Source organism: Bufo bufo, chromosome 3 (assembly GCF_905171765.1).
Source record: "Bufo bufo chromosome 3, aBufBuf1.1, whole genome shotgun sequence".
Classification (NCBI taxonomy): Eukaryota; Metazoa; Chordata; class Amphibia; order Anura; family Bufonidae; genus Bufo; species Bufo bufo.
In genome coordinates this window covers 181,542,252-181,686,430 of record NC_053391.1, presented here as the reverse complement: position 1 = coordinate 181,686,430, position 144,179 = coordinate 181,542,252, and the positions used below count along the sequence as shown (strand labels likewise).

General features: G+C 44.4%; 1 protein-coding gene across 2 annotated transcripts; it reads right to left on the bottom strand.

Annotated features, from left to right (window-relative positions):
- Positions 1-51,301: 51,301 nt before the first annotated feature.
- DDX3X (DEAD-box helicase 3 X-linked) lies at positions 51,302-91,523 on the bottom strand. Of its 2 annotated transcripts, XM_040423801.1 has the most exons (19): positions 91,228-91,523; positions 88,070-88,121; positions 87,925-87,975; positions 86,819-86,890; positions 85,361-85,474; positions 78,009-78,138; positions 76,868-77,020; positions 76,688-76,787; positions 62,982-63,117; positions 59,040-59,125; positions 58,839-58,937; positions 58,590-58,750; positions 57,006-57,150; positions 56,778-56,922; positions 56,506-56,687; positions 56,306-56,423; positions 54,473-54,629; positions 54,247-54,374; positions 51,302-53,787 (listed from the first exon to the last, which is right to left on the bottom strand). In XM_040423801.1, exons 1-19 carry the CDS (start codon positions 91,270-91,272, stop codon positions 53,705-53,707), a joined length of 2,157 nt encoding a protein of 718 aa, XP_040279735.1. In that variant the 5' UTR covers positions 91,273-91,523; the 3' UTR covers positions 51,302-53,704. The 2 variants fall into 2 exon arrangements, with proteins under 2 accessions (XP_040279735.1, XP_040279736.1); XM_040423802.1 differs by lacking the exon at positions 86,819-86,890 and having other exon boundaries at positions 53,699-53,787.
- Between the last annotated feature and the right edge of the window lie 52,656 nt (positions 91,524-144,179).

The following is a 144,179-nucleotide window of genomic DNA, read 5'->3' as shown; positions in this document are numbered from 1 at the left end:
CAAAATGCGGAAATTCACATTTTTGTACCATAGTTTGTAAACGCTATAACTTTTGGGTAAACCAATAAATATACACTTATTGCATTTTTTTTTATCAAAGACATGTAGAACAATAAATTTAGAGAAAAATGTATATAGAAATGTAGTTTTGTTTGAAAAATTTTACAACAGAAAGTGAAAAATGTCTTTTTTTTTGCAAACATTTCGGTCAATTTCGATTAATAACAAAAAAAGTAAAAATGTCAGCACCAATGAAATACCACCAAATGAAAGCTCTATTAGTGAGAAGAAAAGGAGGTAAAATTCATTTGGGTGGTAAGTTGCATGACCGAGCAATAAACCGTGAAAGTAGTGTAGTGCAGAATTGTAAAAAGTGGTCTGGTCATTAAGGGGGTTTAAGCTAGCGGAGCTGAGGTGGTTAAATAATAATGGCTTAGACATGCTGGGAGTTATAGTCCTCTCCTGTTATACCTCCTGCGGTAATGTGCTCTGAATTAGGGCTGGGACAGTTGATAGGCGAGGGTAGTCATCCGCCTAGGGCACCGCTTCGCTACTCATAAAGGGAGGCGCAGATAGCACTGTGGTCTGCATCGCAGACAGCGGTGGGGAAAACGGGAGTGAGGTGAGTTTTTTATTTTTTACTAAGGTCCCTTTCACACGGGCGAGTTTTCCACGCAGATGCAATGCGTGATGAGAACGCATTGCACCCGCACTGAATCCGGACCCATTTATTTCAATGGGGCTGTGTACATGAGCATGGTGAGCGCGCTGACGTCAGCGCAGGTCGTGAGAGAGCAGATATGTGCCTGTACAGAGGTCACTGTGCTGGCCACGCCCCCTGCACTGCTGGCTGCTGCTTATTGCTCTCTCCCTGGATTCTTGAGGAAAAATATGAACCCCTTCAGCTGCACAGACTCAGGGCTGAAGGCTTTACTGAGTAGCTGCAGGCAGTGAGGAGACAAATGCTGGACACAGGAGCTAAAAGAGGAGTTCTGCAGAAGAACAGGTAGGGGGAAGATCCTGTGTGTATCAGCAGTGTCATTGTACAGCTGGGACTTGTAGTCCTACACATATAACATGCTGCTCAGTATCCCAGCAGGCAGACATGTCACTCAGGGCAGCACTTGTATTCACTCCCTTTGCAGAAGAACCTTCTATTTTCATTAAGCAGGACCTGCGCTGACGTCACCGTGCTCACCACGTGGTGAGCGCAATGACGTCAGCGCAGGTCCTTTTGCTGGTCCTGCAAGAAGAAGAAAGAAGACGATAACAGCTGCGCGATCAAGTGGATGAGGTGAGTATTTTTGTTATTATTTTTTAACCCTCAATGGACATTTTACTTAGCATTATGTATTTAAGAATGCTATTATTTTCCATTATAACCATGTTATAATGGAAAATAATAAAGTAAAACTTTAATGGGGTCCCGGGGCTCATCCCTATTTATTCACATCATCTCCTTAGCAACCATCCGTGAAAATCGCATTGCATCCGCACTTGCTTGCGGATGCAATGCGATTTTCACACAGCCCCATTCACTTCTATGGGGCCTGCGTTGCGTGAAAAACAGAATATAGAACATTCTTCGATTTTCACGCAACGCAAAACTGATGCGTAAAAAACATTGCTCATGTACACAGCCCCATTGAAATTAATGGGTCAGGATTCAGTGCGGGTGCAATGCGTTCTCATCACGCATTGCACCTGCGCGGAAAACTCGCCCGTGTGAAAGGGACCTTAGTAAAAAATAAAAAACTCACCGCACTCCCGTTTTCCCCGCTGCTGTCTGCGATGCAGACCACAGTGCTATCTGTGCCTCCCCTTATGAGAAGCGAAGCGGTGCCCTAGGGGAATGACTACCCTCGCCTATCAATTGTCCGGGCCCTAATTCAGAGCACATTACCGCAGGAGGTATAACAGGAGAGGACTATAACTCCCAGCATGTCTAAGCCCTTATTATTTAATATCAGAGCACATTACAGGGGGACGTATAAGAGGATGGGACTACAACTCCCAGCATTTCCAAGCCGTTACTACACTGCTCAAAAAAATAAAGGGAACACAAAAATAACACATCCTAGATCTGAGTTAATTAAATATTCTTCTGAAATACTTTGTTCTTTACATAGTTGAATGTGCTGACAACAAAATCACACAAAAATAAAAAAATGGAAATCAAATTTTTCAACCCATGGAGGTCTGGATTTGGAGTCACACTCAAAATTAAAGTGGAAAAACACACTACAGGCTGATCCAACTTTGATGTAATGTCCTTAAAACCAGTCAAAATGAGGCTCAGTAGTGTGTGTGGCCTCCACGTGCCTGTATGACCTCCCTACAACGCCTGTGCATGCTCCTGATGAGGTGGCGGACGGTCTCCTGAGGGATCTCCTCCCAGACTTGGACTAAAGCATCTGCCAACTCCTGGACAGTCTGTGGTGCAACGTGACGTTGGTGGATAGAGCGAGACATGATGTCCCAGATGTGCTCAATTGGATTCAGGTCTGGGGAACGGGCGGGCCAGTCCATAGCATCAATGCCTTCGTCTTGCAGGAACTGCTGACACACTCCAGCCACATGAGGTCTAGCATTGTCTTGCATTAGGAGGAACCCAGGGCCAACCGCACCAGCATATGGTCTCACAAGGGGTCTGAGGATCTCATCTCGGTACCTAATGGCAGTCAGGCTACCTCTGGCGAGCACATGGAGGGCTGTGCGGCCCTCCAAAGAAATGCCACCCCACACCATTACTGACCCAATGCCAAACCGGTCATGCTGGAGGATGTTGCAGGCAGCAGAACGTTCTCCACGGCGTCTCCAGACTCTGTCACGTCTGTCACATGTGCTCAGTGTGAACCTGCTTTCATCTGTGAAGAGCACAGGGCGCCAGTGGCAAATTTGCCAATCTTGGTGTTCTCTGGCACCTGTGGACGTCGGGCGCTCATATCACTCTCATGGAGTCTGTTTCTGACCGTTTGAGCAGACACATGCACATTTGTGGCTTGCTGGAGGTCATTTTGGAGGGCTCTGGCAGTGCTCCTCCTGTTTCTCCTTGCACAAAGGCAGAGGTAGCGGTCCTGCTGCTGGGTTGTTGCCCTCCTACAGCCTCCTCCACGTCTCCTGGTAGCGCCTCCATGCTCTGGACACTACGCTGACAGACACAGCAAACCTTCTTGCCACAGCTCGCATTGATGTGCCATCCTGGATAAGCTGCACTACCTGAGCCACTTGTGTGGGTTGTAGACTCCGTCTCATGCTACCACTAGAGTGAAAGCACCGCCAGAATTCAAAAGTGACCAAAACATCAGCCAGGAAGCATAGGAACTGAGAAGAGTTCTGTGGTCACCACCTGCAGAACCACTCCGTTATTGGGGGTGTCTTGCTAATTGCCTATAATTTCCACCTGTTGTCTATCCCATTTGCACACCAGCATGTGAAATTGATTGTCACTCAGTGTTGCTTCCTAAGTGGACAGTTTGATTTCACAGAAGTGTGATTGACTTGGAGTTACATTGTGTTGTTTAAGTGTTCCCTTTATTTTTTTGAGCAGTGTATGTAATATCAGAGTACATTATAAGAGGAGGTATAAGAGGAGAGGACTACAACCCCCAGCATATCCAGGGTGTTGTAATGTACCCTGATATTACATAATAATGGCCTGGACATGCTCAGAGTTTTAGTCCTCTCCTCATAGCTCATCTTGTAATGTACTCTGATATTATATAACAGGAGGTATAAGAGGAGAGGACTACAACTCCCAGCACTTCCCTGGCACTTACATTGAATCCTTCACTTCTTCCCATGCATCACTGGTCTTAGTCTTTATTACTGCTCTGCTTCGCTCCTCCTCCTGTTCTGGTCACATGATAGTGAGGTCATCGCAGGTCCTTCACCCCCCTCTTCTCTGCTGAGCTCCGCCTCCTGCACGTGACATCATCGCAGGTCCTACAGCTCCAGTAGAAGAGTGTTGCTGGTGTCCAGAGCTGTCAGTTTGCAGAGCAGCACTGTAGTAATGATTTGTGTGATGAGTACAGGAAGGCGGCTTTTCATTGCATTGTAAATTGCAGCTTTTCAGCTGTCCGTCCGTTTGCTTCCACGTGTTCAGCTGAACAGCAGCACTGAAGAAGGGGGCCCCTTAGATGATGGGGGCCCGGGGAAATTGCCCAGTTTGCCCCATCCCCCTAACTCCGGCCCTGCACACACGCTAAGAGGGTGTAATAAGGTGTTAGGCGAGGCAGCTTTCCTTTTGAACAACAGGGTTATTCAAGAGCACACCTCATACCAGAGGCTCACAGGTTTGCACACAGACACGAGGGGGAAAGCTTTACCTGCACAAGTACTCATCAGGACAAAAAAGGATCTTCCGCAAGTGTCTGACAAAATTCAAGTGTGCAGCCCCGAGAATAAAGAGTGGGGGGGGGGGAGAGCTTGGGTGTAGGAACCCCCAAAAATCTGGGGGGGACAGCATTTTTGCTCGCCGGGTATATTCTTATTCAGTAAACTGCGAGTTGTTTATACCGTTACATTTTAAGTGTGTGTGTGTGTGAAACCCCCCCCCCCCCTTACAGTTCTGAAGACTCAGGGGTGCTGACAGGCTTGGCCGGGCAGAAGGAGTGTGGGAGACTGTGAGGCCTTTTTCTCCAAGCTGCTCCGGATTAGTGCTCTGGGCAGCTGGGCTCCGGGCTAGAAGTGGTCACAATAAGAAAAATATATTTTTCATTACACCTCAGGTCAGACCACCAATCAGACCCCCAATGTTAATCAGACCACAGCTAACAGCCCCAATAAGATCCCCAATGTTAATAAGACCTCAGATCACACCTCAGCTCAGACCCCAATATGAATGACCCCCAATCAGACCTCAGATAAGAGCCCCAGTGCCTCTCATCAGCCCCCCAGTGCCTCTCATCAGCCAGTAATAACAGCCCCCCCAATCATGTGCCAGTAATAACAGCCCCCCAATCATGTGCCAGTAATAACAGCCCCCCCCCAATCATGTGCCAGTAATAACAGCCCCCCCAATCATGTGCCAGTAATAACAGCCCCCCCAATCATGTGCCAGTAATAACAGCCCCCCCAATCATGTGCCAGTAATAACAGCCCCCCCAATCATGTGCCAGTAATAACAGCCCCCAAATCATGTGCCAGTAATAACAGCCCCCCAATCATGTGCCAGTAATAACAGCTCCCCCAATAATGTGCTAGTAATAACAGCCCCCCCAATCATGTGCTAGTAATAACAGCCCCCCCAATCATGTGCCAGTAATAACAGCCCCCCAATCATGTGCCAGTAATAACAGCCCCCCCAATCAAGTGCCAGTAATAGCCCCCCCAATCAAGTGCCAGTAATAGCCCCCCCAAACAAGTGCCAGTAATAGCCCCCCCAATCAAGTGCCAGTAATAGCCCCCCCAATCAAGTGCCAGTAATAGCCCCCCCAATCAAGTGCCAGTAATAGCCCCCCCAATCAAGTGCCAGTAATAGCCCCCCCAATCAAGTGCCAGTAATAGCCCCCCCAATCAAGTGCGAGTAATAGCCCCCCCAATCAAGTGCGAGTAATAGCCCCCCCAATCAAGTGCGAGTTATAGCCCCCCAATCATCTGCCAGTAATAGCCCCCCCAATCAAGTGCCAGTAATAGCCCCCCCAATCAAGTGCCAGTAATAGCCCCCCCAATCTTGTGCCAGTAATAGCCCCCCCAATCAAGTGCCAGTAATACCCCCCCAATCAAGTGCCAGTAATAGCCCCCCCAATCAAGTGGCAGTAATTTCCCCCCAATCAAGTGCCAGTAATAGCCCCCCAATCAAGTGCCAGTAATAGCCCCCCCAATCAAGTGCCAGTAATAGCCCCCCCAATCAAGTGCCAGTAATAGCCCCCCCAATCAAGTGCCAGTAATAGCCCCCCAATCAAGTGCCAGTAATAGCTCCCCCAATCAAGTGCCAGTAATAGCCCCCCCAATCAAGTGCCAGTAATAGCCCCCCCAATCTTGTGCCAGTAATAGCCCCCCCAATCAAGTGCCAGTAATACCCCCCCAATCAAGTGCCAGTAATAGCCCCCCCAATCTTGTGCCAGTAATAGCCCCCCCAATCAAGTGCCAGTAATACCCCCCCAATCAAGTGCCAGTAATAGCCCCCCCAATCAAGTGGCAGTAATTTCCCCCCCAATCAAGTGCCAGTAATAGCCCCCCAATCAAGTGCCAGTAATAGCCCCCCCAATCAAGTGCCAGTAATAGCCCCCCCAATCAAGTGCCAGTAATAGCCCCCCCAATCAAGTGCCAGTAATAGCCCCCCCAATCAAGTGCCAGTAATAGCCCCCCAATCAAGTGCCAGTAATAGCTCCCCCAATCAAGTGCCAGTAATAGCCCCCCCAATCAAGTGCCAGTAATAGCCCCCCCAATCTTGTGCCAGTAATAGCCCCCCCAATCTTGTGCCAGTAATACCCCCCAATCAAGTGCCAGTAATAGCCCCCCCAATCAAGTGCCAGTAATTTCCCCCCCAATCAAGTGCCAGTAATAGCCCCCCAATCAAGTGCCAGTAATAGCCCCCCCAATCAAGTGCCAGTAATAGCCCCCCCAATCAAGTGCCAGTAATAGCCCCCCCAATCAAGTGCCAGTAATAGCCCCCCAATCAAGTGCCAGTAATAGCTCCCCCAATCAAGTGCCAGTAATAGCCCCCCCAATCAAGTGCCAGTAATAGCCCCCCCAATCATGTGCCAGTAAAACAAAGTATTGTATATATATAAAAAAAAAAATTAACACTTATACTTACCTCTTTGGAGCGATGCGATGCAGGCCTCTTCCGGCCTGTGTCCCGACTCCAGCGCTGTACGGCTCAAGCAGAGCGATGACGTCATCGCGCCGCCTACGCCGGCCTCTGATAGGCTGCCGGCCTAGTAGTGCCGGCAGCCTATCAGAGGAACAGGAAAGGGACACACCTCCCTACCCTGCTCCTCCGCAGCCTTCTGTTTGTATCGCTGTCCTGAGGACGGCGATACAAACAGATCACTATGGAGATGAGCGCTTCGCTTCCACAATGGAAGCGCTCATCTCAGTGCCTGCCCCGCCGCCGCCGCACACATTGCCCCGCTGCCGCAGGGGGGGATTTGACCATACCTGTCCCCCCCGCATTATTTCCTGGGGGGGATCCGTCCCCCCTGTCCCCCCTGTCCCCCCCGCTTCCTACGCCCATGGGGGAGAGTGTTTGGGGGTGGAGTCAGATACCCCAGAGGCAGAGCAAACTTAGAAAAAACATTGGAGACTTTACACAGGTATCATTGACATTCCCAAACAGTACCAATTGCTAGATTTGCCTAACACCCAGCTAGTGTCTTGGTGCCAGTTTGAGACTACCAGAAAAGATGAGTTGGGGGAACATTACATCCAGATGGAAACCCTTCGCAATGAGATCATAGTCAAGGGGCAAGAAGTTTGCCAGGTGCTGTTGGCATACTGCCCAAAGGTAGAGGGAAATTTGGTCCTTCTGGAAAAGGTAAGTAAAGTCAGGATCAAACCCAGTTGATTCTAAGAATCAGCTTAGACATGGGGAAATTATAGCAGCAGGATCAGGATCTACTTTTCTAGTGTTGGAGGAAGAAGAAACTTACCCTGTTTATTTTCCTTCCCACAGGTTGATTCCTATTTTGTAAGATAGCTTGGTATGAATATGGATAATCTTATTGAGGAGCATGGCTCTTCTAGTGGGACTAATTTGGCTAATTTTTTGTTGGTCCATTGACATCTGTTGCCAATGTCACCCGGTACAAGTGAGACTGTTGGACTTGTACCCATGCTCTCGTCTCAGCACAAGCCATAAAACTGATGCCAGTGCCTGCCACCTTACATGACATTGAAACTGCTTTAAATTATCCTTATACCAATGTTACTGAGAGGACCAACAAGCCAGGTGTTTCTCACTGATACAAAACTTTGTAGAAGTTATAGGCTTATAGTTGCCAATTTAAATTTTACTGTGATTAGATTAGTCATCCATCAGCAAGTAGGATGACCCTTATAATACAGGTACTTTCACAACACTTATTCTGTATAAAGGTGTAAATATACCCAAAGTGTTCCTGGGAAACAGCGCTGCGTGCCAAAGCATTGGTACCATTATAGCCACTGAAAAGATACAGTATACATACAAACCTCTTTGGTCAGACAGGCTATCAATAAACCAGTTTTTATAAATTTTACACTAGTTCCAGATGTCAGGTATGTGTAGTGTTGAAGATGTCAGGCATGTATGAGTTAACCCTTAACCTCTTAAGGACACATGACGTACCGGTACGTCATGATGTCCTGGTACTTAAGGACACATGACGTACCGGTACGTCATGTGTTGTTCCGATCACTGCCGCCCGGCTGGCAGTGATCGGAACCCGGTGCCTGCTCAAATCATTGAGCAGGCACCTAGGCTAAATGCGCGGGGGGGTCCCGTGACCCCCCCATGTCGGCGATCGCGGCAAACCGCAGGTCAATTCAGACCTGCGGTTTGCTGCGATTTCTGCAGTTTCTGGTCCCCGCGGTCCCTGACCGCGGGGATCAGAAACTTTATATGCCTAAAAAAAGTTTTATTCACCCCCCCCTGCACCCCCGAATGATTTTTATGGTGGCGGGAGGTGCAGGGGGAGGGTTGCGGGCGGTGTGGGCGGTGCGGGAGGCGGGCGGTGCGGCAGGCGGGATCGCGATCCCCCGCCCGCCTCCCCTTGAAAATTCATTGGTGTTCAGTGGGTATACCAGGGTGCCAGCACATTGCTGGCACCCTGGTATAAACGGCTGACATCTGCGATGCGATGTCAGCCGTTTAACCCTTTCCATACAGCGGTCCGTACGGACCGCTGTATGGAAAAGGTTAACAGCGCAGGGAGCTCCCTCCCTCTCCCATCGGGGGGCTGCTGTGCCTTTGCAGCCCCCCGATGGAGAGGGAGAGAGCCCCCAGACAGCCCCCCGAGAGATCCCCTTCTTACCCTTCCCCGTCTGCGAAGTTCTGAGCAGACGGGGAAGGTTCCCATGGCAACAGGACGCCTCTCAGGCGTCCTGCTGTCCATGGTGCTGAACAGATCTGTGCTGAAAGGCATAGATCTGTTCAGTGTAAGTAAAATACAGTGCAGTACAATATATATTGTTCTGTACTGTATTATACAGACATCAGACCCACTGGATCTTCAAGAACCAAGTGGGTCTGGGTCAAAAAAAAAGTGAATAAAAGTGAAAAAAAAAGTAAAAATCAAAAAACACATTTATCACTGATAAAAAATGAAAAAAATAAAATTCCCTACACATGTTTGGTATCGCCGCGTCCGTAACGACCTGATCTATAAAACGGTCATGTTACTTTACCCGAACGGTGAACACCATAAAAATAAAAAATAAAAAACTATGATGAAATTAAAATTTTGCCCACCTTACTTCCCAAAAAAGGTAATAAAAGTGATCAAAAAAGTCGCATGTACGCCAAAATTGTAACAATCAAACCGTCATCTCATCCCGCAAAAATCATACCCTACCCAAGATAATCGCCCAAAAACTGAAAAAACTATGGCTCTTAGACTATGGAGACACTAAAACATCATTTTTTTTGTTTCAAAAATGAAATCATTGTGTAAAACTTACATAAAAAAAAAAAAAAGTATACATATTAGGTATCGCCGCGTCCGTATCGCCCGGCTCTATAAAAATATCACATGATCTAACCCCTCAGATGACCACCGTAAAAAAATAAAAATAAAAACGGTGTAAAAAAAGCCATTTTTTGTCATCTTACGTCACAAAAAGTGTAATAGCAAGCAATCAAAAACTCATATGCACCCCAAAATAGATGCCAATCAAACCGTCATCTCATCCCGCAAAAAATGAGACCCTACTTAAGATAATCGCCCAAAAACTGAAAAAACTATGGCTCTTAGACTATGGAGACACTAAAACATTTTTTTGGTTTTAAAAATAAAATCATTGTGTAAAACTTACATAAATAAAAAAAATTGTATACATATTAGGTATCGCCGCGTCCGTGACAACCTGCTCTATAAAATTACCACATGATCTAACCTGTCAGATGAATGTTGTAAAATAACAAAAAAAAAAACGGTGCCAAAAAAGCTATTTCTTGTTACCTTGCCGCACAAAAAGTGTAATATAGAGCAACCAAAAATCATATGTACCCTAAACTAGTACCAACAAAACTGCCACCCTATCCCGTAGTTTCTAAAATGGGGTCACTTTTTTGGAGTTTCTACTCTAGGGGTGCATCAGGGGGGCTTCAAATGGGACATGGTGTAAAAAAAAACAGTCCAGCAAAACCTGCCTTCCAAAAACCATATGGCATTCCTTTCCTTCTGCGCCCTGCCGTGTGCCCGTACAGCGGTTTACGACCACATATGGGGTGTTTCTGTAAACTACAGAATTAGGGCCATAAATAATGAGTTTTGTTTGGCTGTTAACCCTTGCTTTGTAACTGGAAAAAAAATATTAAAATGGAAAATCTGCCAAAAAAGTGAAATTTTGAAATTGTATCTCTATTTTCCATTAAATCTTGTGCAACACCTAAAGGGTTAACAAAGTTTGTAAAATCCATTTTGAATACCTTGAGGGGTGTAGTTTCTTAGATGGGGTCACTTTTATGGAGTTTATAATCTAGGGGTGCATCAGGGGGGCTTCAAATGGGACATGGTGCCAAAAAAACAGTCCAGCAAAATCAGCCCTCCAAAAACCAAACGGCGCACCTTTCACTCTACGCCCCGCTGTGTGCCCGTACAGTAGTTTACGGCCACATATTGGGTGTTTCTGTAAACAGCAGAGTCAGGGCAATAAAGATACAGTCTTGTTTGGCTGTTAACCCTTGCTTTGTTAGTGGAAAAAATGGGTTAAAATGGAAAATTAGGCAAAAAAATTAAATTCTCAAATTTCATCGCCATTTGCCAATAACTCTTGTGCAACACCTAAAGGGTTAACGACGTATGTAAAATCAGTTTTGAATACCTTGAGGGGTGTAGTTTCTTAGATGGGGTCACTTTTAGGGAGTTTCTCCTCTAGGGGTGCATCAGGGGGCTTCAAATGGGACATGGTGTAAATAAACCGGTCCATAAAAATCAGCCTTCCAAAAACCATACGGCGCACCTTTCCCTCTACGCCCTGCTGTGTGGCCGTACAGTAGTTTACGGCCACATATTGGGTGTTTCTGTAAACGGCAGAGTCAGGGCAATAAAGATACAGTCTTGTTTGGCTGTTAACCCTTGGTTTGTTAGTGGAGAAAATGGGTTAAAATGAAAAATTAGACAAAAAAATGAAATTCTCAAATTTCCTCCCCATTTGCCAATAACTCTTGTGCAACACCTAAAGGGTTAACAACGTATGCAAAATCAGTTTTGAATACCTTGAGGGGTGTAGTTTCTTAGATGGGGTCATTTTTGGGTGGTTTCTATAATGTAAGCCTCGCAAAGTGACTTGAGACCTGAACTGGTCCCTAAAAATTGAGTTTTTGTAAATTTCTGAAAAATTTCAAGATTTGCTTCTAAACTTCTAAGCCTTATAACATCCCCAAAAAATAAAATATCATTCCCAAAACAATTCAAACATGAAGTAGACATATGGGGAATGTAAAGTCATCACAATTTTTGGGGGTATTACTATGTATTACAGAAGTAGAGAAACTGAAACTTTGAAATTTGCAAATTTTTCCAAATTTTTGTTAAATTAGGTATTTTTTGGTGCAAAAAAAATTATTTTTTTGACTCCATTTTACCAGTGTCATGAAGTACAATATGTGACGAAAAAACAATCTCAGAACGGCCTGGATAAGTCAAAGCGTTTTAAAGTTATCAGCACTTAAAGGGACTCTGGACAGATTTTCAAAAAATGGCCTGGTCCTAAGGTGTAAAAAGGCTGTGTCCTTAAGGGGTTAATGGTAGGATGCCTATAGCTTATACAACAGTGCCACCTAGGTATGAGTAGGTAATACTACACCAGTAGCAGGAGTGCAGGAGTGCATTCTGGGTAGTATTATGACATTCTGGGTAGTATTATGACGGCACATTTCTTATCAATGTATACGCCTATCCGACAATGATTGGAGAGTTCCAAACTAGGAAGGTGTGTTCATCTGATAAGTTTTTAGTTAAGAAACCACATACCAGAAAGGAAAAAAAAGGAGAGGAAAAAAAAGAAAGAAGAAGAGGAACAAAGAAAGAGAGCCTGGAGAAGCATCTTGTTTATCAGAGAAACTTTTGAGATCTGACTTCCCCTAGACTCTGCCTATCACCTACATTCACAGGTAATGTATGATTTTTATGCTTGTGTAGTATTGATAAATTGATTTGCTTTATATCTAGCCAAAAATCCACATTTTGTGTGGATATAGTGTTAAGGTGCTACATCAATATTGGCGCTGTTTAGTTACGATGCATATAACTGAATATAGGATCTAATATTGAATTCGGAGAAAATTTCTCTGTTGGGAATCTTTATATTCCCTAATTTGATATCAAGCCGATAAATGTATAAGCTTTATTGCAATACTCTTAATACAATCCGAGATTGATCATAGTTCGCAGAGCAAGGACTCGTATCTCTAATTTTCTTGATTGAATTTTTGTGCATAATCAATTGATTAATATATCTCTCATAATTTTAATAAGTAGGTTCTCGATCAAACTATTTTTTGAGATGTCTATATGTCCACCTCGCGGATCAATATCATTTGACTAAATTTAGTTTTGATCCATTATTTGATTTTTATATATAAAGCATTTGCTTTATATCCCCAACAACACACGTTAATGTCATAAGAAACAGTTTCTTGTTCTGCCAAGTGTCCAAAAAATTACAAATTAACAGGGGCAGAATGACTGCCCATATTTGCAAACACGCAACTGTTAATTGCCAGAACTAACAGTGGCTTGTTCTGAAGTTGAACAAGCCAGCAAAAATTCTCCCTTTTATTTTAGAGTAGCGACAGTACAGTGTAGATATAAAAAGGGTAAGTTGTGTAGGGGTAATAGCGGCAGAATAGTAACGCCAGCAATAGTCAACATGGAACAGACATGGCGTTAAAGAGATTGTGCAAGAATGGAGGGGAGGGAGGGTTGGCAACTTTCCCTCATTTGGCTGGACCTGTAAAGAGAAAATTTCTCACCTGCTTCCCGGCGCTGGCTTCGCATTTCTTCTACTCAAGGTCTGCAAAGCTCAATTTACATCGAGGGAGCCCAGTGGAGCATTGCAGGCCTGGAGGAGAAGGATCAGGAAGCGAGCACTGGAAAGCAGGTAACATAGTAACATAGTTTATAAGGCTGAAAAAAGATATCTGTCCATCCAGTTCAGTCTGTCATCCTGCAAGTTGATCCAGAGGAAGGCAAAAAAACTCTGTGAGGTAGAAGCCAATTTCCCCCCCTTAAGGGGAAAAGAAATTCCTTCCCGACTCCAATCCGACAATCAGAATAACTACCTGGATCAACGACCCATCTCTAGTAGCTATAGCCTGTAATATTATTACACTCCATAAATACATCCAGGCCCCTCTTGAGCTCTTTTAGTGAACTCACCTTTACCACCTCCTCAGGCAGAAAGTTCCATAGTCTCACTGCTCTTACCGTAAAGAATACTCTTCTATGTTTGTGTACAAACCTTCTTTCCTCCAGACGCAGAGGATATCCCCTCGTCACAGTTCTGGGGATAAATAGATGATGGAAGAGATCTCTGTACTGACCCCTGATATATTTATACATAGTTATTAGATCTCCCCTCAGTTGTCTTTTTCTAAAGTGAATAACTCTAATTTTGGTAATCTTTCAGTGTACTATAGTCCATTCATTCCAGTTATTACTTTAGTTGCCCTCCTCTGAACCCTCTCCAGCTCTGCTATATCTGCCTTGTTCACAGGAGCACAGAACTGTACGCAGTACTCTATGTGTGATCTGACTAGTGATTTGTAAAGTGGTAGGACTATTTTCTCATCAAGGGCATCTATGCCCCTTTTGATACAACCCATTATCTTATTGGCCTTGGCAGCAGCTGCCTGACACTGGTTTCTACAGCTTAGTTTGCTGTTCACTAAAATTCCTAGGTCCTTTTCCATGTCAGTGTTACCCAGTGTTTTACCATTTAGTATGTACGGGTGACTTGCATTATTCCTTCCCATGTGCATAACCTTACATTTGTCAGTGTTAAACCTAATCTGCCACTTCTCTGCTCAAGCCTCCAATCTATCCAGATCCATCTGTAGCAGCATACTGTCCTCTTATGTGTCAATTACTTTACACAATTTAGTGTCATCTGCAAAAATTTATATTTTACTGTGCAAGCCTTCTACAAGATCATTCATACATATATTGAAGAGAATAGGGCCCATTACTGACCCGTGAGGTACTCCACTAGTGACAGTGACCTAATCTGAGTGTGTACCATTAATAACCACCCTGTTTTCTATCACTGAGCCAGTTACTTACCCACATACAGACATTTTCTCCCAGTCCAAGCATTCTCATTTTATATACTAACCTTTTACAGTGTAAAATGCTTTGGAGAAGTCCAGATATATGACATCCATTGATTCGCCGCTGTCAAGTCTAGAACTTACCTCCTCACAGAAACTGATTAAATTAGTTTGATATGACGATCCCTCATAAAGCCATGCTGATATGGCGTTATTTGCTTATTTTCATTGAGGTACTCCAAGATAACATCTCTAAGAAAACCTTTAAACAGTTTACCCACGACAGATGTTAAACTTATCAGCCTATACAGGGAGTGCAGAATTATTAGGCAAGTTGTATTTTTGAGGATTAATTTTATTATTGAACAAGAACCATGCTCTAAATGAACCCAAAAAACTCATTAATATCAAAGCTGAATATTTTTGGAAGTAGTTTTTAGTTTGTTTTTAGTTTTAGCTATTTTAGGGGGATATCTGTGTGTGCAGGTGACTATTACTGTGCATAATTATTACGCAACTTAACAAAAAACAAATATATACCCATTTCAATTATTTATTTTTACCAGTGAAACCAATATAACATCTCAACATTCACAAATATACATTTCTGACATTCAAAAACAAAACAAAAACAAATCAGTGACCAATATAGCCACCTTTCTTTGCAAGGACACTCAAAAGCCTGCCATCCATGGATTCTGTCAGTGTTTTGCCAGCCACGCTGTGGAGTACTTGGAGGCGTGTGATGGAGCATTGTCCTGCATGAAAATCATGTTTTTCTTGAAGGATGCAGACTTCTTCCTGTACCACTGCTTGAAGAAGGTGTCTTCCAGAAACTGGCAGTAGGACTGGGAGTTGAGCTTGACTCCATCCTCAACCCGAAAAGGCCCCACAAGCTCATCTTTGATGATACCAGCCCAAACCAGTACTCCACCTCCACCTTGCTGGCGTCTGAGTCGGACTGGAGCTCTCTGCCCTTTACCAATCCAGCCATGGGCCCATCAAGACTCACTCTCATTTCATCAGTCCATAAAACCTTAGAAAAATCAGTCTTGAGATATTTCTTGGCCCAGTCTTGACGTTTCAGCTTGTGTGTCTTGTTCAGTGGTGGTCATCTTTCAGCCTTTCTTACCTTGGCCATGTCTCTGAGTATTGCACACCTTGTGCTTTTGGGCACTCCAGTGATGTTGCAGCTCTGAAATATGGCCAAACTGGTGGCAAGTGGCATCTTGGCAGCTGCACGCTTGACTTTTCTCAGTTCATGGGCAGTTATTTTGCGCCTTGGTTTTTCCACACGCTTCTTGCGACCCTGTTGACTATTTTGAATGAAACGCTTGATTGTTCGATGATCACGCTTCAGAAGCTTTGCAATTTTAAGAGTGTTGCATCCCTCTGCAAGATATCTCACTATTTTTGACTTTTCTGAGCCTGTCAAGTCCTTCTTTTGACCCATTTTGCCAAAGGAAAGGAAGTTGCCTAATAATTATGTACACCTGATATAGGGTGTTGATGTCATTAGACCACACCCCTTCTCATTACAGAGATGCACATCACCTAATATGCTTAATTGGTAGTAAGCTTTCGAGCCTATACAGCTTGGAGTAAGACAACATGCATAAAGAGGATGATGTGGTCAAAATACTCATTTGCCCAATAATTCTGTACAGGGTGTAGTTTCCGGGCTCTGTTTTTGGACCCTTTTTAAATATTGGCACGACATTTGCTATGCGCCAATCCTGTGGAACACTCGCTGTCAGTATAGAGTCCTTAAATATCAGAAATAAGGGTCTGGCTATGACATTACTTAATTCTCTTAGGATACAGGGGTGTATGCCATCTGGTCCTGGCGATTTGTCTATTTTAATCTTTTTAAGACGCCACTATACTTCTTCCTGGGTCAGACAGGGTACTTTTAATGGGGAATTTACTTTTACATTCTGCATTTCAGAATTGACAGTTTATTTGTTAGTGAATACAGTGGAGAAAAAAAATATTTAATAGCTTTGCTTTTTCCTCATTGCTCTCTGCAACTCCCCCCTCATTACTCTGTAAAGGGTCGACATCTTCAGATTTATACTGTTTACCATTTATATAATTGAAGAACATTTTAGGGTTAGTTTTGCTCTCTTTGGCAATTAATCTCTTGGTTGAAGCTGTGTAGCGGTAATGGTAGTGGCAGTAGGGATATTATCAGCAGGGAGTAGCAGCTGCAATGGTGGCAGGGGAGGGGGGGTCAGTTGGGAGGGGCTATGAGGATTATATATTCTTATACTTTTAAATTGACATGGCAACTGAACATGATGATTGTAGTGTGTTAGAATATGCTACAATGATTATATCTCTTGTTAATAAAACAGAACTGATTTTTTTTTTTAAACTCTCTCTGAGATGACATTGGAGGCTGGAAAAGTGAGTACAGAGAGAGCATACTGGGCCTGTTCCGGCTGCTGTTCCAATATGGCTGCTCAGAAGTCAATTTTCCAAGTAAGACTGAACCCAGGTGTTCAAGCGGTACATCTCCATTTGGTGATTTTTATCAGCCTGGCGTGGCACATGAAAAATTACTCCATCATGTTGATAATACTGAACTGGCTGCTGCGGCTTCTATTGCTTGTAGTAGCAGAGACTTACCATTGTCTCCAGTGTGCGAGAGTTGGAACTTCACGGGTCAAGTGGTGCATAGGCAGACACTTCCAATGTTGCATAAGGGTGTTCCTTGTCTCATAAGAATGGCTAAAATGCAAAGACAGTCTCCTGGACATGGCCTGCACCATCTGCAAGCCACTGGAATTTTTCAAAAAGCGTTGCATGACTAAATTTATCATGTGCGTCATACAGGGAGCATGTGTTATTTCTCACAAATGCAGTTCTGCCACTATATTCCTGCCCAGTTGTAGTTGGCAGGTAAATGGCCAGCGGGATTTTGGCTGCTTGATGCACTTTAGTAACTGATCGGCTGTGTGGCTACTCTTGCTACTCAGGCCCATCAGCTCTAACGTGGCATGGCAACATTTCACTTTACACATATGATAGGAGGGAAGAGGAGTGGGAGTCATGGTCCATTCGGCTTCTGTTGGAGACAGGAGGATACCCATGGAGGAGGACTTAAAGGAGGCGGATAAGCGCCTGGTGTGGGAATCAGACCAACACAAACATGGAAGTGTCAAGTACTTGGCCTTGTTTCTTTGGTGCTGCCTCACCACTGCTATGAAAGACATTGACCCAATGGGCCATAAAATACATGTACTGTCCCTGCCCCTAACAGCTGCTCCAGGTGTCCACCATGGAATGCACCCTGCCGCACAGCACGAAATTCAAGGAGAGTACAAGGCAGGGATGGCTTTATTTGGAGAAATAATGGAGGCTTGGCATCTTCCAGCAAAGCTGGAAAAACACCATCAGTTCCCTAAAGGCAGAAGAATCCACTAAGTGGTACAGCAGTGACTGCATCGCCAGGTTGGCCAGGCGGAGTTAAGCTTGTGCACTGGCAGATTGCTTCGCAGATTAGTTGTTTCTTCATTACAAATTTCATTATCAATGGCTGTTGATGGAGCAAAGTAATATTCATCTGAGCAGGAGAAGCAATACTGATGACTATGACAAGGACACTGTACTGCACATGAATGCGGCCTCGCTGCCACAAATGGGACCGGAAAAAGGAAGACACTCTTGCTGTGCTAGCTGGCCACCATTTCTATTTTCCCGTAGGAACTGGTAATGTCACATCATGTGCGAGTTGTGGTGCCTATGTTTGTGTTTAAATGCCGATGGCTTATTTTAGTCCTGCAGATTTTGCTGGCCATAATAGAAACAAATCTGGCCCAGTTTTTGGGAGGTTCTGGCCATTCGTTGCCTATGCTCTTTATTGCTGCTGCTGCCGTGGCCACACCCTCGTCCACTGATGTTACTTCCTCCTCAGCACCTCTATCCAACTCCCAGATCCTGTCCAACAAACTATCATTGTCATGCTCACCCTTCACCCGAGTTTATCAGGCTGTGATATGTCAACGTGGGCCTGTTGGCCCTCCTCCCAGTCCCCTGCTTTGTATCTGCCTCTTGTATATATCTCCCTTGACTATTATAGCTGCCCATTACAATTAATTTCTATTTCACTCTCACTAATACAGCTATTTGTACGTGTACCCACTATATAATAAAGCTTGGAGTGCTCTCAGGACTCTCACGCATGCGCAACCAGCGAGATCTGACATGAGCGCAGTCACCAATATGAAAAAGAGACTTGGAGCGCTCCCCTCTCTATCACACATGCGTCTGTCACGGTGGGGAGTGGGGGAAACCCCCCACTGTACAATGTAAAAGGGATAGGGGTAGCAGCTAGATCAGGCTACCAAGAAAAGGGAGCTGGTCACCTCCTATAGCATCCCTAAATCTGACCCTGTTCTCCTAATTGTATGAGCCGACCCTTAAGGTAGGAGGGCCCAACACTGGAAACCTCAGAACCCTGAATATCCCTGAGGTTAGGAGACAGGGACAAGAGACAACCAGGTTCATCCAAGACACGGATGAACCAGAGTCTCCACTGGCCTAGCTGCAGGGAAAAGTGGACGACTGAATACAGCAACAGAGTCGGCAGGTAAGAACACCAGAAACACACTTACCTGCCGCAGCCCCTCCGTCTCGTCTTTCTTCCAAGCTATACATGTTAAGGTCCTTTAATCTTTCCTGGTAAGTTTTATCCTGCAATCCATGTACAAGTTTAGTAGCTCTTCTCTGAACTCTCTCCAAAGTATCAATATCCTTCTGGAGATATGGTCTCCAGTACTGCGTACAATACTCCAAATGAGGTCTCACTAGTGCTCTGTAGAGCGGCATGAGCACCTCCCTCTTTCTACTGGTAATGCCTCTCCCTATACACCCAAGCATTCTGCTAGCATTTCCTGCTGCTCTATGACATTGTCTGCCTACCTTTAAGTCTTCTGAAATAATGACCCCTAAATCCTTTTCCTCAGATACTGAGATTAGGACTGTATCACTGATTTTATATTCTGTTCTTGGGTTTTTACACCACAGGTGCATTATCTTGCACTTATCAACATTAAATTTTAGTTGCCAGATTTTTGACCATTCCTCTACTTTTCCAAAATTCTTTTCCATTTGGTGTATCCCTCCAGTAACATCAACCGTTACAAATCTTTGTGTCATCAGCAAAAAGACACACCTTACCATCGAGGACTTCTGCAATTTCGCTGATAAAGATATTAAACAATATGGATCCCAGAACAGATCCCTGAGGTACCCCACTGGTAACAAGACCATGGTCTGAATATACTCCATTGACTACAACCCTCTCTTGTCTGTCCCTCAGCCACTGCCTAATCCATTCAACAATATGGGAGTCCAAGCCCAAAGACTGCAATTTATTGATAAGCCTTCTATGTGGGACAGTATCAAAAGCCTTACTAAAGTCTAGATAAGCGATGTCTACTGCACCTCCGCCATCTATTATTTTAGTCACCCAATCAAAAAAATCAATAAGATTAGTTTGACATGATCTCCCTGAAGTAAACCCATGCTGTTTTTCATCTTTCAATCCAAGGAATTTTAGATGTTCCACAATCCTCTCCTTGAGTATGGTTTCCATTAATTTCCCCACTATTTATGTCAGGCTAACTGGCCTATAGTTGCTCGATTCCTCCCTACTACCTTTCTTGTGAATGGGCACAACATTTGCTAATTTCCAATCTTCTGGGACGACTCCTGTTACCAGTGATTGGTTAAATAAATCTGTTAATGGTTTTGCTAGTTCACCGCTGAGCTCTTTTAATAGCTTTGGGTGTATCCCATCAGGCCCCTGTGACTTATTTGCATTAATTTTAGACAGCTGACTTAGAACGTCTTCCTCTGTAAAGACACATGCATCAAAAGATTCATTAGTCTTCCGTCCTAACTGAGGTCCTTTTCCTTCATAAAAACTGAACAGAAGTATTCATTGAGGCAGTCAGCTAGTTCTTTATCTTCTTCCATATACCTTCCTTCTTTTGTTTTTAATTTGGTAATTCCTTGTTTTAGTTTCCTTTTTTCATTTATGTATCTGAAGAATGTCTTATCTCCTTTTTTCACTGACTGAGCTAATTTCTCTTCTGCCTGCGCTGTAGAAGTTCTTATAACTTGTTTGGCCTCTCTCTCCCTAATCTTATAAAGTCATCCTCATTTTTTTTTTTTTAGAATTACTAAATGCTATCTTTTTGTTTTTAATTATTTTGGCCACTTTTGCTGAGTACCACAGTGGTCTCTTCTTTTTTTTGCTTTTACTGACAAGCCTAATGCAATTTTCTGTTGCCTTCAATAGTGCCACTTTTAAGTAGTCTTATTTCTCCTGGACTCCATTGAAACTGTTCCAATCTGATAGGGATTCGTATACCACTAATCTAATTTTAGAAAAGTCAGTTTTTCTAAAATCTAAAACTTTTGTTTTTGTGTGGTGTGAATCAGTCACTGTACTTATAGTAAACGACACTGACTGGTGATCACTAGATCCCAAGCTTTCCCCTACAGTAATATCAGATACCAAATTCCCATTTGTGAATACTAAATCTAAAATGGCCTCCTTCCGGGTTGGCTCCTCAACTACTTGCTGTAGAGATAATCCCAGTAGGGAATTTAGAATATCTATACTCCTGGCAGAACTAGCTATTTTGGTTTTCCAGTTTACATCAGGAAGATTAAAGTCTCCCATAATGATAACTTCCCCCTTCAATGTCATTTTAGCTATTTCCTCAACTAGTAGATCATCTAATTCTTTGACTTGTCTAGGTGGTCTATATATCACACCTACACGAGTTACCTTATGATTATCAAGCTGCAAGGTAAGCCAAACAGACTCTAAATTGGTCTCGCTAACTTGTATTAAATTAGATTTTATGCTATCTTTCACATACAGAGCCACCACTCCCCTTCTTGCCTTCTCTGTCTTTACTATATAGAGAGAACACCGGTATTGTTATTTCCCAGTCATTACTCCCATTGAACCACGTCTCAGTAACACCAACTAAATCTATATTCTCAGATGCCATTATAGCCTCAAGTTCATTGATCTTATTCCCTAAACTGCGAGCATTTGTAGACAAGACTCTGAGTCATTTCTTAACCTATGTGCTACTAACATCTTCTGGCATTGTTCCGGGGGGCAGTCGGACTGCTGGATTATCACCCTTTCCTAGTTTAAATGCTCCTTAGCAAATACTTTGAACTGTTCACTGAGGACATTCGTTCCCTTGAGAGAAAGATGCAAACCATCTTTCTTGTACAGTTCTTTTCCATTCCAACGAGAGCTAACATGAGACACAAAGCCAAACCCTTGGTTCAGACACTATTCACCAAGCCATACATTGAATTCCTTAATGCGCATCTTCCTGTCATGCTAAAGGTTATGCACAGGCAAAACTGCAGAGAATGAAACAGTTGATACAACCTCTCGTATATCATTTCCAAGTGTGTGAAAAGCTTCCTTCACCTTTGAAACCTCATTGCAAGCCAGATCATTTGTCCCAAGATGGACAATAACATACACCTCCCTTTCCTGCTTTGCTTGCCTAACAATATTAAGGATACGTCATCTATCCCTGCTAGCGGTAGCACCAGAGAGACATCTCACAACACCATTTTCCTCAAACTTCACACCTCTTATGATGGAATTGCCCACCAACAGCTGCTTACTAACAGCACCTTCTACTTTTTGTCTTTGGCTGCAGTCTTGCATACTTTAGGCATGGGAGATGATTGTTTCTCACCCACTGTGCTTGAGCCATCCTCCATGTTGCTCTTGCACTCTGAAAGTGCTGCAAATGAATTATGGAGATTCACAGACTGTGGGACATGTCTTCTATCAACAACTCTCAGTCTACCAGAACCTGCAGTAACCCATCTTCCATTTCTAGGGGGCCTCTGTGGCAGTGGCATTGCAACGTTCTCAGCCTGAGTTTGTTTAACGGTTAATTTACAAATCTCAGATTTCAAAAATGCAATTTACTGCTGCATTATGGAGAGCTGTCTACAGATCAGACAGCATCCAAACCTCTGAAGAGTGGAACCTGAAATAAAAGCACAACAATTCCTGCACAGAACCAGGTCTGCCATTTTAAAGAGGGGAAAGATTTTAAACAAACAAATCTTACTTTTTTAGATTGTATCCACCTCCAGATTACCTCCTGAGTATCTCCAATGCACTTATAAAAAGCAGCACTTGAAAATGCAGCAAGTTATAATTAGGCAAGCTAATACTATGTGGCTATATATACACACACACTCCCACAAAAGCTCCTCCCCCAACAAAAAATTTAACACCTTAATCACCTATGCTCATTTGCAGTCAGACAATAGTGATAACCTGTCTAACAAATTCCTTGTATCCATCAGAAATACAGTGGAAGTTCTGCCGATTTGAAACACAGTGTCTGAGTATCCACCAGAAATACAGCTGAAGTTCTGCTACAGTGGAAAATCTCTAAGTTAGTCTAAGTTAGTCTCCTGAATATCTCCAATAGGCACCTTTTCTTTCTGCACGTGGCACATTCACCGACCCGTGCAACTGCACGCTACCCCTGTCTATTGAGCGCAGCTATCTTCTATATTTTCTCATCCTCCCAAAGCGGCAGCAGGTAATTACTACAAATAGCTTCATCTATGTGGATTGGCTGGCATTCTCTTATTATCGTCCTGTTCTGTATTTGCATGTAGAATTATGAGTCTCCCTTTTCAGATATGGCTACTTCCCCTTATTCAGATATGGCTACTTTAATTTATTTTCTTATATATAGTACCTTATTCCAATGATAGCACAATACATTTGAGCATATGTACCGGACTGTATATATTGTATATATCTGACATGTATAGAATCTTTATGATTATTGATTTTGGACTACAATATCTTCCTGATATGACCATACTAGATACCCCGTATGGATCTTGTTGTCCCTTAATGGATCCTACAATCTGGACGGGACCTGTGTGTACTGTATTTTCTTGTATTCCTGATAAACTGGTTTAATCATGAGTTGCTTGTATATTGACACACGGTTTCTTACTACTTTTTATCACAGTTTGATAAAGGCCATATACCGCCGAAACGTCACTGTATATTAAGGCCGCACTTCAATAAAAGACTCACCTTTTTGCATCATAACCACTGAAGTTCTTTTCATTATTAACATAGTAGCATAGTTTGCAAGGCTGAAAAAAAAGACATCTGCCCATCCAGTTCAGCCAGTTATCTTGCAAGGTGATCCATAGGGAAGGCAAAAAAACACAAAACCCTATGAGGTAGAAACCAATTTTCCTCAATTTAGGGGAAGAAAATTCCTTCCCGACTCCAATCAGGCAATCAGAATAACTCCCTGGATCAACTATCTCTCCAGAGTTCTATGAGCAGCAGGGCAAGCTTTGGATCACGGACAGATTTTGCAGGAACAGTTTTTGGCTGCCATGTCATATTTGATGAGACTTTAACGTACTCTTACAGTAGAAACCCTCAAAAAGTTACCCCATTTTGGAAACTACACCGCATAGGCCCTCATAGGTGTCAGTACATGGCATGTCTGGAGGCCTTTGTAAGGCCTCAGACTGCTTTACAGTGATCAGCACACTACCTACACTTGCATTGCCGGGTGCCAATGGGTTGAGAGAAAGGGCACCCTCCCACTGTAAATCCACCAGCATGGGAGTTTTTAGTCTCTGTGCCACCCGATCTGCTTGCCATACTATTACAACGAGCGTCAGGAACTTACTTCTAAATGCACTGTACATTTACAGTGTTTGTCAGCAAGGGTTTAATACACTGCCCATTCAGGGCGGTAGCTAGAAAAGGCTAAGCCCCATAGTAAACTTCTGAATGACCCTCCAGCTACCATGGCAACCCATCCTGTTGCAGAGTGCCAGTAAAGTGGCAAAGGGAGGCATGGTGGATATAAATATTCCAGCAATTCAACATGATTCATATATCCAATGGTTACATATATCTTAAAACTAAATGCAAAATGCTGCCATATCTTTTATAGGTGACCAACAATGTAGCAAGGGTATTTTGCTGTGTAATATAATAGTAAACTGGATTTCATAGCGTTTACTGTGTACAGTGTAGTATATTAAAGTGTGTTTGTAATATGTACAGTGTAGTGTAAGGCTATGATCACAAGTTTGGGCTGTACATTTAGCGTGTATGCTGGGAAAACTCCTGACACACATGTTAAATATGCCCACTGGCTTAGGCAGACAGACATCTACACTATCTTCCCTTCCTATCATGTAATAGTTTTCCCCGGTCCCTAGTTTAAACATGCTTCCAACCTTCTAGCCATCTTTTTTCCCAAAACAGCTGCCCCTTCCCCACTGACATGCAGCCCATCCCTATGATGCAGTCTGTAGCCAACAGAGAAATTGGCCCAGTTCTCCAGTAACCCAAACCCCTCCTTCCTACACCAGTTCTTGAGCCACTTGATTACCTCCTTAATCTTAGGGGGAGATGCAGAGTTTGTATAGGTTGACTAAGGGGGAGATTTATCAAACTGGTGTAAAGTAGAACTGGCTTAGTTGCCCATAGCAATCAATTAGTAGAGATGGCCTTGCGGTTCGCCCGGCGGTCGTTTCGTGGCGACCTTTGCGTGTTCGTGATTCGACCAAACATGCGAACATATGGAGATATTCGCGCCCGCCATATTCTTTTACATTGTGAAGAACTTTGACTCATGACACATTCATTAGGTGGTACAGGACAGCCAATTGAGACGTTTCAGCACATGGACATACCCCCTGCCTTATAAATAAACCTGATCTGGCCGCCATTTTACATTCAGTGTTTTGCCAGTGTAGGGAGAGCTTGCTGTGTGGAGCAGGGACAGGCTGTTAGGGACACCAAATGCTAGCTAATAGGGCCACAAAAGTCCTTTTAAGGACTGGTATAGGTGTGCTATTGATAGGTGTGATACACAGAGGGGTGCGATATACTTATAATATACTTTTATAATGAGTCAAAAACACATAGATCTATACAGTGATCACCTGGAAGTCAGGGGCCTAGGGGCTTACTAGGGCCATTTTTATATGTCAGAGCGCCCCTGCATCATTAATAATTCCCCATCTCCTCTCCTTTTACAGTTCTTCAGGCACAAAATTGAAAAAAACATTTACTTACATTAGGCCTCATGCACACGACCGTATGTTTTTTGCGGTCCGCAAAAAACGGATTCGCTAAAAATACGGATGATGTCCCCTAATAGAACAGTCCTATACTTGTCCGTAATGCGGACAATAATAGGACATGTTCTATTCCTTGCGGAATGGAAATACGGAAATGGAATGCACACGGATTAACTTCCGTTTTTTTGGCAGACCCATTGAAATGAACAGTTCTGTATACTGTCCGCAAAAAAATTTGGATTTTTGTACTTACCGTTAAAATTTATTTCTCGTTCAATTTATTGGGGGACACAGCACCATGGGTATACGCCCAGCTACCACTAGGAGGCGACACTAATTATTCAAAAGGTTGGCTCCGCCCAGGTGGGCTATACCCTCTCCACAGACACTAGGATAATCAGTTTGTACCAATAGCAGTGGGAGAGAGAAACAAAAGCAAAGAACCAACATTTCTTGGACCGGGGAAGGAAGAAAGAAGAGCAGCAGCCCGACGACAGAAAGAGAAATGAAAACAAAGGGTGGGGATCTCTGTCCCCCAATGAATTGAACGAGAAACGGATTTTCTGGTAAGTACAAAAATCCAATTTTCTTGTTAATGTCAATGGGGGACGCTGTGTCCATCATGGGATGTCCCAAAGCAGTTCCCGAGGGTGGGAAGGAAATCTCATTCAAAAAGTTGGGCGCACAGGTGCAGGAGAACCATGTGACCCAACAGGACCAGGAGAGGCCATAGCATTAAATGGTAGATAGAAAACTAAGGAAGTGAGCCGAGAGGCTCCAGGACCATGAAGAGTCCCAAAAATAACCGCCAGGATCCCAAGGACAAGTGCCTGGGAAAAAAGGCCATATGCAAGAAAGGAACAAGGGGAAACACCGAGCTCCACCCAAGGTAGGAAAAAAGAAGAAGATAGAGAATAGGGAGCAGTGCTAGATGTCCTGCATAAGAACCAAGAGTTGAAAAAGTGCGCACTAAAGAGCCCGAGGAAGGATCTGGAAGAGCCAGGGCTCCCCCAGAAGAAACAGGAGAGCAGCACAACCGGAAGGCGTCTGTTGGTAAGGACCTAGCGCTCTGCATATAGAAGGATGCTCCAGGAGGAGGATCTATAAGAGGACAGACTCAACAAGTAAAATTAGACTATGAGGGAACCAGGCGGGAGAGAAAATTCCTGGGAAAAGGACAGGAGCAGTCCTGAACCAAGAAAAAAACTTCCTGGAGACAAGCTAAAGGAAGACCCTGTGGACCACCCCTCGGCAAAAGGAAGGCGATTCCATGAGGCCTGGAAGCAAGGGAAACCAACCAGTAAAAGGACCCGGCAAGGAAAAAACTCTAAATTGTCTCAGACCAAAAACATGGCCTGTCTGTGGCAGACACCATGTGAAGGCCAGGGTAGAGAGGAAACAAGGAAGCACTGGAGGCTAAACAATGGAGAGAAAGAATAGCAAAGACTAACCATGGGAAGGGAGCAAGCCTCCTTCCACTGCAAGGCAGATGGGAAAAGAGAAACAAGGTAGGAGAAGGTGGAAACCCCATCCTGCCAGAGTGAGAAGCCAACCTCTGGGGGAGAAGGGTTACTCAGTAATGGCCAGGAGAACGTAAAGACATGATTCCCATACAAAGGAGGCTAGAATCGAGCCTCAGAAAAACTGGAACAAAACATCACTGTGAAATGTGAAACCAGAGAATCCCTGGCCACATGAAGTCTCAGGAAAAAAGGAACCAGTCGCAGGCCCTGGTAATACAAGTGGAGACACACTCGTTTGAGAGATATTGGAGTAGAAGAGAGAGGACTCCAAACAGCCTAAGGAGGAACAGTTCTCAAATCAAGGGAAAGCTCCATCCCAGAAGTGGCCAAAACGAATGTAAATTGCAAACCGGAGCAACAACTCCGAGGTACTAGGACCTGAACCTGGGGAGACAGGAAGAGAGGTTAGAATCTCAAGAGGGAAACAAGCCTATGGGGACCCAGGAGGTAAAAGAACCAAACCGGGTCTCAAGAAGCAGCTGTCATACAGAGCATGTGCGGTCAGAGATGCCATAAGTAGCTTCCCCAGAGGGAACCGGCCAGTGAACGCCAGGGTAGCTAAATAGTCTAAGAACCATTGGGGCAGGGACGCCAAGCAGGATTACCCAGTCAGAGGCTCAAGTATTGTCCACAGAACTGCACCACATGAGGACAACCATAGGGAAAAAAACATCAGCCATGGTTAACCAACAATCCCAAGTGTAGTGACTAGCATACTGTATAACACTGCCCCGGAATGGGCAAGTACAGCACCCTGGATTCTGTAAAAGAATCGCCAGACATCCAGATGTCAGAAAAGGATGCAGAATTCGCCAGGGGAAGCCAGGAGAGACTACACTGACATGAAGAAACCAGCTACCAGCAGAGCACAATGAAACCCCCAAGAAAGGGGGGAGAAATTGACAGGTGCAGACAACGGCAAGGCCCTAACGAACGGCACTTCTGTGTTGTAGCACACTAATCAGAGAACATAAGAGAGTACCAAGAACGCCCGGACCATGGAAGAACTACAGGACCAAGTCCAATACCAGAGTGAGCAGCAGAAAATTCCACCCACCAAGTAGGTGTGGCGCTCACTAGTCCTGTCACAGGCAGAACGATGACCCGAAAACTGCAATAGCGCCTGGTGTTCACAATGCTTCGTATCCCTGCAGGATAGAACATCCAGTGGTGATCCAGGTACTCTGCCAGGACTGTGCCATGTAACTCTGTGATAGTACACACAGCAGCAGGGAGCTGACCATGGCAGCCAGGGCTTTAGTAGCATTCTGGCTGCCATGGTAACCGATTGGAGCCCCAGGATTACAATGCTGGGTCTCCGATCAGAAGCTGCCACTGCCACCAATGAGAAGGGGAGGGGACCCTGTGGTCACTGCCACCAATGAGAAAGGGAGGGGATCCCGTGGCCACTGCCACCAATGAGAAGGGGAGGGTATCCTGTGGCCACTGCCATCAATGATTTTAATACTGGGGGGTTGAGGGGGGCAACAATGATAATTAACCTTTAATACAGGAGTCGAGTGCTGGCAGCAGATCAGCGGCAGTTAACCCCTCAGGTGCAGCACCTAAGGAGTTAACTGCCGCTGATCACAGCTCCCTGTCAGAGGCAGGGTGACGGCTATGTGATTCTGCTGCCGGCACCTGCCTCCTGTATTAAAAGTTAAAGGCGACCTTTCATGGGTCCGGACTTTGTTAAGTTAGCAGGCTACATAGAGCGGCACCCAGGGATCTCCCTGCACTTACTATTATTCCTGGGCGCTGCTCCGTTCGTCCACTGTGGCCCAGTTACAGTCTCCTGCTCCGTATGCTAATTACTACTATCGGAGCAATGGGGAGGAGACATTAGCTTCTCTCCTGGGCGTTCCTTCTCCCTGGCTGTGACGTTTTGCGTTGCGATTGGACAGCACTACAGCCAAGGAGAAGGAACGCCCAGGAGAGAAGCTGATGTCTCCTCCCCATTGCTCCGATAGTAGTAATTAGCATACGGAGCAGGAGACGGTAACGGGGGCACAGAGGGCGAACGGAGCGACGCCCAGATATAATAGTAAGTGCAGGGAGATCCCTGGGCACCGCTCTATGTAGCCTGCTACTTAAAGGGGTTGTCTAAGTTATATTTATTGATGACCTATCCTCAGGATAGGTCATCAATATCAGATCGGCTGCGGTCCGAGCCGACACCCGGCACCCCCGCCGATCAGATGTTTGAAGAGAAGGCGCGCGCGGTGCCAGGGCTGCCTCCTCTTCATTGTTTACCTGCTCGTCATTGCATCTGCAGCGGTGACACCCAAGCCGTCTCAATCATTTTAATGGTACGGATCGCTTCTATACACTTGTATACAATGGTATAGTGTCGAACCCCAGCCGATCTGATATTGATGACCTATCCTGATATAACTTGGACAACCCCTTTAACAAAGTCCGGACCCATGAAAGGTCCTCCTATCATTGGTGGTGCAGTGCGCCTGCCACTCCTCCGCCCCTCTCTATTTATTGGCAGCGCGGCACAAGGGGGAGGGAGAGACTGCTTCCTTCTTCCCTGTGCTGCTGAGCGAACATGAACGCGCTGACAGCAGAGTTTTTTTTGCGGACAGGATGCGGACCCATTCATTTCAATGGGTCCTCAAAAAATGCGTACAGCACACCGTGTGCTGTCCGCATCAATATGTCAGTTCCGTAGCTCGCAAAAAAATAGAGCATGTCCTATTCTTGTCCGTTTTAGGCATTGCTACAATGGATCCGCCAAAAAAAAACAGATGGCATACAGATGTCATCCGTTTTTTTTTGCGGAACCGCAATTTGCGGACCGCTAAACACATACGGTCGTGTGTATGTAGCCTTAGAGTGAGCTGTTAAAAAGGCCACACCCCCTCCCACTCCTCAGCCAACAGGGATTGAAAAATTGAAGTTAAAAATCAACTTCTGTCAGCTGCAGGGGTGGGAGGGACTGTGACTTTCTTCCTGCAGCTCACACTCAGACAGCACACTGCTGAGGTCTGAGAGTGAGCTGTTCAAAAGGACATCCTTGTGTCTGTCCAGGCCCTGCGCCAGACGGAGGACAGGGAGTCTGAAAGCCGGACTGTCCGGCTTAAAACTGGACCTCTGGCCACCCTAGGGGAAGGCTGCTGTGGAGGTCACAGTTAAGGGGATGGTCCGCTATGGAGGTCAGTGTTAAGGCCTCTTTCACACAGGCGTCCCGGATTTGCTCCGGATGCGTCGCGTGTGCATTGTGGGAAACCTGCACGAGTGTGCACGCAATTTCAGTCAGTTTTGACTGCGATTGCATTGTTGAGTTTTTATTGCACGCGCGTGCTAAAAAAACTGAATGTGGTATCCAGACCCGAACGTCTTCACTGAAGTTCGGGTTTGGTTAGGTGTTCTGCAGATTTTATTTTTCCTTAAAGGGATTCTGTCACCAGGTTTCACCCCTGTCAGCTAAACATATGCTGATGTTCAGGGCCTCATCAGGATTCCTAAATGTGATCCGTAGCCTTATTTTGCTAAAAAACAGGTTTTACTAACCTGTCATTCAAAGAAATAAGGTGCCCAAGGGGATGTCAAGGGATGCAAGGTGCGTGAAAATTGCAACATGTTCTATATTCTGCGTTTTTCACGGAACGCAGGCCCCATAGAAACGAATCGGGCTGCGTGAAAATCGCAAGCATCTGCAAGCAACTGCAGGGGCGGTGCGATTTTCACGCATGGTAGCTAGGAGATGATAGGGATGAGCAACCCCGGACCCCATTAAAGTAAATTCACTGTATTATTTTCCCTTATAACATGGTTATAAGGGAAAATAATAGCATTCTTAATACAGAATGCTTACTAAAATATCGATTGAGGGGTTAAAAAATTTTTTTTTTTTACTTACCTTATCCACCTGATCGCGCAGCCGGCATCGTCTTCTTTCAGGACCTGCAAAAGGACCTTTGATGACGTAATCCTTCTAGCTTCATTCAGCAGGACCTGCGTGTCACTGCCTGCCCTGTGAGAGATCTGAGATCAGATAGACTTGCAGCACGTGAGTCTATCTGACAGGTCTTTCTGTGTTTCCTTTCTGTTTGTTGTTGTGGGCTGGATCCCACCTCTCCTCAGGTTCTGCTTGTTAGCTGGTTAAGAGGCTCTATTTAAGTCCGCCACTTACTGCTGACTTTACGGTTGATATTTTACTTCTGGAGTTCTATAATGGTTGTTTGTTGATCCTCTACTTCCCGCTCGTCTCAAGCTAAGTCCTCCTGTTTTCTCCTTTGTGCGTGTGTTGCTGCTAGGTCTCAGGGAGACGCTGGTCCCTTCACAGTGTAAGGTACCGGCTGTCTCATCTCCCTTTACCTAAGTTTTTTCTAAGGGTTTGCTACAGTGTCAGCAGGGCTTAGGTTCCAGCGTATGAGTTGGTTCACCATCAGGACTTGCTCATACTGTCAGTTAGGGAGAGGCCCAGGAATTGTTAGGAGGTTACCATTCCCTCCTCCATAGCTTTGGGGCCTAGTCTGTTTACCTGTTGTTGTTTGATTACTTGGTTTTCCTCTTATCCCCACTTGCCGTGACATTATCAACCTCCCCCACCGTCATTATTTTCCTTGCTTTGTGCAGATATGGATACTGTTAAAGCACTGGTGGATCGCATGCAGGGATTATCTTTGGAGGTACCTGACTTCCGTAATTCTGTTGCACAGTTTCAGAATTCTCAGGCGTCTGGTTCTGTCAGTGGGAACCAGGTCAGCCTTGAACCTAAAGTCGCCCTCCCAGATTTCTGGGGGGAGTGATAATTTTGTTCAGTTCAGAGAATCTTGTAAACTGTATTTTAAACTGCGTCCGCTCTCCTCTGGGGACGAAAAAAGTGGGGATTATTATTTCTCTGCTGAAAGGTGATGCTCAGTCCTGGGCCTTTTCTCTACCGATCGGTTCCCAATCCCTCCGATCGGTGGATGAATTTTTCAGAGCCTGGGTCTTATTTATGACTCAGATCGGGTTTCTCTGGCCGAATCTAAGCTGCGAAGTTTGAGTCAGGGAGAACGTTCTGCAGAGTCATATTGTTCTGAATTTAGGAGATGGGCGACTGATTCGGAGTGGAATGACCCAGCACTCTGTAGTCAATTCTGTCAAGGGCTGTCTGAGAGACTAAAAGATGCCATGGCATTCCACGAAAACCCTGATTCTTTGGAGGCGGCTATGTCCCTGGCCGTACAGATTGATAGACGCCTGAGAGAGAGGTGCAAGGTTCCCCTCAATCGGGATGCACTACCATATGGTAAAACTGCCTCTTCTGCCCCGCGGGGTACAGAGACACGAGCTTGTGTCTGGTGATGAGTCTATGCAATTGGGACAGGTCTCTTCATGCCCTGGTAATAGGACCTTCAGGGTTCAGAGAAGACTTTGTTTCTTCTGTGGTAAAGAAGGACATTTTATTCACGTATGTCCTTATATTAAATCTCAAGGGGAAAAATAAATAAAAAGGGGTTGTAACTAATGGGTCTAGTTCTCTTACTCTTTGCAGTGTGGGTGGGGAGTCGGAGAAGGTATTTTTGTCTTTTACCGGTAGTACACAATTTCTCCTGCCTGCCATAGTGGCGCTAGACTCCAAAAATATTGAAGTTGAAGTATTTGTTGACAGTGGGGCAGGGGTTAACCTTGTGGACTATCAGTTCATTCAAAGTCATGGTTTTAAAACAAGCGCATTTAACAAGGAAATATCTGTGTTTGCTATTGATTCCGCCTCTCTCGCAAAAGTGTCTGACTCATATGGTGCATGATATTCATTTGAGGGTGGGTGATTCCCATGTTGAGTCCATTTCTTGTTTTGTACTGAAGGGTTTTGCCTGCTCCTCTAGTGCTAGACATAATCCTACCATAGATTGGCAAGCAAGACAGATCAGTAATTGGAGTGATTTCTGTATAGAGAACTGTCTCGGCGCATAACTTTCTGTGATATCCCCTAAGGTGTTACACCCGTTTCAGATTTTTCGGAAGTATTCTCTGAGGGTGGAGATCAGGAGTTACCCCCTCACGAGGGTATGATTGTCCGGTCAACCTTGTTCCCGGAGCTAAATTGCCAAAGTCTCGGTTGTATAATCTTTCCCAACCCGAAAGAGTAGCTATGCAAGAATATATTACCGACAGTTTGGCAAACGGAAATATTAGACCATCTAAGTCAGCAGTGGCTGCCGGCTTCTTTTTTGTTAAAAAAAAAAGGATGGGACCCTTAGACCGTGTTTAGACTTCCGGGAACTAAATTGTATCACTGTCCGTGATCCTTATCCCCTTCCCTTGATCCCGGATTTATTCGATCAGATTGTCTGAGCCAAGGTATTTTCCAAGTTGGATTTAAGAGGGGCTTATGATCTAATAAGAATCAGGGAAAGGGAAGAATTGAAGACAGCCTTTAATACCCCTGAGGGCCACTTCGAGAACTTGGTCATGCCCTTTGGGTTGACTAATGCCCCGGCGGTCTTTCAGCACTTTATCAATGACATTTTTCATCATTTAGTGGGGAGGTTTGTTGTCATTTACCTAGATGACATACTAATATACTCGCCCGATATGGAAACTCATCAGGATCATTTAAGACAAGTAATACTGATCCTCCGGAAGAATAAGTTATATGCCAAGTTAGAAAAATGTGTGTTTGCTGTTCAGGAGCTGCAGTTCCTGGGTTACCTGCTTACTTCATGTTTTCGTATGGATCGCGAAAAGGTCCGTGCAGTATTGGACTGGGATCGACCTGAGAATCAGAACGCGCTGATGCAGTTTTTGGGGTTTACTAATTACTACAGAAAATTTATCCTGAATTATTCTACTGTTGTCAAGCCTTTGACCGATATGACCAAGAAAGGTGTGGATTTCTAAGTCTGGTCTGAAGAGGCATTACATGCTTTTTCTGCAATAAAATGTTTCGCTTCTGGTCCCATTCTGGTGTGACCTGATGTGTCTCAGCCTTTCATTGTGGAGGTTGAAGCGTCATAAGTGGGAGTCGGAGCAGTTTTGTCGCAGGGTCCTTCTCCTGGCAAATGGTGCTCTTGTGCCTTTTTTTTTTTTTTTTAAAAACTCTCTTCTGCTGAAAGAAATTATGATGTTGGTAATAGAGAGTTGCTGGCCATTAAAGTGGCCTTTGAAGAATGGCGTCATTGGTAAGAAGGAGCGATTCATCCCATTACGGTAATTACTGATCATAAGAATCTGTCTTACCTGCTATCGGCAAAGCATCTGAACCCAAGGCAGGCCAGATAGTCATTGTTTTTTGCCAGATTTAATTTTGTGGTCACTTATCGCCCTGGGGTCAAAAACGTCAAGGCGGATGCTTTGTCGTGTAGCTTTCCTGGGGGTGGGAGGATCCTGTTCCGATTTTGGCTGATAGGGTGGTGGTTTCCGCCCTTTATCCCGAACTTGAGGCGGAGGTGTTGGAAGCTCCAGGTGAGGCACCTGATTTCTGTCCTCCAGGGATGTTGTTTGTTCCTTCTGGGCTTCTGCACAAGGTGTTCAAGGAACATCACGATACTGTCCTTGCAGGACACCCTGGGAGCAGATCCACTGTGGATCTTATTTCCCGGAGATTCTGGTGGCCAGGTTTACGTAAAGGTGTGGAGGGTTATGTGGCAGCCTGTGAGACCTGTGCACGTGCCAAGGAGACAAAAAAAACCAAAAAAAATACAAACTGGATTCCAAAAAAGTTGGGACACTAAACAAATTGTGAATAAAAACTGAATGCAATGATGTGGAGATGGCAAATGTCAATATTTTATTTGTAATAGAACGTAGATGACAGATCAAACATTTAATCCGAGGAAAAGGAGAAATACGTTGATTCCAATTTTCACGGTGTCAACAAATTCCCAAAAAGTTGGGACAAGTAGCAATAAGAGTCTGGAAAAAGTAAATTTGAGCATAACGGAGAGCTGGAAGACCAATTAACACTAATTAGGTCAATTGGCAACATGATTGGGTATAAAAAGAGCTTCTCAGAGTGGCAGTGTCTCTCAGAAGCCAAGATGGGTAGAGGATCACCAATTCCCACAATGTTGCCCAGAAAGATAGTGGAGCAATATCAGAAAGGTGTTACCCAGCGAAAAATTGCAAAGACTTTGCATCTATCATCATCAACTGTGCATAACATCATCCGAAGATTCAGAGAAACTGGAACAATCTCTGTGCGTAAGGGTCAAGGCCGTAAAACCATACTGGATGCCCGTGATCTCCGGGCCCTTAAACGACACTGCACCACAAACAGGAATGCTACTGTAAAGGAAATCACAGAATGGGCTCAGGAATACTTCCAGAAACCATTGTCAGTGAACACAACCCACCGTGCCATCCACCGTTGCCAGCTGAAACTCTACAGTGCAAAGAAGAAGCCATTTCTAAGCAAGATCCACATGCTCATGGGGTTTTCACTGGGTCAGGGATCATTTAAAATGGAGTGTGGCAAAATGGAAGACTGTTCTGTGGTCAGACGAGTCACGATTCAAAGTTCTTTTTGGAAATCTGGGACGCCATGTCATCCGTACCAATGAGGACAAGGACAACCCAAGTTGTTATCAACGCTCAGTTCAGAAGCCTGCATCTCTGATGGTATGGGGTTGCATGAGTGCGTGTGGCATAGGCAGCTTGCATGTCTGGAAAGGCACCATCAATGCAGAAAAATATATTCAGGTTCTAGAACATATGCTCCCATCCAGACGTCATCTCTTTCAGGGAAGACCCTGCATTTTTCAACAAGATAATGCCAGACCACATTCTGCATCAATCACAACATCATGGCTGCGTAGGAGAAGGATCCGGGTACTGAAATGGCCAGTCTGCAGTCCAGATCTTTCACCTATAGAGAACATTTGGCGCATCATAAAGAGGAAGGTGCAACAAAGAAGGCCCAAGACGATTGAACAGTTAGAGGCCTGTATTAGACAAGAATTGGAGAGCATTCCTATTTCTAAACTTGAGAAACTGGTCTCCTCGGTCCCCAGACGTCTGTTGAGTGTTGTAAGAAGGAGAGATGCCACACAGTGGTGAAAATGGCCTTGTCCCAACTTTTTGGGGATTTGTTGACACCATGAAATTCTGATTCAACATATTTTTCCCTTAAAATGGTAAATTTTCTCAGTTTAAAACTTTTGTTCCGTGATTTATGTTCTATTCTGAATAAAATATTAGAAGTTGGCACCTCCACATCATTGCATTCAGTTTTTATTCACGATTTGTATAGTCTCCCAACTTTTTTGGAATCCGGTTTGTACCTCCACTGTTCTACGGGTTGTGTTTATGGCAAAACTGCCCTTCATTCTCTGGGTCAGTACGATTACAATGATACACCATATGTATAGTGTTTTTTTTATGTCTAAATGGTGTAAAAAAAAAAACTTTGAGACTTCACCAACTGTCACAACCAGACAGTTGAGAAGCTCTGACAGGAGCTTTCCAGATCCTCCTCCTTGAGTTTCTTTGTTTTGGTTAAGTTCCTTATCTCGTTAGTCTATCTCAGCTGTCATGCAGTTGGACTGATTGCTTCCCTTTAAGTTCCTCCCCATGATGCATTAGGTTGCGGCTTATACAACTTCCTGGAGTGTGTGTGCTTGCTGTTTCTATTTCCCAGTCCTCTGCAAGATAAGTGCTGTTCCTTTATTTGTGATTTTCTGGTGACCCTGACTCCCTCCGTGTCTAGTGTAGGGAGCCGGTGGTCGTGTCCCCTCACTATTGTAGGGTCTTCAGGTATTAGATAGCCGAGGTACATGGATATGCGCCCATCCACCTTTGGGGTGTTCGCATAGGCTGAGCAATTAGGGAGAGTGGCAGGTCTCATGTAGGGGTCTCCCTTTTGTTCCTTAGTTGTAGATCCAGTGAGTCATTATTGTATTGCATTGTCTTGTTTCCTGTACACCATCCGTGACACCAACCCTCCCCCCCATCACCATATTCTGACCCCCATAACTTTTTATACTTATGTCTACTGAGCTGTTTAGGGGCTCATTTTTTGCAGGACAGTCCATAGTTTTTATTGATACCATTTTGGAGTGTGCGTGACTTTTTGATCACATTTTATTTCATTTTTTGGGGTTATAGAAGCAATGAGAAAATGGCAAGTCAGCCATTTTGACCCTCTTTTCCGTTACGCCATAAACTGTATTGGATTTTTTTTTATTTTAATAGTATGGGTGTTTTCGGTCACGGTGATACCCAGGATGTTTTTATTTTATGTTATTTAGGTATTTTTTTTATTATACAGAAAGGGGGGGCGATTTAAACTTTTATATTTTTTTTTTTACTTTTTCCTTTATCATTTTAAGGCTACTTTCACACTGCCGTTTCTGGGTCCGCCTGCGAGATCCGTTTGAAGGCTCTCACAAGCGGCACCAAACGGATCAGTTTAGCCCCAATGCATTCTGAATGGATAAGGATCCGTTCAGAATGCATCAGCTTGGCTCCATTCCGCTCTGGAGGCAGACACCAAAACGCTGCTTGCAGCGTTTTGGTGTCCGCCTGGCGACGCGGAGCCAAACGGATCCGTCCTGACTTACAATGTAAGTCAATGGGGACGGATCAGTTTACATTGACACAAATCTGGTGCAATTGTAAACGGATCCATCCCCCATTGACTTTCAATGTAAGTCAGGACGGATCCGTTTGACTTACACTTTGACTTTTTTTTGACTGAGTTATGCAGACTGATCCGTACTGAATGGATACCAGCGTTTGCATTATAGGTGCAGATCAGTCTGTGCAGATACGAGACGGATCCGCACCTAAACTGAGGTGTGAAAGTAGCCTAAGGCTCATAAAAGGAAATTTTTTGTGAAACTCACCTGTAAAATCTTTTTCTCGACTTTTCCATTGGGGGACACAGACCATGGGTATAGATTAGAGGTATTAGTAGGAGGGACACTATGCAAACACAAAAGAGCTCCTCCTCAGGCTATACCGCTTGACTCCACCAGGAGAAGCTCAGGCATTGCAAAAGCAGTAGGAGAAGGAGACAAGAAAAAGTAATGGAAGCCATCGGACCAAAGCCTATGAGGTCCAACCACAAACATAAACCGAAACTGCAACAGGCAGAATGGGTGGGAGCTGTGTCCCCCAATGGAAAAGTCGAGAAAAAGATTTTACAGGTGAGTTTCACAAAAAAAAAAAATCTCCTTTTCTCGTACTTTTTTCCATTGGGGGACACAGACCATGGGACGTCCTAAAGCAGTCCATGGGGTGGGAACAATATCAGCACCGCCAGGAGGAACGTCCAACGGATAAACAGGAACCACCGCCTGTAAAACCCTGCGGCCAAAGACAGCAACAGCCGAAGCCAGGGAATTTTGCTGATAAAACTTCGTAAAGGAATGTAAGGACGACCAGGTGGCCGCCTTACACAGCTGAGACGCAGAGGCACAATTGCGCCTTGCCCAGGAAGCCCCCACCGCCCTAGTGGAGTGAGCGGTATCCGAGCCATGGGAACCCTACCACGAGCGCGATTAGCCACGGGAATAGCCGAACAGATCCATCGCGCCTCGGAGGCCGCCAGACCCCTACAAGGTCCCTCGGGAAACACAAAGGAGGGAATCCGAACAGCGGACGGAAGCGGTAGCCGTGAGATACACCTTCAAGGCCCGGACGACATCCAGGGAATGCATAGCGTGTTCCTTGGGGATTGCCGGAGAAGTGTAAAAGGAGGGCAGGACAAGATCCTCGTTAAGGTGGAAAGGAGAGACCACCTAGGGCAAAAAGGAGGAAACCGGACGGAGCACAACCTTATCCTGGTGAAAAAAACAGAAAAGGCTCCTGGCAGGAAAGAGCGGCCAGCTCCGACATCTGTTGATGGAAGATATGGCCACAAGGAAGACCACTTTCCAGATGAGAAAAGTCAGGAGACCTCTCAGAGGTTCGAAGGGGGCTGTCTGCGGAGCGCGCAGGACCAAATTGAGATCCCAAGGAGGCAAAAGGGAAACATACGGAAAAGCCGAATGTACCACCCGCTGAAGAAAAGTCTGCACAGGACCTATAAGAGCAAGGGACCTCTGGAAAAAGACGGCCAGCGCCGAAACCTGACCTTTCAGGGAACTCAGCGACAGTCCCATCTCAAGCCCGGACTGAAGAAACGACAGCACCATCGGGATGGAAAAGCGAAGGGGAGGAACCCTGAGTTCTCACAAAAAAACAGGAAGGCCTTCCAGGTACAATAGCAAATCCAGGAGGAAGCCGGCTTCCTCGCACTGATCATGGTTCTAATAACTGAATCCGAGAACCCCCTCTTCTCCAGCCGTTAAAACAAAGAGACCGTAAATTCAGGTGAAAGAGCGGGCTCTGCGACAGTAGGTCCTTTGTCGGGAAGAGGCCACGGGGCGACCGCCAGCATCCGAGCCACGTTCGAGAACAGTGCGCGGCGAGGCCAATCTGGGACGATGAGAGCGGTCGGAATCCCTTCTGCCGCGACCTTGCGTAGACGGCTTCGGATCTCGTGCGCGAGTCAGGAACACGGGGAGCTTGCTGTTGAGCCTGGACGCCATCCAGTCCGCGTCCGGACGGACCCATCTGTGGCGGACGTCTTAGAAGACAAACAGATGCCGAGAACACTCGCCTGGATCCACCCAGTTGCGGCTTAAATAGTCCACTGTCCAGTTATCTGTCCCTGGAATGAACACTGCCGACAATATCGGAACGTGCGACTCTGCCCACAGCAGAATTCTCGTCACCTCCTGCGGGTCCCGCCTTGAATGTTGATGTAAACCACGGCCGTGGCATCGTCCGACTGAATCCTCACCTGGCGTCCCGCAAAAAGAGGAGTCCATTGGGAGAGGGAGTGGAAAAATCGCCCTCAGCTCCAGAATGTTGATCGGGAGGCGGATTCCGCCGTCGACCAAACCCCCTGACCCGTGCATGCTTGGAGAACGCCGCCCCAACTCAGAAGGCTGGCATCGGTGGAGACGACCGTCCAGGAGAACGGGAGGAAGGACCTTCCCGACCTCAAGTTCAACGGAAACAGCCACCAAGAGAGCTGTCTGAACCCGCTGAGACAGGCGGATGCGATCGTCCAGACCCCGAGAGGTCTTGTCCCAGAGGGAAAGTATCTCCTGTTGCAGCAAACGAGTGTGAAAACTGGGCATATGGAACGGCCTCGAAGGAGGCTACCATAAGACCCAGGACACGCATGTACTCCCGGATGGAGAGACACGGGGAGCGCAGCAGATGTGACACTGCGTTCTGGAACGACTTTGAGACTGGATCAGAATGTCGTCCAGGTAAGGCAGCAAGGAAAGCCCCTGGTATGAAGAAGCGCCATGAGCGACTCTAGGATCTTGTAAAGACCCGAAGGGCGGTTGTTAACACGAAAGGAAGGGCGACGACTGATAGAGTCGACCACCCCCTGCGAAGTGCAGGAATCACTGGTGAGATTCTGCGATCGGGACATGCAGATAGGCGTCCTGTGTTGAACAGTTTTAGATCCAGGATCGGACGCACCGACCCTTTCCTCTTTGGGACCACAAACAGGTTAGACCGGAACCTGTGCCCTGTTCCTCTGGGGAAACTGGGGTAATAACCCCCCGGTCCAGAAGGGAATAAACTGTCATCAAGAAGTCCCCTTCATGCGGAGGACTGCTTAGGAGCAGCAGGGCGGGCTGACTGGGCCCCCTAGCGCCAGGAAGGCTGGTGTTTGAAGGAGGGCCTTTTGCGGGTGTCCTGAAACTCCCAGTGGAGGAAGCAGGCGACGTCCGACCAGACGAAAAGCGACGAAAGGCGACGAAAGGACTAGTACCGGAGCCGGATGACCTGGTCCGAAAAGTGCGCTTGGACCTTGGTTGGGGAAGAGGAGTGCCCTTGCCACCAGTGGCGGCAGAGATGAACTCGCCTAGCTGAGCCCCAGAAAGTCTGGAACCCCCAAAGGGGAGATTAGCGAGGGAACGTTTGGAGGAGGCGTCGGCGTCCCACACTTTTAACCAGACCTCTCTGCGCTGAATGACAGAGATGGCCAACATGCGGGCAAAGAGGGAAGCAATGTCCCTAGAAGCTTCGCAAAGAAACTTAGAAGCCCGAGACAGCTGGAGAACCAAATCCAGTGTGTCAGAAGACGCATCTTGTTCTGCCAGTTCTTGGTGGTGGTGGCGCTGTAACCACACCGAGAGGGCTCTGGACACCCCTGCTGAGTCAAAGGCAGGTCGCAGGGACGCACCTGCCAGTGACAAATGGACTTGGAAAGGGAGTCTATGTGCCTGTCTACCGCGTCCTGCAAAGAGGAGCTGTCCAAGACAGGGAGGGCCGTATAATTGGCTAGTCTGGCCACCGGGGGATCCACCTTAGGGGGAGAAGACACCTCTCCTCGCCGTCAACAGGGAAAGGATAAAGTGTATTCATGCGCTTGGTGGCCGAGAACTTTGTTTGGATGGCCCCAGGCCCTGGATATGTCCGCAGAAAAATTCCTCATGGACCGGAAACGCGGTAGCCTCCGGCGTCCTGGACAGAAAAAGGGGGGGGGGGGAGAACGGGGGACTCCCGACTAGTGGAAGGAGGAGAATCCCCTTGGAGATTAAAAGGTGTCTTGGACAGTCGCCACTAAGTCAGCCACCATGGTGGAGAGCTTAGGCGAGGGGTCCCGCTCCATGACCTGGTCCGAGCCGGACAATTCCCCTTCAGACTTGCGCTCCCTGGGGGGCGACGGAGGCATCCGAGGAGGGATGCTGCCGCTCACGCTACCTCTTAGTAGTCGGGCATCCTCTGTGGAAAACTAATGAGAGCTGGTTGGCGCCACAGGATTTGAAAATGCCCTATATTCCAAAAGGAACATGCCTCGTCCGAGCCGGATAATTCCCCTTCAGACTTGCGCTCCCTAGGGAGGGGGGAGAGTCGTCCAAATGCGCCTTTAGGTGAGGGGGAGGAGACGGAGTCATCTGAGGTGGGATGCTGCCGCTCACGCTGCCTCTTCGCAGTCAGGCGTCCACTGTGGGAACCACTGAGAGGATATGGAGTGGTTTAAGCCACAGATTAAAAGGACATGGCTGCCTTTGCGACTAAGACCAAATCAGCGGCTGCGCTGGATATGGCAGATGCCCAAGCGGGAACCGCAGGCTCTGCGGGGAGGGGGGTGGGCTGGCGAGAGAAGGATGAACCTGTCCACATGGGGCGGGGCAGGCGGCACAAATACCAGAGACAGAAGGCGCAGAAGACACCTCATACAGGACCCCACTGGATCTGAGAAGAGGTCTTGGCCGATTGAGAATAGGACTTGCGGATTTAAGTGGGGGCCCAGGCTTAGGCATGATGGCCACAACAACAATGTCCCTAGAAGCTTCAAGAGCTAACAGGTCCTACCATTCATGCAATAGCAGCGACATCCACCGGAGGAGCAGAGCGCAGCTCAGAAGCTTCTCAAGAAGCAGGAGAAAAAACACCAGAGCGAAGCGCGAGGCTCCGTGTCCCTCCTACTAATACCTCTAAGCTATACCCATGGTCCATGTCCCCCAATGGAAAAAAGTACAAAAAATGACCTGTTTTTAAATTTTTAATTTTGACCTATTAGGGATTTGAAAATTGACAATTTCTTTGCATTTTGCTCATTTCTTATGTTTGCCTGCCATCTGGTGGCTAAAATAAGAATTGCAGATACAGACAGAGCATTCAGCGCATGTACTGAAGTCCCGCACGGGGCTTCAGTACTAAGCGTTTTTTTGCACATTTAGGTGCCGTGATCTCACTTGATCATGGCATCTGAAGCATTTAGTTACCACGATTGGCAGTATTGCCGGTTGCGGTAATTAGCCGCGGGTCTCTGCTGTTTGAAACAGCAAAGAATTGCCAGCCATGACGCCCACTGCACGCGTCATGCTTGTACAGCGCTGGTCACGAAAGTGTTAAAGCCTATTATAGGAGAAGAGATTAAAAAAAAATTCTGAGCTTTGCCAATGGGTAAGACACCGGGGCCAGACTGTCTACAAGCAGGATATTATAAACAAACTACTACCCACACTAGCTCCTCAGATAACTAACTAGTGTCAGGCCTTAGAGGAGAACCCCTTCCAAGACTGGCGCTTGAGGCTACTATCACGATCATCCCTAAAAGGTAAGGATAGTAAGGACTGTAGTAATTACAGACCCATTTCATTACTCAACTTTGATATAAAAATTTGGGCCAAATTATTAGCAAACAGACTTAATACCCGATCCCTAAATTATTCATCAGAAGCAGGCGGGTTTTGTCTTGGGTCTAGAGGGGACATTTCAATCACGTAAACTCCTAAATGCAACCATATGGGCTAAGGATTAGGAAGGGTCAATTGCTTGTGCCAAGGCTGGGTTCAGACCTGAGCACTTTACAGCGCGTTCCTATGCGCTGTAAAACGCTCAACAGGCAAAAACCAATGTTTCCCTATGGGCATGGTTCTCACCTGAGCGTTTTACAGCACGTACGAACGCGCTGTAAAACACCCTACACGTCAAGAAGTACAGGAGCTTCTTTGGGGCGTATTGTCACGCGTTCCCACCCATAGACTTCAGAGGAAACACACCTAAATGGGCGTTTGCTTGTTTCCGCCCATTAAAAACACCCAATAAACGCCCGTAGAATACGCTCAGGTCTGAACCCAGCCTAAGTACTGACGCTGAAAGCCTTTGCTAGTATTGACTGGCTTTATATACAGCATACACTTAAAAGATTTGGAATACCCTTTGTTCAGGCAATTATGTCTATATCAAACACCAACTGCCAGAATAATAGTGAATGGAACCCTATCTGGATCATTTCATATCACTAATGGAACACGCCAAGGGTTCCCCCTATCTCCTTCCCCATTCATATTAGTGATGGAAACTATTGCACGCATTCCTAAAATAACTCCTTCATAAATGGTCTCAAGGTAGGAAAGGTAGAACACAAGAGTGCCGCTTTCGCAGACAATTTCTTACTCGTTACAAACCCTATACAACCCTTTCCGCAGATTCTAAACCTCTAACATATTTGGCTCACTATCAAATTTTAGGATCAATTACTCCAAGTCAGTAGCTATGGGAGTCTCCCTCTCGGCTCGGACAACTCACCTCCTCAAGAAGTCTTGTCCTTTTAGATGGAACCTTAATAAAACTCACTAGGAACCCAGCAAGATTATATAGATCCAACTACATTCCACTTCTGAAGTGTTGTGCTTTTTCATAGGTGTAAACAGTTATATCTACTTATTTTAGTTATAATGGGTATTCATTGCCTTTAAGAGCAATGTTGATTTATATTCACTGTTTTGTATGGATTTTCATGTAGGCCAAAGTCCATGAGAAGATTACTGTGCCGTTCAAAAGCTAGTGTTATTGTAACAATATATTATACATTTAGACGGTTAGAAGATACAACGCACCTGCAGATTCTGAGGCTTCATTGTATTTATCTGAACATGAATTCCAGTGTGAAAATTGTCTAGATGTTCCTCAAAGTATACATTCATGTATCAGTTTGTCCCTCGGCTCTAAGACACAGACTCCAGATGTCAGGTGTGTAGTACTGAAAATATCAGGCATGTATGAGTTAACCCTTAATGGTATGATGCTTAGTGCTTATACAACAGTGCCACCTAGATATGAGCAGTTAATACTACATCAGTAGCAAAAGTGCATTCTGGTTAGTATTATGACATCACGCTCCTTATCAATGCACACACCCATCCAACAATGATTGGAAAGTTCCAAACTAGGAGGGTGAGTTCATCTGATAAGTTTTGGGTTAAGAAACCAGATACCCAAAAAAAAAAAAAAAAGAAGATCTCTGGAAAAACATTTGGATTATCAGGAAAAACTCTTGCTGACTGCCCCAAGACTCTGCACATCACTTGACCCTTGGGTAATGTATATTTTTGTTTTATGTAATATTGATCTAAATTAATTTGCTTGATACTTAACCAGATACCCGCTCATTTGCGGATGTGTAACGTTAGTTGCTACATCAGTATTTCTTGATTTCAGTTAGGATGCATATAACTGAATAAAGGGGATAATATTGGAGAAACTGTTGGGAATCTTTAGATTCCCTAGTTTGATATCAAGCCAATAATTTATAAGTTTTGTTGCAATACTACCATTATCTGAGATTGGTCATTTTGGGGCAGAGCAAGGGGTCATATCTGTCATTTTCTTGATTGTATATCTCACTTTAAAGCTGTATTTCATAATATTCTAGTGTTGGTTGAGTAGTTTTGTTGGCACCATATAGTGGTAAATTCTGGGTACTGCATATCATTGTATATTAAAATTTGTTGATTAAAATACAATCAAAAATTAACAATTAAACTATTGTAAAATAAACCAATTATATTTTTGCATAAACGCTTGTACCCTGTTTTACTGATTGCCCAAAATAATCAGGTTCTTAATTGAACTCTTTGAGATGTCCATGTCCATCTCACAGGTCAATATCGTTTGAACTATTTTTCCTTTTTATAATGATATATAAAGCAAATGCTTTATACCTGACAGAAGCTAAGGATCAAATTACACTCTGCCCTGGGTAGCCTGGAAAAAACTCCTTCAAACGTATATTGTCCCAAAGTTGTTATACTTACTGCAAATGGTTCCCATCCACTTACTGCAGGCTCTCTTTAGGCAGGTTAGATCTACACTTACAACCTTTCTTTGGAGAGGCAAAAAACGAGAATAGCATACGTCAAACTAATAAAGAATCGCTCCCAAGGTGGTTTTGGACTACCCGATTTAGTCTCTAATATAAAGCTATACAATTAAAAAGGTGGCTCCAACTTTGCACCCCTAATTATAGGACGCTAGGATCAGATACCGAATTAGCACTCGTCAAAGGCAATACGCAGGGCTCTGGGGCCTTGCTGACTCCACAACAGTTCCAGAGTGCCTAACTAAAAAGGTATATATTTAAATATTCGCTCTATACATGCTGACACTCCTATTTTCAGATCCTCCACATAACCTACCGGCAGAATTCATTCCATACTTCTTACAACCATCCACAACCTAAGCCCATCAATTTTGGAAATCTCTAAAAGATATCCCAATTTCATCTCTCTTAAGAGACATTAAATCAATAGACAATATACCTTTATTATGCAGTTATTTGAAGATGGTAAAACAGACTAGAACTACAGCGTTCTTGTATCACTTTAGTCACCAAATACACTAGCACCTTAACTCCAACTTGGTTTGAAAAACTTGCTTTAAATGACGAGACAGTATCTCACTTTTATACAAGTCATTGGTGTTTATTCCTGACATGGGAGTGCCAGTATATATTAGAGCATGGGAAAAAGACAAAAATTTCACCCCAAAGGAAATTAACCAAATCCATCATAGGTCTTATAGTTTTTCAAAAAGTATAAAAATACAACACTCCTATAAAACTGACATGTTGGAATAACGATCCCTATAAGTTATTTAGAATGGGATTTTCAGATAGAGACATGCTAGAGATGTAGAGATCAAAGAGGTACCTTAGGTCATTATGTGGGACTGCCCATTGATACGCCCTTACTGGAAACAAATCAAACAAAAGATTAGTGAGATATGTAGGTACACGGTGAAGCTTACCCCCTCAGTCTTATTATGGCTATCCTCAGCAGTGGCAACCTGCTCCTTCAGACCTACCAACCATATTGGTTCAAGCCACTAGATTATTAATTCTGCTACAATGGCTAACTGCTAGTCCCCCCACCTTGGAATAATGGTATGCAAAAGTAGACCAGATTTGGAGGAACTGGTGGGATGGACAACCAGAACACATACTAGATTCATGAAACTGGAAACCATGGAGAACAGTCAGTCACCCTCAGGAAAGAAACCAGACTCACCAACACTGAATCCATAGACCATGAAGTTGGGTCTAGAAACTGAACCCCTACACGACACCCCAGGACATAACATGAGAACTAGTCTGCAGCTATATTATACCAAAAACAGCAAAGATTAAATACCGTAAATATCTCGTGTGGAGTTAGGCTACTTTCACACTTGCATTCAGTGCAGATCTGTCTGGTATCTGCACAGACGGATCCGCACCTATAATGCAAACGATGGAATCCGTTCAGAACGGATCAGTCTGCATTCTCTGTAAAAAAAAAAAAAAAAGGTCTAAGTCTAATTGTTAGTCGACGGATCCATCCTGACTTTACATTGAAAGTCAATGGGGGACGGATCAGTTTGCAATTGCACCATATTGTGTCAACTTCAAACGGATCCGTCCCCATTGACTTGCATTGTAAGTCTGGATGGATCCGTTTGGCTCCGCACAGCCAGGCGGACACCAAAACGCTGTTTTGGTGTCCGCTTACAGAGCGGAATGGAGGCGGAACGGAGCCAAACTGATGCATTCTGAACAGATCCTTATCGATTCAGAATGCATTGGGGATGAAAGGATCCGTTCGGGGCCGCTTGTGAGAGCCCTGAAACAGATCTCACAAGCGGAACCCCAAATGCAAGTGTGAAAGTAGCCTTATTCGTATATCTATAACACTCAAAAAGCTACCACACAAGTAAATGTTATCAATTAGTCCTTTATTAAACATCCATATACAATACATTAATACTTAAATATACAAAAAGCAGCAACCATGGGAAAACAGAAGTGTTTGAGAAAATTAAAAACAGTGAGCTCCAGACCGTAAGGGACTAGTATACCTGCAATTTAGCAGCATCAAACAAGTGAGGCTCAAAGCATAATGCACACACCTGCAATACACCACACAGCACTGGTCCATGCAGGGCGGTGTTGTCCTAGTGCACCCCTAGTGTGAGGCTGCTAGAGGGGAAAAAACAGTCACATATATTACTGACCCAGTCTGGAGCAACCGCCCGACGAGTTTCGCTTCACGCTTCCTCTAGGGAATGCATGAAGCGAAACGATCGTCGGGCGTTGCTCCAGACTGGGTCAGTAATATATGTGACTATGTATTTTTTCCCCTTTAGCAGCCTCACACTGTAGGGGTGCACGAGGACAACACAGCCCTGGATGGACCAGTGCTGTGTGGTGTATTGCAGGTGTGTGCATTATGCTATGAGCCCCACTTGTTTGATGCTGCTAAATTGTGGGTATACTAGTCCCTTACGGTCTGGAGCTCACTGTTTTTAATTTTCTCAAACACTTGTGTTCCCATGGTTGCTGCTGTGTTCCCATGGTTGCTGCTTTTTGAATATTTAAAGGGAACCTGTCACCGGGATTTTTTGTATAGAGCTGAGGACATTGGTTGCTAGATGGCCGCTAGCACATCCACAATACCCAGTCCCCATAGCTCTGTGCTTTTTATGGTGTAAAAAAACAGATTTACATACATATGCAAATTAACCAGAGATGAGTCCTCTATGTGAGGAGTCAGGGACAGGACTCATCTCAGGTTAATTTGCATATGTATCAAAGTTTTTTTTTACACAATAAAAGCACAGAGCTATGGGGACTGGGTATTGTGGATGTGCTAGCGGCCATCTAGCAACCCATGTCCTCAGCTCTATACCCCAAATACTGATGACAGGTTCCCTTTAAGTATTAATGTATTGTATATGGATGTTTAATAAAGGACTAATTGATAACATTTACTTGAGTGGTAGCTTTTTGAGCGTTATAGGTGATAAGCTATATTATACCAGTACTATTCAACTCTAACTAAACAGCTTAAATTTTTTAGACATTTGGAAACCACCCAAGGTTGTACTTATTATACGGTTTATGCTTAAACTATTTCAGTCACCTGACTGGATCAATGTGCAGATATGCATTCAGTTGTAACCATTGTTAAAGATGTTTTTGGATTATTCTGATGTCCCACTCTTCATTCATCCCTACACTACCACACTCCCTCTTTTTTTTTTAATTCCCTACTCCCCCTCCTACTTATTCTTTTCCGTTAAATTCTGAAGATAAAATATGCATTGTCTGACTTAAATGACCATGATCAACGCTGTATGTTTTGTTGAAAATTTTATAAAAGTTGTTAAAAAAAAAGTTTGGTGCTGGGTCCTCACCTGCAGATAAGCTTTTTATCTGAAGGTGGGGATTCTGGTCAACAGACTTCTCCAAATTGCCAGATACCAATCCTGACTATGTTGAAATTCTATACATACCATTTTTTTCATTGTACTAAATTTCATGGCAGCTTTCTTTGAGCTGGAGGCCAGAATTGACAAACTTATTGTAGATGAGATGTTCATTGTCCACATATCAGATTTGCTACAGACATTTCCACAACAGAAATTTGATCCCAGTCTCTACACTGCTGCGTTCAGGACTTATACACACCTAATTCTTGTAACTAAGTGCTCACCTAGCCTTATGGATGGTGCTCCTTGACTGGGCAGCACAGTCACCACCTCCTCCTGCAATTTAAGTGCACAGGAAAGTGCCAGGTCAAAGATTTTTTTACAAATACTCTGCCAGAGTAGTGGTGTCCAGAATGCTGACTGGAGGAATTTAACACTATTACGACTAGGGATAAGCGATTTGACTTCCAATGAAACATCCGAAGTAGATTCGCATAAAAGTTTGTTTGAATACTGTACGGAGCGAGTGCTCTGTAAATTAGAATGTATTGGCTCAGATGAGCCAGTGGTACCCTGGAACCGTACCCAAATTCAGGAAAAAGGTTTAACAGAAATTTTTGAAGTCATTACCCGAAGTCAAGACTTTGCGAAGTAATAATTTTTGCCTCATTGGAGCCAATACATTCTAATACTGTACAGAGAATTCACTCTGTACAGTATTCAAACGAACTATTACGCGAATCGACTTTGGATTTTTCATCCGGAGTTGATTTGCTCATCCCCAATTATGACAGTACATTTTATTTTTGGGTAAAATATTCCTGTTTAACCAGTCTTAAGGCTAAATGGGAGAGGGATGTTGGAGAACTGTCGGAGGAAAAAATGGAGGGATGTTTTGGGGGCAGTACCCACGATATCTATGAGTGTAGCACATAGGCGATCGCAATTATTCCTTATTCATAGGGTATACAAGACGCCACGGCTCTGTTTAAGATGGGTCTACGTGCGAACTCTAACTGTCCTAGGTGTGCTGCCCCAGATGCAGACTTGGCTCATATGTTTTGGTCCTGCACAGAACTGGAGCGTTTCTGGTGTGGAGTGTATAGACAAATAGAAAACAGCTATGGAGTTATTTCACCAAAGACTCCACTGGTGGGGTATCTTGGGTATGTAGAGGACCTAACCACCACCAATGATTATAAATGAGCAATTGCTAAATTATTGTACATTGCACGTAAATCCATAGCAAAACACTGGATACAGCCGATCTCTCCGACTAAGTCAGAGTGGATAAATATGGTCAATCATATGATATCCATGAAGAGTGGCATCTATATTAAAAGAGGCACTGTACAGAAATTTAAGAAGCAATGGCAGGTGTGGCTGGCTGGACCTGGGGGGGGGGGGGGGGGGGGGGGGGGGGAGAGTCTCAGAGATTGATGCATATTTGGAATGGAATGGTCCTAAGGGGATTTGGAAGCTAAGATGTAAGAGAATTGGAGCATTTTTGTCCATGTCGAGGGAGATGACCACACGGAGAGGGGGAGGGAGTTGGGGGGACTGGGAGATTGATTTTTTTTATGCAGTGTTATTGACATGCTGATTTGGATAAAGTATGATTGATTTTACTGTATTGATATCCTATTGTCATAATGTATGGTTTATCTGAACAATTGGCTGTATGTAAAACCTTTAATAAAAATGATCGATTCAAAAATATTCCTGTTCGTGGGGAGACTTCTGTTACCTAACCCAAAGATAAAACATGAAACCTAATATTTTACTGAAATACGTTGATCAGGTAATATTGACCATCTGTAAACCGCTAAACAAAACAGTGCCATGTTGGTGAAATAACCAAGTTACACACAAGATGAAGGCAATGAATTCTAGTTAGAATTCTTTTTTCCCAGGCAGTAAATTAGTTAGAAACACCCAATACCCTATCCTTTGACTGAATTTGCAGGACTAGACACAGCATAGGCTTACATCTAGGTCAGTGTTTTAGACAATATTGATTATACTCAGAATGGGTCATTTATCAAAAACCAGCATATTTAATATCCTGAGGAAATTTCTAACAATTTTAGGTGTGTATAAGAGTTTGCTGTATATTGAGAACAGTTTAAAAACTAAGCCCCAGATTTAAAAGGCATCTGTGCCAAAACTTTGTCTAAAAATGATGCATCTTTAGTTTCTACAGGAATTAGACAGTTATGAAATTTACATGTGAGCCATTGTTTGCATGTAGAAGTGAAAACAAAGACCATTACTGTTTGCCATTCAACTTTTATTTTAATAAAATCAGTAATGCACAGCACATGCAGTGCCAAGCATCTATACTAGTACAATAAGCAAAATCTAAACTAATGCGACTTGAGGGTCAATCTTGACATTTAGCAAGTTTAAATGCATTCTTTGCATATAAATGAGTGAAACCTTATTCTTGTTAAAAAGGTATTGCCAAAGATACTTGCTAATATGTAATCATTGAGGACACAAGTCACAGATTTTTCAGTATGACAAAGATAAACCACATGTTTGAGGATTGCAATGTGCCAGACATTCACTGAAATAAAAATAAAAAATTAACCACACAACTAAACAAAACTCACGCAACAAACATCTGAGAATCTGGACACTTCACATCAGTGTTTTGAAGTGTTGCATTAATATCTTAAGACAAGTGTATCAAAACCTTGGCATGTTTAATTTCAAATTGCCAATCATATTTCAATTACACCAGAACGTTATGGCTGCTCAGCCAATACTGGGTCTGCTTAATTTGACTTAAGAGTTTAATATGACTTAACATTAAAAGCTCACACTACCCCGAAATATATAATTTCACGCATACGTTGACATTCAACATTCAAGTGCCAGTGTTTTTGTACTGTCTTTTGGTCAAGTTTCTTTAAGCTTTCAAAGAATCACTTAGGCTTACAAAAATAAATATTTGTCAAAATGTTCAATAAATATTACACAAAACTAGCAGCAAAAAGTATCTAGAAATCCATTGTGTGCAAAATAGTTGCTTCCCCATCTATCACTCCCATGGTCCCAAATAAATCTCAATCCTGCCCTAGACTCTAAGCAGTGTTTTTGCCATTGCAAAGAGACAAAAATAAGATTTGAGGTTAAGGACACGTACACAAGACATATAAAAATTCTCTGAATGTGCAATAAAAGAAGTTTTGTATAAAGTTATGGGCAAAAATGTACAAGGGCCACCTATATTTTAAATAGCACCATAACAATTACCTCAATACTGTCAAGTGCACCTACAAAAAGACTTAGAGCAAGGCACAAAACACTTGTAAAATCTATTGCACTTAGATTTTTTTTTGCCATTCCTATGCCACCAACGTTGTTTGAATTCAACTACGGAGCTAAATTTCAAGTGGCAGAGGTGTCAAGGTGGGAATTACTCTTTGGCCAGATTTAGCATATACATACTAAATACAATGGAAACCTATGCAACTAAAACTGACTATACTGCACACATTAGCAGATTTTATACCTTGTGCAGTCATGTACATTTGTTCCCCCAAAGATCTTAAGATTTCAATTTACTCTTCTGGAGCCATTTTACAAAGTCTACTGTAAGCCAAGTATGTTTATAACCTCTCAACGCAGCTTGAACAGAGTAATGTGGATCTGCATTAAAATAAAGCCTGCTGCATAATTCTTCCTGTTCATTCCCTCTTGACCAAAAAACATCAACACTAGCATGCGTTATTAGACCAAAATCAGCCAGGCCTGTCACAGAACCACAGACTGCTGTGGTCAGCCATTCTGCCTTTTCCTTCATGACAGGCTTAAAAATTAATTTAATGATGATACCTCCAAAAACTACTTCAAGTCTCAGATAGTTTAACGTTCTCTGTAATGTTCGGCCCATAGCTGGCTAAGCTCACGAGTTACTCTCCTGCCTAAACATTGTTTAAGGAATTGCTGTATTGCATTCTCTGAAAAAACAGTGCCTCACGTGTACGAACATACACCTATGTGACTGGAATGGCTTATTAAAAAAGACTTCAGGTTCTAAGTACCTTTCCAGGATAGAGTGAGCATATCAGAACTTAACTGAGTACAGTTTGCCACATTAGAAGCCACTCTGATATGCGTTAAGGTTTTGTTGCCTCGAGAAGGCAGACTTAACAGAAACCCTAATGCAGGCTCACTGCACGAGTTTTTTTTTTTCTTGTAATATTAAACTTGTGGATGAAACGATTCCTGTTTCGAGTGGTATCACACCTGCGTGCCAAGGTTTGATTTCGCCCAAGTTCAAGAAATTTATTTTCGCATAACAATTTAGATCTTGAGCAATACTGAGCCAACAGGACATCAAAATAAAAAAGTTGTCTAAAGTTAAAGGCACAGTACATTAACAAACAAATTTATCCTCAGTCAAAAATAAATGCAGTTGTTGGGAAAAAGGGGTGGACTTGGGAATTAATCCAACACTACAGCAATGAAATCTTCCAACACCATCAGAGTAGGTCTCTTTTCCTATTGTTTGTTTTCTTCATGGCCCAGAGCTCCCTTGAAAAGAAAATTCAGTGGAGAATCACAGCTGGTAATGTACAAGTTCTTGAAGCTACACAAGGTAGTCTGGCTAAAGTTACATGTGGTTTCCATATTAGCTTGTTTGGTTGAGTCATTTTTGTGGTAGACTTTAGTTGCCCCACCAGTCAACCGTGGAGCTGCCACCATAGTTTCCACCATAACCATCACTGTTATAGAAGCCACCGTATCCACCTGTGATCAGAAAAAAAAAAAAAAAAAAAAAAAGTGATGATTGTTATAAATGACAGACTTACTCATGAGTGCATTAAAAGGGGTTTTCCCACAAAAGCTATTCTACTTTTAAAACCAGCACTTTGATTACAATACTTCAGTAATTGCATGTGGTTAAAAATTTAGTATAGTTTCACTGGACTCTTAAGCACCACCTGCTTTTTGCTTTGTTTCCAATTTCTGTCCTGGTCACTGAGGCGATAGCACAAGCTCAGTGCCATCCATCAACAGCAACTGGCTGCAGTAGAAAGGACAAGCTGCCAGCTTGAAATAAATCTAGCAGCGCAATGACAGGTGAGAACTCTGGATCCATGTGAGGTACAGGGATGGTTCTATGTTTCTTTGTTAGGAAGACACTCGCACTATAAGATATTGGATTTTCAACTTTTTACATTATGGGATAATCCCTTCAACGCTTACCTCCTCCAAATCCCCGGCTGCCACCACCACCACCACCACCGCTTCGGCCTCCACGACTGCTGCCAAAGCTGCTGCCAGTGCTACTGCTCTGCCTATAGTCTTTTGCACCAAATCCACCACTAAACCGACTATGGAGGAGAGAAAAATAAGGTTACACAAAAATACACAAATACCCTGTAATTAAATTTAAAACCACAAAAAAAAAAAATTCAAAAACTGTTTATACCTCTTTGACCGTCCTCCCCTGGTGCTAGTCTTGTGATGCTGTTCATAGGCCATGTTCTCCAGCCAAGATGGCACCTCTTGTTTTGCTTCAACCAATAGGTCCAATAAATCTTTTGTTATATTAATGTTTTTTTCATTGAAAAATGATGTCGCAAGACCTAAAACAAAATAGCAAGATTATTAAAGAAACCCACAAAACTATTCAAATGTAAATATAGCAAATACACTGCTCAAAAAAATAAAGGGAACACTTAAACACCACAATGTAACTCCAAGTCAATCACACTTCTGTGAAATCAAACTGTCCACTTAGGAAGCAACACTGAGTGACAATTTCACATGCTGTTGTGCAAATGGGATTAGACAACAGGTGGAAATTATAGGCAATTAGCAAGACACCCCCAATAAAGGAGTGGTTCTGCAGGTGGTGATCACAGACCACTTCTCAGTTCCTATGCTTCCTGGCTGATGTTTTGGTCCCTTTTGAATGCTGGAGGTGCTTTCACTCTAGTGGTAGCATGAGACGGAGTCTACAACCCACACAAGTGGCTCAGGTAGTGCAGCTTATCCAGGATGGCACATCAATGCGAGCTGTGGCAAGAAGGTTTGCCATGTCTGTCAGAATAGTGTCCAGAGCATGGAGGCGCTACCAGGAGACAGGCCAGTACATCAGGAGACGTGGAGGTCGTCGGAGGGCAACAACCCAGCAGCAGGACCGCTACCTCCGCCTTTGTGCAAGGAGAAACAGGAGGAGCACTGCCAGAGCCCTGCAAAATGACCTCCAGCAGGCCACAAATGTGCATGTGTCTGCTCAAACGGTCAGAAACAGACTCCATGAGGGTGATATGAGGGCCCGACGTCCACAGGTGGGGGTTGTGCTTACAGCCCAACACCGTGCAGGACGTTTGGCATTTGCCAGAGAACACCAAGATTGGCAAATTCGCCACTGGCGCCCTGTGCTCTTCACAGATGAAAGCAGGTTCACACTGAGCACATGTGACAGAGTCTGGAGACGCCGTGGAGAACGTTCTGCTGCCTGCAACCTCCTCCAGCATGACCGGTTTGGCATTGGGTCAGTAATGGTGTGGGGTGGCATTTCTTTGGAGGGCCGCACAGCCCTCCATGTTGTAGCCTGACTGCCATTAGGTACCGAGATGAGATCCTCAGACCCCTTGTGAGACCATATGCTGGTGCGGTTGGCCCTGGGTTCCTCCTAATGCAAGACAATGCTAGACCTCATGTGGCTGAAGTGTGTCAGCAGTTCCTGCAAGACGAAGGCATTGATGCTATGGACTGGCCCGCCCGTTCCCCAGACCTGAATCCAATTGAGCACATCTGGGACATCATGTCTCGCTCTATCTACCAACGTCACGTTGCACCACAGACTGTCCAGGAGTTGGCAGATGCTTTAGTCCAGGTCTGGGAGGAGATCTCTCAGGAGACTGTCCGCCACCTCATCAGGAGCATGCACAGGCGTTGTAGGGAGGTCATACAGGCACGTGGAGGCCACACACACTACTGAGCCTCATTTTGACTTGTTTTAAGGACATTACATCAAAGTTGGATCAGCCTGTAGTGTGTTTTTCCACTTTAATTTTGAGTATGACTCCAAATCCAGGCCTCCACGGGTTGAAAAATTTGATTTCCATTTTTTAATTTGTGTGATTTTGTTGTCAGCACATTCAACTATGTAAAGAACAAAGTATTTCAGACGAATATTTAATTAACTCAGATCTAGGATGTATTATTTTTGTGTTCCTTTATTTATTTTAGCAGTGTAGTTTCCCAAAATGGTGCCAAAATTATACAATTCCACACACTACAGAACACTCACCAAGATTACCCACACGGCCTGTACGACCTATTCTGTGTACATATTCTTCAATGTCACTGGGCAGGTCAAAGTTTATAACATGCTTGACGTTTGAAATATCAAGACCTCTTGCTGCCACCTGTAACAAAGAAAATTGTTTGCACACAGCACTACTAAACACAAAAGACTTTTATGCCCCTAAAATTCTTAAATATGCTTACGGCTGTTGCCACAAGGATTGGGCTTTTTCCAGATCGGAACTGATGAAGTGCTTCTTCACGATCTCTCTGAGATCTGTCTCCATGGATACTTGTGCAAGCATAGCCTTCATGGTAAAGGAAGTCCTCAAGGGCATCTGCACCCTTTTTAGTTTCCACAAACACCAGAGTTAATGAATCCTTGCCTGAAAAACATGATCAGAGTGAATAAATGGCACTTAATTTACCAAGTTTAAACAGAAAGTTTGAATTCTAAATCAAAGGTAGAGTCTCACCAGTTGCATTGAGAAGGTCCAATAAAAATGACCTTTTATCCAATTCCTCTACCCAGACCACCTTTTGTGTAATATTTTCAGATGTGGAGCCTACTCTGCCCACTGCCAAGAAAATGTATTCCTCCAAGAAGTCTCGTGCAAGAATCTTTAAAAAGAGGGAAACAATAAAGTTTAGAAAGTCATAGTTTTTCAGAATTCAAATCCATTATGGTAACTTGTCTTCAGTACCTGGATCTCTTTGGGGAAGGTAGCGCTAAACATCATGGTCTGACGAACACCTTTGGGAGGCATAGTGTCTTGCTCAACAATTCGTCTAATTTGAGGCTCAAATCCCATGTCAAGCATTCTATCAGCTTCATCCAACACAAGATATCTTTAAAAGATTAATAAGTTTCAATATCAAGGTGTGATCAAACCATACTGAACATTAACCCTTTCCCAACATGATTTACTTTTTTTGCATTTGAATGTTTACATCCTGCCTTGCTGGAGCCATTACTTATTTTTCAGTTCACAGCTGTATCAGGGCTTGTTTCTTGTGGGACAAGTTGTACTTTCTAATGGCACCATTTAAAAAGCTCTTCCTGATTACCTATTCTCTGGATAGGTAATCAATATCTGCTTGGTGGGGGTTTGGCACCCAGGACCACTGTCAATCAGCTGTTGAAAGAACTGGTGCTCTTGTGAGCACCGCTGCCTTCTCGCAGCTTGCCAAGCACAGCATCATACATTGTATAGTGGCTGTGCTTTGTATCGCAGCTCAGCTCCATTCAGTTGAAAAGGAGCTGAACTGCTCCTACACCACGTGAATGATGAATGCAGCGTCACAGCCTAGGAAAAGCAGAGAAGACCACACTGCCTTCTAAAACAGCTGAGTCAGGAGGCTCGGGTGTCAGACCCTTAAGACAACTTAGGATAGGTCAATATAAAAAATCTCAAAACCCCTTCAATATTGCATACCATGTAGTGGTAAAACTAGAAAAAAATTCCAAATAGGGTAGAATTGGAAAAGCCACAATTCTGCCACAGAATTACGAGTTTTGTTTTTAGGGCACTCTGTGCTGTAAAGCAAACCTGTTTCCTTTCATTCTCCATGTCATTGCAATGATAACCTTTATACAAATTTTAGTCGTGTTTATACTTTACACCTTGAAAAGAAAAATTTCTATTAGCATATTCTGACCCCCATAACTTTTATATTAGTCTACAGAGCTGAGTGGAGGCTCATTTTTCTGCAGCAATCTGTAATTCAGCGATACCATACTGGATGGCCTTTTATTCAAATTTTGGGGAAGGTGATGCGATAAAAAAAAATAATAATCAAATAAGCAATTTAGATTTTTGATTCCATTATGCCATTCACCTTATGGGATAAATACATTTATATTTTAATAGTTTGGCCATTTTGGGACAGGCCAATGCCTGTATTCATTTACTTTTATTCTGGGGAAAGATGATAAAGTAAAGTTTAAAAAATAAAAATTAAGCCACCAAGGGAACCTCAACAAGCAATCAGATTGTCATTTTCATTTCATAATGGTATTCAATTAACTACTGAATAGAAAATGCTGTATATTCCAATGTAGTGCTGCCACCTGCAGGTCTACAGTGGAATATACCCATGAAAAGCATCAGAGCCTCTAGCAGGCTTGCGGTCTTTCACATCCAACAAACTCAATCGCTGCATGGGTGAGCCATTCCAGCCCTGGTAGCCCAGTATTCCCACCTTTAAAGGAGTTAAATACAATTCCAGACTAGAGGAACAGAAAACTTAGAACATTAAATACAATATATACTAAGATTTTCACATACTTGCAATAGTCCAAGCCGATCTTTCCCCGTTCCATCATATCAACTAAACGGCCGGGTGTGGCCACAAGCAAGTGACAACCTCTTTCTAAGTCTCTAATCTGCTGGCCGATGTCTGCACCTCCATATACAACACATGGACGAACTTTAGATCTATAAGCAAACTAGCAGGGGGGGGGGAATAAAATAATGAAACACTTATAAGATACATTGAACAAAAACTTAGTGGAAGGGCAAGGTGAAAGGACATACCTTTCTGGCCTCTTCATAGATTTGCACTGCCAGTTCTCTTGTTGGAGCCAATACAAGGGACAATGGAAACTGTTTGCGCCTTCCATATCTTCCATTATCCTAAAAAAAAAAAAAAAAGCCGTTTAAAATAAAAAAAACAAGTGCTCTGGGAAAGACATCCCATCTACTATATGTGAATAAGCACAGTGTTAGTACAAGTACCTTTAAGTGCTTCATGGCGTCACCAGGACCATCTGTATATATCTGACTTAAGATGGGGAGCAAAAAAGCTGCCGTTTTGCCAGATCCTGAAAGCACAAGATTTCCAAGATCAATAAAGCTACAAGTAATACCACAAATGCATGAAATTCTGACTGCAAAATAGCTAAAATTACTTAATGCTGGTATGTCATTTAGGTCCCTCTAAACACAAATTTAGCTTTATTTTTCAGAGAATTTTTTTTGCTAAAATTAGATTGTTTTAACATTTGCAAAGTGATTTTTTTCAGGCAGTATCCCTACAGAGGAGGGGAAAAAAAAAAAGTAAAAAATTTGTAAATTCACCCTTAGGCTACTGTCACTAGCGTTTGGATTTTCCGTTTGAGATCCGTTCAGGGCTCTCACAAGTGGTCCAAAACTGATCAGTTTTGCCCTAATGCATTCTGAAAAGGATTCGCTCACAATGCATCAGTTTGCCTCCATTCTGCTCTGGAGGCGGACAGCAATACGCTGCTTGCAGCGTTTCTGCCTGCCATGTGGTGCAGAGCAAGACTATAGAATACGGATCTGTCCGTCAAGGCTATAGAAAACATAATACAACCGGCTCCTTCATGACAGATGCATGCAGTTGTATTATTGTAACGGAAGTGTTTTTGCAGATTCATGGAAATCCTCAGCATGTGCAGATTTCATCCATTTCAACAGAAGGGAGAGATCTACAGCAGAACTGCATCAAATCCACACCAAATATCACAAGTAACATGGATTTAGATGTGAAGAGCTACAGAAATTCGTGTGGATCTTCCAAGTGCTTACCTGCACCTGTGTGCAGGTAGCCTTAGGGCTGTAATTACATGGTCCTCATGTGGTTTTGCCATGCACGGTTTGTACAGGTGAAGCTCACAATGTCAATGCGCTTTGAGTTTACAAGCCATGTGGACTAAAACTGCATTGCAAAATCCCTGATAAAGACAAATGCAGTTTTTAGAGTGGTCAAAAAAAGTACCATTTAAATACACCCTTAAAAGGGAACCCGTCAGACTTTGCTGTCCATACTAACGGCAGAATAAAGTAAGACAGGCAAGTTGATTTCAGCGGTCTGTCATTTATAAGTTAAAAGTGGTTGCCGAGAACCAACATCAAACATTGCAGACTGGGCCTGGAAAAGAGTCACGGCCACCTAAGAGTCATGGTTATTCATGAATTCCTGCTCTCCCTGCCCACCTGCTGATTGACAGTCTTCTACCTAGTTTTCTCCCTTTCTCTCTAGGAGAGAACTGCACATCAGCAGATGGGCGGGAGAGCAGGAGATTATAATAACCATGACTCTTCGGTAGATTTGACTTTTTCCAGGCCTGTGATGCAATGATTATGATGCTGGTTTTTGGCAATAACTTACTTTTAGCTCATGAGTGACACCCTGCTGAAATCAGCATTTCTGTTACTAATTTATGCTGTCAGTATTAAGTTAGACAGGTTCCTGTTAAAGCAACAAATGGCTGCAACCATTAAAAAGAAAAAAATTATGCTGAAGTACAAAAACTAAAGTTAGTTTTTTTGGATGGAGTGGGGACCTGATTGGACCACTATCATATAACAAAAGACAATCTCCAATTTGTGGTGTACTTATCGGCGCTGCAGATCCACCAAGCGACACGAGTATAAATCGCTTCAGTTAAAATGGCCACAAGTTTGTTGATCGCACTGCCTTCTGAGTGTAAAGTTCCAATCTCAGACCCTCTTTTCTCCAATGCTCAGGTTGTCTTCACTTTGTAGCCACACAAACTGTTACCAGAGGCTAGGTGCACTCACGTACACCTGCACCCTAGAGGGAAGTATTAGTACAAATACTGAAGTTCCACCAGGTATTTATTGCAATCAGCAGGTTTTATTCTACTTACAAAAAGGTATAAAATCTCAGTCATAAAAACAAGTCTTCATCACAGATCCACCCGACCCGGGTTGCACCAGTCCAGCTTAGTCAGGGGTGATGATGTCTTGCCCCACAGGTGCAGTATTTATTTAGCCACAAGCCCTTTTAAGGGCCGCCCACTAATACATATTTCTATGTTTTCTCCTTTTAGATGTTCACAATGCAATAACTGACAACAGGTTTCAAAGCCTTATCCGGCTTGAAACAGGATATAAAATATCAAAACCTAAATGAACAGAGTATAATATACAACTCCCTCAAATACAGGATTGTCAACACCCAAATCACATGATTCCCCTTCAGCCAATGACATCCCACCACAATAGCTTCATTCATAGTCGAGCATCCAAGGACAGCGGCAATACCACCTGATAACACTACAAGGAAGGAATTCCACTATCCTGCATGGATCCACCACGGTAGCGGCACTCCCCTGGCTCCCTCTTTACTAGACACGGTTTTAGAGCGAACTCTACATTGAGCCCTGCCCAGACACGGTTTTAGAGCGAACTCTACATTGAGCCACCCAATCTATATATCCAACTGACCTACTTCCGATTTATAATGGCGACAGGATCCCCTCCCCTCCAGTTCCTCTCAACCTTTTCCAGACCACTAAACCTCAAGCCCGCCAGGTTCTTACCATGCGCCAGCTTGAAGTGCAGTGGAACACTGTGGTCCTCCTTACCTTGCGCCAGCTTGAAGGTTTAGTGGTCTGGAAAAGGTTGAGAGGAACTGGAGGGGAGGGGATCTTGTCGCCAGTATAAATCAGGAGGTCAGTTGGATATATAGATTGGGGACCTTAAAACCAGCAGGGCTCAATGTAGAGTTCGATCTAAAACCGTGTCTAGTAGAGTAAAGAGGGAGCCAGGGGAGAGTGCTGTTACCGTGGTGGATCCATGCAGGATAGTGGAATTCCTTCCTTGTAGTGTTATCAGGTGGTGTTGCCGCTGTCCTTGGATGCTCGACTATGAATGAAGCTATTGTGGTGGGCTGTCATTGGCTCAAGGGGAATCATGAGATTCAGGTGTTGACAATACCGTATTTATGATGGAGAAAGTTTTTGATGGTTTTCATCCCTAGATCAGAATATCGGCGTATCATGGCCCCATTCAAATTAACTACCTGGTATCTGAAGGAGGATTTGAAGGGGGGGTTAGGGCATCTGAAAGTGGACTGATCTAGGCTGAGCATTGAGTTGGTTAGGCTTGTTCTATTTAGTTAGGGCTGAGTATGGGGAGGATGGGAGGGAGGGTGGTGCTGTAGGGAGGATTAGAGGGAGAATGTGGGAGGGTAGGAGAGGGTAAATCTTTAAGGACAACTGTTTCATAACATATGTATGTTTGATATATGTCATTTACTGAGATTGTCAAATATTGATGTAAAATTGACATGACTGTTGATATGTCAATGATGCTATAGTAATGGATGATTTAAAGTAAAAACCAATAAAGAATTGGGAAAAAAAAAAAAAAAAAACGTATTTATGAATGAGAATGGAGGGAGTTTTGTATTGTATGCTCTATTTATGTTTTGTTATTTTATATCATTGTTTCAAGCCGGATAAGGCTTTGAAACCTGTTGTCAGTTATTGCATTATGTGAACATCTAAAAGGAGAAAACAGAAATATGTATATTAGTGGGCGGCCCTTAAAAGGTGTTGTGGCTCAATAAATACTGCACCTGTGGGGCAAGACATCGTACCTGACGAAGCTGGACTGGCAAAACCCAGGTCAGGTGGATCTGTGATGAAGACTTGTTTTTATGACTGAGATTTTAGACCTTTTTGTAAGTAGAATAAAACCTGCTGATTGCGATAAATACCTGGTAGAACTTCACTATTTGTACTAATACTTCCCTCTAGGGTGCAGGTGTACGTGAGTGCACCTAGCCTCTGGTAACAGTTTGTGTGGCTACAAAGTGAAACAACCTGAGCATTGGAGAAAAAAAAAAAAAGGTCTGGGATTGGACCACTATCATAACTGAGTTTAAATATGGTAAAAAAAACGTACCAGTCTGCGCACAGGCCATCAAGTCTCGCTTCCCTATGACGATTGGAATAGCATGCTTCTGTACTGGAGTGGGCCGTGTGTAACGTGTGAGTGCAATGTTTCCCATAATTATTTCTCCCATGTTGACATCGTGGAACTTTTGTAGGGTTAAAAAATTGGAGAAAAAAAAAATAAGTTATTCTTGGAGCAATGTAATACATGAACCACATGTTTCAAGCTAACACCATTTAGTACATTTTGATATAAGCATCAAATTAACCTTAGCACTACAGATGAGCGAATTTCATATTACTGGTAAAAGGTGAATTGCATTAGGGATTCTGTTACCACAGACCATAAGGCAATTCTATGACTGAATGTCTTTAGAGGCATTGTTATTCATTCCATCATAATAAAAGATGCATCCTGTTTCCGTCATATAGGAGGACTCCCCTGCATAACGGAAACAACCTGTTTTGCAGCCCATAGACCTCTATGACGGAATGAACAGAAGGACTCTAAAAGCTTTCCGTCATAGAATTGCGTTATGGTCTGTGGTAACGGAATCCCTAATGCAATTCACCTTTTACCAGTAAACAAAGTGTGAACGAGTTTCAAAATATGAAATTCGCTCATCTCTACTTAACACCCATGCCATTCTAGGTTGTTTTAATTCATTGTAAGAACCAATATGAATTCAAACTTTTCTAGTTTCTGGTATTGTGCCCACTTCAAATCATGGCATTTACTGTATATAATTGTACTTTTGCAGGTCAATTAGGTCCAAAACTTGCTGCTGGCCATAATGTACTGTCATCATAAACCTCTGATGGAATAGGCAGATAAGGCGTTCCCTCCGAGTTTGATACTGATTGGCTATAGGTCAACAATTTGATAGGTGGGGGTCTCATAGTACCCTGCTAATTAGCCTCTTGCTTAGCCAGTAATATGTTAATCGGTGACATTGGGAATAAATTGCATTTAGACATTAAAGTGAAAAGGCTTGGGCAGCTATACCAGGTGCAGCGCTGTGTTTAGTAGGTTTTGATAGGCGACCAGTATTTGGCAACAAAAAGTCAGCAGAACTTTTTCTTCTCTGAACTTTTCAGGCTAAAAATAAGGAGATTTTTGTGAAACTCACCTGTAAAATCTTTTTCTCGTAATTTCCATTGGGGGACACAGACCATGGGTATAGCTTAGAGATATTACTAGGAGGGACACTATGCAAAAAAAGAAGCTCCTCCTCCTCGGGCTATACCCCCAGGCACCTCCAGGAGAACTTCAGTCGTTGCAAAAGCAGTAGGAGAAGGAGAACGGAAACAAAACATTATGGAAACCATCACACAGCACACCCTAAGGCGTAAACCAAAAAAGGGGGCGGGAGCTGTGTCCCCCAATGGAAATTACGAGAAAAAGATTTTACAGGTGAGTTTCACAAAAATCTCCTTTTCTCGTTCATTCCATTGGGGGACACAGACCATGGGACGTCCCAAAGCAGTCCATGGGGTGGGAAAAAAGAACAAATCCAACACCGCCAGGAATAAACGTCCAGTAGTCAAACCGGAACCACAGCCTGCAATACCCTGCGCCCAAGAGCAGCATCAGCCGAGGCCAGAGAGTGTAACTGATAAAACTTTGTGAAAGTATGTAAGGACGACCAAGTGGCCGCCTTACACAACTGGGAAACGGATGCGCGATTGCGTCTAGCCCAGGAAGCACCCACTGCCCTTGTGGAGTGAGCGGTAATCCGCGACGGCGGAACGTGGCCGCGAGCGCGATATGCCGCAGCAATAGCGGAACGGATCCACCGCGCCACGGTGACCTTGGAAGCCGCCAGGCCCTTACGGGACCCTTCAGGAATCACAAAGAGAGAGTCTGAACGCCGGAAGGAAGCGGTAGCCCCCAGGTACACCTTCAGGGCCCTGACGACGTCCAGGGAGTGGAGAGCACATTCCTTGGGGTTCACCGGAGAAGGACAAAAAAGAGGGCAGGACAAGATCCTCGTTAAGGTGGAAGGGAGAAACCACCTTGGGCAAAAAAGAAGGCACCGGCCTGAGCACCACCTTATCCTGGTGAAAGACCAGAAAAGGTTCCCGGCAGGAAAGTGCGGCCAGCTCCGAAACTCGCCTGATGGAGGTTATGGCCACCAGAAAAACTACCTTCCAGGTGAGTAAAACCAGAGAGATCTCCCTCAGAGGTTCAAAAGGCGCCGCCTGAAGGGCGCGCAGAACCAAGTTGAGATCCCAGGGGGGCAAGGGAGGCACATACGGAGGAACCGAATGCGCCACCCCCTGCAGGAAGGTTTTTACAGGTCTCAAAAAGGCAATGGACCTCTGAAAAAAGATAGCCAAAGCAGAAACCTGACCCTTTAAAGAACTGAGCGACAGACCCATGTCGAGGCCGGACTGGAGAAAAGACAGCACCACTGGGACAGAGAAACGTAGGGGCGAGTAGCCCGATTTCTCACAAAACACCAGGAAGGCCTTCCAGGTGCGATAATAGATTCGTGAAGAAGCCGGCTTTCGAGCCCTGATCATGGTTCTTACCACCGCATCAGAGAAGCCTCTCTTCCTCAGGATGGCGGTCTCAACAGCCACGCCGTTAAACGCAGCTGCCGTGAATTCTGGTGGAAGAGCGGCCCCTGAGACAAGAGATCCTCTCTGTCGGGCAGAGGCCACGGGACGTCCGCCAACATACGCGCGACGCTGGAGAACCAGGCGCGACGAGGCCAATCCGGAGCGACGAGAATGGTTGGTATCCCCTCCGCCTCGATCTTGCGCAGCACCTTCGGCAACAGAGGAATCGGAGGGAAGACGTAAAGGAGGCTGAACCGCTGCCATGGAAATACCAGCGCGTCCACCCCGTCCGCCCGTGGGTCTCGAGCGCGGGCAAGATACACCGGCACCTTGTGGTTGAGCCGGGAAGCCATCAAATCTACGTCCGGACGGCCCCATCGGTGGCAGATGTCCTCGAACACCTCCGGATGGAGAGACCACTCTCCCGGATCCACCTTGGTGCGACTCAGAAAATCCGCCGTCCAATTGTCGACTCCCGGGATGTACACTGCCGACAATACTGGAACATGAGACTCCGCCCATAAGAGGATCCTCGCTACTTCCCGCATTACTGCCCGACTGCGAGTCCCGCCCTGATGGTTGACATAAGCCACAGCCGTGGCATTGTCCGACTGAACCCGCACCGGGCGAGTCGCCAGGAGAGGAGTCCAATGGGAGAGGGAGTGGAAAATCGCCCTCAATTCCAAAACGTTTATCGGGAGACGGGATTCCTCCGTCGACCAGACACCCTGAACTGTGAGGTTCCGGAGAACACCTCCCCAACCGATGAGGCTGGCGTCGGTGGTGACTATCGTCCAGGAGAACGGAAGGAAGGACTTTCCTGACGATAGGTTCAGGGGAGACTGCCACCAAGGGAGAGACGCTCGAACTTGCCGGGACAGACGAACAGGAGTGTCTAGACCCCGAGGGTTCTTGTTCCAGAGGGCAAGGATCATCTGTTGTAGCGGACGAGTGTGAAATTGGGCGTACGGAATCGCCTCGAAAGAGGAGACCATAAGGCCCAGCACCCGCATGCACTCCCGAATGGTGGGACGTGGAGAGCGTAGAAGGAGCACCATTGCCAGACGAATCTGGGAAGCCTTGGAATCTGGAAGAAACACCTGAGAAATCGAGGTGTCCAAGATCATCCCCAGGAACGAAAGTCTCTGGGAGGGGTGCAGAGAGGACTTGGGGAGATTGATCAGCCATCCGAACCGTTCCAGGGATTGAACCGTGATTCGGATGCTGTCCTCGGCCTGTGGAAGAGACGGAGCTTTTATCAAGATGTCGTCTAGGTATGGTAACAAAGAGATGCCCCTGGTGCGAAGAAGCGCCATGAGAGGCGCCAGAATCTTCGTAAAAACTCGAGGGGCGGTTGCCAACCCAAAAGGTAGGGCGACGAACTGGTAATGACGCCCCCCTATGGCAAAGCGCAGAAAGCGATGGTGGGACTCTGCAATAGGGACGTGCAAGTAGGCGTCTTGAATGTCCACAGACGCGAGAAATTCTCCTGGACTCAGAGAAGCAATAACGGAGCGAAGGGACTCCATGCGAAACTTCCGCACCCGTAGAAACTTGTTGAGAAGTTTTAGATCCAAGATTGGACGCACTGACCCCTCTTTCTTTGGAACAACGAACAGGTTTGAGTAAAAACCTGTCCCTTGCTCTTCTGGGGGAACGGGGGAAATGACACCACGGTCCAGAAGAGAGGAGACCGCAAAAGAGAGGTCCGAGGCCCTGGCTGGATCCCCCGGAACGCGAGAAGGGAAAAAACGTTCCGGCGGGCTGGACGCGAACTCCAACTTGTAGCCGGACGTCACCACTTCCAGAGCCCAGGCGTCCTGAACGTGAGCCCTCCAGACCTGTTGAAAGGAGAGCAGACGGCCCCCCACCACGAGGGGTGGGGGCACCCCTTCATGCGGAGGGTTGCTTGGGAGCAGGAGGACGGGCTGACTGCGCCCGAGGCCGCCAAGAAGGCTGGGGCTTGAAGAAAGGCTTCTTGCGGGAGTCCTGGGACCCCCCTGCCGATGAGGATGACGGCGTCCTGGCAGTGGAGAAGCGACGAAAGGACTGGCCCCGGAAACCTGAAGGCCGAGACCGAAAGGGACGCTTGGTCCTGGGCTGGGGTAGATGAGTGCTCTTGCCCCCTGTTGCGGCAGAAATGAATTCATCTAGTTGAGCCCCAAAGAGCCTGGACCCTTCAAAGGGAAGGTTAGCGAGGGATCGCTTGGATGAGGCATCAGCATCCCACACCTTCAGCCAGACCTCCCTGCGCTGAATGACAGAGAGGGCCGAAATACGGGCAAAGAGGGAGCCGATGTCCATTGAAGCCTCACAGAGATATTTAGACGCTTGAGACATCTGGATGATAAAATCCAGAGTATCTGCAGAGGCGTCCTGCTCTGACAGATCCTGGTGGTGGCGCTGCAACCACGTTGTAAGGGCTCTGGCGACCCAAGCCGACGCAAAGGCCGGTCGCAGGGAAGCGCCCGCCAGCGAGAAGATGGACTTGGAAAGTGAATCCAAACGTCTGTCCACCGCATCCTGCAGAGAGGAACCGTCTAGGACGGGAAGGGCCGTGTTCTTGGCTAACCTGGCCACCGGAGGATCTACCTTAGGGGAAGAAGTCCACTTTTCCACTGTGTCAGCTGGAAAAGGATAAAGCGTATCCATACGCTTGGTGGCCGAAAATTTTTGATTAGGTCGATCCCAAGCTTTTGATAGGACCGCAGTGAATTCCTCGTGAATAGGGAACACGGCGGACTCCTGTTTCTTGGGTGGAAAAAGGGAGAACTCCCGACTAGTGGAGGGAGGAGAATCCCCTTGTATATTAAAAGTGTCACGGACAGCTGCCACCAACTCGGTTACCATGGTGGAAAGCTTAGGCAGGGGTTCCCGCTCCGTGACTTCGTCCGATCCGGACAATTCCCCATCGGATTTGCGCTCCCTGCGAGGGGGAGAGTCAACCGGGCATGCCTCAAGGCGAGGGGGAGAAGCGGAGTCATCCGAGGAGGAATGCTGCCGCTCACGCTGCCTTTTAGAAGTCAGACGCCCTCTGTGAGAGTCGCTGAGAGGGGATGGAGTGGTGGATGCCACTGGAGTAGTAGCCGCCATGCGCTCCATGAAGGACATGGCTGCCTTGGCAACTAAGGCCAGATCAGCTGCCGCATTAGACATGGCGGAGGCCCAGGCGGGTACCGCTGGATCCGCAGGGGCAGAGGGAGGACCGGGCTGAGCAAGAGAAGGAGGCTGATCCTGTCCGGGAGCAGGGCATGAGTCACAGGAACCAGTGACAGAAAAAGGCCTAAGGCATATTTTACATGACTCCAGTGGAGCCTGAGAGGAAGCCTTGGAAGGCTTAGGGGCCCCAGGTTTAGGCATGATGGTATTCCAAAAAAGATTTCCTACCAGGTTGCTGCAATTCCTACCACCCAGGCAACAGCAGAAGTCTCCGGTCACCGAGAACTGAGGAGCTGCACGGCCGCAATCCAGCAGAGTCTCCGGCGTAGGGAGAGACAGAGCTGGACGCCGAGGCTCCGCCCCCTTGGACGCGTCATTGCGGCGCGAAATAAGCGCGCGAAATAAGCGCGCGCACTTCAAATACACCCCTTCGCCAGAAACGGCGCAGCGGGGGTTAATATCGGGAGGAGCAGGCCGGCGGGAGCTGCAGAGAGCGCAGCGGCCATAAGATAAAATACACTCCTTCAGTGCCAAGATTGCCGCCGGTGCGGCCATAGTCTGAGCTGCAGGCAGGTATCAGTGGAATCACCAGCCCTCCCCAGAAGGGCCCCCTCCCAACGGGAAAAAATGCCCCCAGCCGGTCCTTCTCTAGCTCACCTCAGGTCACAGAGCGCCAGACAGACGACATGAAGGGGTGGGGGGGGGGGGGGGAAAGGAGGGAGATTGAAGCAGGCAATACTTATCTGCACAGCATGCTCCCTCGATGTCCAGACCAGCAGGGATTCACCTCTTCAGACGTCTGACTCCAATCAAGGAGAGCAGTGCTCTGGTGGAGGGTAGGCAGCAGGTGTCCCAGCAGCTGGTGGGATGCCAGAGCTAACATGTCGAGCCTGGATCCACTTTTCTTCTGTGGGGGAATGGGAGGTAGCCAGGAACCTTCAGAAGACCGTGGCAGACCCTCCACAGGGGCCAGGAAAGCGCAATGCTGACCTGCGTCCCCATCTGAAACCAGAAAAAAATAACAAACAGGAGAAGAATAAATGTCAACCTCCTTGAACGGACACTAAGCAAAGACTGAAGTTCTCCTGGAGGTGCCTGGGGGTATAGCCCGAGGAGGAGGAGCTTCTTTTTTTGCATAGTGTCCCTCCTAGTAATATCTCTAAGCTATACCCATGGTCTGTGTCCCCCAATGGAATGAACGAGAAATCCTGGTTAAGAGTAGATAGAGTAGGGTTTAGAAAGCTAAACTATGATGAATTTAGGAGCATTTAATATTTAAGCTTAGAAGTTTTTTTTTTCTCTTTTAAATACACCACATTAAACTTTGAATTTACACAAAATACCCTTATATTCCCAATTGTGTTATAGTAGCGCCACCTGCTGTCTTGTTTCCATTTATCAGCCTTTTTAGGCTGTGTTCACATCTGCGTTGTAAACTCCGGTAGTCTGTTTAGCCACACGAACAGACCGCTGGAGTTCACTGTATCTGGCACAGCCGGATACCACCAGGCACTGCTGGATCCCCATTCACCGCAGTGGGATCTGGCAGTAATCCAGCCGCTTTCCAGCATACATGCTGACTTAGCCGACCAAAAAAAAAAAAAAAAAAGTGTTGCATGTAGCAATTTGACTGGCTGAAAGCCAGCATATATGCTACATACTGCGACTGGATTACAGTACAACGCCGCTATGAACCCAGCCTTAGTCCACCTCAATTACTGGAGAACTGTTATCCAGCATCTAAATTTCAGTTTTAGTCTGGAGCACTGCAAAGGTTCACTGAAACACGTCAGGTTGGCGCCATCCTGGAGGAGATCCATTATGGGTAACAGATTCCTGTTCTGCATATACAGTTGTGTTCAAAATAGCAATGTGTTTACTTTGTTCACTTAAAGATCCTTCAAAATATATCAAATTTGTGTTCCTCTAAAAAATAAAATAGAAGTGAATATTAGACTGTTTAAAAAAAAATTGCAGTGTTTGTATTCTTCTTTACAGACTCAAACATTCACTATATAAACTGAAAAATGAAAATTTTGCTTTCCTTTGAATCACTTTAATATTTAGTTGTATAACCACTGTTTCTGAGAACTGCTGTACATCTGTGTTGCATGGAGTCATCCAACTTCTGGCCCCTGTGAACAGGTATTCCAGCCCAGGATGATTGGACTACATTCCACAGTTCTTTATTTCTTGGTTTTGCCTCAAACTGCATTTTTTATGTCACCCCACAAGTTTTCTATTGGATTAAGATCCGGGGATTGGGCTGGCCACTCCATAACGTCAATCTTGTTGGTCTGGAACCAGTTGTTTTTTCTCAACAGTGGGACTTTGCGGGGCTTCTTGCAGATAGCTTGTCTTCACATAAGAGTCTAATTGTAACAGTACTCACAGGTAACTTTAGACATTCTTTGATCTTTCTGGAGCTGATTGTAGGCCAAGTCCTTGCCATTTTGGCTATTCTATCTGATTAATTGCCACAATAGCGCTAAGCTTTTGCCTCACTAAGGCTGGGTTCACACGGGCGTTGTAGGAAGAGATGCGGGTGCATTGCGGGAACATGTGCAATTTTTCCCCGGCATGTTTGGTACCCAGACCAACATAGGGAACATAGGCAAAAATATAGCATTCTTAATACAGAATGCCAAGTAAAATAGGGCTGGAGGGGTTAAAAAAATAAAATAACCTCACCTTAATCCACTTGTTCTCACAGCCTGGCTTCTCTTCTTTGAGGAATAGGACTTCTGGTGACATCACTGCGCTCATCACATGGTCGGTCACATGATCCATCACCATGGTGATGTGTGACGGACCATGTGATGAGCACAGTGACATCACCACAGGTCCTTTTCCTCCTGGACAGCAAAGACAGAAGAGAAGCCAGGCTGCGTGAACAAATGGATTAAGGGGAGTTTATTTTTTATTAACCCCCTCTAGTCCTATTTTACTAAGCATTCTGTATTAAGAATGATATTTTCCCTTATAACCAGGTTATAAGGGAAAATAATGATCGGGTCCCGATCATCTCCTAGCAACCATGCGTGAAAGTCACACCTCATCCGTATTTGCTTGTGATGTTCATGCAGCCCCATTCACTTCTATGGGGCCTGCGTTGCGTGAAAATAACCGCTCATGTGCACAGCCCCATAGAAATGAATGGGTCCGGATTCAGTGCGGGTGCAATGTGTTAACCTCACACATTGCACCCGCGCAGAAATCTCGCCCGTGTGAAAGAGGCCTAAGGCTACTTTCACACTGGCGTTTCTGGGTCCGCTTGTGAGATCCGTTTCAGGGCTCACAAGCGTCCCAAAACGGATCAGTTCAGCCCCAATGCATTCTGAATGGATAAGGATCCACTCAGAATGCATCAGTTTGGCTGAGTTTGGTCTCCGTCGTGTTTAGACTGTCACTAATACGCAGCTTGCATCATTTTAGTGACTGTCCGACGATGCAGAGCCAAACAGATCCATCCTGACTTGTAAGTCAATGGGGAGGGATCTGTTTTTCACTGACAATATGGTGCAATTGAAAACAGATCCGTCCCCCATTGACTTTCAATGCATGTCAAGATAGATCCGTTTAGACAGACTTTTTGAATGAATAATGCAAATGGATCAGTTATTAATGGTTACAAGCGTCTGCATTATTGGTGTGGATCTGTGCAGATACAAGACGGATCCGCACAAAACGCAAGTGTGAAAGTAGCCTAAGGCCTCTTTCACACTTGCGTTGTCCGGATCAGTTGTGCACTCCATTTGCCGGAGGTGCCCGTCGGATCCGTAACAACGCAAGTGAACTGAAAGCATTTGAAGATGGATCTGTCTTCAAAATGCGTTCAGTGTTACTATGGCAGCCAGGACGCTATTAAAGTCCTGGCTGCCATAGTAGTGGGGAGCAGTATACTTACCGTCCGTGCGGCTCCCGGGGCGCTCCAGAATGATGTGATCCATGCGACAAGTCATCCATGCGTGTGGGGAGCCCTGACGTCACTCTGAAGTGCCCCGGGAGCCGCACGGACGGTAAGTATACTGCTCCCCACTACACTTTACCATGGCAAACAGGACTTTAGCGTCCTGGAAGCCATGGTAACCATTCAGAAAAAGCTAAACGTCAGATCCTGTAATGCGCCGAAACGACGTTTAGCTTAAGGCCGGATCCAGATTAATGCCTTTCAATGGGCATTCATTCCAGATCCGGCCTTGCGGCAAGTGTTCAGGATTTTTGGCCGGAGCAAAAAGCGCAGCATGCTGCAGTATTTTCTCCGGCCAAAAAACGTTCCGTTCCGGAACTGAAGGCATCCTGAACGGATTTCTCTCCATTCAGAATGCATTGGGATAATCCTGATCAGGATTCTTCCGGCATAGAGCCCCGACGACGGAACTCTATGCCGGAACACAACGCAAGTGTGAAAGAGCCCTAAGTTGGGCTGCAGTATCGCAGCAGGACTGCAACACTGCTGCTAGCTTCACTAACCGGCATGCAATATATGTGATACCGCGCAAGAGGTTTGTATCTAGAATGAAGTATATTATATAGTGCAGTGAGAGGCGGGTAAGGAAAAATGCAATTGCTGATGTACCTTATAGCTAGTCTTCCCCGCCGTACCACACGATCCTACAGCATTCACTTTCCAAAACAGCGCTTCTGTGCTGGCGTTTGTGTCTTCTTGTTGAGTCCAGGCTCTCACCACTAGTAGGTAAGGTTTTTCAGGTTAACAGCATGTGCCCCAGCCAGTGATGCTGTGTAGAAAGGAGTAGGCTAGTTGCGGTTGTTCAAAGCACTAGTGACGTCACTCCTGCAGCTACAGAATGCTGCAGGTGCCAAAAAACTTCCAACATGTTTCGGACAGACGCTGTCCTTCCTCAGGGAGCATTACAGGGCTCTTCTAGTGCTCCCTATTTATGCGCTCCATAAAAATTTACTCCTTGGGACATTCTCTAACCAGTGCGGTAAATGACAACTCTCCCTAGCAATAAAACTATTTGCATCAGTGGGCTTGTTAAATGTTTTTGTATAGATCCTACCTCCTCTGATATATTAAATCCAAAAAAGTTATTTCTTTATCACTAAAGGTTAGGGTAAACTCACTCAATAAAATTCATTTTTATTATCTATTAAAAATTCTTGCAATTTATCCCCCCCATACAAACAAATAGTAGTCGATAAAACGCCGCCAGAGGACGAGGCTGGCCCAGAGCTCACCCTTGGGATGGATGAATTGATGCTCTCACCATCCAACAGATTTGCGAACCCCAGTGCAAACCTCATCCCCATGGCGGTCCCCCACATCTGGAGGTAAAAATTCTCATTGACATTCATTGTTCATGGTTTTATTGCACTGAATTATTAAAGATTTCTTGTTATTTGGAAGCTGGACACCTTTTTTCTACTTAAAGGGTTTCTGTCACCCCACAAAACTCATATTTTTTTTTGGGATAGTTATATTCCTTATAGCGCGATATAGGAGAATATAATAGTCTTACTTACTTTCATGCGGCCGATTCTTTAGAAGACAAAGTTTTAGAATATGCAAATCAGGGCTCTACCAGCAAGTAGGGTGTCTACTTGCTGGTAGCCGCAGCAGAAATCCGCCCCCTCCTCTTGTTGATTGACAGGGCCAGCCGTGATCTCCTCGGCCGGCCCGTTCAGTATTTCAAAAATCGCGCGCCTCTGGTCATTTGGCGCAGGCGCTCTGAGATGAGGAGGCTCGTCTCCTCAGCACTCCCTCAGTGTGCCTGCACCGATGACGTCTTCTCTTTCGGTGATGTCATCGGCGCAGGCGCACTGAGGGAGTGCTGAGGAGACGAGCCTCCTCATCTCAGAGCGCCTGCGCCAAATGACCAGAGGCACGCGATTTTTGAAACACTGACAGGGCCGGCCGGAGGAGATCACGGCTGGCCCTGTCAATCAACAAGAGGGGGCGGATTTCTGCTGCGGCTACCAGCAAGTAGACGCCCTACTTGCTGGTAGAGCCCTGATTTGCATATTATATAACTTTGTTTTCTAAAGAATCGGCCGCATGAAAGTAAGACTATTATATTCTCCTATATCGCGCTATAAGGAATCTAACTATCCAAAAAAAAATTATGAGTTTTGTGGGGTGACAGAAACCCTTTAAATTCTCAATTTATTTAAAATTTGTTAAAATAAACATGATGCACTCCCCTATATAGTTGTGTTTCTGGCATTTCCCTTTTGCTTTTAAAGCATACTTGACTGCATCATACCTTTTATTTTCAATCACTAATACTCCCTGAGGAAGGACAGCGTCTGTCCGAAAAGCATTGGAGGTTTTTTGGCACCTGCAGCATTCCGTAGCTGCAGAAGTGATGTCACTAGTGCTTTGAACAAGCGCAACTAGCCAACTCCTTTCTACACAGCATTGCGTCACCAGCTGGGGTGCATGCTGTTAACCCGGAAAAAAAAGAAAACTTACCTACTAGTGGCGAGAGCCTGGACTCGCAACAAGACATGAACTCCAGCACAGAAGCACTGTTTTGGAAAGTGAACGCTGTAGGATCTAGGATCAAGGTACGCTGTTCTTCTGAACAAAGTCTGGAACAACCCATTTTCCTCAGAACTTGAGAAATGCACTGTAACCAGCATGTACAACATTTGCTGCCTTCCTTAAATAAAAGCAAAATTTGCCACCTGTTTTTTTTTTAAAATATATAATAATAATCTATGATCTCACTCATTGAACTCCACACACTGCTATTTTGAACATGCCCCTTTCAATTAGTGATTGAATTACAGAGAATCAGCAGCATGCAAGTCATGACTGTTGGGTTTCTATTACGCTACTACACCTGCTAGTAAATTTGCCATGTAGAAACATTTCTACCAAAAGCTGATTGATCAGGTTAGTGATGTCTGACTATTTTTGTTCTTGGTTTCCTTTTTTCTGTGGACAGATATGAACTGTTTCCATTATGTTCTCCTTTGACCCCATTCACACGTCTGCAATTTTGTTCCGCATTTCGCGGAATGGAATTGCGGACCCATTCATTTCTATGGGGCCGCACAATATGCTGCCCGGATACGGAATTGCGAACCCGCACTTCTGTTCTTGAAAAACAAAAAAGGGAACATGTCCTATTCTTGTCTGCAATTGCAGAGAATAGACATTCTATTATAGTGCCGGTGATCTGCATTTTGCCAACCGCACAACGCACATTGCTGGTGTAGGTGTTTTGCAGATCCGCAAAACATGCTACAGACGTGTGAATGGACCCTTAGGTTGATGTTGCATTTTCCCTGCACTTGTACTTGTTTTTAACTTATGATTTTTTTATCAACATTAATATAGATTCAAAGCGGTCTTTCAACTTTTATAGGTATTATGCTTTTGCCATAGGCTTACTCATTTGAGTAACATTAGGCTACCTTCACTCGCGTTTTGGGCGGATAAGTCATGGACGGATCCTTTCAGATAATACAACTGTCTGCTTCACTTCAGAACGGATCTGTTTATATTATCTGTAACATAGCCAAGACGGATCAGTCTTGAACACTAGTGAAAGTCAATGGAGGACGGATCCGTTTTCTATTGTCAGTGAAAACTGATCCGTCCCCATTGACTTACATTGTATGAAAGGACGGGTCAATTGGGCTTAGTTTCATCAGACTCAAATGCTGCAAGCAGCATTTTGGTGTCAGTCTCCAAAGTGGAATGGAGACTGAACTGATTCATTCTGAGCAGATCCTTTTCCATTCAGAATGCAATAAGGGCAAAACTGATCTGTTTTGGACCACTTGTGAGATCCCTGAACAGATCTGAAACTGAAAGCCAAAAAAGAGTGAAAGTAGCCTTAGTCAGTATGAGATTTTTCTCATTATAAATAAGCCGAGTTCCCTTTATGGTTTGTTATCTGGAGCAGTATATCTGAAAAACAAAGCTCTGGCCATTATAAAAGCTATGCCATGCATATTTCATTATGTGTCCTATAATAAATAGTTCACATTTACAATGCACACTAAAGTAATACATACGCTTTCTATGTGTGGAGGACAGTTTGACCCTGTTGCTTCAACTGGGATGTCATCATACTTCTCGAAGTTTATGCCAGTATTGCTTCCAGAGAAAAGTTCTCTGAAAAGAAATGAAAGTGTTAAGTAGGGAGCCAAAACGCATTACAAAAGCATAACCAAAGCATGAGCATTAATACTCACTGTTCTACGCGATCATTTGGCGCAAGAGGCTTTGACCAGTCATCTTCTTCATTTCTCTCATCTGTCCAACGACTGCTGCCACCGCTGAATCTACCACCAAATCCACCCCGATTTGCCATGCCATCATAACCATCTGTGCGACGATCCTCAGGTCTACATGCAGTATACAAAAAAAGATTTGTGTCCTCCCATGGAATGTCACAAGGATATAAATGGTGTGGATTTGCAAGGACAAGTCCACATGGGACAGCGCTGCTGCAGATTATATGTTCAGATTTGCACAGGTAAAATCCACAAGGAATTACAGATCAACTGATGAATCTGCAGAAAAATTCACATTTAACAGATTTGTCGTCATTTGTGGCGAGAACTGCGTCAGAAGACTTCAGCCCTGTGCAGGCTTGCCCCACATTTGGAACCATCAAAATAGTGTCAGGATAGACTGAAGGTATAATTCAAGTTAAATTATAGTTGTGGGAAGTACATAGCAGGCTCTCCTTCATACAGCTGCACACTGCTCTGTCGTAGGGAAAGCTTACCTGAGGCTCAGTAGGTCCTTTACCAGTTTATGCTCTGGTGGCCAGGGTGCGAGAACAGCACAGGACTACTCCTCAGGTTTATTGGGTGTGGAAAGTGATCTCACCTTACTTGTGTGCACAAAACACAAGGTGTTTAACAACCATTTAATATTATCCCATTCTCCCCCCCAATATCAAGCTTTAAAACATTAAATTGTATTGTATAAATGTTATAAGTGTTGAAAAAGGGCCATAACTAAAAAGCATTATGAAAAAAATCCTAACAGAATTTTAACTAAAGGATTTTCTGGTCCCTTTAAACATATAGCCGATAGGCTATCAATATGTGATTGACAGGGGTACGACACCACATCTGTAGTTTCAAGTACAGCTCCATCCACTACAGATGGAGCAGTACATCCATAGCCCCTGACAATCAGATATTGATGGCTTTGTTAAATTGTTTTACATTCGATATTCTCACTACAAAAGATGCAAAAAAAAACTGACATCTTGCAAACTTGGGGCTGTAGAATTATACATTGCCTAAAATTTTCAATGTAAAAGCTACTCACATACAAGCCTGAAACATCTATGTTAGCAAGCTACCTTAAGGGACTCACCTCCGTGCCCCAGTGCCCCTATCATTAAATACACCTGGTCTGCCACCACGGTCAGTTCTTGACCCAAAACTGCTGTAGGCATCTTTGTCTCTACTGGAATTCCACCCAGAATTCTCTTTGTCATAAAAGCCTAAAGAGAAAGGAAAAAAAAAAAAAGTTAAACAAAAGCTTTTCATTTTATTCATTCCCCATTACAGTATTCACCATGTGGCATGCCTGGGAGCCTTAAAACTGCCTCAGAATGCAATTATAACTGGTCAGCACAGCCCAATATTACTGCAGGGAGTGCAGCGCAGGGGGTGAGGGAGCATCTGTCAGGAGATTTATACCTATGAATCTGGATGACCTAATACATGTGCACTTGGCAGCTGAAGGCATCTGTGTTGGTCCTATGTTCATATGTGCCCGCATTGCTGAGAAATATATGCAAATGAGCCTCTGGGAGCAACAGGGGTGTTACTATTACACCTAGAGCGTTAGCAACTGCCACGTGCTCTGCACTTTGACAGGGCGAGGCAGTGTAAATGTCAAACTGCAGACAGAGCAGAACCTCTAAGTGTAATGGTAACGCCTCTGTTCCTTGAGGCTCATCTGCACATATTAAATACTTGTCAGCAATGCGGGCACATATAAACATGAGACCAACAGACACCTTCAGCTGCCAAGTGCACACAACAGGTCAACCAGTTTCATAGGTAAAAAATTTGCTGACAGATACCATCTAAATGACCAGGCTTCACATTCAGTTACTGTAGATGGCTGCCACCTGTATAACAGAGGTGCTAACTGTACAGAAGGCTCAGCTTCTAAACCCTCCCAATACACCCCCAATCTGGCATTATGATGTACAGGATGTCAAATGTCACAAAGGGGTTAAAGCAGTGTTACTGCATTAAAGTATTTAGAAATATATATATATATATATATATATATATATATATATATATATATATATATATATTTTTTAAGTATGCTGTCCAATGCTTAATAGTGTTGAGCAAAGCAAGCTGGATGCTTCATTCAGAGTAGCTCCATTCGAGGGTGGTGCTTGGCCACTTGACCCGTCCGCTCCATGAATGAGCGTCGCAATAACGGCACACGACAAAAAAAAAAAAACACACCACAAGTACTTTCATATACTTAGACTCCCACGATTTCAAAGGGAGGGGGAAGAGAAGTGAGTGGGCATCGCATTTCAGAGTTTGTCACAGCAACTAACCCTTCAAGATGGCGCCGGTCCCTCACAAAAACAGCCTAACAGCAGTTATTAATGAAGAAACCAGCTGGGGCAACAGTAAAATGCCGATATTAACCCCAAACAAATTGGCTAGTATCCCTAAAAACCACACTTCTACCCCAGATAAACGAGAGAAAAAAAAATAAAGCTAAACCTCTCTTCTCATACCCCTACAGACACCAACGAACATGCAATAAAAAATTTTTTAATATACCCTCCCAAAAACTCTAAGTCATATGTCACCAACCCATTACAGAAGACACTGAAAGAAATGCCAACATCCCTACAAACCAATATATGCGACAATATTGGAAAAACGCAAAATATCCAAAAAGACAGAAAATCTATGCTCATGTACCTCCCACAGAAGACAAAATGGAGGAATTTATCACATCACATACGACAATGCAAATTGAGAAAATGTGTGAAGGGAAAAAAAAATTAAGGATCTAGAAAACAGATCGTGCAGAAATAATGTAAGGAATACCTGAAGTTGACCCCCCAATTTAGAAAACTACGTACAACAACTTCTCAATTCTACCTACATGTGACAATATGCTACTCCTGATTGAGTGAGCACACCGGATACCCAAACCTAAATCTTCGCCCCCAAACGCTCCAAGATGTGCTAACTAGAATACATTTTTACCACATAAAAGAAACTTCTACAGGAAAAAAAGCAAAGCCCTACCCTACTTAAACCCTATCAAAATATCCAAGTTTTCCTGGATCTTTCAGCAACGACTCTACAAGCAAGAAAGAATCTGTCCAACATCAGTGCTCTCGGGGAGAATGAAATCCGATACAAAAGGGGCTTCCCTACAAAAAAAAAAAGCTACTACATATATAATACGAAGGGAAAGATACTACAATGGAACCCAATGCAAGCATCTAAACACCAGCCCAAAACATCACCCAAATTTTTTTTTTATTCACATGAGAATGGAGGTCAGAAAGGAAAAATAGCTCCTAAAACATCAGAACTAACCAATCTACCACCACTAAATGGCACTAATCTGCCCAACCTGATCTCTCCAGCACTCCGATTATATGCCTACTATAGGCAATATAAACTATAACTGTTTATATTTACATTTATTCTTGTTATATTTCTAATTTTTTAAGAAAATTCCCTATGGTTGGACATGCCAATACTCACCATACCGTCATGCAAGATAAGTAGATATACACCACTACACACTAATTGAACATACATTATATGAAAATGTAAAATCTATTCCTTTTAATTAAAGGACTAAAAATTACCTCTATTAATGCTAAAGGACTAAATTGTCCCACTAAACATTGTAGAACAAGGCAATCTTTAAAATGGGATTCTTTTCACAAGAAACACATTTTCATAAAGATAAAAACCCTAAATGCCAACATCCCACACATTTCTAGCATCAATGGATAAGAAAAGTTATGATTCAACAAAAAAACCAAATTTTTAAATTAAATTAGGCTACTTTCACACGAGCGTTCGGGTGTCCGCTCGTGCGCTCCGTTTGAAGGGGCTCACGAGCGGCCCCCGAACGCATCCGTCTGGCCCTAATGCATTCTCAGTGGAGGCGGATCCACTGAGAATGCATCCGCCTGCCAGCGCTCAGCCTCCGCTCCGCTCAGTGAGCGGACACCTGAACGCTGCTTGCAGCGTTCGGGTGTCCGCCTGGCCGTGCGGAGGCGAGCGGATCCGTCCAGACTTATAATGTAAGTCAATGGGGACGGATCCGCTTGAAGATGACACCATATGGCTCAATCTTCAAGCGGATCCATTCCCCATTGACTTTCAATGTAAAGTCTGAACGGATCCGCTCAGGCTACTTTCTGACTTAGAAAATTTTCTAAGTAATAATGCAGACGGATCCGTTCTGAACGGATGCAAACGTCTGCATTATCGGAGCGGATCCGTCTGATGAAACATCAGACGGATCCGCTCCGAACGCTACTGTGAAAGTAGCCTTAAAAGTGATCAACAAGGTAGATATATAATATGTGAATTAAATATTAAATGCACTTTAGTAAATATATTCCCCTAATACAAAACAATGAATTGTCAAAATTCTCAAACTAAAATAGCACAAGACCCAATAATAATTGGCGCTGACTTAAATTACATGTTCCCAGATTTAGGCTACTTTCACACTCGCGTTTGGTGCGTATCCATCATGGATCTGCACAGATGGTGTTCAGATAATACAACCGTCTGCATCCATTCAGAACGGATCTGTTTGTATCATCTTTAACATGGCCAAGACAGATCAGTCTTGGACACCATTGAAAGTCAATGGAAGACGGATCAGTTTTCTATTGTGCCAGACTGTCAGAAAACAGATCCGTCCCCATTGACTTACATTGTGTGTGAGAACGGATCCATTTGGCTCAGTTTAGTCAAGCAGACAGCAAAACGCTGCAGGCAGCGTTTGTGTCTGCCTCCAATGTGGAATGGTGACTGAATGGAGGCAAACTGATGCATTCTGAGCGGATCCTTTTCCATTCAGAATGCATTAGTGCCAAACTGACCTGTTTTGGACCGCTTGAGAGCCCTGAACAGATCTCAAACGGAAAGCCAAGACGCCAGTGTGAAAGTAGCCTTAGACTCCACTGCCCCATCTAGACAACTCATACATATTATTGTTAAAGGCTACCCAGATGACTGGAGATGCCACCATGGAACCGAAAAACTATACCTTTTATTCTATACCAAACAACTCCTATTCCAGAATAGACATGTTCCTCATAAGTAGACCAGACCCACAAAGCCCAAAACACATCAATAGAAATGAAATACTATCTAGGTCCATCTACACCTCTTTTGCATCTAAAAGACTATCACCCAGAATACATAGACCTAAATCCTCCCTAAAATAAAATTTACCATCAAAATCAGATTGCAATCCCCTTAAAAAGGGGAACCTGTCACCTAGAAAATGCATATTAAACTGCCAGCAGAACCTTATTGCAGCCTGTAGCATGAATATAAAGGTCTGTATTTTCTGTGCAATGTGGCAATGGTCTAAAAAGACCATTATTCAACTGACCACGCTATGTAAACTATAGTCTTGAAGTCAAGGGGAAAGCAGCTTTCTTGGCTGAAGTCAAGCGCACCCCACCCCCTTTTCCTCCCCAAAGCGTTTGATATGATTTCCTTCACTACTGGACACATGAGATGTAGTCTAGCGTGTGCGCCGTGTCCCTGCAAAACCCGCACCTGCGCTGTGCCTGTTACATTGTTATGAGGTATTGTTCAAAAGCTCAATGCTCAGGCACACGAGCCTGGGCATGCGCGAGACTACATTCAAGCAACTGGCAGTGAAGGAATCTGGCATCCTATCAAACGCTTTGGGGAGGTAAAGGGGTGGGGGCACACTTAACTTCAGGCGAGAAAGCCGCTGCCCCTTGACTAAGGCTATCGTTTACATAGCGTGGCCAGTTCAATAAAAGTCTTGTCAGACTTGCCACATTGCACAGAAAAGGCAGCTTTATAATCATGCTACAGGCAGCAAAAAGGTACCGCTGGCGGTTTAATATGTGTTTTCTAGGTGACAGGTTCCCTTTAAATATGGAACGCACATAAAGCAGTAATAAGCAGAATACTCAAACAGCAGCGCACAAAAAAAAAAAATGCATAACTATTAACAAATCTTGAATAAAAAACCAGATTCCAAAAATAATAAAAACTCAGGCTAGAACTACAACAAACTCCTGCCAATCAATATAGAAAATTACTAAAATATAAAATTTATTTCTATGCCAATAAACCTGGAAAAGGCAAGACAAGCCAAAACCAAAGCAAAACAAAGGATTGCTTACCTACTGACAAATCAAAAAGTAATAAGCCCACAGATAGTTGAAAAAGTCAAAGATAACTTCTCTATACAACCTTAAATGACCCAATTATCACTCAACCAACTATCACGATATTACAAACTTTCTGAAATCTATCAATCTACCAAAGATTAATGATAACTCAAATTTACCACCATTTAATAAAAACTGAAATTTTTAATTCTATACAACATTTAAAACTAGGCAAATCACCAGGGCCAGATGGCCTTAATAGACATTATAAAGTATTTGCAGAAGAACACCTAATTTAGAAACCATATTCAATCTGGACGCCGAAATAAAATCCTTCTGAAAAGAAATGCTGACAGCTACAATTATAACCCTACCTAAAGCAGGAAAAGACCCTACTACGCCACTTAATTTTTGCCCAGTTTCCTTTATTAAACAGACATCAAAATATATGCAAAACTAACAGATTAATATTCTTCCCTTGATAATTAACCAAGACCAAGTCGGTTTTTATTAAGGGAAGACCAACTTTACGCTACACGTAGAATAAATCAATCTTGACATGATACACTGGGGCTACCTAGAATCTGTACTACACAAATTTGGATTAACTAAACAAACACTTCCATTATGGCACTATACCCCAACCCTACAAGAAGAGTCTATTCCTCGGGTTCTCTCAGAACCCTTCATGTTTAGTAACTGTACAAGACAAGAATGCCCTCTTTAATTTTTGCATTAATGGAACCTCTAGCAGAAACAATTCTTACAAACTCACAAGTAGGTATTAGTAGGTACAACAGAAAATTATATATTGTCAACAGTAATTAAAAAAAAATATTACACTAAACACACTACAAACTACCTTATTCAAATTTAATAGGATTTCATACTACAAAATAAGTGAAAATAAATCAAATTTTGAACAAGCATTCTTCATAAAATACAATTGGAAATAACCGCATCACTCCCATATCAATAAACAAAAAAAAAATTAAAATCTAGGAACACACATCACATCTAGTTAAAATCTATATAAAGAAAATTATAAACCCTTATTAACTTCAATACCTCAAAAATTACTCATGTAAAAATACAACTATCCAGGGCTGGCAGAATAGCCTAAGGGTACTTTCACACTTGCGGCAGAGGATTTCAGCAGGCAGTTAGTCGCCGGAACTGCCTGCCGGATTAGTCAAGATGTATGCAAACTGATAGCATTTAACAGACTGATCAGGATCCTGCTCCGTATGACAAATGCATTGAAAGGCCGGATCAGTCTCTCCGGTGTCATCTGGAAAAACAGATCCGACAATTTTATTTTTTCACAGTCTGAGCATGCGCAGACCGCAATGCCAGATCTGTTTTGCCAGAACACTTGGGGCCAGATCTGGCAATTAATGCGTTTCAATAGGAAAAATGCCCCAAGTGTTCCAGAATCTTGGACGGAGATAAAACTGCAGCATGCTGCGGTATTATCTTAGTCCTAAAAAAGGCAAAAAGACTGAACTAAAGACATCCTGAACGGATTGCTCTCCATTCAGAATAAAACTGATCAGTTCTTTTCCAGTATTGAGCCCTTAGGACAGAACGCAATGCCGGAAAAGAATACCGCTAGTGTAAAGTACCCCTAGTCAAAATGTTTATCCTATTTTATAAACATTCTGCACAATTGCCAAACTCCTTCCCTTACCCTGCCTATCCCTCTTACTAATTGTAATATCACTTGAGTGATTGATAACTTGTCATTGTTAATGTATGGATATGTATATAGGACACTTACGGGTGTGTATATATGCACATACACACGTGTTTTTGTATGGATATACATGGATTAATAACTGAAAGCCAGAGTTAACAATTTATTCTCCACTCACTATTAAATAATTCAACCACTAACAAACTATACCAAGAAACTGTTGTACAAGTTGTTTACTAATCAATTGTTAAATTAAACACATGAAATGTAACCTTATATCAAAAATAAAAATGTACCGATTAAGAAAGTAGCTTCGTTCAAAACTTTGGAATACTGTATGGAGATTAGTCTCCGAACAGCACTAGAATGTATGGGCTCTGAGGAGTCTAAGTCAGTTATTCACAAAGTCACATGCAACTGAATAACTTACTAGGCTCATCAGAGCCCATACATTCTAGTGCTGTACTGCGACAAATCTCTACAGTAGGATTATGAAGTTTTGAACAAAGCAACTTCTGATGAAGCATCCGAAGCATGCTTTGCTCAACACTAAAGAGCTTTAACACTGGAGGCATCAATAGTGAGGCTGTAGACTGAAAAGAATCACAGGGTAGTTACCTTTATCTGTACGACCAGTGCCCCTATTGCCAAATCCATTCACACGACTTTCTCGGTCATCGTTAGTCCCGTTTGCGTAGGCATTTCCTCCACGACCAGAGTCCCATCCTGAATCTTGCAGGGGAGGGTGAAAAATAAAATTAGTTGTGCTGACCGGAAACTACCCATCGTTGGCAATTGGTGTGTTCAGAGTAAATGGTGCCGTGAGGAAAATCACCCAAACCAACCATTTAGAACTAGTGTCTAAAAGCAAGCTAAAGCAAGCTGACGGACCCCAGTGTAATGCATGTTACATGCACATTAGTGAATTATTTCATAGCTGCCAGATTCCCACATGTGAAAATAAAACAGTTCATAACACCAGTGGTACCAATCACTTAATGCCAAGGATGTAGAAAATAATCACAATTTAGGCAATCTAAACCCTAGAAAACAAGCCTGCATTGGAGTCTGTCTGCTGAAGAGTCCACACGAGGCAGTCACACTTACTGCACATTGGCAGTTTGTAAATGGTTAATAGAAGCATTTTTTTCAGGTCAGGCCTCATGCACATGACAGTGTCCACAGATCCCCAAAATAGGGACACCTTCCACATTTCTCACCCTATTGCTAGGAATGACTAATCTCTGCAATACAAATAGGACATTCTATAATTTGCAGATTGGAGACACTGATGCAGACAGTGTAAAAGTTGTTTGGACGGCACTCCTTTACAATGATCCGGTGCTCAGCGGTAGCGACAGTCAGTATATAGAAATATAAAACCGCGGCACTAGAGTTAGGTAATTATTTATCCATCCAAAAAATAAGACAAGCCATCCTCCACACCAGACGTTTCTTGCTTCCAGGCCGTGAACAAGGTCTCGGGATGAGACCAAAACGTTGGCCTTAAGTCTTTTTTTTGATGGATAAATAAATAACTAATTACCTAACTCTAGTGCCGCGGTTTTATATTTCTATATACTGATGCAGACAGGACACGGATGACATCATGGAAGGAATAGGTCTATCAGCAATCTGCAACAAATGCAGACTGGACGCAAACACAAGAAATGGGGTTGTGTGCATGATGCCCAAATTGCCTTTTCTTCACAGAACTACGCAGCGGTGACCAATGTGAAAACCCCGCTGATTTGTGGCAAAACTGCACATTGGTGTGGTTTTTGGATGCTACGTATTGACTCTGAGGGCTCATTCACTACAGCATTTCATGGTGTGGACACTACTGAGAACAGCCCCTAACAGAGCAGAAATGCAGGCTTCTCATCTGAAACTAACCATTCATTAATTGAGCCACAGTCATGTGGAACTGTCAGTGTCTTAAGAGTGTGGAGAAGACATTGCTTTAAACAGCCATTTAATTTGGATTCCACTGCAATTCACAGGCAGTTCATTGGCTAGCTTAAGCAGGCCAAGCTATTGAGCAGCCAACACACCAAGAAAGGTAAGCAACCGTACCATTCCTTTGGGACCACCAATCACCGTAGCCCTTATACACATCTACAGCTGGATACTGACACCTTGGATAACCTACATGATAACACATCTTTCAGAAGAGATTCTCCAGCCTCTTTGTAAAATGTATATACAAGTGTACAGGAGGGGGAAACCCTGGTTTCGTGTATGAAACCCTGATTGTTTACCTTCTGAAATGCTAGGACTAGGTTCACCCCTGTGGCAGGAGCCTCCATTGCAGATTCTGGCAGAACAATCTAGACAACATACTGATGCATGCATCGCTATTTTGTCTGGCAGAATTGCATAACCCGTAACTATTATAGTCAACAGAATCTGTCGGGTGGCACATATGCCAGATCAAGTGCACAAGTGTGTTTTTCCCATTCTTCTGTTCCTATACCTGCAGCCCTCCATCTGTTGTAAAACTACAATTCCCACCATGCCCTGCTACAGGCTGATAGCCGTAGGCTGTCAGGGCATGCTGGGAGTTGTAGTTTTGCAACAGCTGGAGAGATGCAGGTTGGCCATCCCTGCTATACCAGAAGAGAAAAGCCAACGGTAATGTTAACCAAGACTAATCCCTCAGCAGCATACATCACGATTGATACTGACATACCTTTACAAGGGGACTTCGGTGGACAATACCTAAAATACATCTGCTTTGAGAGTTTAGTACTGTCCCGCAACGGATACACTGCTACACAATTTAGAAATGTTAGCCCATCTGGGACATTGAGACCTACATGAGACTGATGGCGTACCCTAATATACCATCAAAGATAGGACCCGCACCCATCTCTAAAATGGAGCTCACAGTGAAAGGAGAGCAGCCATGTATTCAGTCACCCTCCATTCACCTCTTTGGGAGTCCCAAAAGTAGCAGAGCACACTCATATGACCATCGACAGAACTCACCTCAATGAATGGAGAGCATATGTGGTGTGGTCTCCACTTCAGGGGCCCTATTCTCAGGAGGAGCAGGTCCTAGAGATGGGAGGCGCACCCATCCGACATGGACTGCACATCCTAGTTATATGCCACCACTGTCTCAGATGGGCCAACCCCTTCAACACTAAAATCAGCTCACCCAATTGAAGAGCGCTTACCTTGTCTAGCAGCTTCTTTGTTTCTTAGGTGAGGTGGAATATAACGGCCTTCTATGGTTAAAAGGAAGAGGTCAGGTTAAAAATATGAAGGCAAATACTTTGCATGGGTATGATCCACGGAAAAAATAAAAATAAAAAAACTTACTAGTTGAAGAACCACCTTCAGAGTCAGCTGAATTCAAGTCTAGCCCAGCAAACTGATAAGAAGAAAATGTGTTACTTAAACATGAGACGAAGAATAAGTCCTTACCAAGCAGTATACTGTAATGTATGAGAGTACGAGCAGAGCAGTGTGGAGTCACTTCCCCTCCAGTGTTTGATGCATGGCTGCTGTCTGCTGGCTGTAAACAAGACATCTACTGGCTGCATGTGGTACTGCAGCTGGGGAACCCAGCAAGATCTCAGCAAAGACAAAATGGAGGCCAACAAGAGATGCTTTCCTGAGGTTGCTACCCTGTCAGATACCACAGGAATTCAAGGACAAGCTCCCTGCTGTGGGTAAAGTTTCCTTACAGGCTGTAGTGATCACAAGTACATCATAATGGAAATCCACTACTGTATTTGAAGTACTGTTCACACTCTAAAGTGCCAGAGTTTCTCCAGCAGCATTGGCCAAGATTTCACATTCCAATCACGATACCAGAGCACAATCAACCAAAGCTCCTGGGGACAGGGTACACGAGCTAATATAGCAAGTAATGGCTAACCGGATTTTGGAAAATCTTGCAGGCAAAGTAGCATAGTAACCGCCTCCAGGAAGCCCCTAGAGACCGCCCATCTGGGCTGGTGACATCACTGGATCCACTGCTAGGTGGAAGTCTCCACTTAGCATAGTGATGCGAAGCCTAGTACATCACCGGCACAAAACAAGCAGCCTTCCAACACAGGGTGATAAGGGGGAGCATCGGAGCAAGGAAATGCTTCACTATTATGTAGTCAAGGAATAACAAACCGCTTATATCCAGGTTAAACCCAGAGAACCCCTTTCAAGGGGTTGTCTCAAACAATGGGGGCATATCGCTAGAATATGCCCCCATTGTCTTATAGGTGTGGGTCCCACATCTATATAGAAAACAGAGGCCCAAAAGTGAAAGAGGGCACACTGCGCATGCGGAACTGCCCTCCATTCATTTTCTATGGGCCGGTGAAAATAGCTGAGCGCTGGCTCTGCCATTTCCGTTCAACCCATAGAAATGAATGGGAGCAGTGGCCGGTCATGCACAGTGCACTCCCATTCACTTTATGGGGAGCCGGCTTGGTGGTGGCCGGACAGGAGTCCTCCAGCCACCACCTTGTAGGGCTCCGTTCCCGATACAGGTGCGGGTCCCAGGACCTATAAGACAATGGGGCATATCCTAGCAATATGCCCCCATTGTCTATGATGAGACAACCCCTTTAAGGTTTTTACTGGCATGTGGCCCTTTTTAGGTGACTGACAACCCCTTTAACTGGGATCCTTTCAAACGTAAACAAAATGCTAAAGGCCAACAAAGCCAAACCAACCTTCCCCACTGGCAACTGCAATTGGGAGAGTCTAGTCTCCCCCCACTGAAGGAAATTTATCAGATTGGCATCGTATGCTGGTCTATTATATCCCCTGTGCTGCCGGAGGATGAACTTAGGGGCTCAGTTATTAAACATAAATGCACCTAAATTAGGCATATTTTTGGCCCAGGAGGCAGATCAAAGGCCCAAGACCCACCAGGTCTAAGGAAGTGGGCAAAAGTTTGATTCGACGGCACTCCTCGTTCTTTAGTACGGTGCTCAATGGTAGTGAAGGTCAAAATAGATAAACCACGGCACTCGTTAAAGGTTAAATCAATTATGCTTTTTAATCATAAATCCATCCAGGAATAAATTCTATAAACTAGCCAACATTTCAGTCCTATCACAGGACCTTGCTCACGGCCTGGCTGGGGAGGACTTTAGGAGTCATTTTGTAATTACTTGGCCCTTGGGGATCTCGGACACCATTTCCACACTTTGGCTGGGGGGCTCGGTGGAGCGGATGTTGTGCTTTATCCTCCTCCAGCAAAGGCCGGTGATAGGACCAAAACATTGGCCAGTTTATATCATATTCCTGCATGGATTTATGATTAAAGCATAATTGATTCAACCTTTAACAACGAGTGCCGTGGTTTATCTACATTATAAGGAAGTGGGCAGGCCCGTCTCATTTACCATTTTCTATGCCTGTTTTAGGCATAAAAAGTTGTCTAAATGAAGGAAGCGGTCTTACATTTAACCTGGCGCTGGATGCGACAAAATTATATAGAAGCCAGTGCCTCAATTCCAGCAGTACTCCCGCCAGATATAAGACCAGCATCTAGAACACCGGTCTTAATAAATGTGCCTCGTCAGAAATTAGGCACATCCTCTGGCACGCCACGACTTTACAGCGGAAGACATGTGGAGGAATGAGCCCACCCCCATTTGGATTTAGCCAGTGTGTGAGCACTTGAAGTAGAAGAAAAAAAAACTGAGAACATGGGGCAGAAGGCAGACCCCGGGCTTCCCCTCAATTCACCGAACAGCACAGTCCCTACCAGTCTGATGGGAAGGCTTAGGGCAGGAGATCAACCGGAGGAACCTGATGTGACTGCCAGACCCGACGTCTACTGATGTCATCACTCATACTATACAAGTTAGATTCCCACTGCCGACCTATTTTTCGTATCCCTTTAAATAAAGTGTAACTGGACAAGGAACGAAAAGGACTAAGTGAGGATACACAGCAGCAGGAAAGTACGTCAGCCCTCCGCCAGGGATAGGCCTCACCACGTGTCCAGGGGCTCACCGGAGAGCCGGGCCGGTCACCAGGCCTTCCCGTGGACACGGCAGAGCTGAAGCGGCTGAGGAAGCCGGCTTCGTGTCTTCCCCCTCCCCCTTTCCTCTCACAAAGGCCGCCATTGTGAGGATGCGACAGGCAGACCCAAGTCTCCACATCACAGCCCGACACCCCAGTCACACGAGCTATTAAACCGGATCATCATCAGGGAGGGACCCGAAACACGATCCCGGCAGCCGGGCGGGCGTGCGTCACCACCCTCCTAGGCCGCCAATTACACAACCGGCCCTGATGACGCACCCGAAACGCACCGCTCACACTGATTTAATAAGCGGCACGTCAGCTCCAAGGCGGCCGAGTGTCAGGAGAGTGAACGCTCCCCTCCCCCTCCCAGGGGTATCCCACCAGAGAGAGGGCGAGTTATGTAACTGCGCACACAGGCGCTTAGCCCCTAGACTAGGCCGCCATTGTCTACTTCGCCGGCGCACACCACCGGCCCCCACACACACACTTACCTGCTGGTCTAGACCGTGAACATTTTCGACGGCCACATGACTCATAACTAAACGATAAGAAGTCCGCGATCCCTCGAGCAGGAAACAGGTCGGGGTCAGAAGATAGACGGGTAAAGGGAGGGACGGTAACGTCGGCTGCCTCACAAACCTCGAACGTTTATGACTAACAAAAAGCTCAAACCTATAAAAAATAACTATATCTATCTCGTGAATATGCCGCTAGTACGTCAATCTGATAACTTGCGAAGCGAACAGTACGGAGGCTGCTCCCAACTGAACGCCCGGGCGAGCCGGGCCGACTTCTTAAATACAGGCGACGCTTCGAATGACGTCAATACGTCAGCGGCCGGCGTTCTGAGGTGGGCGGAGCCGGGTTGGCGCGCGCCCTTGAGGTGGACCTCGTTTTTGGTTGTAGCGCGATTCTCTTGTCTCCGGGCAGCCTACAGTGACATGCGCCTATCACAGGCAAGGACGTCACGCGAAGAATCGCGAGATTTCCATTTAGCGGTGTTGCGTGGTGCACTAGTGAGTCTCCTGAATGGCTCTACTGAGGAGCCGAGTGCGACATCTTGTTAGTGTGCTGGAGTGACAGAATGTGCCAGGAGGACGTCCCTGGAGGGTCAGGCCAGTCACAAGTTATCCACTACCCACAGGATAGGACTGTCCAAGAGAGACTCTTAGGGTTCATTGCCTGAAAGTCCATTTTCCTGCATTATTTCTACACTTATAGTTTTCCTAGCGCACAAATGATCTGAATAGAGAAATTTCCAAATAGCATCAAATAATAGAGAAGGTGGGGTCTAATATACAGCTAGGAAGCAACCACTTTCTGGATCCATAGTGTAAATGTAATAATGCAAAATCCCTCAGATAAAAAAAAGAGGGACTGTCCCTCCAAAAACACTAGAATGGGGCCCCCCAGAAATGAATGGAGTTGCGGCTTGGACATGCACGCTGCCGCGCCATTTCTATGGGAGTTCTGAAGCTAGCATAATACAGCACTTGGTTATCTCTGGAACTTCCATAGAAATGAATGGAATGGCAGCAAGCGTGTCCGACTGGCAGCTCCGTTCATTTCTGAAGGCTCAACGGGGTAAGTGTTTGTGATTTGGTGGGAATCTCAGCAGTAGGACACCACCAATCTAAGGGTACTTTCACACTAGCGTTATTCCGTCCTAGGGTCTCTATATCGGAAAAGAACTGATCAGTTTTATCCTAATGCATTCTGAATGGAGAGCAATCCGTTCAGGATGTCTTCAGTTCAGTCTTTTTGACTTTTCAGGACGGAGATAATACCGCAGCATGCTACGGTTTTATCTCCGGCCAAAAAAACTGAACACTTGCCTGAATGCTGGATCCAGCATGCGCAGACCTTTAACCACCTCCGGACCGCCTAACGCAGGATCGCGTTCCGGAGGCGGCAGCTCCAGGCAGAGTCACGCACACAGGCGCGCGCGTTCACAGGATCGGAAGGTGAGCGAGTGGATCTACAGCCTGCCAGCGGCGATCGTTCGCTGGCAGGCTGTAGATCAGATTTTTTTTAACCCCTAACAGGTATATTAGACGCTGTTTTGATAACAGCGTCTAATATACCTGCTACCTGGTCCTCTGGTGGTCCCTTTTGCTTGGATCGACCACCAGAGGACACAGGCAGCTCAGTAATAAGTAGCACCAAACACCACTACACTACACCCTTCCCCTGTCACTTATTAACCCCTGATCCCCCCTTATAGATTCCCTGATCACCCCCCTGTCATTGATCACCCCCCTGTCATTGATCACCCCCCTGTAAGGCTCCATTCAGACGTCCGTATGTTTTTTACGGATACATGGATCGGATCCGCAAAACACATACGGACGTCTGAATGGAGCCTTACAGGGGGGTGATCAATGACAGGGGGGTAATCATCCCATATAGACTCCCTGATCACCCCCCTGTCATTGATCACCCCCCTGTAAGGCTCCATTCAGACGTCCGTATGTTTTTTACGGATCCACGGATACATGGATCAGATCTGCAAAACACATACGGACGTCTGAATGGAGCCTTACAGGGGGGTGATCAATGACAGGGGGGTGATCACCCCATATAGACTCCACCTTTTTCAAGCATGCTTGAAAAAGGCTGATACACAGCCGAAACGTTGCACCCGGAATAAATTCCACCTTCTGCACCTTTTGGACGTGCTGTCTCCATTTTTTTATTTTTCTGGATATCTACAAGTTATTTCACTAAGGGCCTTTTACCACCCCTCCTGGAGACGAGCACCCGACACATCATCACTCAGGAGTGCTGTCCACCCATATTTTTCCCATATAGACTCCCTGATCACCCCCCTGTCATTGATCACCCCCCTGTAAGGCTCCATTCAGACGTCTGTATGTTTTTTTTACGGATACATGGATCGGATCCGCAAAACACATACAGACGTCTGAATGGAGCCTTACAGAGGGGTGATCAATGACAGGGGGGTGATAACCCCATATACACTCCCTGATCACCCCCCTGTCATTGATCACCCCCCTGTAAGGCTCCATTCAGACATTTTTTTGGCCCAAGTTAGCAGAAATTTTTTTTTTATTTTTTTTTTTCTTACAAAGTCTCATATTCCACTAACTTGTGTCAAAAAATAAAAGCTCACATGAACTCACCATACCCCTCACGGAATCCAAATGCGTAAAAATTTTTAGACATTTATATTCCAGACTTCTTCTCACGCTTTAGGGCCCCTAAAATGCCAGGGCAGTATAAATACCCCACATGTGACCCCATTTCGGAAAGAAGACACCCCAAGGTATTCCGTGAGGGGCATATTGAGTCCATGAAAGATTGAAATTTTTGTCCCAAGTTAGCAGAAAGGGAGACTTTGTGAGAAAAAAAATAAAAATCAATTTCCGCTAACTTGTGCCCAAAAAAATTTTTTTTTATGAACTCGCCATGCCCCTCATTGAATACCCTGGGGTGTATTCTTTCCAAAATGGGGTCACATGTGGGGTATTTATGCTGCCCTGGCATTTTAGGGGCCCTAAAGCGTGAGAAGAAGTCTGGGATCCAAATGTCTAAAAATGCCCTCCTAAAAGGAATTTGGGCCCCTTTGCGCATCTAGGCTGCAAAAAAGTGTCACACATGTGGTATCGCCGTACTCAGGAGAAGTTGGGGAATGTGTTTTGGGGTGTCATTTTACATATACCCATGCTGGGTGACATAAATATCTTGGTCAAATGCCAACTTTGTATAAAAAAATGGGAAAAGTTGTCTTTTGCCGAGATATTTCTCTCACCCAGCATGGTTATATGTAAAAGGACACCCCAAAACACATTGCCCTACTTCTCCTGAGTACGGCAATTCCAGATGTGTGACACTTTTTTGCAGCCTAGGTGGGCAAAGGGGCCCACATTCCAAAGAGCACCTTTCGGATTTCACAGGGCATTTTTTACAGATTTTGATTTCAAACTACTTCTCACACATTAGGGCCCCTAAAAGGCCAGGGCAGTATAACTACCCCACAAGTGACCCCATTTTGGAAAGAAGACACCCCAAGGTATTCCGTGAGGGGCATGGCGAGTTCCTAGAATTTTTTATTTTTTGTCACAAGTTAGTGGAATATGAGACTTTGTAAGGAAAAAAAAAATCACCATTTTCCGCTAACTTGTGACAAAAAATAAAAAGTTCTATGAACTCACTATGCCCATCAGCGAATACCTTAGGGTGTCTACTTTCCGAAATGGGGTCATTTGTGGGGTTTTTCTACTGTCTGGGCCTCAGGAAACATGACAGGTGCTCAGAAAGTCAGAGCTGCTTCAAAAAGCGGAAATTCACATTTTTGTACCATAGTTTGTAAACGCTATAACTTTTACCCAAACCATTGTTTTTTTACCCAAACATTTTTTTTTTTATCAAAGACATGTAGAACAATAAATTTAGAGAAAAATTTATATATAGATGTCGTTTTTTTTGAAAAATTTTACAACTGAAAGTGAAAAATGTCATTTTTTTGCTAAAATTTCGTTAAATTTCGATTAATAACCAAAAAAGTAAAAATGTCAGCAGCAATGAAATAACACCAAATGAAAGCTCTATTAGTGAGAAGAAAAGGAGGTAAAATTCATTTGGGTGGTAAGTTGCATGACCGAGCAATAAACCATGAAAGTAGTGTAGTGCAGAAGTGTAAAAAGTGGCCTGGTCATTAAGGGTGTTTAAGCTAGGGAAGCTGAGGTGGTTAAAAATGTGAAAAAAATAAATACCGGATCCATTTTGCCTGATGACACCGGAAAAACGGATCCGGTATTGTAATACATTTTTCTGACTGATCTACCTGCCGGTATCAAACAACGCAAGTGGGAAAGTACTCTAATAGTTATCCCTGAACCTGTGGATAGGGAATAACGTCTTATGCCTCTGATGTAGACTTTGGCTTCCTGGTTTTAGGCCAGGACACAACAGAGGCCTCTGCAATACAACGGCTGCACAATGTGGGCCGCTCTCTAATTAGGGTAAAGGGGCTTGGCCCACGTTTGCTGATATGCAGTAGGTGATGCCAGTCTAAGAAGGCCATTAGTGTTTGATCATTGAGGCTCCTCTGCCCATTACTAGAATGAAATAGTGGTGTTAGAAGGAGCTGTGCCGTTTATAGGTCACACAGTTGGCACTCAGGGGTGTAAGTAGAGTCCTTTGGGCCTCAGGGCAAATTTTAGGCCTGGCTGAAACAACCTTCCCCCACAGAATAGTGCCCCAGAGAGTCATTGCTCCGCTTTTGTGATCTACACAGGCACAGTGCTCTTACTGCTCAAACACATTAATGGTGTCCTCAGAACCCATTTTGTGTCCCACAATATAATGTCCCCCTACAGTGTAATGCCTAGAGACCGCATATGTCTAGTTAGAGGCTGTGTCAGAGAGGTAACAGTAGGATGACTACAGTCTAGACGTGAGCAAATCGGTTTATTCATCAAAGAGAGCTCTTCACCTGCGAGGGGCTGTCCCTGCTGCCACATAATTGTCAGTGCCGGACATCTCGTGCCTGCACCGCCGCTACACGGACAGAAGCTCTACTGCGTCTACCGGAGCAGTGACTGATCATACACCGTCACCCAAACTCTTTTTGATGAACATATCACTGAACTACATTGGGAAGTTGCTGTGCATGTGCACATGAGTCCTCAGTATGTAAGCATGGTGCAGTTTAACCCCTTAAGGACACATGACGTACTGGTACGGCATGTTTCCCGAGTCCTTAAGGACACATGACGTACCGGTACGTCATGTGTTGTTCCGATCACCGCCGCCCGGCGGGAGGTGATCGGAACAAGGTGCCTGCTCAAATCATTGAGCAGGCTCCTCGGCTAAATGTGCGGGGGGGTCCCGTGACCCCCCCGTGTCGGCGATCGCAGCAAACCGCAGGTCAATTCCGACCTGCAGTTTGCTGCGCTTTCTGCAGTTTCTGATCCGCGGGGATCGGAAACTTTAATACGCCGAAAGTATCGATTTTTCACCCCCCCCCCTGCACCCCTGAATAATTTTATGCCAACGGGTGGTGCAGGGTGGGGTTGCAGGAGGTGCGGGCGGTGCGGCAGGCGGGATCGCGATCCCCCGCCCGCCTCCTCTTGAATATTCATTGGCGTCCAGTGGTTATACCAGAGTGTCAGCACATTGCTGACACTTTGGTATAAACGGCTAACATCTGTGCTGTGATGTCAGCCGTTTAACCCTTTCCATACCGCGGTCCGTACGGACCGCTGTATGGAAAAGGTTAACAGTCAAGGGGGGCTCCCTCCCTCTCCGATCGGGGGGCTGCTGTGCCTTTGCAGCCCCCAGACAGGATGGGGTCACAGAGGGAGGGAGCCCCCCTCCTTCCCCGTCTGCTCAGTTGTGGCCACAACTGAGCAGACAGGGAAGGTTCCCATGGCAACAGGACGCCTTATCAGGCATCCTACTGTCCATGGTGCTGAACAGATCTGTGCTAAAGGCATAGATCTGTTCAAAGTGTAAGTAAAATACAGTACAATACACTATATAGTGTACTGTACTGTATTATACAGACATCAGACCCACTGGATCTTCAAGAACCAAGTGGGTCTGGGTCAATTTTTTTTAAAAAAAAGTGAAAAAAGTAAAGATAAAAAAACACATTTATCACAGAATAAAAATAAAAAAAATAAAATACACTACACATATTAGGTATCGCCGCGTCCATAACGACCTGATCTATAAAACGGTCATGTTACTTTCCCCGCACGGTGAACGCCATAAAAATAAAAACTATGAGGACATTTAAATTTTGCCCACCTTACTTCCCAAAAAAGGTAATAAAAGTGATCAAAAAAGTCGCATGTACGCCAAAATAGTACCAATGAAACCGTCATCTCATCCCGCAAAAATCATACCCTACCCAAGATAATCGCCCAAAAACTGAAAAAACTATGGCTCTTAGACTATGGAAACACTAAAACATGATTTTTTTTGTTTCAAAAATGAAATCATTGTGTAAAACTTACATAAATAACAAAAAAGTATACATATTAGGTATCGCCGCGTCCGTATCGACCGGCTCTATAAAAATATCACATGATCTAACCCCTCAGGTGACCACCGTAAAAAAATAAAAACGGTGTAAAAAAAGCCTTTTTTTGTCATCTTACGTCACAAAAAGTGTAATAGCAAGCGATCAAAAAGTCATATGCACCCCAAAATAGTGCCAATCAAACCGTCATCTCATCCCACAAAAAATGAGACCCTACCTAAGATAATCGCCCAAAAACTGAAAAAACTATGGCTCTCAGACTATGGAGACACTAAAACATGATTTTTTTTTGTTTCAAAAATCATTGTGTAAAACTTACATAAATAAAAAAAATGGTATGAAAATACCACATGATCTAACCTGTCAGATGAATGTTGTAAATAACGAGAGAGAAAAAACGGTGCCAAAAAAGCTATTTCTTGTTACCTTGCCTCACAAAAAGTGTAATATAGAGCAACCAAAAATCATATGTACCCTAAACTAGTACCAACAAAACTGCAGCCCTATCCCGTAGTTTCTAAAATGGGGTCACTTTTTTGGAGTTTCTATTCTAGGGGTGCATCAGGGGGGCTTCAAATGGGACATGGTGTCAAAAAAACCAGTCCAGCAAAATCTGCCTTCCAAAAACCGTATGGCATTCCTTTCCTTCTGCGCCCTGCCGTGTGCCCGTACAGTAGTTTACGATCACATATGGGGTGTTTCTGTAAACTACAGAATCAGGGCCATAAATAATGAGTTTTGTTTGGCTGTTAACCCTTGCTTTGTAACTGGAAAAAAAATATTAAAATGGAAAATCTGCCAAAAAAGTGAAATTTTGAAATTGTATCTCTATTTTCCATTAAATCTTGTGCAACACCTAAAGGGTTAACAACGTTTGTAAAATCAGTTTTGAATACCTTGAGCGGTGTAGTTTCTTAGATGGGGTCACTTTTATGGAGTTTCTACTCTAGGGGTGCATCAGGGGGGCTTCAAATGGGACATGCTGTCAAAAAAAACAGTCCAGCAAAATCTGCCTTCCAAAAACTATACGGCGCACCTTTCCCTCTACGCCCTACTGTGTGCCCGTACAGTAGTTTACGGCCACATATGGGGTGTTTTTGCAAACTACAGAATCGGGGCAATAAATATAGCATTTTGTTTGACTGTTAACCCTTGCTTTGTTACTGGAAAAAATTGATTAAAATGGAAAATTTGCCCAAAAATCTAAATTCTGGAATTTTATCACCATTTGCCATTAACTCTTGTGGAACACCTAAAGGGTTAACGACGTTTGTAAAATCAGTTTTAAATACCTTGAGGGGTGTAGTTTCTAGAATGGGGTAATTTGTGGTGGTTCCTATTATGCAAACCTCACAAAGTGACTTCAGACCTGAACTGGTACCTAAAAAGTGGGTTTTTGAAAATTTCAGAAAAATTTCAAGATTTGCTTCTAAACTTCTAAGCCTTGTAACATCCCCCAAAAATTTAATATCATTCCCAAATTGATCCAAACATGAAGTAGACATATGGGGAATGCAAAGTAATAACTATTTTTGTAGGTATTACTATGTATTATAGAAGTAGAGAAATTGAAACTTGGAAATTTGCAATTTTTAAAAATAAATTGAGAAATTTGGTATTTTTTTATAAATAAAAATGTTTTTTTTTTTTTACTTCATTTTACCAGTGTCATGAAGTACAATATGTGACGAAAAAACAATCTCAGAATGGCCTGGATAAGTCAAAGCGTTTTAAAGTTATCACCACTTAAAGTGACACTGATCAGATTTGCAATAAATGGCCTGGTCCTTAAAGGGATTCTGTCACCAGGTTTCACCCCTGTCAGCTAAACATATGCTGATGTTCAGGGCCTCATCACAATTCCTAATGTGGGCTTATAAATGTGATCTGTAACCTTATTTTGCTAAAAAACAGCTTTTACTAACCTGTCAGTCAAAGAAATAAGGTGCCCAAGGGGATGTGAAATGATGAGAGGTGCCGGCCGCACCCGCCGCCGTTCGTGCCCAGCGCCGCCTTTCCAGACTTCTGCGCCGCCTCCTAATCCTCTGTGCCACCTCAGACTCTCCCTCCCCCCCTCCTGCTGTAAGATCTCGCGCTTGCGCACAGGGTTCTGCCTGGTGCGCCCGTGCAGATTTCTCCATTTGGCTTCTTACAGCGAAGTGCGCGTGCGCATGCGCTGGCACTTCGCTCAACCCCCTGTATGACCTGCACGCTGGCGCCAGCCTCTCAGAGCCCTGTGCGCACGCGCGAGATCTTACAGCAGGAGGAGGGGGGAGGGAGAGCGAGAGGCGGCACAGAGGATTAGGAGGCAGCGCAGAAGTCTGGAAAGGCGGCGCTGGGCACGAACGGCGGCGGGTGCGGCCGGCACCTTGCATCACTTCACATCCCCTTGGGCACCTTATTTCTTTGACTGACAGGTTAGTAAAAGCTGTTTTTTTTAGCAAAATAAGGCTACAGATCACATTTATAAGCCCACATTAGGAATCGTGATGAGGCCCTGAACATCAGCATATGTTTAGCTGACAGGGGTCAAACCTGGTGACAGAATCCCTTTAAGGTAAAATAATAATGTGTCCTGAATGGGTTAAAATGTGTATTACAGCCAGAGGTCTGAATATATTTTTACAGAAGTAGTAAAAACACTCCTGTGACCATTTTTGAGGAGTATTTTTAGCCAAGGAAGAGTAAAAAAGTTCAAATGAATAATACTAAGGCCTACATAATGATGAGGGCTTGTTCACATCTGCGCTGGAGGATCTGTTCGGGTCCCTTCAAAAAGACCAGACAAAAAAGTTCTGCATGGTAAAAAGACAGGATCCTGAACAGACTCCATTATAATCTATAGAGTCTGTTCAGATCAGTTACGTGCCCGATCTGTAACTTCCGTTATTTTCGTTGTTCTGCTCATCTAACAGAGCAGAACAATGGAAATAAATAGCGGTGGCGTGAACGTGCCCTAAGAGGTGGGTATTTATGCAGGGGAACCATTACTAGTAATGTAAATAACATATTCTCCCTTCAGCCCTCTCCAACACACAGTCCCATGTAAATTACATCTCTCCTAACCCTTCAGCCTCTCCAACATATAGTCCTGTGTGAATAAAATCAGTCCCTCCAATGTACATCCCATGTAAATAACACCACTCTCCTACCACCAGCCCATCCAGCATACTGTCCCATGTAAATAACCTCTCTCCCTCCAGACTTGAGTTAATAAGCCCCTGGAGGGGTCTGGAGTGAATACCCAGCAGGCAGTTATAACCATGTGATAAAGTACAGTCTCATACACAGTATACTGGACTGTAGCACAACATAGTGCAGTGATGGCTAATCTCCAGCTGTGGTGAAACTACGACTCCCAGCATGCTCCATTCATTTCTATGGAGTTCTGAGAACAGCCAAGCAAGTGTGCATCTTGGGAGTTGTAGTTTTACCACAGCTGGACTGCCGGAGGTTAGCCATCACAGATATAGTGTATCTGACTTCTGCACTTTATCACGTAGCAATAATTGCCCTAGCCACCAGGGGCGGACTGTAAACTTAAAATGGCCCTAGGAAAAGGCAGGTCCAAGGTGACAGAAGGTGGGGCAACACAAATAGGCAGAGTCAGCAATACCGTGGTGTATCATACCGTCCCATCTGAACTATATACCACAGTGCAGAACAATATACTACCCCAAAATCCCTCTCTGGTGGCCATCAATAGATACCATTTTATGTCCTCCTTCTCCTCCAGTTTGTGATTAAGATATGGAGCAGGGGGCTTAGGAGGGGACATGTGGGCCACAGCAGTTAAATTCAGAAGGGCATGTTTGGTGCCTGCTCGATGCATACGTACCTGATTTTCACAGTGTTAATTACTGCTGAAAGCTCATTATATACCCAGCTAGTGGCAAACAGGAGGGCTTGATTGGACCCCTACTCATCAGTAGTTATGGCCTTGCGGTTCGCCCAGCGGTCGGTTCGCGGCGAACTTTGCTCGTTCGTGTTTCGCCGAACATATGGCGATATTTGCGCCCGCCATATTCTTTTACATTGTGAAGAACTTTGACCCATGACACATCCATCAGGTGGTACAGGAGAGCCAATTGAGACTTTTCAGCACATGGACATACCACCTACCTTATAAATAAACCTGATCTGGCCGCCATTTTACATTCAGTCTTTTGTCAGTGTAGGGAAAGGTTGCTGTGTGGAGCAGGGACAGACTGTTAGGGACAAAAACACTATCAAATAGTTCCACAAAAGTCAGTTTAAGGACTGGTATAGGTGTACTATTGATAGGTGTGCAGTACATAGGGGTGTAATACACTTATAATATACTTTCTAACATAGAAAGTATATTATAGGGGATTTGTATTGTGCAGCAGTTGTGTGCGGTTCTGCTGCGATACTGCAGCCACACAGAGTGCCAAACGCTATTAGAAAAAATAATTATAACTGGTGTGATATACCAGTCGCCCCCCCAAAAACTGATAGAAGCGGGATGTTATATACCAATAATATACTTTCTATATAGTGCATCTGGGTACTGCAGCATTTGTTTGCGGTTTTGCTGCATTACCGGATCTACACAGAGTTAAAAACACTATTGGAACCAATAATTTCTACTGGTGTGATATACCAGTCGACCCCCCAAAAAAAACTGATAGAAGCGGGGTGTTATATACCAATAATATACTTTCTATATAATGCATTTAAATAGTGCAGCATTTGTTTGCGGTTTTGCTGCATTACCGCATCTACAAAGAGTGACAAATGCTATTGGAACAAATAATTTCTACTGGTGTTATTTACCAGTCGCCCCCCAAAAATACTGATAGAAGCGGGGTGTATACCAATAAGATACTTTCTATATAGTGCATTTGGGTACAGCAGCATTTGTTTGATGTTTTGCTGCGTTCCCTCTGCTACACACAGTGACAAACGGTATTGGAAAAAATAATTATAACTGGTGTGCGTACGCGAAAATTATATTGTCGATATTTCACATTTAAAAAAATAATGAATGGAGATCGCAAATTCGAATAATACATCTGGTATGTCACTGTCCATGTTGTGGGACTATTTGTGCACTTCTAGTAATTATTTCTTGGCTGCAAATACTCATCAGGCCACCGGGAAATTTCCCGGTAAGGTCTATGGCCAATCCACCCCTGCTAGCCACCGCAGGTCAAGGGATAAGAAACCCCAGACATGCACCCAGTCCTATGTTCACTAATGCCCACTGCCCACCAGGAGACTGCTTACCCCGCTAAGCAGCCACTCTGCTAGCAGTTTCATTATAGATTGCAGCGCAGCAACATGTCTCCCTCCACAGCAGCCAGCCTAAACTGACCAATCAGTAGCTTCTTTACAAATAACAAAGCTCCTTACTGTACAGAGTGTAGTCGGAAGGGAGAGATTTAGGTATATATGTATATATGTCTCCATTAAAATATGCATACATACATACATATATATTAGCCCTGAATGGCCAGTGGGGATATATGTTACATTATATATACATATATCTCCTGTGTATATATTTGCATGGGCCCAGTATTTGCCCATGTGTCCCTTGTGGGTGTATGTGGGCCCAGTGATATATGTGTATATATATATATATATATAGACGTAGAAAAAGGGCAGCACTCCAATAAATAAAATAGCAAAAAACTTTATTTACCCATAAGGCTGTAGCGACGTTTCGGCTCTAACACAGGAGCCTTCCTCAAGCAGTGTGTACAGATCAAGATCCAAACATATATAGTGTTATAGCTAGCCATAGCCAATTACATGTTAAGTGAACATAATTAATAAATAAAACAAAATACAGAATACATCATACATGTGAATACAGATAAAATCAGCAATACAATGTGGTTCAATCGTGGTGCACCTGATTGCTTAAAAACTATTACCATAAATATAAAACTTAGTAAGATATTTCTATAATTACATAGTTGATAGTATAATCAGTGTCAACTGTAGATGATTAAATAAAGTGTCACGTGCTTACTATTACAGGTGGTGCATATTGAGGATGCAGGATGAGGGTCGGTTGTGGTCGCTGCTGACATGTGCGGTCCGGCGTGCCCAGGTCCCCATTGCGCATGCCAATACGACGTATAAAACATGTTGCCGGCCAGTATCAATACGACGTGTAATACATGCTGCCGGCCAGTATCAATCTCGTCACCTGACGCATATGCTCCTACGTCACCGCACCAAGACGGCCATTATGGATAAGGGCAAACAGCCCATTCTGTCGCCCTGACGATCATGCTGACAATATATATATTGTGAGACAGTGACAGGTCTCACACAGGTTAGAGGCAACAGGTCTTCCACCACAGGTGAGACCAGCTGGAGGTACTCAGGCTGGGATAAAGCACCTCCCAGAGTACTAGCAAGGGGGTAGTGTGTTACCTCTGGACAGAAGCCTGGAGGCTCTGTCTGTGTGGTCTCAGCTGGGCAAGGCTGAGGGACCACAAGGCTGGGAGATAGCCTGGAGTTGGCTGACGAAGCGACGCCTGGGAGGGTCGCAGGGCTATAGTCAGGCGGACGACTAAGCCCCAATCCCCCACAAGAAACACTGAACTGGAGACAGTGGGCGTACTGGACTCTGTACAGCCAGGAGGCTGTGGGACATTGGCTGACAAATCCGCATGGGTTCACAGGGTGTGAACTGTGACTTAGGTGAGTCAGGGATCTGTTTGTTTAGTTACAGTAGAGTCCAGCCGGGCGAGTGTTTATTGTTTTGTATTATTTATGTTTACGCGGATGTGCCGCAATAAAGCACAGTGTTTGGACCTTAAACTTGGTGTCCTGAAGATATCTGTGAGAATGACCCCCGAAAGAGAGCTAACCCCCCACAATATACAGTCAGGTCCATAAATATTGGAACATCGACACAATTCTAACATTTTTGGCTCTATACACCACCACAATGGATTTGAAATGAAACGAAGAAGATGTGCTTTAACTGCAGACTGTCAGCTTTAATTTGAGGGTATTTACATCCAAATCAGGTGAACGGTGTAGGAATTACAACAGTTTGCATATGTGCCTCCCACTTGTTAAGGGACCAAAACTAATGGGACATAATAATAATCATAAATCAAACTTTCACTTTTTAATACTTGGTTGCAAATCCTTTGCAGTCAATTACAGCCTGAAGTCTGGAAAACATAGACATCACCAGACACTGGTTTTTATCCCTGGTGATGCTCTGCCAGGCTTCTACTGCAACTGTCTTCAGTTCCTGCTTGTTCTTGGGGCATTTTCCCTTCAGTTTTGTCTTCAGCAAGTGAAATGCATGCTCAATCGGATTCAGGTCAGGTGATTGACTTGGCCATTGCATAACATTCCACTTCTTTCCCTTAAAAACTCTTTGGTTGCTTTTGCAGTATGCTTTGGATCTTTGGCCTTCTGCACTGTGAAGCACCGTCCAATGAGTTCTGAAGCATTTGGCTGAATATGAGCAGATAATATTGCCCGAAACACTTCAGAATTCATCCTTCTGCTTTTGTCAGCAGTCACATCATCAATAAATACAAGAGAACCAGTTCCATTGGCAGCCATACATGCCCATGCCATTACACTACCACCGCCATACTTCACTGGTGAGGTGGTATGCTTAGGATCATGAGCAGTTCCTTTCCTTCTCCATACTCTTCTCTTCCCATCACTCTGGTACAAGTTGATCTTGGTCTCATCTGTCCATAGGATGTTTTTCCAGAACAGTTAAGGCTTTTTTAGATGTCGTTTGGCAAACTCTAATCTGGCCTTCCTGTTTTTGAGGCTCACCAATGGTTTACATCTTGTGGTGAACCCTCTGTATTCACTCTGGTGAAGTCTTCTCTTGATTGTTGACTTTGACACACATACACCTACCTCCTGGAGAGTGTTCTTGATCTGGCCAACTGTTGTGAAGGGTGTTTTCTTCACCAGGGAAAGAATTCTTTGGTCATTCACCACAGTTGTTTTCCCTTGTCTTCCGGGTTTTTGGTGTTGCTGAGCTCACCGATGCGTTCCTTCTTTTTAAGAATGTTCCAAACAGTTGTTTTGGCCACGCCTGTTTTTGCTATCTCTCTGATGGGTTTGTTTAGTTTTTCCAGCCTAATGATGGCTTGCTTCACTGATAGTGACAGCTCTTTGGATCTCATCTTAAGAGTTGACAGCAACAGATTACAAATGCAAATAGCACACTTGAAATGAACTCTGGACCTTTTATCTGCTCATTGTAATTTGGATAATGAGGGAATAACACACACCTGGCCATAGAACAGCAGAGAAGCCAATTGTCCCATTACTTTTGGTCCCTTAACAAGTGGGAGGCACATATGCAAATTGTTGTAATTCCTACACCGTTCACCTGATTTGGATGTAAATACCCTCAAATTAAAGCTGACAGTCTGCAGTTACAGCACATCTTGTTTGTTTCATTTCAAATCCATTGTGGTGGTATATAGAGCCAAAAATGTGAGAATTGTGTCGATGTCCCAATATTTATGGACCTGACTGTATATAGATATGCATATATGCCCCATTATTATATGCATATATACAGGTGAAACTCGAAAAATTAGAATATCGTGCAAAAGTCCATTTATTTCAATAATGCAAATTAAAAGGAATTAGAATTTTGTGAAAAGGTTCAATATTCTAGGCTCAAAGTGTCACACTCTAGTCAGCTAATTAATCCATATCCCCTGAGCAAAGGGTACCTCAAAATTGTGATTTCATTAGCTACAAGCCATAATCATCCAAATTATAACAAATAAAAGCTTGAAATATCTAGCTTTGCATGTAATGAGTCTATCTCATATATTAGTTTCACCTTTTAAGTTGCATTACTGAAATAAATGAACTTTGCACGATATTCAAATTTTTCGAGTTTCACCTGTATATATTGTGGGGATTTGCTCTGGTAGACAGGCTTGCGGACACAGTATAGAGGCAACGACAACATCTTCAACTTAAACAGTTCGGTGTTTATTCACACATAAGGATAAGCAAAACAAAAAGTCAGTTTCAAGGAAAACAGTCACCTTGAGTCTGGTGTTTGTTCACACCATGCAGCAATGCAGAAGTCTTTGGACATAGCAGAAACCGCCTGCTCTCATGCCAACAAGGTAGCAGGCCTTTACCCAGGCCCAAACTCCCAGGTCCCAACACAGAGACTGACATAGCTTTATTGTCAGAGAGGAATAAATTCTCACCACCTGACAGTGCTGCCTGTGTTTTATAGCCCAAACCAAGACCCGGCCTGGAACGTGGGGAGAAGCCACCCATCCTGCACTTTAACTGCTCCCAGTAAATGCCGGCCCGGATCGGCTTTATAGCCATACTAAATAGCAAAACCATGTCAGCCAGCACTAGCTGCCGCTGACACATTAAATTATCGGCTCTTACCTCACCGAGGCCATGAATCTCGGTGACACATACCTTCCGTCAATGACGGACCCTTGCACTTTCCTACAATATATATTTATTGTGTTGTCCCTGTATGCCCCAGGTATATATATATACAGGGCCGGCCTTTGGGGTGTGCGGGCTGTGCGGCCGCACAGGGCGCCATAGCAACAGGGGCGCCGGGCGCCGACAGTCCGCCGCAATAATCCTGTGCCCTGCTGTCACTCACTGCAGCGCCGGCAGCCGGGTGATCAGCTGAGCGCAGCGCTCCAGTCCCGAGCCTCCCCGAGCCGAGTCCCTCCTCTCCCTGCTCACTCCCTCCTCTATCTACACTACAGTGATGTGTGCCGTGCCCCCAGCCAGGCAGCGCAGCGGCTGCGGCTCACTCACTGTTCAATCAGTCAGTCTCCCTCCTCCTCGCTCCTCCCCTGCCTGCGGCTGCCTCCCAGTGACCCTGCCTCCTTCTCTCTGATAAGGAAGTCAGGTGACGGTCCACAGTCAGGAAGTGACATCAGAGAGAGAGGCAGGGAGCTCCTTCACCGTGGGAGAATTAAAATCATTCCTCTTCACTTCTCTCCAGTCCAGCTCCTCCAGCAGCAGCCAGGCAGCCTGCCCAAGTAGTGCCCTGTGCCCAGCCCAGTGCCCACTATTGTGCCCTGCCTGCAGGCTGCAGTGCAGCAGCAGTGGTTTTTCAACCTGACCAACTAAGACAGTCCTGAGTCCTGAACTGAACTCTGAGAGTCCTGACACCTGTTGTCCTGGATAGTCACTCACTTACTTCTAAAAAGGTATAAATCTAAAACATTTGAAGTGTAATGTAACAGTGTTTAAACAGGATTCTGAAATCTGTCAATCATCAGAAAAAACGTTATGTTATGTAGCTGACTGACATTAGCGATGGGCTGATGTCAGCAGTTAGCGATGGGCTGCCGCCGTTCTCTTAAAATAAAGACTTATAATATGCTAATGAGCATATAGGTGCTATGAGGGCGTTGCTGCAGCACCTAGAGGCTCCGTCTATTCACCCTTTGGCAGTGGCACGCCCATGTCCAGTTGATTGACGTCTCGAGTTCTCCTCTTCGTCCCGTAAATCCCACGACTGCGCCGTCCCGTTTAGTATTCGGAGCAGGCGCGGGATTTATGGGACGAAGAGGAGAACTCAGACGTCAATCAACTGGACATGGGCGTGCCACTGCCATTAGCATATTATAAGTCTTTATTTTAAGAGAACGGCAGCAGCGGCAGGCAGGGAGTTATAAAACACACTGTTATGTACTGCTGACATCAGCCCATCGCTAATGTGAGTCAGCTACATAACATAACGTTTTTTATGATGACAGAAACCCTTTAATAAAAAATATTAATTGATTGGACGACAACTATCAATAAAATGGATTTTGCACTAACATGAAATTTGGATGTCTGTATTGGACGATATGTATTATTGCACATATAAGATGCCCCCCACAAAACATGTCACTGGTTACCTGTGGCATTTCTTTATGGGGGCATATTTTAGGCGCAATACTAACAAGTGCCTTGCCCTGCACTCGCTCAGCTGTGCTCGCATACATATCGTGCCCTGTGTCCACTGTCCTGTGACCACTCTGCTAAAGCCTGGCATAGCCAGACAGGCAGGAGCCGTGTGGTGATCATATTTATTGTATCTATGTATGTGTGTGACTGTCCGTCCCTGTGTGTGTGTGTCTCTCCCTGTGTGTATCACCATGCCCACAGTGTTCCTATGTCTTGACGCAGCTGCATCAGAAGTTCAGAATGTTTTGTGCGGGGCAAGAAGAAGATGGAAGAGGAGGCAGCACCAGCATGGAGTCCGTGCGATAGACACAGGGAGGCACACTAAGGACGAAGGTAACACTTCCACATGATCTACACTAGTGTTATCTGTGGTTTTACATAGGACTGCAGGTAACACTACCACATTAGCAGCACTAGTGTTATCTGTGGTTTTACATAGGACCAGAGGTAACACTACTAAGTTTACGGAAATCAGAGAGCCATCACTGTGTTATCTGTATTCAGAGAGCTATGTGGTGTTATTTGTGGTGTTAAATAGGACTGCAGATAAAACTTTTATGGTATATCCACAGGAGTCCCATAGATTCAGATACCGTATCGTCTAGCAGCATTATGGGTCCCAAAAAAACAGGGGGTAAGGAGGGGGGGGGGGGGGCGCCACAAGGTTAGCTCGCACAGGGCGCCTGAACACCTAAGGCCGGCCCTGTATATATATATATATATCAGAAAATCACAGGGCAGCACTCCTAGCTTCAAGCAGTTCAGGTGCCAGCGGTTATCCCCTTGGTCCTGGGGGTCCCAAACACAATCCAATAAATATAACGCAGCACTCCTTGGATAAAAAAGTGAAAAAATTTGATATTTATTCAACACATGTTGATACAGGCAACGTTTCAGCTCTCTCACAGAGCCATTATCAAGCTATATATACAGTACAGACCAAAAGTTTGGACACACCTTCTCATACAAAGAGTTTTCTTTATTTTCATGACTATGAAAGGGGGGGAGGGGGGGGGGGGCTTCAAAACTATGATTAACACATGTGGAATTATATACATAACAAACAAGTGTGAAACAACTGAAAATATGTCATATTCTAGGTTCTTCAAAGTAGCCTCTTTTGCTTTGATTATCTGCTTTGCACACTCTTGGCATTCTCTTGATGAGCTTCAAGAGGTAGTCCCTGAAATGGTCTTCCAACAGTCTTGAAGGAGTTCCCAGAGATGCTTAGCACTTGTTGGCCCTTTTGCCTTCACTCTGCAGTCCAGCTCACCCCAAACCATCTCGATTGGTTCAGGTCCGGTGACTGTGAAGGCCAGGTCATCTGGCGCAGCACCCCATCACTCTCCTTCATGGTCAAAATAGCCCTTACTTTCAAAGTTTTCCCAATTTTTCAGCTGACTGACTGACCTTCATTTCTTAAAGTAATGATGGCCACTCGTTTTTCTTTACTTAGCTGCTTTTTTCTTGCCATAATACAAATTCTAACAGTCTATTCAGTAGGACTATCAGCTGTGTATCCACCTGACTTCTCCTCAACGCAACTGATGGTCCCAACCCCATTTATAAGGCAAGAAATCCTACTTATTAAAACCTGACAGGGCACACCTGTGAAGTGAAAACCATTTCAGGGGACTACCTCTTGAAGCTCATCAAGAGAATGCCAAGAGTGTGCAAAGCAGCAATCAAGCAAAAGGTGGCTACTTTGAAGAACCTAGAATATGACATCTTTCAGTTGTTTCACACTTGTTTGTTATGTATATAATTCCACATGTGTTAATTCATAGTTTTGATGCCTTCAGTGGGAATCTACAATTTTCATAGTCATGAAAATAAAGAAAACTCTTTGAATGAGAAGGTGTGTCCAAACTTTTGGTCTGTACTGTATATATATAGAGAGAGAGAGATGTATGGATGCCCCAGTTAATGCATACATCTATATATTTATTTACTTATCTATACACTTATATAGCGCTACTATATCTGCAGCGCTTTACAGACATTAGCATCCAGCTGTCATTACAGACATAGGCACCAGTGCTAACCACTGAGCCACCATGCTGCCCATATTATATATACTGTACACATATTTATCTGGTGGCCAAAATAATGTGCCCCCCACAACTGATGCCGCTTTTCAATAGAGATCCTCTGCCTTTTTATAACATCTCCGGCAGGTCCGGAGATGTTTAGCATTACAAAGATAGGGGAACAAAGGGAGTCCCCTGCCTTTTGTATATCGCGGACCTTCGGCGCTTTAATTACAGCACCGGAGATTCGCATTCTCTTCATAGGTAGGAGGATCAAAGCATCCCCCGCCTGGAAGCGCGTACCAGGACGTGCGGGTGTCACGGATGGTGTACAGGAAACAAGACAATGCAATACAATTAATGACTCACTGGATCCACAACTAAGGAACAAAAGGGAGACCCCTACATGAGACCTGCCACTCTCCCTAATTGCTCAGCCTATGCGAACACCCCAAAGGTGATGGGCGCATATCCACATATCCTCGGCTATCAAATACCTGAAGACCCTACAATAGTGGAGGGACACGACCACCGGCTCCCTACACAAGACACGGAGGGAGTCAGGGTCACCTGAAAATCCAGCAGACAGAAAATCACAAATAAAGGAACAGCACTTATCTTGCAGAGGACTGAGGAATAGAAACAGCATGCACACACACATCCAGGAAGTTGTATAAGCCGCAACCTAATGCATCATGGGGAGGAACTTAAAGGGAAGCAATCAGTCCAACTGCATGACAGCTGAGATAGACTAACGAGATGAGGAACTTAACCAAAACAAAGAAACTCAAGGAGGAGGATCTGGAAAGCTCCTGTCAGAGCTTCTCAGCTGTCTAGTTGTGACAGTACCCCTCCCTCTACGAGTGGACTCCGGACACTCAGGGCCCACCTTCTCAGGATGGGACCTATGGAAGCCCTGATGAGACGAGTGGCCTTAATGTCCGTCACTGGGACCCACATCCTCTCCTCAGGACCATAACCCTCCCAATGAACGAGGTACTGGAGGGAAAACCGCGGACAAGACGAGAATCCACAATCCTAGAGACCTGAAATTCAGATTTCATCAACCATAATCGGAGGAGGGAGGCAAAGGCGAGGGTACAATAGGTTGAACATAAGGTTTCAATAAGGACTTATGAAAACATTATGGATCTTCCAAGTCTGAGGAAGATCAAGACGGTAGGCAACAGGATTGATGACAGACAGGATCTTGGTAAGGCCCAATAAACCTAGGACCCAACTTTCCAGGAGGGAACCTTCAATTTGATATTCTTGGTAGACAACCACACCAGATCACCAACATTCAGGTCCCGACCAGGCACACGTCTCTTATCTGCCACACGCTATATCTCTCACTCATGCTCTTTAGATTATCCTGAATCTTTTGCCAAATAGATGACAAGAAGAGGAGAATCTGTCCTCATCAGGTAAACCAGAAGACCCCTCTCCCGAGAAAGTCCCAAACTGCGGATGAAACCCATATGCACCAAAAAATGGTGACTTATCAGAGGACTCCTGACGACGGTTATTTAAAGCAAACTCAGCAAGGGGCAAAAAAGAACACCAATCCTCCTGATTCTCCGCCACAAAACAGCGCAGAATTGTCTCCAGATTCTGATTGACGCGCTCTGTCTGGCATTCGACTGCGGGTGGAAAGCAGAAGAGATGACAACCGACCCCCAAGCGAGAACAGAAAGCCTTCCAGAATCTGGAAACAAACTGCGTGGCCCCTATCAGAGACTATGTCTGAAGGAATACCATGCAATTTGACAATGTGGTCAATAAATGCCTGCGCCAGCGTCTTAGCATTGGGCAAACCAGGAAAAGGGATGAAATGCACCATTTTGCTAAAACGGTCCACCACCACCAGAATCACAGTCTTCCCCGAGGAACGAGGCAAGTCCGTATGAAGTCCATGGACATGATGTGTCCCAAGGACGGGAAGGAATGGGTAAGGGCAGGAGAGGACCTGATGGCCGTGAATGAGGGACTTTGGCACGAGCACAAGTCTCGCAAGCTGCCACAAAACCCTCAACCGACTTACGAAGCGCAGGCCACCAGAATCTCGCGACGATGAGATCCAGTGTGGCTCTTGCCCCCGGGTGCCCAGCAAGGACCGTATCGTGGTGTTCCTAAAAATCTTGTGTCTCAAAGCGAGAGGCACAAAACAAGCCTCCAGGAGGACAAAGATCAGGAGCCTCTGACTGGGCTGCCCTGCACCTCTGCCTCCAATTCAGGAAAAAGAGCAGAGACCACCACACCTTCAGCCAAAATGGGACCCGGGTCTTCAAATTCCCACCTCCCGGAAAACAACGTGACAGGGCATCTGCCTTCACATTTCTTAACCCCAGGGCGGAACGTGACAACAAAATTATAACCTTGAAAAGAACAAAGACCATCTGGCTGTCTTGGGTTCAGACGCTTGGCTGACTCCAAGTAGCGAGATTTTTATGGTTAGTAAAACACGGTAATAGGGTGTCTGGCTCCCTCTAGCCAATGGCGCCATTCCTCAAAAGCCAACTTGATGGCCAACCAATTCCCTATCTCCCACATCATAATTTCTCTCTGCGAGGAGAGTTTCTTCGGAGAAAAGGCACATGGTTGCCATTTGGCAGGAGAGGAACCCTGAGACAAGACTGCACCCACCCCTACCCTCAGAAGCATCAACCTCAACTATGAAGGGTAACGAAATATCAGGTTGTACCATGATGGAGCGGAAGCAAACTCTCCTTGATATTAGAAAAGGCCTACACGCCTCTACCGACCAGGAAGAAAAATCTACCCCCTTTCTGGTCATATCAGTGAGTTGGTTTAACAACAGAGGAATAATTCAAATACATTTCCTGTAAAATTGGCAAAGCCCAAAAAACGCATCAGCGCCTTCTGATTCTCAGGAAGCTCCCACTTAAGCACAGCGCGGACCTCTCGGGGTCCATGCGAAAACCAGAAGCGGAGAGAAGAAACCCAGAAATTGAATTTCTGGAACCGCAAACACTCATTTTTCCAGTTTCGCGTATAATTTATTCTCCCGCAGGATGAGCAAGACCTGACGTAAGTGTTCCTTATGAGTCTTGAAATCAGGAGAAAAAATCAAATGTCATCCAAATACACTAATACAAATTTTTCCCATTAAATGATAAAAAATGCTGTTCACGAAATGCTGAAAAACGGCTGGGGCATTCATCAAACCAAAAGGCATAACCAAATTCTCAAAATGGCCCTCAGGGTATTGAAAGCCGTCTTCCATTCGTCTCCTTCTCTGACCCTGACCAGGTTGTATGCCCCTCTTAGGTCTAATTTGGAAAAGACTTTAGCCCCAACAACCTGGTTAAACAGGTCCGGGATCAGAGGAAGCGGATAAGGGTCATGAATGAGTGATACTGTTCAGCTCCCTGAAATCCCAGACAAGGTCTTAAAGAACCATCTTTTTTCTTAACAAAGAAAAAAACAGCGGCAACAGGTGACTTCGAGGGGTCGTATGTGTCCTTTTCTCAGACTCTCAGAGATATAAGCACGCTATAGCGACCCTCTCAGGTTGGGAAAGATTGTATAAACGAGATTTAGGCAGTTTGGCGCCTGGGATGAGATTAATAGGGCAATCGTACTCCCTGTGCGGGGGCAAATCCTGAACTCCACTCTCAGAGAAGACATCCGAAAATTCAGAGAGGGAAATGGTGGTACAGTCTTAGTAGAAACCTCAGAAACAGAAGTCCATGAGGCAATTCTCTCAGCAAAAGTCACTCCAACCATTTATTTGCCTCGCTTGCCAATCAATGGTGGGGTTATGTTTAGTGAGCCAGGGTAGCGCCAACACTAGAGGAGTAGGCAAACCGCTAAGGACGAAACATGACACCTCCTCAACATGAGCATCACTCACAATTAAACGAATATTGTGAACTATGCCCTTTAATGATTTCTGAGAAAGTGGAGCGGAATCAATAGCAAAAACAGGAATATCCTTTCCCAAAGTGCATACCTGGAAACCATGAGTTATTGCAAATTGATTATCAATGAGATTGACAGCTGCTCCACTATCCACAAAAATCTCACAAAAAATGCTCTTGCTCTCTAGCACCACCCTAGCAGGCAGGACAAAACGGGAACTACAAGCAAACGGAAAACCTTCAATTTCCGCCTCAACCCTGCCAATAGTAACAGACGGAACATTTTTAAAAGATTTTTTTCCTTTTTGTTTCTTTATTACTCCCAGAAGACTGCCTGAATCTCCTAGAGGGACAAACATTTGTCAAATGATTTATACCTCCACAACAAAAACAAACCCTCCCATGCGGGCTGAATCTTCTATTGTCAGAGGCAATCAACCCCAGCTGCATGGGCTCCTGCTCAGAAGGGGCTGACAGCGACTGAGACCCCTGCGCACAGAAAGAGACCGCTGCACTGTCCCGGGACTGAGTATGACAGGAAGGAGAGATCTCTCCTCTCTCTCTAAGACGCCTGTCATACGAACGGCCTGAGACATAGCAGAATCCAAGGAGGTAGGTCTCTCATGAAAGGCAAATGCATCTTTCAATCCCACTGAAAGACCATGGCAAAATTGACTTCGGAGTGCAGCATCATTCCAACCAGTATCAGCTGCCCATCTCCGAAATTCTGAGCAGTATATCTCTGCGGATTGTTTACTCTGGCATAACAGACGTAGTCTAGACTCAGCCAGAGCAATACGATCCGGATCATCATATATCTGAACCCAGGGCTAAAAAGAATTCATCCACTGAAACGGGGGGGCCGTGCCCCCTCCGGCAGCGAAAAGGCCCAGGATTGAGCGTTATCCCCTGAGCAGCGATATAATGATCCCCACCTCCGTTCTTCATCACCAGAGGAATGGGGAAGAAGGTGAAAATGGAGTTTGCAAGCCTCTCTAAAACGCACAAAATACTCACTACCCCCGAAGAACGTATCCGGGAGCGAGATCTTAGGCTCAGAACAAACTCCATGAACGCAAGCTTGAACCGGTCACTTGAAACTGAGAAAAAGACTTACGGAGTCAGTACCTCCAATGAAAGACCCTGGAAGCGCTCAGCCAAAAGTTGAAACCGGATCCATGCTTGAGACGGTTTTGGCGGCTTATAATGTCACGGATGGTGTACAGGAAACAAGACAATGCAATACAATTAATGACTCACTGGATCCACAACTAAGGAACAAAAGGGAGACCCCTACATGAGACCTGCCACTCTCCCTAATTGCTCAGCCTATGCGAACACCCCAAAGGTGGATGGGCGCATATCCACGTACCTCGGCTATCTAATACCTGAAGACCCTACAATAGTGAGGGGACACGACCACCGGCTCCCTACACAAGACACGGAGGGAGTCAGGGTCACCTGAAAATCCAGCAGACAGAAAATCACAAATAAAGGAACAGCACTTATCTTGCAGAGGACTGAGGAATAGAAACAGCATGCACACACACTCCAGGAAGTTGTATATGCCGCAACCTAATGCATCATGGGGAGGAACTTAAAGGGAAGCAATCAGTCCAACTGCATGACAGCTGAGATAGACTAACGAGATGAGGAACTTAACCAAAACAAAGAAACTCAAGGAGGAGGATCTGGAAAGCTCCTGTCAGAGCTTCTCAGCTGTCTAGTTGTGACAGCGGGCTGGTGTGGTGACATCATATCACCGCGCCATACCATGTGCAGCAGCGCGGTCCGCTCAGGAGCGAGCGCCGGATTTAAATAGTCCGGCGGCTCTGCGCTCTGCTATTGAGCCGAGCAGCCCCAATTGAGAATCAACCAATCCATAATATTAACCCCTACAGATTAACCCCTGTAATCCTTGCCCTGCAGATCATTAACCCCCCCAGCCACCATATTCGGATTGCCCACATATTGTAATTAACCCCTTGTTTTTCCGTAGGAACAATATAGAGCCAGGTAGGTGGGAGCTGCTAATAGTGTGTGTAAGTGTATTTTTAGGTAGAGTTTGGGGTGTAATTGTGTAAGATATTGTATTGTGTTTAGTGTAGTTAAGTGTATTGTAGTGTTGTTAATATATTACTGTGTGCGACTATAAGTATATATATTTATATGTCCATTGATATAAATATATCTACTTATAGCAATAATTAGACTGTAGACCTGTTATTGTATGATAAATACATTATTATTCATATTACAGCGTATAGTCATTCATTGTAGTAGTCGCTGCCGTAGTAGTAATTCGCACGTAGTTCAGTTCAAAGTAAGTGCAACAAGGAAGTTAGTTATTTTATAGTATAAATAGGCTGAGTCATCAAGAGACGACTCACGCCCATTTATGAATATTAATTATTGATATTAACCAAAATATAAATAATTAATATTCCCCTTTTACATTGGCGAGCCAGGTAGGAGACAGAATAAATAGGCGGGGTCATAGTAGAGGATTTGTATTTATTAATATTCATTAATAATAATAACCCAAAATATTAATAATTTATATTTCCTTTTACATTGGCGAGCCAGCCCCACTGCTAAGAATTTGCTTTTGTGTTTGGCTTTGGTGAGGAAAATAGCTTACTCTGTGAACTAAGCAGGCAAGAGACGCGGACAGTCGTTTTTGTCAGTCCAGGGCCTGATAGTTCGGACAGGTAAAGCGTTTTTTATTTTCAAATCGGAACTAAACACAAGGCAATATCTAAAGCAGAAAACCTAAATCTTTAGATAATTTTTTTTTTGTGTAACAATAAAAAAAAAAAATTTTTCCCTTACACGAACCGTTAACACATGCAAACGTCCACAGAAGAAGTCTCATACAGTCCCTTGGAGAGAACCATCGCGGTTGTGGCTGTTCAGAAGAAGTCCGGCTGGGCGGGAGAAGGCATTCTGATACTAGAGGACCTCCTCCAAGCAGCGAACCAAGGACAAGGAAAGGACAGCACCAAAGAAGATGGCATCTCAACAAAAAGTAAGTATGGACTTCTCCACACTGAAACACCTAGCAAAACACAGCTCATTCAACCCCATCCTCCCCACCACTTACAAAATCTACAGAGCTGCTATGGTCCGCTTTGTTGGGCCAGGCATACGCTAATGATAAGGTATGCATCAGGTAAAAAATTTCTTCAATACAACTAACAAACCGCTCCAAATGTTAGCTAAATTGGTGTACACCTTTGAAGATACCATTTGGAAGCCAGAACATACAGAGAAACTCATCAGCACAAAAATGGCAGGGGAAGTTTCCAACACGGAAATCTTTCACTGCAATTGTTGTGTTGAGAACATCAGACAAGTACACACATTAGAATCTCAACTTCAAGAAAAGGCCCAGTGTACAGTCAAGAGGGGCAGAGAAATTTGTGTGTTAGAGTCTAGACTCTCAGAAAAGGAGAGTTTCTACTCTGACATGCACAAGGAGCTGCTCAGACTGTACACTGAGATAAATCAGTTCAAGAGCAGCGCGGCATCAACAGATGCACTCATTGTTCTATTTCGAGAGGACCTGGCTGCAAAAACGCAGACCATTGCGGATTTGCAACAGGTAGTCTCGAATCTGTCACGGCCTGGTGCTAACGGCATGTTGCCCACGAAACAGGTTTGCGTTTCGGGAACGGCACAGGGGGAGACAGCGGCAACAGTGCAGATGTCTCCCACAAATCAAACATCCAACGCTCTAGACACTAGTGGACAGGTGGAACAGATGCTACAGTTCTCCCCAACACCCAGGGAGAACAGATATAGCAGCCGTATGCAGGATCAGGACAACACTTGGGGGGGAAGTGGTTGGCAATATACCACTTCCAATCCGCCAACGCGTCCGGAAAGACAGGAGGAAGTGTATCCTAACCATACCAGTATGGAAAGGTTAAATTTCCTGTTATGGATCTGCTAGGAGATCCCAAAATACGATCCCAATGTAGATCCGTTCATTTCATGCGATATTTTCGAGGGTCATTGTAACAAATATTCAGTGGTTCCCGAATATCACATGGAGTTATTCAAATTATGGTTACCCACACACCTGAATCAAAGGTATGAGGTAACGGGGAGGACGCAACCCAAAAATAGACAGTTTCATGATAAGGAGGAATGTCTCTCCATACTCATGAGACTGGCAACGGGCCATTGGGACGTTACTTTGGACATCCTGACTAAATTCAAACCCACTATACATGATGAGCCCATGTCTCTGTGTAGTCGGTTTAAAGCTATGTACAGGAAGGTTACGAAGGATCAAGGTACCACAGGGTATGATACGTATGTTTGTTGAAAAATTTCCCATACCTTGATCCTGCAATCCAGCTCAATGCAGCTAGGGAGCCATCCCTCATGATTATTGAGCAGTGTAGACAGGATACACTGCACAATAAAAAATCTGTCAAAGTGAGGGAGCGTGTGCCTGTACATGTTTGATCTCAAGATGAATGTGTACAGCACACCAAATCTAATTCAACTGTTCTCCCCACGGCCCCGGCATTGGAAAAGACAGGGAGCATTCGATGCTTTCTGTGTTTACAATGTGGGAACAAAGAGATGAATTGTCCACAACGGCCCCGAAATAATCATGCTAATCTGGAAAAAACTGGCAATAATAATGGTTTCAAGATAAAACCCAATTATGCCAAATCAGTTGGGGAACAGGTTGAGAAAAATCTGGGACATTCACAAGGGCCGTCGTGAATATCCCAGCCCAGACAGTAGAGGGTGTGGAATCCTTGGATTCCACACTAAGTGTTCAGGGTAAGAACCCACAAGTGACAGTATGTACCTCACAGGTACCTACTGGGAGTCTGGTACAAATTGATTTAAGATAACGGTTCCCTAAAGATCTGGCGCCAGTATGTCCCATTATACTGGATTATTCAGGGAGACCCCACATAACAGCCAGGATAAAAGACCTAGAGACTAAAATCATGCTTGACACTGGTGCGGAAATTTCCATTACCAACGTCAAACATGGTTTACATCCCACAGCCCTCAGTGTGTGGTGATCGGATTTGATCACCAACAAGGGTGGGTGAAGGCCCAAAAAATTGAAGAAGTTACAGATTGCCAGATACATGACCCTTAAGATCCCAATGTGGTATTACCCTGGCTATGACAACATCATTGGAACCGACTTAAAGACTAGTATTGTGCGAGCATGCTCAGCCGAACACCGGTTCGGCTCGAGCATCGCGATGATCGGCCGAATACCTCATGTGCGCGAGTGCGATGCTCGTGTCAGTGTATTTGAATCCAATTTAGCCTCTATTTCTGAAAAGTTTCTGGCAGGATTTGAACTCACAAACCTCTACATTAGAGGTAAGGACTTTAACCACTCAGCTATAAAGCTTAAAGGGGTTATCCGAGTTATGGGAAAAAAAATTAAAACCTCATAAAATTCATCAGGACATACATATACATTGGTTAAGCTTGATTTCTTAAGAAAGAAACCCATATGTCCACCTTCTCATGGTTCTGTTATTGCTGTGTTTACATGCTGAGGAGGCGTATAACAACAATGCCTGAGCTCTCCCTCATGAATATTTGTGGGCGTGAACAACCTGACCTTCCCCTCACCCTGCTCTGCACAACCTAAGTTTGCATTTTAAAAAACAGTCACATGATCATCTCCTAGCTCACACAGGCAGATCTTCCTGTCACATTGCAGATACAGCTGCGGCTCAGATACAGCTACGGCTCAGATACAGCTACGGCTCAGATACAGCTACGGCTCAGATGCAGCTACGGCTAGGATGCAGCTACGGCTAGGATGCAGCTACGGCTAGGATGCAGCTACGGCTAGGATGCAGCTACGGCTCAGATACAGCTACGGCTAGGATGCAGCTACGGCTCTATCTATAAGATGGACATACACTGCGTGCAGAATTATTAGGCAAATGAGTATTTTGACCACATCATCCTCTTTATGCATGTTGTCTTACTCCAAGCTGTATAGGCTCGAAAGCCTACTACCAATTAAGCATATTAGGTGATGTGCATCTCTGTAATGAGAAGGGGTGTGGTCTAATGACATCAACACCCTATATTAGGTGTGCATAATTATTAGGCAACTTCCTTTCCTTTGGCTAAATGGGTCAAAAGAAGGACTTGACAGGCTCAGAAAAGTCAAAAATAGTGAGATATCTTGCAGAGGGATGCAGCACTCTTAAAATTGGAAAGCTTCTGAAGCGTGATCATCGAACAATCAAGCGTTTCATTCAAAATAGTCAACAGGGTCGCAAGAAGCGCGTGGAAAAACCAAGGCGCAAAATAACTGCCCATGAACTGAGAAAAGTCAAGCGTGCAGCTGCCAAGATGCCACTTGCCACCAGTTTGGCCATATTTCAGAGCTGCAACATCACTGGAGTGCCCAAAAGCACAAGGTGTGCAATACTCACAGACATGGCCAAGGTAAGAAAGGCTGAAAGACGACCACCACTGAACAAGACACACAAGCTGAAATGTCAAGACTGGGCCAAGAAATATCTCAAGACTGATTTTTCTAAGGTTTTATGGACTGATGAAATGAGAGTGAGTCTTGATGGGCCAGATGGATGGGCCCGTGGCTGGATTGGTAAAGGGCAGAGAGCTCCAGTCCGACTCAGACGCCAGCAAGGTGGAGGTGGAGTACTGGTTTGGGCTGGTATCATCAAAGATGAGCTTGTGGGGCCTTTTCGGGTTGAGGATGGAGTCAAGCTCAACTCCCAGTCCTACTGCCAGTTTCTGGAAGACACCTTCTTCAAGCAGTGGTACAGGAAGAAGTCTGCATCCTTCAAGAAAAACATGATTTTCATGCAGGACAATGCTCCATCACACGCGTCCAAGTACTCCACAGCGTGGCTGGCAAGAAAGGGTATAAAAGAAGAAAATCTAATGACATGGCCTCCTTGTTCACCTGATCTGAACCCCATTGAGAACCTGTGGTCCATCATCAAATGTGAGATTTAAAAGGAGGGAAAACAGTACACCTCTCTGAACAGTGTCTGGGAGGCTGTGGTTGCTGCTGCACGCAATGTTGATGGTGAACAGATCAAAACACTGACAGAATCCATGGATGGCAGGCTTTTGAGTGTCCTTGCAAAGAAAGGTGGCTATATTGGTCACTGATTTGTTTTTGTTTTGTTTTTGAATGTCAGAAATGTATATTTGTGAATGTTGAGATGTTATATTGGTTTCACTGGTAAAAATAAATAATTGAAATGGGTATATAATTGTTTTTTGTTAAGTTGCCTAATAATTATGCACATTTAATAGTCACCTGCACACACAGATATCCCCCTAAAATAGCTAAAACTAAAAACAAACTAAAAACTACTTCCAAAAATATTCAGCTTTGATATTAATGAGTTTTTTGGGTTCATTGAGAACATGGTTGTTGTTCAATAATAAAATTAATCCTCAAAAATACAACTTGCCTAATAATTCTGCACTCCCTGTATAGCTGTATCTAAGCTATTGCTGTATCTAAGCTATCACTGATTCTAAGCCACCGCTTTATCTAAGCTATCGCTGTATCTAAGCTACAGCTGTATCTAAGCTATCGCTGTATCTAAGCTACAGCTGTATCTAAGCTACCGCTGTATATAAGCTACCGCTGTATCTAAGCTATCTCTGTATCTAAGCTATCGCTGTATCTAAGCTATCGCTGTATCTAAGCTACCCCTGTATCTAAGCTATCGCTGTATCTAAGCAACAGCTGTATCTAAGCTATCGCTGATTCTAAGCTATATCAAAGCTACAGCTCTATCTAAGCTACAGCTGTATCTAAGCTATCGCTGTATCTAAGCTATCGCTGTATCTAAGCTACCGCTGATTCTAAGCTACCGCTGATTCTAAGCTACAGCTGTATCTAAGCTACAGCTGTATCTAAGCTACAGCTGTATCTAAGCTACCGCTGTATCTAATCTACAGCTGTATCTAATCTATCGCTGTATCTAAGCTATCGCTGTATCTAAGCTACAGCTGTATCTAAGCTATCGCTGTAGCTAAGCTATCGCTGTATCTAAGCTATCGCTGTATCTAAGCTACCGCTGATTCTAAGCTATCGTGTATCTCAGCTACCGCTGTATCTAAGCTATAGCTGTATCTAAGCTACCTCTGTATCTAAGCTATCGCTGTATCTAAGCTACAGCTGTATCTAAGCTATTACTGTATCTAAGCTATTACTGTATCTAAGCTACAGCTGTATCTAATCTATTGCTGTATCTAAGCTATCGCTGTATCTAAGCTATCGCTGTATCTAAGCTACAGCTGTATCTAAGCTATCGCTGTATCTAAGCTATTACTGTATCTAAGCTACCGCTGATTCTAAGCTATCGTGTATCTCAGCTACCGCTGTATCTAAGCTATAGCTGTATCTAAGCTACCTCTGTATCTAAGCTATCGCTGTATCTAAGCTACAGCTGTATCTAAGCTATTACTGTATCTAAGCTATTACTGTATCTAAGCTACAGCTGTATCTAAGCTACAGCTGTATCTAAGCTATTGATGTATCTAAGCTACCGCTGTATCTAAGCTATTGCTGTATCTAAGCTACCTCTTTATCTAAGCTATCGCTGTATCTAAGCTATTACTGTATCTAAGCTATAGATTAGATAAAGATATATATTGGATGCAGATATAGATATAGCTATAGCTATATCTAAGCTATATGATGGACAATTATTTCCTTTTTTCCCCAGGGGGGGTATTAACATTATAATGGGGACTTGTTGAGGGGGCCAGGGCTGTAATAACAATCCCCAGAAGCGGGAGGGGAACGTGTACAGTGGCCCAAGTGAGGGAAGGAGCCAGACACATACCCTGCTGCTGGTGCTGCTGCTGGAGAAAATCTATCACCTCGGCTCTGGTAAGTATCGCACATGAGCGATCGCTTACCATCACCGAGGCTGTGTGAGGAGAGGGAGAGAGGGGGCGGGCACCAGAGGCTCTGACGTCTCGTTTACAGAGCCGGGCCACTCCCTCAAGCAGGGAGACGGCTGTAAACGAAACATCATCAGCAGAGCAGAGCCGAGGCATTTAACTCGGATAACCCCTTTAATGATAAACTGTGCTTAATGATAAACTGTATCAGAAAAACCTCATAGTAGTTTGTCATTTAGTAAGTATTCCTATACAGCAGAAGTATCATTTCATATTTTAGCGCAGGTTAACATGTAGCTATATATATATATATATATATATATATATATATATATATATACACTCACCTAAAGAATTATTAGGAACACTTTTTCTATTTCTCATTAATGCAATTATCTAGTCAACCAATCACATGGCAGTTGCTTCAATGCATTTAGGGGTGTGGTCCTGGTCAAGACAATCTCCTGAACTCCAAACTGAATGTCAGAATGGGAAAAAAAGAATGGGAAAGAAAGGTGATTTAAGCAATTTTGAGCGTGGCATGGTTGTTGGTGCCAGACGGGCTTGTCTGAGTATTTCACAATCTGCTCAGTTACTGGGATTTTCACGCACAACCATTTCTAGGGTTTACAAAGAATGGTGTGAAAAGGGAAAAACATCCAGTATGCGGCAGTCCTGTGGGCAAAAATGCCTTGTGGATGCTAGAGGTCAGAGGAGAATGGGCCGACTGATTCAAGCTGATAGAAGAGCAACGTTGACTGAAATAACCACTCGTTACAACCGAGGTATGCAGCAAAGCATTTGTGAAGCCACAACACGCACAACCTTGAGGCGGATGGGCTACAACAGCAGAAGACCCCACCGGGTACCACTCATCTCCACTACAAATAGGAAAAAGAGGCTACAATTTGCACGAGCTCACCAAAATTGGACTGTTGAAGACTGGAAAAATGTTGCCTGGTCTGATGAGTCTCGATTTCTGTTGAGACATTCAAATGGTAGAGTCCGAATTTGGCCTAAACAGAATGAGAACATGTATCCATCCTCTGATGGCTACTTCCAGCAGGATAATGCACCATGTCACAAAGCTTGAATCATTTCAAATTGGTTTCTTGAACATGACAATGAGTTCACTGTACTAATATGGCCCCCACAGTCACCAGATCTCAACCCAATAGAGCATCTTTGGGATGTGGTGGAACGGGAGCTTCGTGCCCTGGATGTGCATCCCTCAAATCTCCATCAACTGCAAGATGCTATCCTATCAATATGGGCCAACATTTCTAAAGAATGCTATCAGCACCTTGTTGAATCAATGCCACGTAGAATTAAGGCAGTTCTGAAGGCAAAAGGGGGTCCAACACCGTATTAGTATGGTGTTCCTAATAATTCTTTAGGTGAGTGTATATATATATATATCAGTTTTTAGCCATAATATATTTACATATATTATTATATATTTAGAATAGCTAAAAACATCAGTGGTAGTTTCCCACATATTATGCATTCATATAAATCAGAAGTATGATTTTATCCGACAATCTTAAATATATTGTATCATCCTTGTACAGCAGCCACTACCCATTCAACCTCCGTCAATGGGTAAGTCCCCTGATCTCTCCTTTTGCAGCCAATCACACCAACTGGTGGTTGGTCCAGTGGCACGGATGTCGGAATCTAACTTTTACTGCGTCGTTGGCACCTGTATCTGACCATTTTAGACAGGGATACAGTGCCATTAACCTGGGAATTGTTGTGAATAACTGGACGGTACTTCATCCACAGCTCCCCTCAGACGTTCTAACCTATGAGGGAGGCCATCCTTATCTGTTTGACACAGAGGGATGTTGGAAGAAAGAGGATGCCATCCTCTGTCAAGGCAGTCAGGATCGGGTGCTTAGACACCAGTGTTGGAACACCGAGGGGTCCTGTGAGATGAAGGCCAGCCCAATACCCTCCTCCCATCTAAAATACTTGGGACAGGGGTATTGGTGTTGGTACCAAGGGCAAAATATGTCATATACAATTTTTGGAACTAACTGCACCGAAAGAGGAAAACTCCTCCCAGGAGCGTATTGCACCCTTAGTCCCGTCCTAGGTTTAGACATCACAGAACAACAGGGAAGGACACTGATCACCCCCGAGAAGAGACTCGATATCCGCCCTGACACTCCCGTGAGACTTCAGAAGATTCCTCTTGGCTTTGGTAAAGAACTCAAGCATCTCCTGCTAGACTTCAGCCAAGAAGACGAGATACTTCTGAATCTTCGAGAGGCTGATAATCGGGCCACCATCCAACTAACCCACGACAAGACCAAGATAACCGCGATTGCAACCGCATTAGAAAAGGACTCAAACGTGTCATGGTGGGAAAGTCTATTCGGCTACAGTCCAAAGGCTACTTCATTTTTCAATCTGTTGATACACCCGGTGATAGTTCTTCTGGTTCTGGTTGGTTATCATCATGTACATGGGACTGTGCCTAATTTATCGGAGGATCAAGGGATTTGCGGACCAACTAAACCAGAACCAGACAAAACTTCATGAAGTTAATCTGAGGAGGCTCAGGACATAACTCCAACAAAGTCCTGAAGCCAGGGATCTCATGGACATGCATTGTTTGCTATGAGGGTTTAGGATGTACTGTAAATCCAATGCAATCCTGAAACACCATAGTATTGTGTATATATTTTGTTAATTTTTTTTTTTTTTTTTTATGGGATTAGGAGTTTTGGGTGGGGGTGTGAAAACATGGGATTTGTGTGAATGGGGACAAGAATAGGGCACTATGGGGACAGGCCCCCTCCTTTATTGCGATATTTGCCACTTTAACCCCAAGAATGGTGAAGTTCGTAAGGGAGGCACTTAATGTTAGTAAGTGCGGTGTTCTTGCCCGCAGTTAGAATTTAGTTACTATGACATCACCTCTTATTCAAGAAATTCTGACCTGCCTTGTAAAGACCTACGTATCTGTCCATGGGAGAACCTCAATGATAGATTCTTCAATCAAGAAAGGAGAAGTGTCGCATTGAAATTCGTGCCGTTGCTGACAGGAGGCCATTCCACGGATGACCGTACCCCAGAAAGAAGGAGGGGTGCTACGTGGATCAACCTAGTGACTGCCACGGTGAAGCCATCCCAGAGTCTGACCAACAAAAGACGACAATGGGAGCGGCTGATACCTGAAGATCGACACAGACAGCAGAAATGAAAGAGCTTAATTCTGGAGCCAAGAAAGTTCCAGAGCAAGATCCAAAGAGAAGAAGACGGTGTATTCTGTGGATGGAGACGTTTGGTTACGGTGAAGGGCAGGGAAGAGGTCACAGTCACGAGGGGTGATGGCTAGGTACCTAAGGGCCGGATTATACTTCAGTCCTTGCTGAACTGTTACCAACAGTGAGTGGGGTTGAGGAGGCAAATACATCCCAACCCTTCCCTCAAACTTTATTGTCGTGTACTTGACAACAGGAGGATTGTAGAGGGAAGGGGGAGATTTATATATATATAAAGATGAATTATATATATATTATATATATACAGTACAAGACCAAAAGTTTGGACACACCTTCTCATTCATAAGAGTTTTCTTTATTTTCATGACTATGAAAGGCATCAAAACTATGAATTAAACTCATGTGGAATTATATACATAACAAACAAGTGTGATAACAACAGAAAATATGTAATATTCTAGGTTCTTCAAAGTAGCCACCTTTTGCTTTGATTACTGCTTTGCACACTCTTGCCATTCTCTTGATGAGCTCTAGAAGTAGTTCCCCTGAATGGTCTTCCAACAGTCTTGAAGGAGTTCCCAGAGATGCTTAGCACTTGTTGGCCCTTTTGCTTCACTCTGCAGTCCAAGCTCACCCCAAACCATCTCGATTGGGTTCAGGTCGGTGACTGTGGAGGCCCAGGTCATCTGGCGCAGCACCCCATCACTCTCCTTCATGGTCAAAATAGCTCTTACTTTCAAAGTTTTCCAATTTTTCGGCTGACTGACTGACCTTCATTTCTTTAAAAGTAATGATGGCCACTCGTTTTTCTTTACTTAGCTGCTTTTTTCTTGCCATAATACAAAATTCTAAACAGTCCTATTCAGTAGGACTATCAGCTGTGTATCCACCTGACTTCTCCTCACACAACAGATGGTCCCAACCCCACTTATAAGGCAAGAATCCCACTTATTAAACCTGACAGGGCACACCTGTGAAGTGAAAACCATTTCAGGGACCTACCTCTTGAAGCTCATCAAGAGAATGCCAAGAGTGTAACAAAGCAGTAATCAAAGCAAAAGGTGGCTACTTTGAAGAACCTAGAATATGACTTATTTTCAGTTGTTTCACACTTGTTTGTTATGTATATAATTCCACCACAGTGTTAATTCATAGTTTTGATGCTTCAGTGTGAATCTACAATTTTTTAGTCATGAAAATAAAGAAAACTCTTTGAATGAGAAGGTGTGTCCAAACTTTTGGTCTGTAATGTCATATATATATATATATATATATATATATATATATATATTGTGCTGTCCCTGTATGCCCCAGGTATATATATATGTATATATACAGTTGCAAGAAAAAGTATGTGAACCCTTTGGAATGATATGAATTTCTGCACAAATTGGTTCATTAAAATGTGATCTAATCTTCATCTAAGTCACACACAATAGACAATCACAGTCTGCTTAAACTAATAACACCAAAGAATTAAATGTTACCATTTTTTTATTGAACACACCATGTAAACCATTCACAGTGAGGTGGAAAAAAGTATGTGAACCCCTAGACCTAATGGACATCTCAAGAGCTAATTGATGTGAGGTGTCAGCCAACTGGAGTCCAATCAATGAGATGAGATTTGAGGTGTTGGTTACAGCTGCCCTGCCCTATAAAAAACACACACCAGTTCTGGGTTTGCTTTACACAAGAAGCATTGCCTGATATGAATGATGCCTCGCACAAAAGAGCTCTCAGAAGACCTACGATTAAGAATTGTTGACTTGCATAAAGCTGGAAAGGGTTATAAAAGTATCTCCAAAAGCCTTGCTGTTCATCAGTCCACGGTAAGACGAATTGTCTATAAATGGAGAAAGTTCAGCATTGCTGCTACTCTCCCTAGGAGTGGCCTTCCTGTAAAGATGACTACAAGAGCATAGCGCAGACTGCTCAATGAGGTGAAGAAGAATCCTAGAGTGTCAGCTAAAGACTTACAAAAGTCTCTGGCATATGCTAACATCCCTGTTAGCGAATCTACGATACGTAAAACACTAAACAAGAATGGATTTCATGGGAGGATATCACAGAGGAAGCCACTGCTGTCCAAAAAAACATTGCTGCACGTTTACAGTTTGCACAAGAGCACCTGGATGGTCCACAGTCATGTACTGGCAAATATTCTGTGGACAGATGAAACCAATAGTTGAGTTGTTTGGAAAGAAACACACAACACTATGTGTGGAGAAAAAGAGGCACAGCACACTAACATCAAAACCTCATCCTAACTGTGAAGTATGGTGGTGGGGGCATCAAGGTTTGGGGCTGCTTTTCTGTGTCAGGGCCTGGACAGATTGCTATCATCGAAGGAAAAATGAATTCCCAAGTTTATCAAGACATTTTTTTCAGGAGAACTTAAGGCCATCTGTCCACCAGCTGAAGCTCAACAGAAGATGGGTGTTGCAACAGGACAACGAACCAAAGCATAGAAGTAAATCAACAACAGAATGGCTTAAACAGAAGAAAATACGCCTTCTGGAGTGTCTCAGTCAGAGTCCTGACCTCAAACCCGATCTATCTATATCATACAGACCTGATCAAAAGTTTAAGACGACTTGAAAAAATTGCAAAAATCATATTTTACATTGTTGGATCTTAACAAGGTTCCAAGTAGAGCTTCAACATGCAACAAGAAGAAATGAGATGTGAGACAAAACATTTTGGAGATTAACACTGAAACAGGCTGTTTTTCAGTGATCAATTTTAGGACACATGCCTTTAAAAAGGCCAAATCTGTGCAAAGATGTAGATTCATTGTCATTTTCTGTCAGGTAGTCACACGTTGTGATGGTAAAGGCAAAAAAAACTCTCCCTTTTTGAACGTTGTTGAACTGCATAAGCCGGGTCTTACACAGCGCGCCATCGACTGCTGATGTGGGACTGAGGGTTATGGAACAAAAAGTCAAGTGGAAGGCCCCAAAAAAATGTCTCTCAGCACTGAGCCGGAGGATCAATTGGCTGTCCGTCAAGACACTGGACGATCCTCAACCCAAATTAAGGCCCCATATGGTGATGACTGCAGCCCCATAACATCAGACGGCACCTGAGACTGAAGGGCTTCAAAAACAAAAAACGTCTTCAAAGACCTCGTCCTCCTTGAACGCACAGAACTGCTCGTTTGGACTTTGCACCAAACATGGGACATTCAAAGGTGGAAGAATGTTTTATTCTAGATGAGAAAAAATTTAACCTTGACTGGTCCTGATGGTTTCAAACGTTACTGGCATGAAAGCAGATCCCACATGAGATGTTTTTCTACGCGCACAGATGGAGGGGGCGTCATAATGGTCTGGGGGTGCGTTTTCCTTCAGTGAACAATGGTGCTTCAGGAAGTGCAAGGGGCGTCAACGGCCGTCTGGTATGTCTAGATGATTGCAGAGAGAGATTCCTCATGACTGAGGGCCCTCGTTCTGTGTGGTAACGAGCTGGTTTTTAAACAGGACCAAAGCTACAGTACACAATGCCCGCAGGACAAGGGACTTCTTCCCAGGAGAATAACATCACTCTTTTGCCATCCTGCGTGTTCCCCTGATCTAATCCAATTGAGAACCTTTGGAGTTGGATGGCAAGGGAAGTTTACAAAAATGGACAACAGTTCCAGACAGTAGATAGCCCTTCGTGCGCCGTCTTCACCACTTGTAGAAATGTTCCCACTCTCCTCATGGAAACGCTTGCATCAGCATGCCGAAATGAATTTTTTACCCGTGTAATAAACAATAACGGCCAGAGCTACTATTACTAAGTTAATGTTTGGAAGGTTTGGATTTTCAGTTTTTGGGGGTGGTTTATTATTTTTTTTTGAGGTGGGTCCTAAAACTTTTGATCAGCTGAAAGCAGACTGTTTCAAGATTTATTCGTTGTTTTCATTAAATTGAATGCTCAAAAAATGTTTTGTCTCACTCCCATTTCTTCTTGTTGCATGTTGAAGCTCTATTTGGAACCTTGTTAAGATCCAGCCATGCTAAATATGATTTTTTAGAACAAAGGGTTAAGGACGGCTCACCTCCGATTTATGATGGCCAGGTGCACCAAAACAGGTGTTGGTACCCAATCACCAAAGAACAATAGTAATTAAAAATAGAATGGGCACTCATATATCCAGTTCACCAAGATAGTGCAAAGCGATCAACAATATATTAATATATGTCAATTATTAGTCTTATTTAGGACAGTATAAAAGCGGACTGGGTAGCGGTAAAATTATAACCATACGCAATGGGTAGTGAAACCTAAACCAAACGTGTGTCCCCAATACAGAATATTTAAAACTACACTAAAATATATATTAAAAGGCAATTTATCACTGTTATAGTAATAGAAACTGGAAAACCGGTCCGGCATATATGAAAGAACTAATAAATTCTGTTATCTCGACAGTGGTGCAGCAGATATATCTCATGACTATATAATTGAATAAATAAATAAACAATAAAAAGTCGTGAATATCAAATTAGTAGAGATAGTGCATGGTATAAAACAATTCAACATATCGTGCATATAGTGATTATACCTGAGGATAAATATATTAAATAAATAAATTATAAGTGTACCAATTAATTAGTGAATAATATAATAACTCTTGGAGAATCAAATTAATAAATAACTTGTTGCATCCCACTGATGGTTTTATTCCTAGAAAACAGTCTTTTACTGTTGGAGCATATAGCCTGGAAATCGGCTTGGTCCGCGCAATTTCCCAGGAGTATAGTAGATTTCAACAAAGTCAGCCGCAACAAATGTGGCAAGATAATTTGAGCAGTAATATAAATGTATCCACAGTAATGTGCCGATGATTGTGCAACAGCACCAGATTACTCACTCAACTGAACTGCGGGTTTTTCTGGACACACTATAGTGATTGACGGGTGAGATCCTCACCACCAACACTGACCCAGACAGGTGGAACACCCATTCTAATCAGAGAAACCTGACGCAGCTCTGCAGTGTGTTACAACGAAGCACCTCCGTTCACAGTCGGGTGGACATACTACTGCTAGTAGACAAATCTAGCAGATTTTGATTGCGCTACTGAAAGACAAGTTCACCCCGGATCTCTACCACGTGGGACGCCACGGTGAGAGCAGGACTGTACGTGAGTAATCTGGGTGCTGTTGCACAATCATCGGCACATTACTGTGGATACATTTATATTACTGCTCAATTATCTTGCCACATTTGTTGCGGCTTGACTTTGTTGAAATCTACTATACTCCTGGGAAATTGCGCGGACCAAGCGATTTCCAGGCTATATGCTCCAACAGTAAAAGACTGTTTTTCTAGGAATAAAACCTCAGTGGGATGCAACAAGTTATTTATTAATGTTGATTCTCCAGAGATTTATTATATATATTCACTAATTAATTGTACACTTATATATTTATTTATTTAATATATTTATCCTACAGGTATATCACTATATGACTATATGTTAATGTTTTATACCATGCACTATCACTACTAATTTTGATATTCACACTTTTTATTGTTTATTTATTTATTCAATTATATATTCTGGAGATATATTGCTGCACCACTGTTCTAGATAACAGAATTATATTAGTTCTTTCATATATGCGGACCCGGTTTTCCAGTTTCTATTAGCTATAACAGTGGATAATTGCCTTTTTAATATATATTTTATGTGAGTTTTAAATATTCTGTATTGGGGACACAGCTTTGGTTTAGGTTTCACTACCCATTGCGTATGGTTATAATATTACCGCTACCCATCCGCTTTTATACTGTCCTAAATAAACTAATAAATTGACATATTATTAATATATTGTTTGAGTCGCTTTGCCTATCTTGTGAACTGGATATATGAGTGCCCATTCTATTTTTATAAATATGATTTTTTGCCATTTTTCAAGTGGTCTTAAACTTTTGATCAGGACTGTATTTATCTGGTGGCCAAAATAATATCCCCCAAGCACGGGTCCCCCCCCAGCTGATGCCGCCTAGATGACTGGACAATTATGTCCAGTGGCGGTCACTTCAAAAGACAGAGGATCAATAGAGATCCTCTGCCTTTTGATAACATCTGCGGCAGGTCCGGAGATGTTTAGCATTACAAAGATAGGGGAACAAAGGGCTCCCCTGCCTTTGTATGCCGCGGACCTCCAGTGCTGTAATTACAGCGCCGGAGATTGGCATTCAATTCATAGGCGAGAGTATCAAATCATCCCCCTGCCAGGAAGCGCGCACCAGGACGCACGGGCTGGTGCGGTGACGTCATATCACCGTGCTAGCCCACGTGGACTTGCCTGCAGGCGTGCGCGGGCCGCTTGGGAGTGAGCGCTGCCGGATTTAAATAGTCTGGTGGCTTTGCGCTTTGCAGTTGAGCCGAGCAGCCCCAATTGAGAATCAAGCCCTGCAAGACGAAAATCTACAAAGCGAGGATCATCCCCTACAATGAGCAATTAACCCCTGGACTGGCTGAGTAACCCTATACCCCTAGACCAACGAGCATTAACCCCTACATTTCCCTGGTAACCCCTGAACCACCAATGCATAATATGAACCCCCTGTTTCCCTATACCACTAACCAATTTACCCCTGCATTATACATTAACCCCTGCCCTGCATTGCCCCTACACAACATTCATCCCTGTAATAAACCCCTGATGAACCCTTGTTGTTACCCCTGCCCTATTTTACCCCCTAAGATTACCCCCTGTAATCCCTGTACCCCTGCAATCCTTGCCCTGAAGATTATTAAACCCCCTAGCACCATATTCCATTGCCCATATATTGTAATTAACCCCTTGTTTTTCCGTAGGGACAATATAGAGCCAGGTGGGTGGGAGCTGCTAATAGTGTGTGTGTAAGTGTATTTTTAGGTAGAGTTTGGGGTGTAAGATATTGTATTGTGTTTAGTGTAGTTAGGTGTATTGTAGTGTTAATATATTACTGTGTGCGACTATAAATATATATATTTATATGTCCATAAATTTATAGAGTTATAGCAATTAGACTGCAGACCAGGTTTTGTGTAATAAATACGTTATTATTCATAGTTCAGCGTATAGTCATTTATTGTAGTAGTCGCCGCCGTAGTAGTAATTCGCACGTAGTTGAGTTCAAAATAAGTGCAACAAGGAAGTTAGTTAGTTATTTTATAGTATACATAGGCGGAGTCATCAAGAGACGACTCACGCCTAATTATGAATATTAATTATTGATATTAACCAAAATATTAATAATTAATATTCCCCTTTTACACAGAGTATGGATATTCCAGGCACCAGCAGTATTGCTGCACTGACTGTGCCCTTCACAGCGCAGTGTGCTGAGTAATAGGGAAAGTCTTGCGCGTATTAATATCCATAGGCCTTTTTTTTAGAGAGTAAAATGATGATGATAACGCTTGTACAGGCATTATTGCGACCTATGATTACAGCACAGCATTGGGTGCTGGGAAATGGGGGGGGGGGGTAGTAAGAAAATAAAAAATAGCAATCTGGACTCTTTATTTGCAGTACTACTCATGTATTACTGCTGATTATAGTCCAAGATCATGGTGACAGATTCCTTTTAAACCTTTATTCTACATCTACAGGATGGAGATACGGCAAAATTGTTTTATGGTGTTCTCCATGCGTTAAAACTTACCTGTTGCCTTTATTCTCTCGGTCAGTACAATTACATTCTACAGTCTTGTGAAAAAATTAGGACACCCTTTGAAAGCATGTGGTTTTTTGTAACATTTTTAATAAATGGTTATTTCATCTCCGTTTCAACAATACAGAGAGATTAAAGTAATCCGACTAAACAAAGAAAACTGAAGAAAAGTCTTTTCAAGATCTTCTGTAAATGTCATTCTACAAAAATGCCTATTCTAACTGAGGAAAAAGATAGGACACCCTTGCCCCTAATAGCGAGTGTTACCTCCTTTGGCTGAAATAACTGCAGTGAGACGGTTCTTGTAGCCATCTACCAGTCTTCGACATCGGTCTGAGGAATTTTACCCCCACTCCTCAATGCAGAACTTTTTCAGCTGTGAGATGTTTGAGGGGTTTCTTGCACGTACAGCCCTTTTCAAGTCACCCCACAGCATCTCAATGGGATTCAAATCTGGACTTTGAACTTGGCCATTCCAGGACTCTCCATTTCTTCTTTTTCAGCCAATCTTTGGTTGATTTACTAGTATGTTTTGGGTCATTGTCATGTTGCATGGTCCAGTTCCGCTTCAGCTTTAATTTTCTAACTGATGGTCTCACATGTTCTTCAAGCACCTTCTGATACACAGTAGAATTCATTGTGGATTCTATGATGGTGAGCTGACCAGGTCCTGCTGCAGCAAAGCAGCCCCAAACCATGACACTTCCACCTCCATGCTTCACAGTTGGTATGAGGTTCTTTTCTTGGAATGCTGTGTTTGGTTTACGCCAAACATGTCCTCTGCTGTTGTGTCCAAATAATTCAATTTTGGACTCATCTGTCCCAAAGAACATTATTCCAGAAGTCCTGGTCTTTGTCAACTTTATCGCTGGCAAATGTCAGTCTGGCCTCGATGTTTCTCTTGGAAAGCAAAGGTTTCCTCCTTGCACACCTCCCATGCAAGTTAACTTGTACAGTCTCTTTCTGATTGTAGAGGCATGTACTTCTACATCAACAGTAGCCAGAGCCTGCTGTAGTTCTCGAGATGAACTTTAGGGTTTTTGGATACCTCTTTTAGCATCTTGCGGTCTGCTCTTGGGGTGAACTTGCTGGGGCGACCAGTCTGGGCATGTTGGCAGTTGTTTTGAAAGCCCTCCACTTGTAGACTATCTTCCGGACAGTGGAATGGCTGATTTCAAAATCTTTTGAGATCTTTTTAAATCCCTTCCCAGACTCATAGGCTGCTACAATCTTTTTTCTGAAGTCCTCTGACAGCTCTTTTGCTCTCACCATGGTGCTCACTCTCACTTCAACAGTCAGGAGCACACCAAACTAAATGTCTGAGGTTTAAATAGGGCAAGCCTCATTCAACATGCAGAGTAACGATCTACTAATTATGTGCACCTGGTGTGATATACCTGTGTGAGATCTGAGCCCAATTTAAGAGGGAATACATGTGAGGGTTGTCCTATCTTTTTCCTCAGTTAGAATAGGCATTTTTGTAGAATGACATTTTACAGAAGATCTTGAAAAGACTTTTCTTCAGTTTTCTTTGTTTAGTTGGATTACTTTAATCTCTCTGTATTGTTTGAAACGGAGATGAAATACCCATTTATTAAAATGTTACAAAAAAACACATGCTTTCAAAGGGTGTCCTAATTTTTTCACATGACTGTATATAACTATTCAGTGGGGGCCCGTCCGGACCGCATAAATATTTTTTTTTTATTATATTTTTTTTATTATCACACACAGGCACTGGCAGCCAGGCCCGACCGCCCGCCCAGTGTAGTGGGCGGGGCGTGGGCGGTCCGCGGCTCGGGCCTGGCTGGGGGGAAGCCGCGTCAAGTCAGGACTCAGGACTGGAGCAGGCGGGCCCGGGGCGCACTGCCGCACGAGCAAAAGATGAGGTAGACGGTGGAGGGGGCCGGAACGGGGGCGTACCCATAGGCGTGCGCACGGGGTGTGCCTGCCTAATCACACCCCTGTGCTCCGCCTCCTGCACTGCCAGCCGCCCCGCACTAGTGTCCGACCGCACAGCTGCTTCATCATGTCAGTGTGACATACTACATACTGCTGGATGTTGGTCTCATCTGTAGTGTAATCCATCCAGTCCAGACTCCACCCCCACTGCTCCGCTGTGCTGTGCTCCGCCTCCTTGTCTCAGTCTCCCGGCGGCCGGCGGCGTAACGTCACTCACTCCGACGTTTGACATCACGCGCCTGCTCCACCTGCTTCTAAAGTGGCAGGAGCATGCGCGTGCGGCGTGACGGAGTGAGTGACGTCACGTTACGCTGCCGCCGGCTGCCTATTTGGAATGTGAAGAGCGGGAGCCTGCCTGCCCGGCCGCCGCCCAGTGAGCCTAACTGCCCATGCCCAGTAGGCCAGAAGTGAATGGATTCTGATCTTCTTTTGTGCACTGCCAGCAGTCTGCCACAGTAAAAAGAAAAAGTATGGAGTGGAGAGGAGTCCTGACTGTCCCAGTAAGTTAGTGAAGTGTCAAGTGATAGATAAGGATTATTAGATAGTAGTATACATACTAGTACATACTTTGCACAAGTTTATTATTTACAACTTAAAGGGAACCTGTCACCCAAAAATATTTTTTTGGGTGACAGGTTCCCTTTAAGTTGTAAATAATAAACTTGTGCAAAGTATGTACTAGTATGTAGTACCTTATAGTGCTGCATAGTAGTTTCCTAATGCACTTTTTCATCGTTTAGCCGCATCTAGCCTCCTTGAGAAATCAATGTTTTATTCAGCCGCTGCCCCGTGCTTCAAGTCAGGTTTGAAGTCAAGGGGGAGCGGCCTAGGCGTCTCCAATCCTGCTCTCCCCGCCGCCTTTATTGACACGCCGGATCTCAGTGCCGGGACCGCGCTCCCAGCCCACATGCGCAGTAAAGGGCTGCTGTAGCCTGTAGCGCGATCCCGGCTCCAGGTCGTACACTCAGCCGGCTTCAGTTTCGCTACTGCGCATGCGCCCGGCATCTTCTGTAACTGCGCTAGTATGTAAGGCTGGCGGGCGCATGCGCGGGTAGCGAAACTGAAGCCGGCTGAGTGTACGAGTGTACGAGCCCTTTACTGCGCATGCGGGCTGGGAGCGCGGTCCGGCACTGAGATCTGGCGTGTCAATAAAGGCGGCGAGGAGAGCAGGATTGGAGACGCCTAGGCCGCTGCCCCCTTGACTTCAAACCTGACGGCAGCGACTGAATAAAACATTGATTTCTCAAGGAGGCTAAATGCGGCTAAACGAAGAAAAAGTGCATTAGGAAACTACTATGCAGCACTATAAGGTACTATTAACAACTTAATAAGTGATTTTTTGGTGACAGGTTCCCTTTAAGCTCACTTACATAAGGAACGTGGGGTCTGTCTTACAATAGTTGCCAGCCTCCACCCCCTGTTGGGGGTCAGTCACTGTCAGGGATACTGTTATGGGGGGGGGGGGGATAATTTTTTTTTGCTATGGGGCCCATGCATTTCTAGCTACGCCCCTGCTCGGTCCGAGGCAAATTGGTGGGGCAAGAGTTCAAGATGAAGAGTGCATTGATTTATGAACCCCTGGCACTGCTTATGGTCACTATTGAAGCGTGGAGGAGCTGAGAGACGAGGTTCAGATCCTGGTACAAAGGAAGATGGCAGAGCAGAAGCTGGATAAACTGCATCCGAGAAGCCAGATGACACTAGGTTAGCAGATGTCAGGTTGTTTAGACACATATTCACATTGCGCAGGTAGGACAATATTTGATCCTGACGCTCACGCTGCTGGGCCAACTCCTGGTGTAACTTGGCAGTACTGGGAGGGTTCGGATCAGCGGGGTCCATGGCCTGAGCAAACTGTTATGCAAGCGGGTGTGGACCCACTGCGCCACTGACTGGATAAACTCTGGAGGGGCGCAACTAAGCCACTACCTGGTCTTCACTAGAGCCTCTGATGGTGAGGATAGGCTTGGGCCGTTAGGGTAGTTGCCAGGGGTTACTCCAGAGCAGTCCCCGAGTCAGTGGCAGCTGACCAGGGGGTCAGAGTACTCGGTGCAAGCCACCGAGGGGACTTGCGTGGCAGTAGGTTCCGGGTCTGGACAGGTGGCAATCAATCAAAGTCATTAGGCGAAGTCCAAGGTCAGGGGCAGGCGGTAAACAAACAAAGTCCATAAACGATATCCAAGGTCAGGGGCAGGTGGCAAACAAGCAAAGTTCATAAACGAGGTCCGAGGTCAGAAGTCCAGGAGTTCAATAAGCAAGGTCCGGTACACAGCGAAGCCGACAAGAGAGACACCTTAGCACCTGGAGATAGACAAGCTAAAACCATGAGGTTGCTCAGGCATCTTCCTGTTGTAGGAAGCGCCTTTAACCACCTCAGCCCCTATAGCTTAAACACCCTGAAAGACCAGGCCGCTTTTTACACTTCTGACCTACACTACTTTCACCGTTTATTGCTCGGTCATGCAACTTACCACCAAATGAATTTTACCTCCTTTTTCTTCTCACTAATAGAGCTTTCATTTGGTGGTATTTCATTGCTGCTGACATTTTTACTTTTTTTGTTATTAATCGAAATTTAACGATTTTTTTGCAAAAAAATGACATTTTTCACTTTCAGTTGTAACATTTTGCAAATAAAACGACATCCATATATAAATTTTGCTCTAAATTTATTGTTATACATGTCTTTGATAAAAAAAAATGTTTGGGTAAAAAAAAATGGTTTGGGTAAAAGTTATAGCGTTTACAAACTATGGTACAAAAATGTGAATTTCCGCTTTTGAAGCAGTCTGACTTCCTGAGCACCTGTCATGTTTCCTGAGGTCCTACAATGCCCAGACAGTACAAACACCCCACAAATGACCCCATTTCGGAAAGTAGACACCCTAAGGTATTCGCTGATGGGCATAGTGAGTTCATAGAACTTTTTATTTTTTGTCACAAGTTAGCGGAAAATGATGATTTTTTTTTTTTTTCTAACAAAGTCTCATATTCCACTAACTTGTGACAAAAAATAAAAAGTTCTATGAACTCACTATGCCCATCAGCGAATACCTTTGGGTGTCTTCTTTCCAAAATGGGGTCACTTGTGGGGTAGTTATACTGCCCTGGCATTCTAGGGGCCCAAATGTGTGGAGTTTGAAATCAAATTCTGTAAAAAATGGCCGGTGAAATCCGAAAGGTGCTCTTTGGAATGTGGGCCCCTTTGCCCACCTAGGCTGCAAAAAAGTGTCAAACATGTGGTATATCCGTATTCAGGAGAAGTTGGGGAATGTGTTTTGGGGTGTCATTTTACATATACCCATGCTGGGTGAGAGAAATATCTTGGTCAAATGCCAACTTTGTATAAAAAAATGGGAAAAGTTGTCTTTTGCCAAGATATTTCTCTCACCCAGCATGGGTATATGTAAAATGACACCCCAAAACACATTCCCCAACTTCTCCTGAATACGGAGATACCACATGTGTGACACTTTTTTGCAGCCTTGGTGGGCAAGGGGCCCACATTCCAAAGAGCACCTTTCGGATTTCACCGGTCATTTTTTTACAGAATTTGATTTCAAACTCCTTACCACACATTTGGGCCCCTAGAATGCCAGGGCAGTATAACTACCCCACAAGTGACCCCATTTTGGAAAGAAGACACCCCAAGGTATTCGCTGATGGCATAGTGAGTTCATGGAAGTTTTTATTTTTTGTCACAAGTTAGTGGAATATGAGACTTTGTAAGGAAAAAATTAAAATAAAAAAATCATCATTTTCCACTAACTTGTGACAAAAAATAAAAAATTCTAGGACTCGCCATGCCCCTCACGGAATACCTTGGGGTGTCTTCTTTCCAAAATGGGGTCACTTGTGGGGTAGTTATACTGCCCTGGCATTCTAGGGGCCCAAATGTGTGGTAAGGAGTTTGAAATCAAATTCTGTAAAAAATGGCCAGTGAAATCCGAAAGGTGCTCTTTGAATGTGGGCCCCTTTGCCCACCTAGGCTGCAAAAAAGTGTCACACATGTGGTATCTCCGTATTCAGGAGAAGTTGGGGAATGTGTTTTGGGGTGTCATTTTACATATACCCATGCTGGGTGAGATAAATATCTTGGTCAAATGCCAACTTTGTATAAAAAAATGGGAAAAGTTGTCTTTTGCCAAGATATTTCTCTCACCCAGCATGGGTATATGTAAAATGACACCCCCAAAACACATTCCCCAACTTCTCCTGAATACGGAGATACCACATGTGTGACACTTTTTTGCAGCCTAGGTGGCCAAAGGGGCCCACATTCCAAAGAGCACCTTTCGGATTTCACCGGCCATTTTTTACAGAATTTGATTTCAAACTCCTTACCACATATTTGGGCCCCTAGAATGCCAGGGCAGTATAACTACCCCACAAGTGACCCCATTTTGGAAAGAAGACACCCCAAGGTATTCGCTGATGGGCATAGTAAGTTCATGGAAGTTTTTATTTTTTGTCACAAGTTAGTGGAATTTGAGACTTTGTAATTAAAAAAAAAAAAAAAAAATCATCATTTTCCACTAACTTGTGACAAAAAATAAAAAATTCTATGAACTCGCTATGCCCATCAGCGAATACCTTGGGGTGTCTTCTTTACAAAATGGGGTCACTTGTGGGGTAGTTATACTGCCCTGGCATTCTAGGGGCCCAAATGTGTGGTAAGTAGGTAAATGACCTGTGAAATCCGAAAGGTGCTCTTTGGAATATGGGCCCCTTTGCCCACCTAGGCTGCAAAAAAGTGTCACACATGTGGTATCTCCGTATTCAGGAGAAATTGGGGAATGTGTTTTGGGGTGTCATTTTACATATACCCATGCTGGGTGAGAGAAATATCTTGGCAAAAGACAACTTTTCCATTTTTTTATACAAAGTTGGCATTTGACCAAGATATTTATCTCACCCAGCATGGGTATATGTAAAATGACACCCCAAAACACATTCCCCAACTTCTCCTGAATACGGAGATACCACATGTGTGACACTTTTTTGCAGCCTAGGTGGGCAAAGGTGCCCAAATTCCTTTTAGAAGGGCATTTTTAGACATTTGGATACCAGACTTCTTCTCACGCTTTGGGGCCCCTAAAATGCCAGGGCAGTATAAATACCCCACATGTGACCCCATTTTGGAAAGAAGACACCCCAAGGTATTCAATGAGGGGCATGGCGAGTTCATAGAAAAAAAAAAATTTTGCCACAAATTTGCGGAAATTTTATTATTTTTTTTTTTTCTCACAAAGTCTCCCTTTCCGCTAACTTGGGACAAAAATTTCAATCTTTCATGGACTCAATATGCCCTTCAGCGAATACCTTGGGGTGTCTTCTTTCCAAAATGGTGTTATTTGTGGGGTGTTTGTACTGCCCTGGCATTTGAGGGTCTCCGCAATCATTACATGTATGCCCAGCATTAGGAGTTTCTGCTATTCTCCTTATATTGAGCATACGGGTAATGAGATTTTTTTTTTCCGTTCAGCCTCTGGGCTGAAAGAAAAAAATGAACGGCACAGATTTCTTCATTCGCATCGATCAATGTGGATGAAAAAATCTCTGCCAAAAAAAAAAGGAGGGGAAAGGCGTCTGCCAGGACATAGGAGCTCCGCCCAACATCCATACCCACTTAGCTCGTATGCCCTGGCAAACCAGATTTCTCCATTCACATCAATCGATGTGGATGAATAAATCATTGCCGGGATTTTTTATTTTTATTTTTATATACAAAGTGTTCGCCAAAGCATAGGAACACCGCCACCTCCTCAGCTCATAAGCCTCGGCAAATGTATCTTTTACTGCAGAGGAGAAATCTTGTCTTGCAGCGCCGCATACACCGACTTGCGTGTAATCTGACAGCAGCGCAATGCTTCTGTCAGAATGCACATCAGTGCTGCAGCTAGTCGATCGGTTGGTCCACCTGGAAGGTAAAAAAAAAAAAAAAAAAACAGGCCGCAACACAATAATTTTATTAACTTGGAAGAGAACATATAAACTTTAACTTTTTGAACTGAACATTAACCTTTTTGCTTACTGGTGTTTTTTTTTTTTTTTTTTTTACCTTTATAGAACAAACCTCTCCTTGCCCATGGGTCAATGTGCAAAGCGCAAATCGCCCAAAGATGTGGCGAAGTGCGTTATGCACTTTGTCCCATGTGAAAGGAGACGTTTGCAGCAGCTGTGAGTGAATGGGCCCTAATAGCCCTGTGTGCCTGTCCTGGTGAGATGTGATCCCTATGCTAGGTGTACCTGTGTGTGGTACTTCCGGAAACACTCTCCTAAGCATAGGGCAGGGTGGTCAGGACAGTCAGGACAGAAATAGCGGGTGTCACGCCTTATTCCACTCCTGCTACAGACACGACATCTTTTTCGGGGTGACGGTTGGGTTGAGGTACCAGCAACGACATTGGGGAAATGTCGCTCGTGTAGACGGCTAACTACACTGGTGGATGTGGCCACGGAACCTTCTGGATACAGGAGGTTCTCGATGATCTCTTCCTGGAATTTGAGGAAGGATCGTGTTCTCCCAGCCTTACTGTAGAGAACAAAACTATTATACAGAGCCAATTGTATCAAATATACAGACACCTTCTTATACCAGCGCCTGGTTCTGCGGGAAACTAAATACGGAGACAACATCTGGTCATTGAAGTCCACCCCTCCCATGAGCAAATTATAGTCGTGGACTGAGAGGGGCTTTTCAATGACACGGGTTGCTCGCTCAATTTGGATTGTCGTGTCTGTTGAATGGAGGAGAGCATGTAAACGTCACGCTTGTCTCTCCATTTCACCGCGAGCAGTTCTTCGTTACACAAGGCAGCCCTCTCCCCCCTTGCAAGACGGGAGGTAACGAGCCGTTGGGGGAAGCCCCGGCGACTAGGTCGCACGGTGCCACAGGCGCAAATCCGTTCTAGAAACAAATGCCTAAAGAGGGCCACACTTGTGTAGAAATTGTCCACATAAAGATGGTACCTCTTGCCGAATAAGGGTGACACCAAGTCCCAGACTGTCTTCCCACTGCTCCCCAGGTAGTCAGGGCAACCGACCGGCTCCAGGGTCTGATCTTTTCCCTCATAGACACGAAATTTGTGGGTATAGCCTGTGGCCCTTTCACAGAGCTTATACAATTTGACCCCATACCGGGCACGCTTGCTTGGGATGTATTGTTTGAAGCCAAGGCGCCCGGTAAAATGTATTAGGGACTCGTCTATGCAGATGTTTTGCTCAGGGGTATACAAATCTGCAAATTTCTGGTTGAAATGGTCTATGAGGGGCCGAATTTTGTGGAGCCGGTCAAAAGCTGGGTGGCCTCTAGGACGGGAGGTGGTGTTGTCGCTAAAATGCAGGAAACGCAGGATGGTCTCAAATCGTGTCCTGGACATAGCAGCAGAGAACATGGGCATGTGATGAATTGGGTTCGTGGACCAATATGACCGCAATTCATGCTTTTTAGTTAGACCCATGTTGAGGAGAAGGCCCAGAAAAATTTTAATTTCGGAAACTTGGACTGGTTTCCACCGGAAAGGCTGGGCATAAAAGCTTCCCGGGTTTGCGGTTATAAATTGTGTGGCATACCGATTTGTTTCTGCCACAACTAAGTCTAAGAGCTCCGCAGTCAAGAACAGCTCAAAAAATCCCAGGGCCGAACCGATCTGAGCCGTCTCAACCCGAACTCCATACTGGGCGGTGAAAGGGGGAACTAATGGTGCGGCTGAAGTTGGTGACTGCCAATCAGGGTTTGCCAGCACCTCAGGGATTCTAGGGGCTCTACGGGCCTGTCTGTGCAGTGGCTGCGACGGGGTAACTACTGCACGT

What these genes read in the sequence shown, in the direction of transcription:
- DDX3X (XM_040423801.1), bottom strand. Translation starts at nt 91,272, where the DNA reads ATGAGTCATGTGGCCGTCGAAAATGTTCACGGTCTAGACCAGCAG. An exon ending in GGACCTTCTCAATGCAACTG is followed by an intron (nt 56,688 to 56,777) that starts GTGAGACTCTAC and finishes CATGTTTTTCAG; the next exon opens with GCAAGGATTCATTAACTCTG. An exon ending in CAGCCGGGGATTTGGAGGAG is followed by an intron (nt 53,788 to 54,246) that starts GTAAGCGTTGAA and finishes TTCTGATCACAG; the next exon opens with GTGGATACGGTGGCTTCTAT.